We start from the raw sequence: 144,179 nt of genomic DNA, 5'->3' as shown, positions 1-144,179 counted from the left end.
TCAGCATCGAAAGGGCAGAGGTCGAGCATAGTCGAGTGAGTAAACAGTCGCATGAAACTGACTTTTTAAAATGAACATTTACTACTCGGTGTCTCATTTCATGCTCTGTGAAGTAGATATTCTTATCCGAATATCTCCTCCCTCCCTGTCCCTGTCCCTGTCCCTGTCCCTCTCCCTGTCCTTGTCCCACTGGCCTCCTTGCTAGTGCCCAAACACACCGATCACTTCTCTGCCTCAGGGCCTTTGCACGGCCTGTGTTTCCTCTGGGAAGCCTCTTCTCTCAGACATACTTAGGGCTTACTTCCTCGCCTCCTTCAGGCTTCCGTTTAAATACCTAGAGAGACCTTCTCTAGTCATGCTACCCAAAATAGCCTATTCTGGTACTCTTTCCCCCCTTATCCTGCTTTACAACTGAGTCATAACACAAACCGTGCAATAAAAAAAAAATGGGCAGAAGAATGGAATTGAAAAGCCCTTCACAAAAGAAGTTATATGGATGGAAAGAAGCATGTGCAAAGAAGCTCATCATCGTTAGTCATTAAGGAAACATCGGTTCGAAGCACAGTTAGTTGTCACTGCATGTCCTCAAGAATGACTCAAATTAAAAAAAAAAAAATCATGCCAGGCGTTAGAAGACATTGGTGAACAAGAACTCTCCTACAGTACTGGTAGAAATAAAACTGGTATAACTGCTTTAGAAAATAGTTTAAAAAGTTAGAGATATACCTATCACGTAGCCCAACCATTCCAACCCGAGGTATAAAAAGATGTCCTTAAAAGACTTGCATTCAGACATGCTCTACAGCTTGATTTGTTATAGCCCCAAGCTGTAAAAAAAAAAAACCCCAAATGTCCATAAATAAGTAAATTGATAAATAAATTGTGTTATATCCATCCAATAGAGTATTACTTAGCAATAAAAGAAAATGAACTGTGGATGCACAAAGCGATATTAATGAATCTTAGAAAAATTATCCTGAGTTATAGAAGCCAGACAAAAAAAAGAGTGCATTATGTGTGACTGTGCTTATATAAAATTTTACAACATGCAAACTAACCTAGAGGGACTGAAAACAGGTTAGTGGTCGATCGGCCGAGGATGGGGGCAGGATGGGTGGGGGGAAGGGGAATGAGGAGGCTTCTTAGGTAATGGGTATATTCATTATTATGGTAGTGGTGGTAGTTTCATGGGCGAGTAAGAAGTATATCAAATTTTATAATTTAAATATGGGCAATTTATTATACGGCAATTACTCTTCCAGAAAGTTAGAGAAGAAAAAAAGAGTTTCATGCTGGGCTAAAGAATGGACATCGTAGGGCGTGGGGCAGGAAGTGCCGATGGCGGGGCTTGTCACCAGGATGACAGCGCCCGCCAGATGACCTCCGCCCTGGGAAGTTTCTAGAAACCAAAGCCGTCGTGGCCGTGAGAGAGCGATGAAAACAGTCCGTCCTCTGCCTGTTGACTTCCCTTTCCGCAGCCCTCACCTGAGCTACGTCCTCTCCCTTGGAGCAGGATTCTCTGGTCGATGTTCGCCCCCTGCTCCAGCCATCTCAGACCCCTGATCTCGTAGCTGGGGCTCGCTGGGCCCACACGGGCCTCCGGCGTTACCCAGGTCCTGGTGCCGGAGTCTCTGACTAGAATCATAGCTTTCTATCTCCCTGCAGGTCCCTTGGTTCTTGCTTCGTGCATTTTGAAGCACTGTTCTCAGGTGTAAAAACATAATTGTATGTCCTCCTCGCTCACTGATTCTTCTCTCAATATGAATCCACCCTGTATGCCTGGTAATATTATTTGCTCTGCAATCAGCTTGGTCCATTTCAGCTTTCTTTGGATACATATTAGTGTGGTATTGTTACCCCCACACAGCAGTTTACGTTTAAATTATTTGTGCCGTTGTATTCAAAACAGATTTCTTGTAGGCAGCGTCATATAGCGTCTTGCTTGTCCGTGCAGTCTGGTAACCTACCTTCTAAGTGGGATATTTGCATTATTTACATTTAATGCAATTATTGATATGGCTGGGTTTAAAATCTCGCTTGAAATTTGTTTTCTACTTGTCCCATCTTTTCTTTCTTTCTCCTTTCCGTCTTCGGCCTTCTTTTGGACTAATCCTTACTATTGCACGTTTTCTCTTTTGTTGGCTTATTAGCCAGGTTCTCCCGTTTTCGGTGATCGCATTAATGCTACAGTGTACGTTTGAAATATTTCATGGTCTAGTAACATAGTACACAAACCGTGTAACAACATATTCCAATTCCCCCTCCTGACCTTGGTACGATCGTTGTCCTGTATTTACTTTACACATATCACACAAACGTAATATTGTGTCTTTACGCTTGACTCAAACAGTGCATCACTTGTCAGAGATTTATAACATAGAGATGAAAGTATTTCATATTCAACTACATACGGACCCTTTCTGACGCCCTTCCTTCCCCCGCAGAGGTTTCTGACGGCATCGCTAAAACAGCGATTATCTCATGGGCTTCCTGCGGGCTTCCTGCGGGTTAGTAATCGTGAGCGGCTTGGCTGAGTGGTTTTGCCTCAGGGTCTCTCACGAGGTTGTAGTCAGGTTGCTGATCAGGGCTGTGGTCATAAGAAAGTGCTGGAAGTTCCCTCGAGCTCACTCCCATGATTGCCGGCAGGACCCTCGGCTCCTCACCCGGGGGGCCTTTCCTCAGTACTGCTCACATGTCATGCCATCGAACTTTCCTCAGTGCAAGTGATGAGAGAGAGAGAGAGAGAGAGAGAGAGAGAGAGAGAGAGAGAGAGTCCAAGACAAAAGCCGCCAAACTGCCAGCCTCACATGCCATCACTTGAGACATGTGCTGTTAGTCACACACTAGCCTTAGAGCAGGGTGGGAGGGTACTGTACAGAGGTGTGAATCCGGGGCGGGTGACAATCACTGCGAGTCATCCTAAGTCTGTCAAGGCTTCCCGCCACACACCGTGGTCCCCTTGGACCCCCGGCTTGGTCTCCTCAACTCTGGGAGGCCGGCAGCTCTTTCTGGGCTGCCCTTCCTTGCTCCGTCGCCCGGAAATGCTCTGCAGGCAGGAAGATGGAGGAATCACAGGGCTCGCCTTGGCTGCGTCCTCTCTTTCGGGGATCGTTGCCCATGCTACACACTTTCCGTGCCTGAGAACCGTAGTTTTATACGTTTTTGTTTTGTTTTGTTTGTTTCAGGAGGGAACATAAATCTAGTTCCTTTTACTCCATATTTTCTGAAAGTGGAAATCTTGACATTTTAAATATAAATTCAGTTGCTGGCTAAGCCTTTAATCTGAGAACAGATGTTTTGTGGGAGACGGATGAAATGGATGGAGGGGTCTGGGAGGGCCCTGGGACGCTGAGGTGGAGAGCGGGGTGGTTGGAGCCGTGGGAGGCAAAGAGCGGGCGAGGAGCATAATGAGGAATCGGGGTGTAAACGGAAATCCCACTATTTCACAGGGTCCCATCTTAGTGATTTTACCTCCAGCCCTTTGGGCAACATTCCTTCCCCTACTGTGTCCCTTTGACAGGTTTTTGCCCAGCTTTGATACATTTGACGTATAATTTTGTGGATTTCTCTGAGTGCCTCTGAGAAACTCAGGTGAACCCCTGCTTGGGTGGGGAGTGGGTGGCAAGAAGGGGGAGCAGGGCCAGGACTCGAATGGGAGCCTGGGCTATCCCTGGGTGATGACAAGATTCTCCCAGCAAAGGAGCATGCTCGCCACTGTCCTTGGCATCCAGCGGCCTTTGCTGGCTCCAACACTGTCTGTTAAGTTATTAATCCGTTTCCAAGCGTCTGTGTTAATCGAACACCTACTATACGCCAGGCCCCCCGAGTATAGAGCAGGTGAGCAAAACACGCACACTCCGTGTCCTTCCGGAGTTTCCCTTCTGGCAGGGGAGAGAGAGATGCGAAGGCCCTAATCAGCGTTGTTACTTCATTGCAGTCGTGGTAACCGTCAAGCAGGGACCCTGGGGGACAGGCGGCTGTGTGTCAGGGCGAGTCTCTGCGCAGAGGGAGATCTGTGAAGAGATGAGTGTCCGGCTTGCTGAGGGCTGCCCCGCCAGTCCCCCGCACCCTCCCTCCCTCCCCCAGGGTCTCCTACATCCAGGCACTGACATAAGTCAGCACCGACCTGCCTCCGGGGAGCCCAGGCGCTGCCTGGGTGGGCCCCGTTGCTCTGCGGAGTCCAAGCGCACGCAGAGTTTTGTGTTCCGCCTCCTGGGGCCTCAGAGTCCTCTGGTTTTGTGTGTGTGTAAATATGAAGTCCCTGATTTTATCAGCAGAACTTGATGTTCTTACCCTCTTTCCTTATATCCGGGCAGCCAGGCTCGTGCAGAGCTGCAGGCCGGACAGTGCTGGGGGGCCGTGCTCGAGCAGCGTGTGTGTCTGCGTGTGTCTGTGCGTGTGTCTCTGTGTGCGAGTGCGTGTCTGTCTGCGAGGGCCTGTGTGAGTCGTTGTGTGCCTGTGCTTATGCGCGTGCGTGTCTGTGAGTTTCTGTGTGTGTGTGTGTGTGTGTAGACCGCTCTGATGTGGCCTTTCTGAGGCAGCCGTTCGGGGGCAGGTGTTCGGATGCGGTCAGGAAGCTCATTTCCAGTCCTCTCTTGATGCCGGTCCTCACCGCCGACGTCGCAGGTCCCCGGTGCCTCTCGTTTGCACTTCGTGGGCCCCTCCCGATTCCTGCTCCCAGCCCTCTGCCCTTCCTGTCAAGTCTGCCCTGCTCCCTGCGCACCTCGTGCTTGATTCCGCGACCCTCCTCGCCCCCATTCTCAGTGGCATGCGGATGCCGTACCTGCCCGCTTTTCCTGGGGACCAGACACTCCAGGTCACACCCACTGCCTCCGATTTTAGCGGTCCAAATTTGGCATGCGTACATGCACTCAGGCATGCCCGTGCGGGGTGCCTTTCTTCTTGGACTGAAAGCTAAAATTATGCAAGTTCCCAGGGCCTAGTCCAGGCTCATCTGCCAAATTAGATGGCTTAGAGGAGTCCTTCCCATGCACGCCTGCATGTGGTCAGAACACACAGGAGTGTTGAATGACAGACATGCAGGCGGACGGAGAATAGCGGCCATTTTTAAAGGGCTGCGGATGAGAGCTTTGTGTATTTTAACCCACGGTTAAGATGAAAAGTTACTCCAGCGGGAGGGTTAAGGGTTGTTTTCACTTGCAGATGAGGGGCTGAGGTGGAGCCCAGGAGTCAGGAATGTGCCTAATGCCACATGGCTAGAAAGTAGCAGAGCTGGACTCGGATCAAAGCCGTCGGGCTCCTGGGACCCAAACAGCAGTGTGGCATGTTGTTCAGACAGGAAGTGGCCTCCAGAGCGGAGAGTCATCAGACCCTGGGAAAGGGGCAAGGGAACGCGGAGAAGGGCTTGCCTGAAACTCTCTTCGGGGAGAGTTGCGGGAGGCGGAGCCTGGCGGAGGAACCTGGCGGGGACGGCCCTGGGCTCCTGGAAAGGCCGTAGACGTTGTCGCTGGACAGACCCGCCCCACACGCACCGTGGCGCTGGCCAGCCGTGCGCCCCGGGTCAAGCTGCCGACCCTGGCCTGCCTGCAGGACCTGGGATATTCGCATGTCCTAGGAGCTTGTTCAGCGACAGCTCTCATCACGGGGATGGGTTGGGAGGCGTCTTCCGTGCGGTCGAGTCTGAGAGCCCGCGTCCCACACTGGTAACGTTTACGTTGAACGGGTTATAGTTTTTTTTTTTTTCTTTTTTCTGGTATTCACGACTTTTGTGTGTGTCTCTCGAGAAGAAACGACATTCTGCTCAGACAAGGGAAACCCTGATTCATCTAAGCAGTGACAAGTTGGGGCGGGACGAGCGGGGTCGGTGGGTTGGACTCACCTTGTCGAGGGCTCTTGCATAGAACACAGAGTCCTGGCTTCCCCCCGCCAACCGAATCACACGGTGGGGGGGGGGGGCTGAGGATCTGCGCTCCCCCCAGATGCCTAGGTTGTCCTGGTGCAGACGGAGGCTGGGGGCCACCGCTCCCCCTCCTCGGGGCACCTCTCACCTTTTGGAGGGGCTGAGGCTGCCTCCCCTGAGGGAGGCTTCTGGACTTTCAGGTACCCTCAGTGACTCTGGAAGCTGGTCCCCTGTTTCAGGCGCTAGGGGAGGGGGGTGCGGTATTGACTGCATCATTTCCTGACCTGGTGGCCACTTGGAGAGGGTAGAACGCCCCTCCTCTGGCCACCAACTCTCCAGACTCCCGGGGATGGGGACTGACCTCAGCTGCAGCGAAGGAATGCAGAGCGCGAGAAGCCTGCTCGTCCCCTTTGGGCCTCGTGCTGGTTGGCAGCCCAGAACCTGCGTGAGAGAGAGTGTGGTGTGACCTGCACCTCCTCCTCCCGGGTCCCCAGCAACCAGACGGCGGGAGGCAGCAGCCTCGTTCCCAAGGCCACCGCGCTCCGTCTTCCCGCAGCTCGAAGGCTTTTCAGTATTCTGAATGATGTTTTTCTGTGTCGGGGCGGAACCAGCCCACTCCACGAGCAAAATCTATAGCGCTGCGAAGCGGCAGCAAATTGGCAAGGCTTAATAAACCTCACGCCTGACGCACTCCTGTGGCTATATATCAAAGGGAAAACAAATATATTGACTAATTCCTCTTGGAAGAACATCCATAAATTACAGCTGTTTGAAAACTCGCCCGTTGTGAAAAAAGGTTACAGATGATGTAATTTGCACCATTATAGGTAAAACTGTGTGGCATCCAGGTTTAACTTCTGCGGCCTCTTAACTTGGTGTGGGAGGCCCAGCGGCCTGAGCGCACGTGGTTTGAGAGGAAGGATGATAAAGCCTCACATTTACCTTCTCAGAGTTCCCTCCTACCCAGGGCTCTGTGTGACCCTTCTGACAGCCCGCCATGAGGGAGGGGCCCGGCTTCTCAGGGGCAGAAGAGCCTGTCTTTAGATTAGGGAAAATCAAACATGCAAGTCTGTTGATCCTGTTAGGGTCCTGTGCTCTGGACACAGGGCCTGAGACAGACCTGAGTCCCATTCTGTGCTGGGGTCACAGCTCTTGTCACAGAGCTTCCCCTGCAGGCCCCGTCCCTCCTCTCCTGGTCCCATGTAGTCCTTCTGAGGGGACCGTGTCTCCTCGGCTTACCCCAGGCATCTCTCCATCGGAGCGTGTTTCCTCGGCTCGCCGTGGAGAGGACCCACGCTCCCGTCCGGCGGTGCCCACTGCTGAGCCGGTGGGGCAGCCAGCACGCTCTACCCAGGTCGGCGTGTGGACCTGCGCCACGGCTACGGCACAGCTTCAGAACCAGCCCCGTGCTCTGCGTCTGTTGGGGCGCCGTCACGCCCCCCGCTGAACGGACGAGAAAGCTGCGCCCAGCACAGCTCGAACTGTCCGTGCGGTCAGTGACAGAAGAGGGCCTCTCGCTCCAGGCTCCTGTCTCCTAGGCCACCTCCCTTCCTGGGAGATCGTTGGCTTCGACGATTAGGTGACATCGGAATCACCTGGGTGCTTGACATACAGAGTCTTCGACTCTGGGAACTCAGAGTCTGTGTCTTTTTTTTAAAAAAACAAACAAACAAACAAAAAAAAACAAATTTAAGCAGTCGTGATGTATCTAGGCTGGGATCTCCCGGAATTGGCCAGGGGGCCTTTTGGCGAAAGCTGGATCTCTGTGCTTCTCCCCGGCATCCCTGACTGACCAGGTGCACGGGGAGGCGGCGGCTCTGTCACTGGCCCTGCCGCCTTCCGACTTGCCGACCTCCCAGGCTACGCCCAGCAAACCCCTCTCCTGGAGCTCTCACTACTGACCCAGGAGCCAGGGAAAGCCAGGGGCCCTTCCACCGGCCAGACTGGGATGCGGAAGGGACCAGCGGGAGGGCGTGAAGGGGACGGACGGTCGCCGGCTGTGCAGGACAGTGCCCGCGTCAGGAAACGGTGGCTCGAATCGATCCTTAGGTGGCTCGGTTTGCTTATTGGACAAGTGCAGCCCCACGCAGTGTTTCCCGGCATCGTGTTCTTCCGGGGTTCGGAGAGGCTCCGCTCCCTCGAGGGGCCTGAAGAAGCCCTTCCCAGCCCAGCCCGAGCCTCTTGCCGCCCAGAGCACTCGTGGGGAGCAGAGGCAGCCCCGCGGACGCAGACAGACACCCTGCGTGTGTTTGGCTGCAGTAACTGCTTGCTCGATGTTTTGTATTTGGCGACACACAGCCACCCACTCAGTTTCTCTCGGAAGGGCTCTCGCTCTCCTTTCTCGTGCGCATGGTTCACACATACACACAAACACACATGGCCGCAGGCCCAGCTCGGCCCACTCTCTGCTTGGCATTCACAAGGCAAAAATAGCCACAGATGCTCAGAGACAAGTCCGAATGGATCGTCGGCTGCTTTCCTCTGACGATGGTGCTCAAAGCCACCCGCCTCTTCTGGATTCCCGGGAAGGTCCCGCCGAGAGGCTGCGTGGGGCGAGGAGAGACATGTATGAATGAGCCCTGCTTTCCTTCTCTCCTGCCTCGCTGTAGAGGGCCCGCTTTCCAGAAACTTCAGGGCACGTGGGATCAGGGGCAGGGAGAGGACCCTTTTGAGACGGGAGCCAGATGCGCTTGGTGGGCCAGTGTTAGCTAGATCCGTGCGAGGGGGAGGCAGACTCTGAGGCCGCCCGCACTGATGGCTCTGCACCGAACCTGGATTCAGATAAGTCAGAGCTGTCCTCACTACAATGCCCTCCGCACAGTCGCCACGAGCTGGTCGTTATTCTTTAGTTTTAATTTTATTTTTCGAAACGATCATATAGTAACACCGAGTATTCTAGGGATGTACAGTTCCATAAATTTTTTTACAGGTTTTTTCCTAATTACAGTTGACATTCGCTATCAGGTGTACAGCGTAGCGGCTAGACATTTATATAGTTTACGAAGGGATCCCCCCAATCAGTCTAGTACCTACCTGGCACTATACATAGTTATTAAGACGTTATCGACTATATTCCCGATGCTGTAACCTCACATCCCATCCCCGTGATTATTTTGTACCTGCCAATTTGTGCTTCCGAATCCCTTCGCCTTGTCCGCCCATCCCCCGACCCCCTTCCCAGGTGGCAACTATCCCTTCGTTCTCCGTATCTAGGGGTCTGTTTCTGTTTCGTTCGTTTGTTTATTTTGTTCTTCAGATTCCACATGCACGTGAGATCCTGTGGTATTTGTCTTTCCCTGTCTGACTTACTTCGCTTCCCATGAATACACCCACGATCAGGATACGGAACAATTCCATCACCGCCCCTCCCCCAATTCCTTCGCTTCCCTGTGCTGACCACACCTCCCCTGTCCCGGGCTCGTTCTCCATTACTACAGTTTTGTCTTCCTATTGCATCGTATGCATGGCTCGGATCATACATGAGGTAACCTTTTGAGACTCGAGATTCCTTCGCTCAGCATAACGCCTTTGTGATTCATCCTAAATGTCCTATATGTCAATAGTTTTTTTCTTTTTTATTGTTGATACTACTCCATTGTGTAGATGTACCATAGTTTATTCATCCATTCATCCATTGGAGGACATTGGTTGATTGTGGTCTCTGATAATTATGAATGGAGCTTCTATAAATACTCACGTGTAGGTTCTTGCGTGATCCTAAGTTTTTATTTCTCTAGGGTAAATTTTTCTAGAGAGTAGGATTTCTGTCATGGATCATGCTTCTGGTGTCGTGTCCAGGAACTCTTTGGCAACTCCCGGGTCACAAAGATTTGCTCTTACATTTTCTTTTAAAAGCTTTATAATTTTATTTTATACATTTAGATTTATGATGTATTTTGAGTTAACTTTTGTATAATGGTGCAATGTTTAGGTTGAGGTTGTTTATTATTATTATTATTATTATTATTGTTGTTGTTGTTGTTGTTTTTCAGAAAGATATCTAATTGTTACAACAGTATTTGTTGAAGAGACTATTCTTTCTCCACTGATGAATAGTTTTGCATCCTTACGAGAAACCAAATGTCTATTCATGTGGGTCTGTTTCTGGGCTCTCTATTCTGTTTCATTGATCTTTATATCCATTCCTTCATCAATACCATGTTGCCTTGATTACTATGGCTGTATAGTAAGTCATAAAATTGTACAGCTTAATTTCTCTAACTTTATTCTTCTTTTCTGAAACTGTTTTAGCTATTCTACTTAGGTTCTCTATATTGTTATATTAAATTTATACCAAAGTATTTCATTCTTTAGGAAATACCCTAAATGGCATTGTTTTAGTTTCACATTCTATATTGTTAGTATATAGAAAAACGGTACATTTTCTTGTGTTGACTGTGCTCTGTAACCTTGGTAAACTCTACGATGAATTCCAGCAGAGTTGTTGTTGTTATTGTTGTTGTTATTTTAGTTTCCTTGAGATTTTCTACGTAGACAATCATGTTGTCTGCAAATAGTGACAGTATCGGTTCTTCATTTTTGATCTTTATGCCTTAACTTTGCTTTTCTTCCCTTCCCTTGTTACACTTGCTGGGATATCTAGTATCTCTAGACCAATACTGATAGCAGTGGTGAGAGTGAGCATCATTTTCGTTCCTTTTCTCAGGTGAAACAATCTGTAGCAGTCAAGATTATGTTAGTTGGAGGGTGTTTATAGACGTCCTTTATCAGGTTGAGGGAATTACCTTCTATTCTTATTTGGTTGAGAACTTCTATCATAAATGAATGTTACATTTTTCAAATGTTTTTTTCTGTATCGGTTGATGCAATCATATGGTTTTTCTTCTTTTGATGGTTCGTATGGTGGATTATATTGATTGATTTTCAAATATTGAATTAGCCTTGTATTTTGAGGATCACCGCACTTAGTTATAGTGTATTATTCTTTTTATTTATATATTGGTGGATTTTATTTGTTAATTATTTTGTTGACGATAGTTGTGTTACATGTATAAAGGGTATTGATCTACAATTATTTTTTGTACTCTTTATCCGATTTTGGTATCAAAATAATGATGACCTCATGAAGGGAGCTTTGAAGTATCTCCTCCTCTTTTATTTTCTGGAAGAGATTGCGTAGAATCCTTAAATGTTTGGTGGAATTTGCCAGGAAAACCATCTAGTCCTGGGATTTTCTATTTCAGGTGGTTTTAAAATTAATTTTTTTTAATAGTTATAACACTATTCAGATTATCTATCTCATGTAAGCAAATTTTGTTAGTTTGTGGTTTTCGAGAAGTTAGCCCATTTCATTCAAGTTGTCAACTTGATATCCATAGAGTTGTGCATGGTATATGCTTACTAGGCTTTTAATATCTGTGGAGTCTGATGTAAAAGCAATATATGTCTTATTGATTTGACACCTTTCATCTTTTCTAATAGAAGCACTTAATACTAAAAATTTCTAAGCGTTGCTTTAGCTGCAGCCCACACGTTTTGATAGATTATGTTTTTATGTATTTCAGTTTAATTCAAATTATATTCTAATATCTTTTGAGACTTCTTCTTTGACCCATGGATTATTTAGAAACATATTGTGAAATTTCCTAGTGTCTGGTAATTTTCTTATTATCTTTGTTATTTATTCTCAGTTTAATTTTATTATGTTCAGTAAATTTAGTTTGTATGATTTCAATTATTTTAATTTGTTAAGATTTGTTTTATGATCCAGAATATGGTCCATCTTGATGAATTTTTCCTGTGCATTAGAAAGAATGTGTATTCTGCTGTTGTCGGGTTGAATGCTCTGTGAATATCAATGATATTCATTTAGTTCATGGTATATTTAGTTCTTTTATATCTTTGGTGATTTTTTATCTATCGGGTCTATTTATTAATGAGAAAGGGGTGTTAACGTCTCCTACTATAATTGTGAATTTGATTATTTTTTCTTCCAGTTTTGTGAGTTTCTGCTTCATGTATTGTAAAGCTCTGCTGTTATGTGCGTGACATTTAGAACTGTTATCTCTCCTTCGTGAATCGACCCTTTCATCGCTATGTAATATTCTTCTCGATCCTTTGTCCTTTCCTTTGCTTTGACGTCTACTTCCTTTCATGTCAGAGTAGCCGCGCCGGCTTTCTTATCAGGATTTTCTTCATATATCCTTTCCCATGGTTTTACAACTTTCTTATATAATTATATTTGAACTGAGTTTCTTACAGACGGCATAGAGTTAAGACGTACTTTAAACCTATTCTGACAGTTTCCGTCTTTTAATTTATGATTTTGTATCATTTATACTTAATGTAATTATTGCTGTATTTAGACTTAGGGCTGCCACGCTATTCCTGTTTCTTCCTTTTAGTTTTTCTTCCTCTGAGTCCCCTTTATTATCTTCTTTTGGACTATTTGAACTAGATTTATTCACATCAGCTTACATTTTTTTTTTTAGATATTTCAGTATCATTTTTATTTCAACAACTATATGATAATGTCCTTGAAGTCAGAGATTGTCTTCTACTCTTCTTAATTTTGTTCTTTGCTCTTTATTATTGTCAGACCGGGACAGCACATTTCATGAAGTGGCTGCTTGGTAGCTTTTCATTAAAGCGAATCAATGAATATTGAGTGATTTGAATTTACGTTTGATATTTGTGATATTTCGTGCTCAAGGCATTTTCTCTTCTTTCAGAGGGGCTAGAATAATTTCTTCTTCCTTTAGGAATATGGCTTAGCTTTTTAATCTTTTGAACTGAAATTTTGGACTTATGTTTAAACATATTTGCGGATATATAGACAAGGAAGAGATGGTGTTTTGCTTATCGCTAAAATAAAAATTTTTAGAAGTTAGTTTTGCCTTCTGTGTGTTACACAAAGCACCAACTCATGTCGGACTTTAGTAATGTTACACAAAAGCCTCCCAGGTCAGTCAGACTTGTCTATTACTTGACCAAAAATATTAACATGTTGAAAGACAGGAATTAGTTAAAAAGGGCTGATAGAAAAAGGGTAGTTTCAGAATAGAAGACACAGAAGACAACACCGGCCAGGACCCATTAAAGGGGAGACATAGACTTTGGATGTTAGCTTCCCGTTGACTGGACCACCTATCCCCAGGGAGTAGATAGATGTATGACACTATCTTCACCTGATTCCATTAAACACGAAATTATCTCACCTCTTCTTGTTCTAGCTTTGGAATTACCAAGAAAAGGTCTTATAAGCACTTTTTTTCTTAGTTATGTAAACAAGAACCAGAAGATAACAATGGAAAATTAAACACATGCGTCTACTTTTGCCTTTTTCTCAAATCTATTAAATTCACAGTTAAGGGATTTTTCAAAAAACATAAACCCAAAAAGAAAGTGAAATGAGGTAAGGAAATAATAGCAACAAAATTTTGAAGGTGGAAAGTATATAGAAGAGTAGTAAATTAGCAGGTCTAAGTAAACAGAATTCTATGGAGGCAGTGAAGAAAATGGAGAATCAACCAGATTTATGTTTTTAAACCCTCAAATAGCTTAAGAATTGGTTGCAGCAACCATGTCTAGAATGAGGGGTGAAGAGGGGAGTTATCAGGAGGATTGGTTTAAAGTATCTGCATGAGAAGTTAGGTCCTCAAATCTCTTTTCTACTCTGTCCAGCAAGGCGACTCCTCTACTCTTGCAGAAGACCAGAGACTTATTTCCCAGAAGAATAAAACAGAAAATCTTTGGGTTTTGGAAGCCAAGCACAAATGATAATGTGAGCACTTGTGAAAACAGTAGGACCCAGTAAGAAGACCCCTTTTCCTAGTCTGGTTCCCCTCTTAGCTCCAGTACGCCAGCAGCCGTAACTTGATCTTTCAAGCAAGAGGATAGAAAAACCTTCTCTTGGGATATGATCAGCCCCAGAAGAATGACATAAAGTTACTGAATTGGGAGTTTCCCAGTGAACCAGGCCAGACAGATTATCTTAGTGTGACAGGGCCAGACGACGAGGCCCATCCACACACTCTGTGTTCGTAGACTCCCAGTCTTAAAGATTATCAGATATCTAAGGAGAATTGAAGATCTGAGGAAAATTTCCAAAGGAAAAATGACCCCAGAATAGAAAAAAAAAAAAAATTGAAAAGTCTGCTTGATGAAACAGAGACTATGCGTAGAGCACAAAAATAAAATTAAGATCATTGGTAATTTTTTTAGAGAATAAGAGAGCATATTGCAGTCCTGAAACGAGAATCTGATGTTTTACAAAGACACATTCAGAGAACAAGATCGTTTAGAAATGAAAACTATGATAGCAAAAAATAAAAACTTAACAGAAGGGTTGGGAGATAAAGTTAAGGAATTCTCAGAGAAAACAGAGCCGAAAGTAAAAGAAACGGGGGAAAAAGTGTTGAAGGACCAGCATCTGAAAGATAGTTCCAGAAAGAGCAAACAGATGAAGTAAACGGAATAGAATTATAAAAGAAACAATTCAAGGAATGGCCTATGTGTGAAGACATGTTTCTAGATTTAAAGAGCCAATGAATACTCAAACCATACACGGTAACAGACCGCGCCATGACACATCTTTGAGAAATTTTGCAACATTAGGACAAAAAGAAGACCCTCCGCCTTCCAGGGAAGATAAAAGGCAGATTAACATACAAAGGATAAGCAATCAGAACGACTGTCTTCTCAACAGCAACGCCAGCGGCTAGGACTACTCAAATTTTAATGCAAAATGATTTGCACCCCCGGATGTAATATTCATTCAAATGATCACTTATGTGTATGGATGGAATAAAGACATTTCCAGACACAAACTGTCTCAAGATATTTACCTCCAAGTCTTCCTTTCTCGGGAAGCTATTGGAAGCGATGTTCCACCAACATGAGATTGGAAACCAAGGGACAGAAGGACATGAGAGTTTCTGCACAGTGAATAAGTAAGTGGAGTCCTGGAATGATGGTGAAGGGAGCCCCAGGATACACGGAGGGCAAGCAGCCCACACTCGAGTAGCTCAGAAGGCTCTGGGAGAGACTTCTCTAAGGAGGTGAAGCTGATAGAGTACTGCACGGGTCCAAACATAGTAAGAGGAAATTTAAACAATGGGCCGAGAGTCTGGGTTTGAAATATGAAATGTGACAAACACACCAAAAAGGAACAAATGAGACGGTAAAATCGAGCAAAACAGAGCCATGCTGAGAAGGAAGTGCCGTCACGGTACTGTGTCCTGAAGCTCAGCCATGTGTAGCGTCTAGCTAGTAGTGATAATAGCGGACCCTCGGCGAATATGCCAACCCAAATAACAACATGTTTCCACTGGGCGATGTGAGGACTGGACGAGGACATGCGCACATAGTGATCTGGAGACGGCGAAAGTCAGAAGTCCGGAGACGGGCCTAAAACCGGTAAAATTCCGGAAGTTGCTAAACGTGCACGTAATTTAGAGGAACAGAGATGACAATTACCGAGCGAATCGGCTGTGAGTGTTAAAAGGGTTTGGTTCTGCTGATTGAGCAGTGGAGGAAGCAGAGGGAAGCGATGGCTCCTCAGGCATACAGGAAACGATGGGCAAATGCGCGTCCGACAAAAAAGAAAACTTTTTGAAGAAAAGGGTCAGGAAATGGAAAGAAATAAAAGAAAATTTTCTGTTCCTACCCAGCTTCAAGCAAAATTAAATAAGTATATAAACGATTAAATAAATCAAAACGAAAGGCATCCCGGGGCCGTCCTAGAAGAGCCGGAATGCTAATCTGCGGGGTAGGTGGCAGCCCTGCTGCCTGTCACGGCCACTTTGTCCCTGGCCATCGTCGCGTGGATCGCACACCTTTCCTACAGTTTGTGAACGATGCCGTCCCTAACTCATGACACCGGGCTCAGCTCCGTGAGTCTTTCTGGCCCGTGACGTGTGCCTGGAAGCGACATACGACGTCCCACCAGAAGCTCTAAGAATCACCCCTATTCCTGCCACTGGTCTTTTCCCCGCCGCCTGTCTCGGAGAGAAGTTTCTTTATGGAGCTCACAAGCCACGCGAAGCAGAACAGCCGTTGCTCCACAGGTACGTGAGACAGGAGCAGAAAATAGACCTAGAAAAATCTGAAGAACACGGCGCACGCACATACCTGCCACCCTGCGACGGTCGCGTTCAAACTTTCGATGCTGCGGAGAATGCATCCTCGCTCCAGCACTTCCTCCCCACGGCTTGCGGTGTCTCCCTGAACAGGCAACGGGCACCTCTCTGCCTTCGACTTGGCTTTGACCTCATGGCTCGGCTTTGGCCAGCGGAGTGGGGGCAGAAGTGATGGACACGGAGGCTGGCGATGTGCTTGGGCAGTTGGCTGGCCTCATGACCATGCCGTGGCCATGAGAAGAAATGCTCCAGACAGCACGGGAGCTTGGGGAGAATGTAGACTGGAGCTTCCCTTGCGTCCTGAAGGGCAGGTGCCATAGCAGTACACAGAAATGAGGTCCTGCTGTTGTGTGCTTTGGGGAGGTTTTGTTACACAGCACTTTGTCATAGATGACTGATACAGATGCTTGTCCTCCAAATCTTTTTCACTGTAAGCATGTATTATTTCCCATGATTGGAATCATGCTATGCTGTTTTATAACTTTTAAACTTAATTTATTGCCACTTTATAGTGACATAATGCATGTGATTATGCATTCTTCTACAGAATAATCGTAAATAAATAGAGTTGTATCATTTCATATTTAAACAATTGTGTACTGTTCAACTTTAACATTTTTCTACAATTTTTCTTCTTTATAAATAATTCTGTGATTAAAATTCTCATTCACAAACCTTTTAACACACTTTCGTAATTATTTAATTTATATTAAATTCCAGGGTAAGTGACAAAGTAACATGTTTTAATACTTATCGTCAAATTTATCAGAATTTTATTCAAATCCTGTTCCCAACATTTTACCACCACTGTTATATATTTTAAAATTGTTTGCAAATTTGAAAGGTTATAAAAATAACACTGTGTTTTAATTTATATTTCTTTGGTTACTAAAGAGGTCGAATACTATTTTTAATAGCCCTATCAAGGTATGACTTGTACACTATAAAATGCACAAATTTTAAATGTACAATTCAATGATTTCTTACTAAATTTAGAGTTGTGTAACCATCACAATCATCCAATTTAAAAATATTTCCATGGCTCCAAAAACATCTCTTGTGCCCGTTGGCAGTCACTTCTTCCCTCCTCATCCCTAGTCAACCATTTAACTACGTGTGTGTGTGTGTGTGTGTGTGTGTGTGTGTGTGTGTGTATGAATTGCCCACTTTGCCCAATTGCCAATTAGGGTACTAGCGCCTGTCTCACTGATTGATAGGAACCATTCAAAGACGAACTCCGTAATTGTAACTAAAAATACAAATTTCTTAAGCCATCTTACTTATCGCTCTTCACCTGTCCCCTTATTTCTCTTACAATTTCTCACCTCACCTGTGTTTTCCAGACACTTTGCCCTGACACCTGCCACAGAAATCTTCCCTTTGCCCAAATCCTGTATTTCCTTACACTCCATCTCTCTCACTCCTACTCTTCTAGTGGGTGTTGGTGCCAAAAACACTTTCAGAGAGCTCCTTCCTTGACGGTTCCACATAACCTTGGGTCTCTCTTGTATGATTCCCCATTCTTTGGCTTCCAAGGGATTTATCACTATTTACCATGATTCGAGGGTAGTCATGATTCTAATGTCTCTCTTGCTCATGGGGTTGAAAGCTTTGTGAAGATAGCAATCCCTGTGTGTTTTGTTCGTTGCTGTATCTCTAGCCCCAAGCTATTTTCTTTTCTTTTCTTCTTTTTTTTTTTTTTTGGTTTGTTGTTTCCTCTAAATTTTATTTGTGGTACCTTTAGATCTTTAGAAATATTTCAATGTTTATATAGTCAGGCTGTTGATTTTTTCCTTTATGGTTTCTTCCTTTACTTTTATGCTTTAAGGTACGTTTCTACACAAGAGCAGATAAATACTTGCTTAAATTTCCTTTTGTATTTTTTAATAAAAAAAATTTAGTGCTTTTATCCATTCGGAGTTTATGGTGGATTATAGTGTGAAGAGTACAATGTAAAACAACTGTAATTCTACAGTTAACAAACAACCCTAACTTCTTTTATGAAATAAATCCATCATCTCCTTACTAGCGGGAAATGTCACCTTTATTGGATACTAAGTTCCTACAGGTGCTAAGTTCTGTTTCTGGGCTTTCTACAATGAACACTAATATGTTTATTTTAGTGCCAGTACTTGTATAGACCAAGGAACCTCAAATTGCAGGGAGGCTTCGTAATGTAGCACATTGTTATCAGAGAAATAGTGAAAAGAGTGTTCCAGGCGTCAAGGCTGTTTTCTTTGACTTCGCAAACTCCTCTAACTGACCACTCCGACTTCCCGCATCCCTATTATCAGTGAGTCAGAGGTTTCTCCTCCCCAGAAGGCTCTTTCTTGATGTGCTCACAGAGCCACACTTGTGGATCCATGTGGATGCATGCTCTGCATCCCAAATGCTGCTTACCTTTAAAACTCCATGTCGAGGGTCTCGAATTCAAACTTTCCAGGCACAGCTGGTGGCAAACGTGGGTGAAGTAGACTGGGTGTAAATAATATGGAGAAGTGGGGGGGTCTGTGGGCACCCTGACATCCGGATGGGTTAAAATCACGGCATGGATGGGGCATGGGGACCACGCGCTTTGACCACTGACATTCAGAGAAACTGTGTGGCAATGTGTAGGTTATTTATGGATTGTTTTCTATGACTCCTATAGCAGCTGTTTGAGAGAGAGAGAGATTACCAATATGCTCATTTTGTAGTATACACACTACGTCTTGGGAAGGCTGAATAACTTGCATAAAACCTTATGACCAGCGTATCCTGTAAAGGACCCAGGATGCCTGCCTGATCCCAGAGTCTGTTCTCTCTTCCACACCACGTGATGGTGCCATCCACATCGAGCGCAGGGATAACAAGGTGAGACGCTTTCGTGAGGGAAGAATGAGCTATATTTTTGTTATTGAGTCTAAAAATACCAGAATCTACGTGACCTACAGAGCCTGCCTCTGGCTAAATTCCAAATGCCAGGGCGCAAAACGGGGAGAAGTGACACCAGGCAGTGAGGGCTCCTGCTGACAGGGAGGGGGCCCTGGTGCACATCTGTCTGAAACATCTGGCATTAGCCTGGCCTGAGAGGCTGTGGACTCCACAGCCCAGATGTTTCTCACGGGCTCTTGTCACAGCCATTTAGGAAACTCCCAGAGAGAGGCTGATGGAGATGACGCAGAGGCTTTTAAATGACCAGGTCATTTCCAGAACTGACGGCGGCTGTCTCTCTCTTCCTCCCTCCCCTTCCATTACTTTGCCCCCCCTCCCCGCCCTTTCCTGATTGTATCACCCTGGCTGGTACTCAGGCATTTTAAAAGTGGACCACCTCTGCGTGTCTCTATTCAAAGCAGGAGGAAAACTATTCTGTTTGAGACTCCAAGATTCAGCAGCTACGAGTCTTTCTGGGCAACTCGTTCAAGGTAGATGTGAAGGCTATGAAAAGAAGACTGTTCTTTCTTGAGCCTGTTGTCAGCCCTCACCACCCTGCCCCTCGCCTCCTTCGCTGCCCCCCAGCCCCATCATAAAGGCTGGGGCAGGGGCTCACAGCCTAGGGAACAGAACGCTTCAATTCCATTTGAAAGGCGAGGTTAAGAGCGGCTGGAGAATGAGAAATTCTTTTGTAGAGGCCCCCTGCCTTTGGCTGAACTTATGAGACAGAGGAAGGACCCTGATGAGCTTGAATCTGGCTGGAGTAAGACCATCTCATTTTGCTGGCCGATAACTGTCGGTGCATTTGTCTGAGTTGATGACCTTGTGAGAAAGCTCGAGATAGTTAATCAAAGGCCCTTCTAGATAAAACAAAACAAAACAAAACAAAACAAAACAATAAAAACAGTGCTTTCGAGTGAACCAGAAGGGATGCATCAGGGCCATCCTGGACTCTGCAGTAGATTTCTGACCCTGAACACATCCCCTTTCATTAAATCTCTGGTTTCCAACCTGTAAATTAAAGAAGCTCCAGACCAGAATGTTTACAGGAGAAAAAGAAAACTCAGGAAAGCTGCATCCACACAGAAGACATTCCACCTATATAAAGATGAATTATCGGAATGGAATAGCCATGGAAGGCCTTAGACTAAGGAGTTTAAATCACCTTACTGGTACAAAAGTGTAAGCAGCCTGAAGATAGAGTGCAAATCTTTTATTTAAAAATTGTGGTAAAATCTAAATAACATACGATTTACCATCTTGGCCACTTTAAAATATATGGTTCAGCAGCGTTAAGCATATTTACATTGCTGTGCAACAATCTCTTTAACCCTTTTCATCCTGCAGAACTGAAACTCTGTACCCATAAGCAACTCCCTATTCCCCACCCCCCTCGGCCCCTGGGACCCACCATCTACTTTCCGCCTCTGTGACTCTGAGACTTTATGTATCTCGTATGAGTGGAATGATACAGTATTTATCTTTTTGTGACCGTCTTGTTTCACTCAGCATAATGTATTCAAGATTCCTCCATGCTGTAGCGTGCATCAGAATTCCCTTCCCTTTTTAAGGCTGTATAATATTCCGTCACATAGGCAAATCACATTTTCTTTATCTGTTCGTCTGTTGATGGACACACGGCTTGCTTCCACCCTTTTGGCTATTGTGAATAATGCTGCTGTGAACATGGAGTACAGCTATTTTTTTTCAAGACCCTGCTTTCAATTATTTAGGGAACATACCCAGAAGTAGAATTGCTGGATTACATGGTAATTCTATTTGTAAGTTTTTGAGGAAACGTCATACTGTTTTTTATAGTACTGCATAATTTTATGTTCCCTCCCTCCCTCCCTGCCTCTTCCTTCCTTCCTTCCTTCCTTCCTTCCTTCCTTCCTTCCTTCCTTCCTTCCTTCCTTCCTTTTTCCTTCTATAGCTGCCTCCTAATGGTTGTGAGGTGGTATCTCATTATAAATTTCATTTGCATTTCCTTAATGATTAGTGATGTTGAGAACATTTTCACGTGCTTGTTGGCCATTTGTCTATCTTCTTTGGAAAAATGTCCATTCAAATTCCTTATCCATTTTTAAATCCAGTTTTTGTTTGTTTGGTTTTTTGTTGTTGTTATTCTTGTGTTGTAAGAGGAAAAGAGGTCTTTTTTGTTCATATCTCTAGGACTTAGAATCTAACACTTGCTATGAAAAAATAAATTGTTGAATGAATATATCTTGGGTTTCTCTGATCCAATGACCTTATTCCAAAATGTGGTATGTGTCATGACCAATATTTAGAGTTGGAAATTCATGATGGTTGGAATATGTTATTAAGAATGAGATTTTTTTTTAAATAGAAAGAAGTAAGTTCTGAACTCTACCACTTAGTTGGATGAATGTGCCATGAACTGATCCAGTCTACTTAGCTTTCCTGGTACCAAAACCAGAATTCATGTCCATCAATCATAGGGACAGGAGAGGAGAGAAGGGAGAGAGACATTTAGTTACAAACACTAAGACATCTTAGAAAAACTTGTATAATAAAGGTGGGATCTTTCCTCAGGAGGTTAAACAAAGTGTCTGTTCATCTCTCCAGCCGCCATCTTTGATTTACTTAGAGCCATTTCCTTCCCCTGGAAGGCCCTCAAATCTCAGCAGCGGCTTGGAAGGATATGAAAAGCAATTGAGCTACACGTCCCGTCTTGCCACTGGATGGCAGTACACTCCTGTATGCCTTCCCGGAAGGAGACGCCTCTCTATCAACCAACAGAATCTTGACTTGCCCAAGTGGAGTAGTCTGTAGACTAGAGCTTTTAGCAGAATCACTTGATTTTGCATCTCTCTCTGAATTTCTGTAGTAGAATGGTTAATGTCCTTCTTCATGTTTACTCCAGAACCCAAAGAACTGTGACTTCAGCATCTTCTCTTCTGATACTTCTTCCCTCCAGCCAAGTTCTATTTACACACCCCATCTTAGTCCACTCCTGACATCTTGTCCTAATAATTGCTCAACAATAACGCCCTGTAACCAGCAACTTGCAGCCTGCGTCCTGTGCTGTATCAAGGGGTGGGAAAGATTCTTATTTGACTTTACATCCTGGGCACCTACACAGTGCCTGCATGTAGTGGGTAGTCAGTCAAGACTTTTCAGGTGAACCCATGAAGTAGAAGAAACGTGGAACAATAAATGGTCACGCCTTTACCAGTATGTCCAGACAACACACACGCTATAAAGAAGCCTTAAAAATAACATATTTTTCTGAATACAAATGTAACACACACCATTTGATAGGTGATAAAATTATATTCCTAATTTACATTTCTTTAATTATACCTAATCTTACATACTTCTCATGTTTCTTTTCAGGCTCTTATGTGGTTTTTTTTTTTTTTTTTTTCTGAATTGCCTCTTTCTGACCTTTGCCATATTTATTCTGAAAGCTTCGCGATTTCTGAGTGTCGCCCTGAACAAATCCCTGCCACTCATTACTTATATTAGGTCAGTCACATCTCTTTATTCTGTTTCCCAAACATCCTTCACATCTCTTTCCACTGCTTCGTCCTCTCTGCCTCTGTCCTGGCTCAGCCCCCAGAGTCTCTGACGATCGAAGCCTTAGCTCCTGACTGGGCTCTCCACCTCCGACCTCGGCTCTCTCCAACCCATTCTCCACACCGCAAACGGAGGGAACATTTCGAAGTATAAATCTGAGCGTCACACCCCTACTTCACACACTTTCGTGGCTTCTCGTTGCCTTCGATGTGGACGTTCGGACTCCCTAACCCGGTACCTGAAGCCCCTGCCAACCCTTCTAGCTCCCCCTTTCCCCAGTCTCCACCCTAACATTTACCCTCCTGCAATGGCGACTGCTTCCGTGGTTGAAGAACCACTCTCATTCCATCTCCCGCCCTTCACACGTGCGATTCCTTCTCGCCCAGCTGTCCTTCCATTCCCTTTGCCTGCTCCGCTTGAAACCACCACCTCCAGGAGCCTTCCATGCCCCCTGGAGACGAGGATGAATGCATTTCCTTGCTCCATCTCACTTTGTCCTCACCCCGTTATAACGTCACATTCTAGAAGCCTCGCCAGTTTATGTAACATTTGTATATAAACTTCTTTGTCACATTCTCCTTTGTATCCCTAGTGCCTACCAGAGCATACAACTCATGGTCCATACCAGATAGACATTCGTTGAATGAATAAAAGTGTTTCTAGCTAATATTTATTGAGCGCTCACTAATTACTAGGAATGTGCAAAGCAGTTTATATTCTTTATCTCATTTAATCCTCAAAACGGCTCTTTTGGGTGGACAGATGAGGAGAATGAGGATTGGAGAAATGATGCAGAAGGGACTCCTTGCAGAGTCGGCTGTGTAGGATTCTGTTTCCCATCGATGAGGACCTGTAGGGGCCCTTCATGTACGTAAAGGTCATGAAACCTTTGTTGGTTCTATTTGCTGAAGATATTTTCTGCAGATTTTGATGCTTTCTAATTTTCTATTTGATCATCTTGAAGTTGAGAATTTCTTAATGATTAAATAGTACATTCAGTCACTCTTTTTTTTTTTTTTGATAATATAGTCCATGTATTATGCTTTAAAAAATTTTACCCTTTCTAAGTTTAGTTGGTCATTTATATTGTTATCCTACATTTTAATAATGTCATTGTTTTAAATTTAGCTCTTTAAGCCTTTTAAAATTTATTTTGTCTTCGTTGCATGTTTCTTCTCCTAAATGCTCAATTTTCTTAATTCCATTTATTGAGTAGTGCTTCCTATTAGGTTATCATTTATTAAATTCTTATATATTTATAGTCTATTTGGGGGACTTTTGCTCACCGGTATGTCACCTCGAACCATTACCACTGTATTTTATCATTTATTTATTTTTTTAGATAAGTCCTGCCTCTTATACCTCCCCCACCATAACTTTCCTTTTGCAACATGATCTTGGCCAATCTCACTGTTTTTAAGCTAATCTTCAAAATTTTTCTCATCCTTAAAATATTTACTGACATAGTTTAAAAAAATATAAGTATACTACATGTTTATATATACAAATTAGGAAATATAGAAAATTCAAATAAATGAAGTCCAGAAATATTAGCATTTCGTTTTCTTTTCTCATGGTTTGCATTCTATGTGAAAACAGATTATACGGTTGGGACTATACTCAATATATCTCACTATGCTTTCTCCCCTCAACAAGTTAAGCATTTCTATATCTGATTAGATTTTTAAATCATGAGTTTTAACCTTGTGTAATTTTTATTGCTATAAAAACCCAAAAATCTATTTAGCGGTTCCCCTATTGTTGGACATTTAGGTTATTACCAATATTTTGTTTCTTTTAAACAGTATTATAATAAAAATTCATACAAATACTTCCCCCCCCCCAACATTTTATCATTTCCTTAGGGTATATTACTAAATCTGGGTCAACAGGGCTGTGTAATTTTAAGACTTTAAATTGCTTTTTAGAAAGGTTGTACCAATTTAAACTCCCACCAGCAGTATAAAAATGTCTGTTTCCACTGTATTCTTACCAACACTTGGTTATTATTATTTCATTGACATTTTTATTGGAGTTATGTTAAATCTATAATTCAATTTAGAAAGAATTGCCTTCTTTATAATATTGATTCTTTTCTTCCAGAATGATGGTGTATTTTCATTTAATTAAATCTTTATTTTATATATCTCAGTGAAGTTTTGTTGTTTTATTTATATAAATCCTACATATTTATTATTGGGATTATTTCTGGGTGTATTATTATTATTTTTTTAATTTATGTGTTTTTGGTTTTGCTATGTGAATGCCACTTATAATTTTTAATCTTCTTCTCCCAAAGTGTGTTTTATAAGCTTGAGCCTCCAGATGCTTCGTGAAGGACAAAGGGGTTCTATGTGCAAATTGGTCTGGGAAAGGCTGTGGTCTTCATTTGGAAATGGTGTCTCATGACACATTCATGAAAATTCGAAGAGTGCCATTGCAAAAACACCTGTTTACCATTATTTATTACCGCACCCAACACATCTCAAACGTACCCGATCATAGAATATTTTTTACGTTAACATAAAATTTTTAATGTAAAATCTGTCATCAGCCATCAGAGCTGATATTCTGGGAAACCTAAGTCTGTGGACTGACAAACGGCCTTGATTCTTTCCTGCAGCTACACCCTTTGCTGTGTAACTCCGGAGTGTTTTTCTGTCCTGACTCTGAACTTGGCGTTATGACTTGGCCAATGGGATGGTAGCAAATGGAAGCACACAGAGATTTTGAAAGCGGGATTGGTCCCTGTTGCATCTTTGACATCCCTCAAACAGAGGGATGCTTGTGGTACCCTGCTGGAAGATGAGACAGGTGGAGCAGAGCCGAGCAGCACCAGTCACCCCCGTTGAGCCCTCCTCACGCGATGATGCAAACGCCAGTCAACTCTTTCGACGAAGGCGAGCCCAGCCAAGGCCAGAAGAGCCACTCTATTGGACTTCAGACATAGGAGCTAAATAAATTCTGGTGGGTTTAAACCACTGAGTTCGGAGATGACTTGTTACATAATATTATTGTGATAACAGATCACTGATACAGCTTCTTAGGCAGCTAGTTTAAGCTCAAAAGCATTTATTATATTAAAGAGATTCCTTGTCATTTCTATTTTTCTAACAATGTTATTGAATGATTTTTAGACAGCCATTGAGATTTTTAAGCTTTTCTAATTGAATCTATTGGTATGACATTTTATATTAATAGAAGTCCTATTAATAATCTGTCCTGACCTTCCTAGATGAATCATCATTGGTAACAGTTGGTCATTCTTTTAATTTACTATTTAATACCCATGCTCCTTAGGGATTTAGTATCTATATTCATAAGTGAAATTGGTTTATAGTTTCTTATTTTGGAAACTATATATTTTTAACTTTTGGTACAAGGCATAAGTCAACTTTATAAAATGACTTAGTTAGCGTTTAGTCTTAGCCTATGTTCTGGATCAATTTTTTTTTTAACATGGAAATTATTTACTCCTTGAAAGACTAATAGAATTCACTGTTAAAGCCATCTCATTATGGAACTCTTTTGATAGCTTGTTAGTTATTTGATAGTTTTATTTTATTCTTAATTTTTCCCTAAGATTATTAATCTTAAGTTTTCCTACTTGTTTTTAATAACAAATTTGAAAACTCAAATTACTTTTGTGATGGCCATTTATGTACACCCTGTACTTTGTGTATGTCTGGAAGCTCTCTTTTGATCATTCTGGAACGAGGTCTGATGTAATTAACTAAATACAAAATACATACCAAGCCATTTATTTCAGTTACCTCGGTTTCACGTCAGACCTAACAGGACTTTATGTCTTGATATGACTCAGCATCTCTGTATGTAACATTGTGGTTACATGCTCGTGTGGCTGTCATATTTTTTAGCTTTTTGGTGATGGGGCAATGGCGAGTCCTATCTGACAACAGTTTGGTGGGGTTCTTCCTGTTGGGGAAGACAGGCTGGAAGAAGTCATCTGAATTCATACATGTTGAACTTGTTAATAATTTTATATGATTTATGTTCATAATGTAAGAAAATACTTGAAAGGGGAACTCTATTAAAAATCTTAGAACTTAATTGTCATAGTAATTGACAAAAGTTGCATTAACGTGGGATTTGCGGTTTCCTGGAAAGTGTGTGTGTGTGGGAGCATCTCTTGCTGGCCTGGACCATTTCCCCAATGGTGTCAGGAGAAGCAGAGGCAGGCGAGCTGCTTCTTATCCCCGAAGCATAACCTAGCTCTGTGCTCTGGCTCTGTCATCTCTGCTACTTGCGCAATTACCAGATTTTTAACAGCAAGAATAGATATATGGTGCTGATCATGCTCCAGGCACTGTGCATAAGGACCAGCGTCGTCCCGTCATATAGCTGTGAGGAGGCAGACACCGGAGGGCTGCATGATTTGGCCGTGCTTGCGAGCGTGCGAGTGGTCTGTTAAGATGCACATCCCGGCAGGGGGTCTCCACGGTGAGTGCTGGCCCCCGACGGAGTGCCTCCTCTTTCTCTTTCTCGTTTGTCTTATTTCTTACGTGTCCACTGGAGGGCCTCGTTCAGCGTTGGGCTTTAGTGTTTGATACTATAGATGAGGATACAAGAGGTAAAGAAGAGAGAAAACAAGTCAAAGTAGAAAAAGTAATGGGGTGTCACAGAGAAAATGTGTGGACTCTGACTTGAGACTGTGACCTCAATTATAAAAACTAGAAATCACAAAATATCTTTCTCATAGGGTTACTGTGAAGATTTTCTGAGCAAAGGGCTGGATACATAATTACTACTTAACAGGTACCAGTTAACATGATGATGATGATGATGATGATAACGATGATGATCATAACACTGAGCTCTGCCACCAACGGGCTCTGTGACCTTGCTCAACTCACTGTGCTTCCCTGAGCCTCAGTTTCCTCATGGCTCTGTGACCATGTGATCTGTGAGCCCCAGGAGAGGAAGTGAGGGCACAGGAGGTGGAGGCCGCTGTTGAGTAGAGGAGCCGGGGCACCCTCCCACGCCTGGGGCGAAGGGTGCAGGTTGGTTGTCCAGCTCATTGCGCCCACCCTCAGGTCACTCGCGGATGGAGAACCAGTGGGAGTGTGGGTGAGACTTTGCCCCCAGCGACTGCCTGCATATTGCTCTGTGTATTCATAGGTCAGGTCTAGGGGTGACAGACTAAGCACTGAGCAAAAACAAACAAACAAAACTCGACCCCCCCCCCCAGTTAGATGTCAATTTCAGAGAAATCATGAATACTTATTTAGCATAAGTATGTCTTAAACACTGCATGGGAAATACTTGTACTAAACAATTATTTTTTATTCGGACTTAGTTCTCTGGGCTCCCCCGCCTGGTCCAGCATCCAGATCGCCCAGATGGGAAGCTGCAGTGAATCTTTAACAAGCCAAATTTGTTTCCTTGACTCAAGATCTGCCTTCCCGAATATCTTCCTTACTCCTCTTCTTTCTCCTTCAAGAGAAAGGGACATAGTGACTAAATGGGGAAATATGTTTGCCATAAATTACCAAGAGAAGAGCTTCTCCTGATTCGATAAGGCAATTATTATATCTTGAGTAAAGAACAATTGATTATTCCAAACAAATGTACCAGACTGTGGTTTAACGGAAATCTGTATCTATAACCTGCTGTAGTTGTTAAGTCAGAAGTAAATGTGTTCTTAATACCCAACTGGTATTTATTTGATGTACGATAACTTGTCTGCTAAGCTTAAATGAAATGCACAGTTAATTAAAACCACCCCTATCCCAGGTCCTCCAGGGAAAATACATTACCCATGTTCTGTTCTGGGATTGTTTTCACACCTTCCCTTCCCTACTGACCCCCCCGTCGGTGGATTTTAATACCATCAGCTGGGAGTTCTAAAATATTTTTTTGCTGGTCAATCCTCATCCTTCTCAGGAGTATGAAAACACCATTTTTCTTTTTTTTTAATCCAGAGTTGAGGACTCTTTAAGGAGGCGCCAAACTAAGGCTGCAGGGTTGGTGCCCCAAAGCCTGCTCTGCCCACTGTTCAAATAGGGCCATTCGCTTTGCCTCTCTGAATCTGAGTCTTCTCATCTGTGAGACCAATAAAGCCGCTCATGCCTGTGGTGACAGGTCAGAAAAGAGGCTGGGCAGGATTTGGAAGTGCAGGCTCACCTCGACTTGTTCGGTGAGTCTCTAAAGCTGCCGGTCGCTCCTGCCGTGGGAACCCAGGCTGTGAGATGTTCCTCTGTGTGTCCGCTCATCCATTATTTTTGTTATTCCACAAGCATTTGATGCCTGAGCGTCTACTGGACCCGAGAGCTCACAAATACCACAGTTGGGGAGATGAAGTCCACTCCCGGCCGTATCTCTTACAGATGTATCAACTCAAATGTGTGCAATTCAAGTAGTCACTTCGCTCTTCGGAGTTTGTCTCCTTGTCTGCGCGGTAGGCAGTGACTTTCCTGCAAATCACTGAACGCTGGAAGTTCAAATGAGACAATGTATGCACAGTGGCTTCCAAAGTCTAAAGAATTAACATATAAATGTATATTTTCCCCAGTCGCGGTGGTTCAGAGAGTTCCACGGGATGCTTGGGGTTTGCAGATCTGCAGTGTGCTGAGAACCAGCCTGTGAATATAGCCTGTAAATGCCCGGCGAGTTGCGGGGGGCCAGGGGCATGAGCAGCTCAGCCTCTCAGAAACCCCTACGGGTCAGAGCTGGAGAAATATAATTAATAAAGACCGATTGCCGTGTAGGATGCAAATGAATGGAAAGTACTTTTAAAGATACGACCTCATTTGATTTGTGCGGCATCCCTGTGAGGACGGCAGAGCAGGTAGCGTGTTTCTCTTATTTTACGGCTAAAGAAACCGAACCTCAGAGAGAGGACGTGACGGCCCGATTGACGAAACTGGGACTAAGGTGTAGGCCTGTCCTTTCTACCCCAGTCACTTTCAAAAACAGTCCATCCTCCATCAGGCTGAGAGCTGGGTGCCTGCCTGCTCCCAGACCTTGGGGAGTATGTGCAGTGGGAGCTGAAGCCTTTGAATTAGAGACAGACCTATTTTGAGGTGCAGAGCTGAGCAAATGAGACTGGGCTACATTTTACCCCGCTGGGCTCTCCACTGGATGCTCTCACTACGCAGGATGCCAGGGAATGTGGTGGTTCTAGGGGGGTGGGAGGTTGACCAAGTTGGGCTGCCCTCGACGGGGGGTCATTGGGGCTGCTGATCTTCTGGGTAGGACCTTAGGGTTCCCTGAAGCTGTGGTTGTCTCTCCACAATGCACTCAGAGGGTGCAATGAAAAGTTAATATCCGATCGCAGTGGGAAGCCATAAGCCAGCTATAATTATTTGGGTGTGTAGATGTTAAGGGTCGTTGTAATTATACTTAGAAGGTAATGGGAGGAGCGTACTCAGCAAGGTTTTGTGCTATTCTTGCCTTTTTTTCCTTTGTCTCTCGAATTTCCTGCATTAATCAGAGGCACTGTTTCTGCCCGTCTCTGGGATGCAGCTCCTTCCATGTCCCGAGGTGGGGCTCGGGCCAGTGTGTGCTGGGGACCCTGGAGTTTTGCCTTTATTGTCCTCGGCCCTCCTCTCTAGTACTAGCTCCGACGTTAAATCAATAATAAGGCCTCTGGCTCTCTTGGCCTCTCTGACCCTCAGATTCTCCATCTTGGAAATGAGGATGCGGATGACAAGGGTTTCCAAGGGCTTCTGTCACTCCGAGTAATTTGTGTGTCTCAGAACCATGGCCGTATCCAGGAAATGCAGGATCCAGGCCTCGAGAACCCCCCGAGACAGAAATGAAATGAAAATTACCTAAAGATTTTGGTTTTCAGTTCCAGTAGCCACCCTCGCTTTGCGTGCGTGGTTGCTGTGTGGGGCTGGTGGCCTTTGCTTTGAGGGGCTGGTACAGAGCCTTCCCGTCATCGCAGGAAGTTCCATCCCATAGTGCTGAGGAGGGGCCGGGAGGAGGCTCTGGGTTATGGGGTGCCTGGCCATGGGGTGGTGCAGAAGAGAGAGGTTCGGGGTCTGGTCAGGCCTGGTTTACCATCCCGGAGCTCATGTAAAGTGACATGACTTTGGGCCAACCGCTTAACATTCCTGAACCTCTGTAGCATAGAAATTGCAATACCATTTTGTGGAGTATTTTGGGTATTAAGTGATTCACATATTACTATGTTGAGGATTAAGATGAAACAAATAGTCTACAGCCATGCCACCTTGAACAAGCCCGATCCTATCTATGTGATCTCGGAAGCTAAGCAGGGTCGGGCCTGGTTAGTACTTGGATGGGAGACCACCTAGGAAGACCGGGTGCTATAGATGTAAATAATAAAAAATAAGGGATTGTGAGCTGACAAGGTCCTCGCAACCTGTGAGGTCAACCAAGGGTTGCCTCACCTAAAAAAAAAAAAAAAAAAAAACAACAACAAAAAACAAGATAAATATAAATATATGACGGTGAGTTCGGTGGGGCCACGGCTCTGTCACCCTTTTTAGCAGCTCCTGTCCCCGACGGAGTCCTGCCGAATCACCCTGGGATTAAGTGCGCATGAGGATGACGCCCCCACACTTCCACCCGGCTCATCCACCTTGACGTAGAGCGACTGACTCAAGCGTTCGACGGAGTCACTCTCCCTTCGTTCTCGGGAAGGGGAGTGCGGCCGGGCGGTTCTCGCTGCCTCCCTGCCCTCCCCCGCTCCTGGCATGCTCCCGGGGTTGCCAGACTTGGCAAATGAAAACACACGGTTCCCAGTTACATCGGAATTTCCGAGAGGCAACGAATGCTATTTGTAGCATAAGTATGTCTCATGCAATATTTAGGACATACTTATGATAGTGAGAAAAAAATTATTTGCCGTCCATCCAAAATTCTGAGTTAACTGGGTGTCCCCGCCTGTATTTTACCTGGCATCCCCATATCCCTCAGCACTTGCCGTGTGGGGCTTGGCTATCGGGGGCAGGATCGGAGCGTCGCCAAGCGCATGCGAGGCCTGGGGCAGACAGTGGACGTCCTCTCTCTCCCACTGCGTGTGCGTCGCAGTGTGTGTCCGTTTGTGCGACAGGGGTCAGGGGTGAGTGGAGCGAAGGCAGAGGTGCCCCCCACCCCGACGTACAGGCATTAAGTCTGGGCAAGTCGTGCGGTCTCTGCGGGTTTCCGCCTGTGTTCTTATCAGGGACCAGTGTCTCCGTGACTCAGGCTCCACCGCCTTGAAGCCACAAAAGTGAACAGGGGAGATTCACGGCTCGACTTGCCAGCGTCTATCCGGATGGTTTGGCCGGATTGCTCTTCCCCCGGAGCGCACCCAGCTGGCAGGGCCACCAGCTCCGAGGGCCCACGTCAGGGTGCGGGAGGCCCCTCGCCCTCCTCCCACCCCGTCTGTAGTCTGCATTCCCCTGGGGCCGCCCGCGTGGATGGCCCAGCCCGCGCTCCCATCTGCTCTGCTCCGATGGGAGCTTGGCGTCCTGCCTCGGGCTGCGTGCACCGGGGGTGGGGACTGCAGGGCGCAGAGTGACAGACAGAATTTTGTTATCGCTGAGACCCCGCTGCAAGGCCGCACCGCGCGCCCCGATTATTCCCCTTCCCGGACTCCCTTCTCTCCACCCCAGGCTGACGCTGGTGAAGAGCTTGGGGACGATACCGTACAACCTCCATCACTCGCTCGGGGCACAGCTGGCCTGCTCTCGGGCTCCCTTTGGCCATCGGAATCTTCGAATAGACTGAAATGATTCTTCCCTTCTCCTCCCCACTCCAGTGGTCCTGCTCAGAAAACCTGCTCCCAGATCATTTGAGCTTTGCTTCCCAGATGCTTGAGCATCTTGGCCTTACCTTCTGTCCTAGGCACCACCTCCTCCCGCCGTCAGGTTTCCGGTGTTCTGCTTTTCCAGTGCCTCGTGTCTGGCAGGTTCTGTCCCAGCCCCACCGCCTGTAGGAAGCCTTCAAGGCCGCCCAGCTCTCGGGTCCCTCCCTCTTCTGGAGACCTGAGTCCGCAGGGCCTGACGGTCAACACTTCCTGCCGCAACAGCACTTCCTGCCATCCACCTGCCCCTCCTCAGCTGCCTGGGGGACCTTAAAAGGACTTAAAAGGACTGAGTCTAAAACCTTTGGTCTTTCTGGTAGCTGGTCCAGTTTGTTTGCTGCACAAAAATTTGGCGGCGAAGTAATTAAAGGCCAGGGGAGCCCACGGAGGGCAGCCCAGGAGTGCTGGGGAGATGACAATGCCTTCCTAGCTGGGCCACCCTGGGCAGGACACAGACACCCTGGGTCGTTCACACTTTCCTGATGTCTGTACTTAGAGCTGCAGAACCTCTTTTCCAAGTGAAGCATGGCGCAAAGCCTCAGCACACTGAACAGGTAGGTGCCGGTGCTGCCACTGGGGAGAAGAGGGAGGGGGCTCGGAGCCCGTCCGCCTCGCCCCTTGTCCCCAAGGGGGTCCTGCATGAGAGGCCACATGCTTCCCCCCCCCGCCCCCCGCCCACCACCACCCCACTAGTCCTGCTCAGGGAGTCAGTCTGGTGCTGTCTCGTGAGGCTCTCTCTGTGCACGCTTGACGGTTTGTTAAAATTTGACATTGCCAGTTTGCGCTCTGTTTCCCTACCAGTGTTTGTTTCCTGGGGGTCGAGCGTGGACCCAGGGCCGGGCTCACGCCTCCGTGGACGCTCTGGGCCTCACGGCTGCCATGTTGCTTCAGATCAGCCCCGCGCCTCATCCTGGGCTGGAAACATCAAACTGACCCACGGCAAGTTGTGGCGCACCCCAGGGCTGGAGTTTTTTAGCTGCCGGGGAGGCCTGACTGATGGGTGCGCTTCTCAGAATGTTCGCTGGGTTCTGGTGCATCTTTCCGGGGTCCGTGGAGACACCTCACCATCCTGGGCAGGGGTTGCCTGCGAGCCTCTGCTCCACTGTCCTTTACTGAAGCCTGGGCTGGTCCTAGCAGGAGTGGGAGGATCCAGAGGTCTTTGGGAAAAAGCGCGGCTGAGGGTTTCCTTTCTGGCGTGGCCCAATGTATTCTCGTCCTTCGCAGAATTCCTGAGAGCAGAGCGGCCACATCCAACCCATCCCTCTGGAGGGGCCCAGAGGGGGTGCTATTCCTTGTAGTGCCTGTGCCTTTGCAGCGCGAAGGTCTAGCATCCTGCGAAACCCACGATGTATCTATACAGTAGGCCAGTGATACTACAAGCTTGTATTATTATTATTTTTTTTTCAATGTTGCTCTCTACCAGGCTCTATGACTGTTTCACCCATGTCCACGTGTCCCTTCCTCTCCATAGGCCAACGATGCAGGCACTGTGCTGTCTCGTTTTATAGAGGAGGTCGTAGAGGCAGGCACAGGGAGGTCGACCCCTTGCCCAAAGTCACCAGCGGGGAAGAGGCGGGGCTGAGGACGGAACTCAGGCAGCCGGGAGCCGGGACCTCCGGTCTCTCCAGCATTTCTTGCCCGGCCTGCTTTGTAGAGTTGTCACGAAGTTCAGATGAGCCAACAGATGATAAAGTACTTGGAAAAGCGTAAAATTATTATGCAAATGCAAGGTGTTTTATGAACAGCTTGCCCTTCACCAGATATTGGGATGACAGTCAGATTTGACTTTTTAATTAATTTGGAGGCAAACCTGTCGGCTGGAGGCAGAGAATACAGGCCCAATCAGACTTGAAGAGCATCTCTGTCTTTCCTAGTGCTTTTGGGTGGATTCGATTTTCTCCTTGCTAAATTCCCGAGCCCTGGCTTATCGGGATTTCCCCTGAGGGTGTCTCCCTTAGTTAAACAGTGAGGTGGCCTCACAGAAACGTAGAGAGGAGCAGACTTGGAGACCACTGGTTCATTTAGTATCTAATTGAGACCAGTATCGATGAGACCAATGTCTAACCTGAGTCCACCTCGTCTTTGCTTTAATACGTCTCTGTGGATTCGTCCTTAGGGCTTTTTCCAAACCCTTGCAAAAATCTATTTCATTTGTGTTATTAATATGTTATAGAGTCTCCCTGTCCAAACGAAAAGCCTGCCTACCACAGGCTCTCGGGGAGAACCAACATGGAACTTCAGAATCCAAGCAAGCAGGCAGGGGATAGTCTTGGGGAGATGCAGCGAGAAGGCAGCCTTCGTGGGCCTCTAGGTCCTGCTCCTGGCACCTCTACGGAAACGCACGTCGGAATGCTGCTGGCAATGAGGCGCTCACTCTATTTGGACCCCGCGCCCACCGGGTCTCTTCTCTTGACCTGGATGGAGTCAGGGTGCATCTTGCGTTGGTCTCTAACTTCCTTGAAGATTCCGTGATGTTTCTGAGTGCGTCCTGGATGCTGCTTCCAGTCAGAAAGGTGAGCCATCCAGTAGTACGCACGAACCTTACCTTAGAACTATGTCTTTTCTTGAGGCCCATGCGGTGGAGGAACGGCTCCTTCTCATTGACGCAGGTTCTAGAAGTTTCCACCTTCTGGGGTAGAGCATAGATGTGGTGCATTCCCTGCTAAGGCAGATTTATATCCGTCAAACATCATCTCACGTAGCTGTGTCAGACTCATGGATCCTTCTCTGTGGGGATGCTTGCTGGTTTTGACCTTCGACGCGGTATCAGGAGAATCTTGAGAAAAGGAAGACCCTCTTTCTGTTGGTGGGATTAGAGCCCGGCTTTCTTCGACGTCTCGATTTCCTTGACGTGCCCCTGATCTGTTCTCACTGGGTTTCAGATTTCTACACCGTTGTCTGCTTCGCGAAGTTTTCCCTTAAGGTTGTTTCTGTGGGATCCGGCCCCCACCTGCCTCTCTTCGGATTTGTCACATCTGTTTGTTAAGCTTTTCCTTGATGTCCAAAGATTGGCACCACCATGCTTTGCGAGAGATGATGACGGAGTGTGAATCAGCCAGAATGACCTTAAAAACAATGAGCGCGTCTCCATCCGTGATCAAGGCGTCCTTCACATCACGCTCATGGTCTCACATCCAAATACTTAGAAGAAAATCTATGAGGCCATAGCCACGCTCTATCTAGTTAAAAAAAAAAAAATCTTTATTTTCTGTTCTTTCCCTTTCCAGACCTAGGAACCTAAGTCAAAGGCTCCAAGGAAATATAAATCTTATAACAAAATGAATAAAAAGTCTTTTAATGCTTATAATAAAAAAAAATCTATGATAAAGTCATGACTACAAGTTGAGCATCCACCATATGCCAGACTTCGCTGACCACGTTATAGATTTCATCTAGTTTAATAACACGAAATTGATCAGCATGTGAGGATTACACGACTGGGAAGCTTAAAAGTCAGAAGTCGGTACTCTGAGTAAAATAACTGTTCTGCGTCTGACCGAGGGGCATCAACTCTTGATCACAAGGAGGGAACGCGAAGGCTCGTTGCCCCTCTGGAGTGGGGCTGGAGTCGTTTCGGGGTGCTGGCGTCCTCACACAGCGCCCGGTACAGGTCAGCAACGGAACGAGTGGGAAGGGAGGACCCAGCGCCCCCGGGAATCGTGTGTGTGACCCATGTCCACGGTCAGCCCCCACCATCAGTTCAGGTCGGCCAGCATGACGGGGAGCCTGTGATGTGCTCAGAACTCGACCAGCTACTAGGGAGCTGGAGAAGGAGCCGGAGTCAATCCCAGGTCCAGGTGCCTTCCTTAAAAACTTAATAACTGTAGGAGGAACAATAGAAATTCACACAAACTAGTAAAAGTAGATGATGATAAAGCACAGATTACTATGACATACAAAATGCACGCGGATATGGAACGTTTAGAAATCTAAATAAAACTCAATGGATCAAGCTGGCCACATTTCAACAAAACATTTGTCAATGTTTCTAGTCCTATGCTAAGTGTTGTGAAAATCAGCAACACCGTGACAAGAAGCCCTCCCCTGAAAGGATTTACGTCTAGGAAGAGAGACAGCACACACAGCAGACAACGAGATACACTCAGTAGCAGACGTGCTGGACTTGGGGGCCATTAGGGCAGGGATCCCCAATCCCTTTGCCATGGACTGGTACTGGTCCGTGGCCTGCTAGGAACCGGGCCGCACAGCAGGAGGTGAGCAGCTGACGAGCGAGCAAAGCTTCGCCTGTATCTGCAGCCGCTCCCCAGCACCAGCATCACCGCCTCGGCTCCTCCGCCTCAGATCATCAAGCGTTAGATTCTCACAGGCGCACAGGTCTCTGGCGCCAAAAAGGTTGAGAATCGCTCCGTTAGGGCATTTCACCGGGGGCGATATTCCTTTAAGTTCCTCCTCTGCTCTGTTTCTGTTCACAGCTCCTCTGCTGGCAGGACAGGCCCCTCTTGAGCACAACTGAGGAGTCCTGGTAGGAGGGGGCTCTCAGATGCCGCCACCTGCCACGTTTAACAGGGATTTAGGGTGGCTGATGAGCTCCACAGCTCATCCTTAATTAGGAAAGCCGCTAAAAACGCCACCAGAGAGCCCCTGCCCAGGCTGCGAAGCTGCCTGTTTGCTAATGCCGAGTTGCTTGGGTTGATTGATACTTGTTTTGCGATTCCTTCCGTCAGCTTTCTCTGGTCCGGCCATCTGTTTTCTGCTCAACAAGAGGCACGTTGGCTCCGATCCTTGCCTGACTTGCAGTGGAGATGGCTTAACGATGGGTCGGGGGCTTGGACTTGGGCTTGGCAGTGTTGTGCCTTTGACAGGGAGTCGCCCCGGAGAGATTGCAGCCATCGTGGCTGGAAAGACTTCTTGGGCTTTGGGTTATATTGGCTGAGGTTCGGAGGGCAACGAGAAACCTCTCGTGCTGATTCTAGGGCTTCGGTGAAGAAGCTCGCCTAAGTCCGCTCACCGCCCCTTCTCGGCCCATGTCCCATCCACCCGGACATTTCCCTTCTGCTCACCAGACAAAGTTCACACCTAATCCTTTTGAGTCAAAGCCCTTCCTTCTTTGTCAATAATCATGTAAAGAACATTATACTGGAAACAAGCAAGCAAACAGAGGGAACAAGAAAGCAAAGCATAATCTCTGTGTTCAGAGACTTTATAGTCTTGGTTAAAAACACACACACACACACACACACACACATACTCACTTTATATGTAAAAAATCTGAGGAAAAGGCAGGAGAGTTTATGTTAACATCAGGGTTATGTTATGTTATCAATAGCAGGACCAAGAAATGAAGAGTTTAAAATGGTCAGTAGAACTTAAAATCATCAAGAAGGTCTTTAGAAGGGAAACGACTCATGCTGTGAACCTTAATACCTGGATAATATTTGGATAAATGAAGCATCAAGTAATGAGCGGAGAAGACATGTATTTCGTATGGATATACATATGTACACTCTGTGTGAGGGTTAAACGTTGCTTTTGAATAACTGTCTGAGTGTAAAAGAGAGTCGGGCCAGAAAAATGCTAAGTGGCTAAGCTGTGTTTGCTAAATTAACTGCCCAGCATCAGTCTGAGGATGTTGCTGGAATCTGCAGGAGACAATGCTCAGCCCCCAGCGGCAAAGTGCACAAGGGACTGGTCCATGCCGAGGGCAGGACAGGCCGGATCAGAAGGTGGGGGAGGAGCTGGGCTGGCTGCCAAGCCTGAGGCTGGGAGGGTCGCCAGGCAGGAAATGCCCGGCAGCTGCTGTAGCTAACATGCCAAGCTCTGGTTCCATTCAGCGGGATCCGCCATGCACAGAGGAGAGCCCAGCTGATCAGAGGTCTGGAAGTCTGGCGATGGCGTTAAGTCCAGCCACAATTTATGTAGGAAGCAGCAAGGAGCTCCAGGGGCTCCCAAAGATGGAGGGCACTGAGGTCCAAAGTGCGCCAGCCCGGGAGATGGCATGTCCCAGCGGTGGCGGGCAGGACAGTGCTGACTAGGGGAAGGGGCGCAGCGCACCCCTGAGTGAGCGCTGGAAGGGCCCCGAATGCCTGCGCTGAGAAATCTGTGGGTTCTCCCTGGCACTCAGCTCCATGGGCTCATGGGCGTACGGCAGGTTACAAAGCACTTGGCTGGGGTGACCCCTGGCACCCCCGCCTCTGTTCAGTAAAGGCCTGCTGACTGGAATCGCAAGCGCTTCCTGTCCCGACAGAGAGCCAGGCGGAGAAGGGGCCGAAGGCCGAGGCAGGCGTTAGCTGTTCCCGTGAGGGCTGCAGGCGCCCGGGACGGGGAACGAAGGAAAGAGACGTGGCTGACCGTGTATTTCTTAAAGGTTTTCCAAAAAAAAAAAGAAAAACGTGCCATTCACTCCGCAGGCCAAGGGAGACACACCCAGTAAGCAAACGCGAAGCTTTGTGACCGTTCGCAGCAGTGAGATGCCGGGAGTGCCGGCAGGAATCGCCGCTCCAAATTGAACTGCTTAAAAAAGCTGACAATAGTGGAAAAAAAAAAAATTTGCCAAGTGAGGCTTTGAGTTCGTACTTACAAGTCAAGAAAGGAAACGGCACTTTGTGTGTTTCTTGAATTATTTTTTCTTTGCTGAAGATTAAGTAATACATTTATGGTTGAAAAAGTATGTATATGAACTACTTTTTTTATAAGTAACTATTAGCAGTTGGTAGTTAGTGCATATGTTAACTTCTAAGTTGTTTAAAATTGAAAAAGAGAATCTGTGTCTCTATACATACGTCCGCACGCATACGGTATATATGAGTCGCCTGTGTGTTTAGATATGAAGCCCCACATTCTCAAGTCCTCTGGTCTGGGCTCAGCTTTTCCTTTGTGCTATAAAAGTAATGATTTGAGCCTCCCTTCCCTTGCGCTGTTGGATATTTTGTACCAAATCCAGCATTTCTCACTGAGGTGAGTACGTTTGTTTGTTTTTTTTTTTCGGGGGTGGGGTGGGGTGGTTCAGGTTAAGTTTCTCGTGCTCAGCTTTCACTCTGGAATTCTGATCATGTGGCATTCTCAGTCCCTACCTGGGCCCTGCCCCGCGTGGCCTCCGTTCACACCTTAACTCACCTGACGGGAGGTGACCCGCCTCCTTCCTTCACGATCCCAGAATGCAGCACTGAAGTGCGCACCTGTGAGGAAGGCTTCCACCAAGGCCTTGGAGTTGACAGAGACTGACTGCGGACCAGCGGGCAGAGCCCACGAGTCCACAATATTCTACATCCTTCTTCGCACCTTCTCCGGCGTGTGCGCCCCTGGCTGGGCTCTCAGCCCCCTATCGAGCTCCTCCCACTTCATCAAGCTGAGCAAGTTCCCTATCTTCGTTTCAGTCTTTCTTTGTCCGGTCTGGCCTGAGCCTTGTCACTTATTAACAAAGCCATTAAATATTTTTAAATCAATAGAACCATCTACCCTATCTTCAATTTTAGTGTCAGAAAGTATTAGTATAAGCTTAGAAACAATACTTTTGCTTCACCTTGTCCTATGTCAGATTCTTAGGTTAAGCTCCCTTTTTAGCCAATAATCTCTGTTTGCAGAAACGGTCTGTGAAAGATGTAGTTCTCTTTTGTTTGGCCATTCTTCGAGGGGCATATTTTGTTTCTTTGCGTTAAGTATTTGTGTGCTCTTGACAAATACGAAATTCATAATTTCCATTCAATCTATATTTATTGAGGACCTACCATGCTCCAGGTAAAATGTCAGGGTCTGGTTGCACAGAAACGGATAAGCGTCAGTTCCTGCCCTATTTAAGGAGCTTAGAATCTAGCGGGGAAGACAGACTCAGACAGAAATGTTCGATATAACTTGGTAAATGCTGCACTCTGCGTATGGACAGGGTGCTGTGGAAGCCCAGAAGATGCGGTTTAGAATATCCTGGAGGTTCAGGGTAGTGTTTTAGGAGGCAATGAGGGATGAGCTGAGTTGCAAAGGGTCATTACAACCGGCCAGGTGCAGAAGGAGAGAACAGCATTCTAGGCACAGAAAGTTGCGTGGGAGAGAGCAGAGCCACGAGGCAGCGCAGGGTGTGCGGTCGAGTTTGGTGTTGCTAGAGCGTAGAGGGCAAGGCAGAGTCTTGTGGGACATGAGACGGGAAATGAGGCCTGGAGCAGCCATGGCAATTCCCGCTCGGCTGCAAAGGAGCTCGACCTCTGCCCCATGTACAGTGTGGAGCTATTACGCAGGAGATGGACCCTGGCGAGACATTGACCTCGGTCCACTCTCACGGCAATGAAAACAACAAAACTGAGCCGGGGCCAGACTAGTAGAAGGAGAATGAGCTAGGGATATAGTAGTAATAGTTCAAGCAAGAGATGATGCAGCTCGACTAGGACGGGAAGAGGTTTAAAGCTATCGAAGAGACTACACTGGCTTTGGCGCTGCCTGGGGTGCCGAGGTCTGCCCCTCGAAAGCGAGGCGATGCACTGTCCTCTCCCCAGGAGCATCGGCACATGTCACGGCAGCCTGCCTGGTGCAGGGTCAGCAAGCTCCAGCCCCAGACTGGGGAGACGACACCAGGGACTGAGGAAACTCCTCGTGGGAAAGGGTGGGACTTGGTAGATCTGCCGAACGCTGTAGGCCGCGAGTAAGAGACTATCCCAACTCATGTGACAAGGAGTCCCGAGGCAGGGGGCTCACAGGTTGGTTAATTCGGCAACTCAGCAGGGTCACGGACTCTGGGCACTTTCTCCTTCTTCTCTGCCACCCTCAGAAGTGGGGAAACTTTTCCCAGGAGCCCCCAAGAACATCCCTTTGTCTCTTGCTGTCTAGAACCGGGGTGTCCATGGCTCAACCATTGGCAGGAGGAACAAGACTGTTGTGATTGGTTTACACCAATCAAGACAAAACCCCTTGCACCTGAGGAATGTGACGAGGCTGTTCTCCCCAGAAGCACACGGATGAGTGAAGGAGAGTAGGAATTCTGACCACATTCTGACTTCCGTAAGGAAGGACTAGAGACGACATCTTACACGACTGAAAAGGTAAGAAGGGATTTAGTACTCAATGAAGAAGCAGATCCCTTCGTCCCACAAGGTGGAGTCCACAAGCTTCATAATCCTTGAGCCTGGGATATACAGACTCAGGGGCGGGAGATGGGAAGTGGCGAGAGCTGTAGCTGGAAGGACCCACAGTGTTTCCTTCTGAAATCCAGGGACCTGAGAAACGAGCAGATGGTGAGTAGCACTTGGGAGAAGATCTCCAGCTGGCCGAAGCGAGACTCGGAAGGGACCGATATGCTTTCCGAGGACCGTATCACAGTGACAGCATGAGGCGGGGAACATGCATTCCCCGGCCCCGTCTCATAGCATTCCGACGGGAAGGGTGCCATTTGGTCGTCCAGAGTTTGTCAAGTCCTCAGGTTCCGTCACCACGAGGGCTTAGCCATGTCCTCTGCACCGGCTCACAGCGGTTTGAGCAAATGCGAAGCGTGGGAGAGTGTTCAGGGCCTCTGGAAGCCCCGTGGCGACCCCTTCTGCGTTATAGGATTCGTTCTTGGTGAGGAGACTCCTCAGCCCTCCTCACCCCTCCTCCGGGTGAGGGTTGGAGTCCGAGGAAGAAGCAGGTGACTCCGCGAAGGTCACGCAGCGGATCCGCGGTGGAGCAAGAACTTGACTCAGGATTCCTGGTGCACTTCTCCGCTGCTTCTCCTCGTTACACGGCCATTCGTCCCGGAGCTCAGGAAAGTGCTGGAGATGGGTTTAGTCGCAAGGTAGGAAAAGAGGAAAATTGAATGAGGCTGACGGTCAGAAGGGGAGAGAAGAAAGGTAGCTGATTAATCTCGCTTTGGGCGACTCTCCCTGCTCTGTCTACACGGCCAGGCCTCGTCCCTGGTGCTGAGTGTTGAGCGTGTTCAATATGCACCCAACAGGAGGGGTGAACACAGAGGTGTCCCTACCTCTGCAGGCCTTTCTAAAGACGTTTACACTTCCGTTTGGTCTTCCTTTTCTCCTAAAAAGAATAAAGTGACACACAGCTCCGGCACGTCTCTCCCAGCACCCGCCCCTGGGCGGCTCCCCCCACTACCTTGCCTCTCTCTTTATCCCTTCACGCCAAACACTTTCAAAGTTAATTTCAAAGAGCTGGGAACACTTGATAGTTTTAATTAATCCTATGCCTGGGGAAATATGATTTTGTGCATCCGAAGCCTCTCGGATTCTCTGGATAGATAGCTCGTTCTGGGTAATGCCAGCGTTTCCAATTTAGCTGTGATTATACCAACGACTCGTTTGTTTATTTGTTTGTTTGTTTGTTTGTTCGTTTAATACCTAAAAGAGGAGCTAATACTGATGTGTGTGTCCTCAGGAAGAGCTTTCTAGTTTTCCTGATGGTGCTTCCTAGTTAAGCAGCTCTCTAGGCTTCTCATGGTGCCCTTGCCTTAGCATCTCCATCAGCTTGGTGAGGCAGGGAGAAAAAGTGCCACCCCTGCAGGAGAAACTGAGGCCCAGAGAGGTCTGGGGCTCGTGGCCAGTCACATGATTAGGGGGAATGAGATGCGAGCCAAGCTGACTGACTTGTAAATCAGGATTCCCTGCACTATAACTCACTTTTCTTTTGGTGAGAATTCTAGTGAGGTCACGTACAACCCATTACTAGGACAGCCAGTTGAAAAGGTGGTTCATGTTCACTGTTAAGCCGAGGTACAGGGTTTGGTGTTTGTCCAGGGCTTCTTTTGCTATTTGGGAGACATTCATTGTTGCCATGCTGTGCCTTTGAGCTTCACACTGATGAGGTGTTAGACCTGTGTCACAATTCTTCAAGGTCTCCTCTGGTCCAACAAGCTTCATTGCACAGCAAGAAGGCACAAGGCGTCTTCTTAGCATATGATAAACACCAGTATATAGGTCATAGATAAGTCCGTATTTCGGGAAAGGATCCCAACATCAGCCATCTTTTGCAGTAGTTCTAGTCAATTCTTGCATGAGCTAGGTCTCGTTTGGTTTGAAGTGGTGGAAATGCAACACAAACTGGCTTCATCATAATGCAAAAGTCCAGTTCTAAGTCTGGTATCAGATGTGGCTTGATGCAGACGCTCAGTGTCTGTGATTCAACTTCTCTGCGTCTCTTGGCTCTCTTTCGCACTGTCTCCATTCTCAGACAAGCTCTCCCCTTGTGGTTGGAAGATGATTGCATTGGCTTCGGTCAACTCTAAATTTCTGAGAATAAAGGAAGGTTTTTCCTGGTGGTTCCTGCAGAAGCCCTGGGAATTCCTCTGATTGGCTTGACGAAGTCACGTGCCTGTTCTGTACCAGTCTGTGATGAGCTGATTGGTTGGGTCAAGGTCATGTGCTTCATATCTGGTGTGAGTGATGAACTCAACCTCATCCAATAATAGCTCATGGGCTAAAAATCAGAAAGGGGTCCCCCATGAAAAATTAGAATAAAATAATGGAAGAGGAATGGATGCCGGGCAGAACTCTCTGTATCTCCCACAGAAAAGTACATCTCACTTTCTTTTTCTCCTTTTTACTTTTAAGCTAAAATGATTAGAATGATTACAGGTATACCTCATTTTATTGCACTTTACTTTATTGTGTTTCCTAGATTTTTTTTTTTTTTCACAAATGGTTGGCAAGACCCTCCATCCCCGAAAGGATTACCAACTGCTTTATCGCAATACTCGCTTTACGGTGTTGGCCTGGAACCAAACCTGCAATACCTTCGAGGTCTGCCTCTACGGTCGTCTCCCTTAAAGGCAGAGGAAGCGAAATCATTTCCGACTGAGTCCTCAGCCCACAGCTGGGTGTGAGATTCCTGGCGTTAACGTCCTTCTTAAGTTCTTGCTACAGACCGTTTCTAAACTGAACTTGTACTTTCTACGGCTCTGGGGTTAGATATTCTAAATTCTTCAGTTAAAAATAACATTCTCCTTCCCTCTAAAAACTTGGTTTACCTACTACGGTTTAGACTCTTAGTCCTCTCCATGTATCCCACTCCAAGCATCACTGGCTGCAGCTGTGACATTTCCATCCTGCCCCAACTTGCTTCTAATTTCTTGGGGAGACTCCTGTATCAAGTGAACATCATTTGATCTCATTTTTTTTTTTTTTTTGCTTTCCTGAGTTGCTTTTCTTTTCTCTATTGCCTCATGCATGCACGCTCTCTTGTAAATAGAGAGGCATCCCGGGGTGATTAGAACAGGTCCTTTTCAGCTTTTCTACATGCTTCACTCTGCTGAAAAAGAAAATAAACACAGACTGCCGCCCACTGAGCCAACGGGAAGGACGAGCATACATGTCGTTATTATTGGGGCTGTGCCAACGGCTTCGACTAAAATAAGTGCGAGTTTCAATCTTCCCTTCTCATGGAATCAGAAAATCATAAGCATGTGTCAGACTTCCCGGGAGAGGATGCCACTTTCCTCGCAGGCCCGTTTTGTTGGCCTGACCAGTGACTGGATGACAGGGGCACCGGAGTCCTCAGAGACTCACTCTAATGAGGACGGCCTTCTGAAGTTCATCTCTGTAGGCTCCTAATAAGAGGGGAGATGAGAGTCCTCTCACTTATTTACTCAAACACTCAATTCAAACATCTAAGATTTATTTACCAAAAGTGTTTTTTTCCCCTCATTATTTTCTCCCTGATTCAGGAGATCCTTTGATGTTCAGGAGGGTGTTGGCATGCATGGGGTTGGAGAACATTTTTAATGAAGCATTTTGATATTGTTGGAGAAGAAAGGAAAGTTGCTGGGCAAAGGCCAAGAGCGAAGACAAGACAGCGGCGGATCCACAAACTCAGAGGAGACGGGACTTCCGGCCGGGCCCAGGGGCCCCCCAGGCCCGCGCTGCTCTGAATGCAGGACGGCTGGAACTGGAGGACTCTGACTCTGGTGTTATTTTCCTTGGCGAATTGGACTGCACTTTTCTCGGTGGTAGGGACGACATCTTCTAAATCTTTTCATTCTCCCAAAGGACGGCATACACACCGAGAGTTCGGTGCTTATCGATTAATAAATGAATAACGTTCTAAATGCATGAAAGAATGAATGAGTAAAAAGAGCCCTTGTAAAGGCCTGGACAGTGTGATAACTCACCGAGGTTAGTGTGACTCTCGCTTTAATGATTGCTGTACATTAGGGACCTAAGGGTGCTGGGAACCTTGATAGCTTCATGACACCTAAAAGTAGTAAAAGGTGACAACTCTTGCTGTGGTAAGATATGTCTTAAACTATCAAATTCCTTATTTTTCCTTAAAAGTCATTAGTTTTTCCTAAGGGCCTTTTCATGGGACTCTTGCAGCCTTCCAGGAGGGCAGTAAAGTGGGACCCAGTACCAGGACTCTACTCTATATGAGGCCTCTTTCCTGACTCAGAGGTAACAGTAACATGACCATGCTGTCAGCCAGGAGCGACTTTTGCTTTTTGAGAATCCTTGTACCATTTATGAGATTCCTGATGGAAAATCGAGGACGTGCTTTAGTCCACCCACGATGTCACGTTCAACAGCCCAGTGTGTCACTCACCAGGGTAACAAGGAACTTAGGAAAGGACACGGAATTATTTTCAGCTGGAGTCACCCTGGAATCTGGCCCAGGGGTCCCATGTCTCGAGTCCAGTGCTGTCTCCCATCTCCTCAGGGTTTTTCCCTTTGACTCCAGCAGGGCCTTCTTCAAGGTCGCGTGCTGGGTCACGGGCCTCCTCTTCCTGAAGAACAAGGGGAAAAGCGCGACATCCTCCACAGCCCTCGGTGACTGGAGCCTGGCGATGGGATCTCCTGAGATAGAGTCTCGCCCTGGCTCTTCTTCTCTCCTACTCTCCCTGCAGGCGACGTGTTCTGACAAACACATAGCAGCTGGGTAATGGGACGTGAAAGCTTCGGGCAGGAGAACAGGAGGATGCTAATTGATAAATAAATAAATGTTGAATTAAACCAGAGACTCAGGCAAACCATCAGGGGGCATGCGGCAATCAAAAGCTCCAGACCTGAACTCGGGGACGGAAGAGGGAAGGAATGAAGTGTGGGGTGCAGACGGGCTGCTTCATCGTTCTAGAGGTGGGCAAACCCAGATCTGAATCCTGGCTTCGCTCCTTATTAGCTCCCTCCGTGACCTTAGGCTATTCGATCGACTTCACAGAGTGTTTCTTTATCTTAATGTGAGGATGGTTCAGAGCTGTTGTGAGAATTAATAGAAACAACCATTCATTCATCCATCCATCCATTCATTCAGTCATTTGTTAAAAAGCATGCATCAGGGTTAGGCGAGTGTCTATCAGAGTTTCCAGAAGGCATTAGATTCTCAAAGTTATGTATTCGATCTCTTTCTTTGGACCCCATAGTCCTCCTAGAAACCGTGAAGGGTGACGGCCTCTAAGTGTTCCTTCAGCTGCAGCATTTAATAACACAGGCGTCACCCTCCCAGACTGCTGAGAGTCTGGCCCTGGTGGCCCAGGGTTTCTGGCTCAACGCAGAACCATGTGCCTGCTCCAGGCGCAGACCTGTCCCCAGGAGCGAGCCTCTCCACTCCTGTGCCTGAGCTCCGCCACCGGCTGGCTGGCTTTTGGAAAGACTGCGCCTGGTGCAGAGGTTTGGAGCCAGTTAGCATCAGCTGGCATTTACAGGCGACATTTAAAGGTCACCTCAATCCTCCTGCCGGGGAATCGGAGAGGGAAGGTGCAACAGAGAATGTGGACTTGGGTTGAATCTAATGAGCTTGGGCAAGAAGCTGGGAGGCGGCGAGCAGAGAGCAGGAAAGGGGGCGGGGCTGCTTCTGTTAGCGTGAGAGTCCTAGAAGTTCAGGGGTGCGCGATGCCTGGGAAAGGTAGGGAGGATCTGTCAGGTCTGTGAAGAGAGAGGTCTTTGTTGCCTTCCTCCCCACCAGTGTGGCCATATTTAGGTCCTTGGATTTGTGCCCTCTACAAAGTGTGCTTCGAGAGAGAACGGTTGGTGGAAAATGCATGGAGAAAATCCTGTAGGTCATGCCTTAGAAATCCCGTATGCTGCCCAAGGGACAAGTCCACCATATGGTTAGAGAGGTTCATTAAGCATATTTTCTGAACCGACAATTAGGGCACATATTATCATATGATCTGACTATCACGCAACGGAGAGATAATGAATGCCCTATTTGAAATCGAGGCTGCCCTGGAAAACGGGAGACCCTCGGAACCCCATGATCAGGAGACTGGGGACAGAGTGCCACTGTCCCTTGTCAGGAAATGATGCTGCCGATGGAGGCTGAAGGGCAGCGCCCTGAGAGCTCTTGGACGATACACACGGTGGGTAATGCATCCCCTACTGTTAGCCCTGCCAGCTGCTAACTGCCCGTTAATTTCTCCTTTCTTCCCCATGGACAGTCCTCAAATGTGACCCAGCGGTGTGAACCCTTAACTGCCCTGCCTTCCCTCTGGGCCCTGGAGATGACCTCAGTAGCTGCTTCTGCCCCTCTTGCCTCACGAGATTGTGCCTGACTAGTGCCGGGCACTTGACCTTCGCAAGGGCAGGCTGCCCCAGGTCCCTGCTGACTGCAGCGGCCTGAGGTGTGGGAGTGCCCGCTCCTCTCTCCTAGGGGAGGCATTTATCATGCGCACCTCTGCTCTAAGGGTGGTTTGTGCAATGACTAAGAAGGGAGTCATGGAAATTGGGTTGCTTCCCATCTTTCGTATAAAGCCTACCTGTTTGGCAACCCCTGGTATACTATATAAACCTAGACAGATGTTGATATTAAATCAAAAACGATGAATGCTTCCCAGCTGTCCCTCTCTCCTCAGTCTTCTGGTGCTCAGCAGAGTGCCCAGGGGGAGAGTTTGGGGAATGCTCAGGAATGGGTAGATAGCCCACTGGGTGGTCCACTGGGCGGTGTGCTCCATGGAGAGCCCTACCCTCCACCCCCAGGCTTTACTTTGGCCTCTTGATTGCATCATTTCCTTCTTTGAGGACTGTTGTTCCTCTTCTGCTGAAGGAATCCCCTGATAAAACGCCCCTGACACCCGGGGGAGGGTCTCAAATGCATTGTGCTAAAAGCACTGTAAGCTGCTGTCAGTTTCAGCCGGGACGTTTTAGTGGGGATTAATTTAACAGGCTTCTTCCAGATGTGACAGATGTGACACCTCGTTGAGAGGGATTTGGATTTAGGAGAGAAGGAGTCTGATGGAAGTAAATGGACGGAGACAGAGAGGCCGCCTTGGGAGGCCAGCCGCCTGGGGGACTGAGGCGGCGCTCCCCGGGACGTGGCCATGGGGCTGGGCGTCCACCCGCTAGGAGGCGAAGTGAGGGAAATGCCTGCCTGGCAGGACAAAGGAGGGGGAAAGCAGCTGCAGGGAGGGGCACAGGGCCCCAGACGCTGGGCTGGCCCACGGCCCTGCAGGGAGCAGGGCTCCCACCGGTCCAAGAGACCCTGGATGCTTCCTTCCCGGCGTCATAAGGCCCAGGAGCCGCGGTGGCGGGTCTCAGGAACCACGCAAGCAGCAGCTGGCGGCAGGAGTCCCCAGAGACTGCAAACAGCACCCCCATCCTCTGTTCAGGCCTTTCCCTCTGATCTGCCAGTTGCTTCGTGCACCTTTATTTTTATGAGCTAATCTCCTGAGGGAACTTAGTGGAGCTTCTCTTTCACCTCCTTGATGCATCTCCAATCCTCGCCGGCATCCTCCAGGGAGACGGTTCTCACAAACAGAAAGGGAGGGGCAGAGCTTCCCTCGGGGGCATCAGCAGCTGCGGCATCTGACTGTTGCCGAGTTGCACACATCCTCCGAGGCTGGAAACAGTCGGTCTGTTGTTTTAAAGAAGAGTCCTGATTTCTGAAAAGCCACAGGAGGAGAAGCCCCGAGACTGAGAGGGAGGGAGTGGCGTTTGTTTACGGACCACCTACTGTGCGCCAAGGACTGTCCCCTGCACACACATCTTCTTCTTCTTCGATGTCTCCTGCCACACTCGAGGGGACATGAGTGTCCTCACCCCTGTGATGTGACTGGCCCCGCTGGCCAGTGATGGGCACGGAATCCAAAGCCACGTCCGTCTGACTCCAGAAGGCAGGAAACACACTCGTCCTGTTACTGTTACTCGGAGTCCCGGGGCGATCTTCTTGCTCGTCTGTAACTCTGAACCATTCGTTCTCCCTAATCTGGAGGCTCGCCCCACGTAAGGCACCCAACCCTCTTTGATGTGAACTGGGCTCCTAGGACACCTTCACATTAAAAAGAAGTTTCCTTCGGGCTGACGCCCCCATGGGAGAAATACAGGCGAGGGGGAGACGAGGCTCTGCCACAGTAAACACAAGGATCACCTTCCTTCCGCTGGGCTGATCACTAACGCTCGGAATCCTCATCCATTCATTAGCGTGGCAAGCACTGTCTAGTGACAGGTTAATTATCCAGTTCTGGGTAATTAGAAAGTAAATATATGTTAAGAGGACACCACCGTCAAGCTGAAAACTGTCTATTAGAAGGCCCTCTTGCATGGCAAACTCCACCTTCATCTTTCCAACCCGAAGAGATTTTTTTTTGTGGTTGTTGCTTTCAGAGAAATCTCCTTGGCTCATCCCCGCTCACCCACCCCCTGTGCCCTCCCCTTGGTAATGGGGCTTGCTGGTCCGATCGGGAGCGCGGCTTCTGTACTGGGTAAATGTCTCCCATGGCAAAGCCGTTGCATGGCAGGTTTATGTCTCCAGTGCAGCCTGGAAAGACTTAGGAGAATTCCCTGATTTCCTGGGACTGCATGAGGTAGAAAATTCCGTTTGTTCTGTGGCTCTGTGGGGATGGGGGGATCCTCCCAGAATGCTTTACTAGAAAGTGAGAATGTAACTAAACTAGGGTGACCCCCTCGAGGGCCCAAAAGCCATGTCCTCATTCATCCCTCAGTTCAGTACAGAGCTGGTCTCTGCAGGGCTTTTCTCCAGCTTTCTCTCTGGGGGTCCAGCCCCTGGGTCCCGAGCACTGACTTCATGGGCAAAGACTCGTGATGTGACCACAGGCAGTGGCTCCGCCCTCCTGCACCACCTGGGCCCCATCAGACCTGCCTGAGTATTCTGAGCCACAACAACGAAAATGTAAATTAGATTTGTTCCCCGAGATGTGTGATGAACGAAGACTCGGGAGGAAGCGGAGGGCTATTTTTGCACGGGCGTCCCTCAGCCAGATCATGCTCCAGGCAGCCAGCGTTTCTGTGTGGTCTTCTAAGTGATTCGGTTTGCCTTGTTTTAGAATCGAGGTCTTGACTTTGCCTAAAATACAATTTCTAGTTTGCTACAAGCTAGGAAGGACTTAGTAAGTTCTGCTAAGCTTTCCAATCTCCTCCATGAACCACGAAGGAGAAACATGGACGCTTAACCCAAAACCTGAGTTTTCAGCCAGTTCTGCATCTTCAACCTGTTCCTCTTTCTAGTGAGCGTAGGAGAGGTTAGTGAAAGCCAGGTGGTGCGTTCATCTTTATCTCCTGTCTTCCTTGAATTCGTTCATGTGTTGGACCAACACTTATTGAGTATCAACGATATGCCAAGGGCTGAGCTAGACTTGGGGCGCTTGACTTTAAATTGGCCCATCTCCGTGCTCAAGGAGCTGATAGACGGATGGAGGGAAGGGTGGAGTGGCAGGAGGCGTGGCAGGTGTACAGGTGTAATGAGTGTTGAAGGAGCAGAGATGAAGGAGCAGCTAATGTCACCTTGTCTATGAGAGAGGCAGGGACCAGGCTCTGGGAAGGCTTCAATGAGAAGACGACGTTTGCTCTGAGTCAATCACTCTTCTGCTTACGGTCATAAGGGCCAGCAGACCCGGACCCGGAAACCAGGTCTTCTGACGAACTGGTTAAGGCACAAGGCATCCGGCACAGCGTCGGACCCGACCCAGCAACTGCTGCGTAACCGTCGGTTCAATCCGAGTCTCGGCTCTGCCTCGCAGGCCAGCAGTGTGGCTGGCAAGGGGCTGGAGCTGCCCCGGCCAGTCGGCAGCGAGAAGGTGAGGAACAGGCAGGAAGAGAGCTCAGGGCGTGTTGAGGTCTGGGTGGCGAGGAAGCGCACGGTGAACCCGCGTCCGTCCACAGGCCACGTGGTGGAGAAACTGGGCGGATGATGTTTAGTCTCAAGTGCTTTCTGAGGCCGCCTAGTCCAGCTCAGTCGGTAAAACCCTGTTTCTCTGCCCAGGATTTGCCCGATTCTGTACATATCCCTGTACAGAACGGGAGTGGGATGAGAATGGAAATGGAGCCGACACCACACATTGGTTAGCGCCTGGTACAGGCAGGGATTCTCCTGGGGTACCCTGCTGCCCCCTCCGACCATGGAGGAAGGCCGGCCCCCTGGATCCCCTTCCGTTTGGCCTGACTTCTCCTGCCAGTAGACAGAACAGAGCTCAGGAGGCCCATTGTCTGCCCCCGGGAGCTCCCTCCCCGTGGGACCCTCCCCCTCAGTCTCACCTGCCCGAGTGCTGTCAGGGGCCTTTCCAGATGGGAACGATGCTCTCTTCAGCAGCCTGGCTTCCTGGTGACATCTCCTGACATGGCATTAACGGAGAAAACAGCCAAATGGATCCCCTGGGCCACGAAACATTGATTTCTTGTTTAGGCCCCTTAGCTACACATCAAGCACAGATGTGGCGGGTTTGATTAGGTTTCTCCATGAGGGGGTTTCGGGCGAGGGAGGAGAGAGCGATCAGCCTCAGAGGAATCGGGGACACGGGGCAGAGTGGTTTTAATTCCTTAAATCACGGATTTGCAATGGAAGTGGGAGGCGAGGGTCAGAGGAGGATGAAGGGCCGTAGGATTTGGTGAGAAGCTGCTTCTTTTCTCTCTCCCCACTGGGTAAGAACAAGGATCGGGGGCTTCTTCTGGTCAAATACCTGTCAAAGCTTAGTGAGGCTCAGCCCAGGTCCTTGAGCACCTGTCCCCAGAAAAGAGGCCATAAGCTCTTTTCAAGGAAAACCACTAAAATCTCTCTGGAATTGCTCCCCCAAATCTGGCAGCATCTGTGTGTGTGTGTGTGTGTGTGTGTGTGTGTGTGTGTGTGTGGATTTTACTGACCCCCACCGCCAACCTTCAGAGTCAATTCTTTGGAAACAGCCAAGGCTGCTTTCTTTTAACAAAAACTTTCCCTTTAAGAAAAGACAACGACTAGGAAATACTCATCGGAGCCTTCTACCCAATTAAAACTTTTTCTCTCGTCCGAGAGAGCTCAACTTGCTCTCCATTGAAAAAAAAAAAAAAAACACCCTCCATTACCTTGAAATGTGTTCCTTGCTCTGGCACCATAAGTAAAGCATTTTTAAAAAGAGTAACATTTATATCATCACCAGGAATAGAAAAGGAAACGCAGCAAATGAAAGATGTGAGTAATAACGAGCAAGGCTATTTCCATTCTTGTCCTAGGTCCTCTTAATGCAGCAAAACACCAGCCCCAGCCCCCAAGCTCGTCTCTATTTAAATATACATATCTCTATATGTATGTAGATCTCACTCCCTGAATATATAGAGATAGATAGATATATATTATCTCTTTAAAATATTAAAATAAATTACGTCTTTGCACAGAATACAGACATTAATTCTGCTTCCAGGAGATTTGTCAAATCAGTGGCCTGTGTTTGCATAACAAGCTCTTTGGTTGCGCCGCGCAGAATATAAATCACCGTGTTGTCAGCTCCAGACGAAAATCAGCAGATTTTCAGCAATGTCGCTTCCACTGATGAAGATGAGCTTTGTGTTATGTGCCCAGGTAACGTCTGTAGGTAGCTGGGTCTTCCTGAAAGTGGCTGCAAGTGCAGAGAAAAGGAAAGGCCTGGAAATGTTTGATATGAGGAGAATCATACTGTGGTTGGAGAGCTGTCCCCCCTCCATTGTTTAGAGAATAGGGTTCCCGTCCTTCATTTCTTTCATTGCATTTTGCACACACACACACATGCACACACACAGAGACACACACACACACGCACACACAGAGACAAGCATGCACACAGCTTCCGATCTGAGTTTTGAATTATTTGCTGGAACCATGCATTATTTCCTGCTAGATTTGGGACAAACATTTCAATGCATCTGGATCGTTCATCCTGAGGTCTAAGGTATAGAAGGCTCACACTCTCTAAATTTCCAGGATTTGTTGTCTCTACACGTTGTAAGTAAGGCTTCTGTAAATAATTAATATATTTGACTGCTCACTATGTGCCAGACGTTGTGATAGGAGCTCAAGTGCATTGTTCCCTTTCCGCTAACGACGGCCCGTGAATGGCAGTGTTGTGACTTCCCCTTTGGAGATTAGGAAGCTAAGAGACACAAAGGTTAGGAAAGTTGCCGAGGGACTCCTGATAGGAAGCTGCTGGCCTGAGGCTTCAGCTCAGGTCTCTCTGGGTCCGGAGTCTGGGCTTTTAGCGAGCTCAGAACGCTGTGCTCTTGGGATGCCCTTGGCATCTGTGGAGGCTGCGGAAGCCTCCTTGACCAGGGCTCCAGGGGGTGGACTCCAGCGATGGCTGGTGCCTGGCTGTTCTCATAAGACTACCTGGGGCATTGGAGGAGAGTTCTGAAACAAATTCACGCATTTAGCGTGGAGATTTTAAAAAGAACGAGAATGCTTTCGAAACTTCTTGCTTCCCTTCACGCCCCTGCTTTTGTTCACCAAACCCTACACTGGGACCTCTTCGGTGTTCATGAAATTTGGTGTGGAAAGGACCCTTGATTAACTGGTCTACTTGTGCATTTTATGCATAAGGACGTTGAAGTCCAGACAGGGGAGGGGCATACCCAGGGTGAGGCAACTCGGTGTGGAACAGAGCTCAGGTGGGAGCCTTCCCCAGTGTGCTGCCTCCTTGTCTAAAGCGCTCAATTAGGCTGGCTTCGGAATGGAGTAGACAGGAGCCGAGACAGGCTCTGGAGCCGTGCCGGGAATGTTGTGGGGGCGCAGTGGGGTCCGAGCGGACGTGGCTCTGTTGGCGCAGGCCTGATACAGGACCCCGCTCCGCACACGAGGCAGCGCCACCCCGATGGGCGTCGGGTTTGCTGACCCTGGCGTCCGGAACGCCAGCTCCGTGTGTGATTGTAAGGGGCTCTGTTGCAATCACGGCATTTTCCCGTGATCATTCGTAGGTGCAAAATCCATCTAGAGACGTTTTCACAGGGCTATAAAATTTGTCTCTGCTCTGCTTCCTTTTCGAGATGTTCAGTTCAGCAAGATTGAAAGCCAATGGCTAGAACAAAATTTAACTCGGATTTCGGCCATTCTTTTTCCAGTCTTGGTATTTCTTCCTCCAAATTACATTTATATTGGAAACATTTCTGTCCATAATTTTCATGGCAACACATAAAAGTTGTTTCTTGGTTGAGCAGCCACAGAAAAACTTCCCGGGTTTCTCTTCAATGCTCACTTTACTCTTTGTTCCGTGGAGCCCAATTGTCCCCTAAATAATAGCAATAGTAAAGCAATCAGAATATGCTGCTTTTATTTTCCCATTTAGCAGCAGGACTAGATTGAGCTGACACCACATGTGCCCAAATGGGTCTGGGGAATCCTCAAACAGATGTGTTTTAGAGGTTTCTGTTACTGACAAAGCAGAGGCTTTGGAATTTGTTAACTGTGGTAAGACAGAGACTCCTAGTTGCCTGCTGATTGTCATACTTCCCTTTGCATGGTAGCGGGGTCCAGTTTGCAATTGGGCACGTTGACACGTTGCTTCCCAGATAAAAGATCGCATTTTCCAGGAAAGGAAGGCTCTGCGGCTAAGTTCTAGCCGGTGAAATGTAAGAGAAAGTCTAGTGTGAGGCTTTCAATCAGTCTTTTAGAAGGGAGGGAGAATGTTTTTCTTCTTTTTCTCTATTCTTCTCCTTAGGTCACAGAGGTGATAGCTGGAGCTCTAGAAATTTTTTAGGATTATGAAGATGAGGACGTCTTGCAGGTAGTGGAATAGAGTGTTAAGAGGAGCCTGGTCCTCGATGACCTCCCTGATTGCTACCTCTAGATTTCTTTTAATTAAAGGAGAAATTAGCCTCTATCATGAGACTACCATTTTTCAAATCTTTGTTAATCTCAGTTGGGCCTAATTCAGAGTTCAGTTATTGTCCTTTACCATGATAGTAACCCCTGTGCTTTATTTTCCTTGATTATAAGACTTATCAGGTTTCTAGGTTTATAGTCTTCTGAGTTGTTCTCAGAATCGAACATTTCGTAGATGCCTAGTAGATGAAAAGTGCGTAGCACAGTTCTTGCCATTCTTTCCCCCTTACTGTCCTCAGGGCGCTACGTGTTCAGGTAGCTGGGTATAAAAACCGTGTAGTAAGAATATTTGAAACAATCAAAAGATGGATTATAATGGATAGGTGGCCAGATTACAAATGCAGAGTCTCATTGCTCAATTCAGTTTGACGAAAATAAAATAATGAATGAGAGTTTTAGTTTCTGCTTCACTCTGGGGTTTTTAGCTTCCAGCCTTGATGTAAGGTATAGCTCTTTTTCACAGTTCCCCTATTTACTGAGGAAATATGGGTCTTACTGAATGTTTTATTCAGGTATTATACCTGAAGAAAAACACTTACCTTTGCTCTAGTCGCATTGTAATTCTCAAGGTCACACAGTCTTCGTTTGCTGACATTCCTTTGAATTTTCCTCTTCTCTCTTGGTTGGTCCATTTCTGTTTACATGGGTAATTCCCTACCTTAGAACATACTTCCTAATACACTCCTACTGACTTTCTGGTCAGAGCGCCTATTGGCTGAACTTGTAGTTTCTCCAACTAAAATCTTACTTATCTTTAATTTTTCCCCTGACACCCCTGCCCTGTCCTACTCAGTCTATTTGACACATTATGCTTTTTAAATTTACATGTATTAGCATTACCTATTACATATATAATTATATATTACATATATATTTATGTATATATATATATAATCTTATTTGATTTTTATAATAGCTTCATTTGTAAGATGAGGTGGGAAATATCCTCATCTTAGAAATGAAAAGACTCAGGTCTAGAGGAGTTAGGGGCTCAGGTAAGATTACACATGTAGTTTCTTGCGGGGCTGGAACCAGAAACTCATCTTTAGAATTTTTAGTCCCACTTAAAAAAAAAATTGTAGTGCAGTTCCCTTCCCAAATTTGAAAGCCACTCATGTAGGTTGTCCATCAATCAGGCCTCACATTTCTGTCATGACTGCGGCTGCCTCCTCCAGACACAGATTCATTCTGATTCATATATATTTTCGAGCATGAAGGATTTGTCACATTTCACATTTGAATAACATTTTTATACTTCTCCAAGTGCTTTCTTGTATATTATCTTATTTTATATTCACCGTATGTGTGTAAGGTAGGCGAGGCAGGCATTTCTCTTCCCCTCATTCTCCACATGAGGAAGTGAGCGCCTGAATTATCTAAGTGATGGCCTCAAGATCACAGAGAAAATTAGGGAGAGAATTGGGACTGTGTCCTCTGATTGAGGAATTGCATTTTCAAAGGATGGATATGGAGAATAGCCCTTTTGAATGCGGAGAACCAATTCTACGGCGAATGCCAGGTCGGAGCCTACAGAAGTGATTCGGTTGGCTCTCCGGCTCCTTCTGAAGTCTTGTGAGAGAAGGTACACCTTCCGCCTCCTTTCTCTGCCCCCTCCCCATTTCCAGATCAATCGGTCCGTTACCTATTGAAACAGCAGCTCCCTTCTGAGCGATGTAGGAATGTGAGTCAGTCGGAAAGGGATGATTGTCAGTACAAAGCTGGCCCTGTCCAGTGCTGCATAGACACTTCAGATAATTGGTACCACAGATTCTCGGAGTGAACGTGTTAGTACGACTCCACCAGCCCTCAGGGAAGGCTTCATATGGAGCGTTGGAGCTGGTCATGCTCTTAGGTCCCTAGAGTCAATACAGGGTCACAAAATAAGCCCCGAAGCATACATCAACACTCGTCAGTTTAACCTTAGCCCACTACTAACTTGCTCAGCGGCTTTGGGTGAAGCTAGCTGACCTCCTTAGATATCTAAGTTTCTAAATCTTTACCAGGAGATGGTTGGGCTAGCTTCGAGGTACCCGTATGAGTTTACTGGGGCTTTACCTCTCATAACAAAGCACCATAGACTGGGTGACTTAAACAACAGACATTATTTTCTCACCGTTTTGGAGTCTAAGATCAAGAGCCAGTTGGTTTCTTTCGAGGTCTCTCGCTTTGTAAACAACCATTTCTTCTTCCTCTATGTTTACATAATTTTCCCTCTGTATGTGTCTGTCTCTTAATCTCCTCTTCTTATGAGAACATCGGTCATATTGGGCTAGAGCCCACATACATGACCTCATTTTAACTCAATTACCTCTTTAAAGATGCTTCTCCAAATGTAGTCACATTCTGAAGTACTGGGGATTAAGACTTCAACATATAAATTTTAGGGGGACAAAATCAACCCGTAACAGTGTCCAAATTTGGTTGATCAGCAGAATCACTCTGGAAGCCTCAAAAAATAAATATTTCTGACCCCCAAACTGCTAAAGAACCATGGGACAACATCTCTGGTTCCCATGTGAGCCTTTTCTCTGCAACTGGGTCTGAGGTTCCCTGAGAACTGTGGGAGGTGGAGCCCAGGAATTTACATATTTTAATAGTTCCCAGGTGATGGACACACTTGGCCATGAGTAGGTTCCTCTGGAGTAGAGAACCCCCAAGGGCCTTTCATCATGAATGCTCTTTGTACTTAAGAATCAGGCATCCAGGAGGAGAAGGTAATTTGACATGGCAGCTGTCTTGAAGAAGGGTGAGGGCACAGGTTGGGAAAAGGGATGTCCAGGGGTTGCCTCAAAGGGCTTCCAACTATCTTTTGATGTCTAGAGAGGCTGAGGCAGGGTGACAGGTTGTCAGGTGGGAAAGACAGCCACCCTCTCTGCCAGTCACCCTCAGGACCACTGCAGCCTAAATGTGATTTCTTTCTGTGCGGAGTAGCTGATGCCCTTGCATATACTTTTATGACAACTTCTGAGCTTGGGACTAAACCAAAGGATCCCAGAAAGGATGAGGAGAGACACTGGAGTGGGATAGCCACAGAGATTCTTCTTCAAAGAGTCCAGACTTGCTGACCAAAGCAAGGGCTTGGAGCGTGAAGTGTTGAATGTTAAAAAAGAGCGTGGGCTTCTGAGGCAAACACGTCTGGTTCAGATCTCACTTTCTGCCACTTACCAGCTGTGCGATGCGGGGTGGGTATTTCAGAGGCTTGGTTTCTTCTTCAATTCATTGGGGAAAATAACGTCAGAAGAGCAGGATGTTTATGAGAATTCAATTAAATCATGCTTATAAAATGCTTCCTTTGGTGCCTAGTAGTTAGTGGGCTCCAAAGAATCCATCACTATTTGTTCTTCTAAACCCAGGTTTCCTCCTTTTTGTCTAATCTGTATTTTCCAGTTAATCACATACAGAGCGAGGTAGAGAGAGAGAAAGGGGGGGGGGCGGAGAGAAAGGAAAGGTGAATGAGGAGAAGGTGGGAAAGAGAAGGAAAGTACATTTCAGAGCATCACAATCAGAATGGCAAGAGCCAGTGCTTTTTAAGAGGGACAGGTAAAGCTGAACGCTGAGGACCTCATCGTCACATTGGGTGGTTACCAAAGGTCTCGCCCGCGAAGAATATTCTTTACTCGGTCTAGAGCACAAATACCAGGAATGACCTAATCAAATTCCGCTCCGTTTTTGATATCGCCTTTGACCCACCAATGATAATAGCTAATATTTCATTTTCTGAATCACTCTGACAACAAATGAAGGATTTATTTGTAGAGTCAACTTGCAAAGTAAAGAGCTGGGTTTAATTGTCATCTCCACTTTCTACGTCAATCCTATTTTCCAGCTCAGAGGCTGCCAGGATCCCTTGCAAATGTGAGAATCTCAATGGAATCCGAAAAAACTGGGGAGAGAGATAACCGAAGGGAAGGAAGCATGTTGCAGAGTTCAATGAAAGTGCGCAGAATGTGTCTGCTTCCCATGTTGGCCTTTTCTCCGAAACTGGGTCAGAGGTTCCCTGAGGGCATGCACCCCGCTGGGGACATCTGCATGCTTAATGGCACTTTGGTGCCATAGCAGCGAGCAAATGTCATGGGCTGAGCTGAAAGGATGCAGCCACAAAGGAAGCGAGCACTGCCCTCACCTTGGAGGTTGTGCCTGGGGTCCGGGGGGGAGGGGGTGGTCTGGGGAGATGGGTGCCAGAGCCCTGTGTCTGGAAGAGGCTGCTGTCCTTGTGGGTCAGGCAGCTCTGTGGTACCGACAGAAGTGAACGACACGCTGCCTTCCCCCACAGTCCCCTCCCTGCCACGTGAGCACTTCTGAGGAGCCCTGGGGAGCTGGTTACAGCTGAATTTTATTTCTTTTAATTTTATGAGCCAGCACCCCTGGGTTGATCAACACGAGAGAAAATGATAATTTGTGAAGTTTCTTTCCCTCCCCGTGCTCTCTTCCCGGTTGTTTATCTGAAGAGAAAGTGTCTCCTTCCAGAGGCTCATTTTCCGCTCAGCACACACACATTCCTTCTGTCATTCACTTCTCTTCCTCTCTTTATTAACCTCTCTCCTGTAGGATTTTGTGCTTTGTTTTGCTATCGTTCCCTTCTTTGCCTCTCCACGGACCTCTTCTCATCGTGGAGCCTTGATTTTAGGCTGCGGTTTCTTAAGGAGAGGGATGGTAGCCATCTGGCTAACGCTGTCTTGCATTCGTACTGGTGCTTGCCGGAGTCACCAACCCTGACTTTAAACACCTCATGTGTTTCAGATGGTCTCTTGTCTGTACATTTTCCTTCTCTACCCCAAGCCCACAGCCTCCTTATCCTCTTTCTCTGATCGATAGTCAGATCTTGGGGGGGGGGGGGGGGATTGTGGTCCCATCACCTTGTGTGTGTGTGTGTGTGTGTGTGTGTGTGTGTGTGTGTGTATGGAGGAGACCCAGATGGCCTCCTCAAATGGCCTCCTCGCCATCTCCTCAGAAACAATGCTTCCTTTGCCTTCTGCCCTCCTCAGGCTGCCCTAAGAGCATTGCTGGCTCTGTCACGGCACCTACTGGCAAAGTCACTGCCCACCCAGCCTCTCCTTCACCCAGCAGAGAGACACCTTTTTGCAGGCTGTCGTGGGAGAAGAACAGGACGTCGCAGGAAGATCGCCCGGAACGAAGGCTACGTGGCGAGTCTCGGAGGCGCCGCTGTGCTGCCCCTGGGGCCGGGCGACCTCCTCCTTGCGGCTTCTTCCTTCTCTTTCAGCTCTTGACCACGTCACCTCCTCTTCCTTTCCGCGTTTCACTTATGACTCACAATGTGGACTGAATCGTAGCCAAAGGCGCACACACAGGCCGCAGCACCGAGAACGGGACACCCCGACATTTTGGGGGCAACCGGTGTTACCAAACCCAACAACGGAGCATCTGAAGCTGCGACCAGAAGGTTCCTCCGAAGCTCCACCAAGCCCTTCCGCCACCTCCTCCATTTCTAATTAAATCCACTTTTCTTCAGGCGCCGGCATTTGAGATGAATCAGAAACACTGTTCCTTATTCCATGGTTTTTTTTTTTTCTTTTTAATTACTAGTATTGCAACGGTACTTTTTCCTGCTGTTTTTCTTCACAAATATATGTTATTTCAGTTACATTATGGTTTAAATAGGCTTTTGAGTGGGAGCCAGGGAACCCAACCATCATTTTCAATATGGTTTCTATGGGGAAATGTAATACTCACTTTCAAACAACCCTCTGAAACATGAACGTGTGGAACACAGCTTGTTTTATGAGTTGAAGGTTTTCTCTCTGGCTTTTATTTTCCTAAAGCCATTTTATATTATTTATTATGTTCCTTTGCGCTGGCACATTAGACTGGCAAGTAAGGACCCTGTGGCCGGGACAAGTTAGGTCAGTTGAAATAGATCACACAGCAGAGGAGGGCCTGGGTCTCCCATCTCTTGACTTTTAAGCCACCGTTCCTTCCTTGACCAGGGGACTTCCTAGATTAGTGCGCACTAGCGGTGAGTCCAGTCTGCACAGTGCCCATGAGTGCCTGCCTAGATTCAGTAGAAGATGATCAGCTACACTTGGCCTCTAAGCATGACCTCACGGACCCCCGTCATCCACCTTTCTGCTCTGCCCACATTTCCCCTTGGGTGGAAGCATGTCTACTGGTAATGCCACGAGGGGACCACTGTGCTATGAGGCTGCATGTGGTGGAGAGAGGAGATGAGTACCTTCTCCCCCACCACCAGGCTACGTTATTGGATGCTGCCAATGCCTAGATGTGTTGGTTCATTTATTCAACCAATATTTACCAAGGGCCTCACACATTACTATGCTAGGCGCTGAATGGCACCACAGTGAGCAAATACGAAGGAGGGCATCGCTTTCACGGCATTTACAGTCCGATGGGGAAAATACTTAAAACGGCCATAAAAAAAAAGTAATACTAGTATGTGTTATCACAGGGGGAGAACGTGGCTGGTACACACATCAGCCGACCTGGCACAGGGTCGGGTGCCGTCAGAATCTCTCCTTCTGAGATTCAGTTTTTCCACTTAAAAAAGATTAGCCAGGCAGATCCTATGGGCCCAGCACTGTTTTAGATCCTACATTCAGTGAAGAAGGGAAGGCATCGTCCTGACTTTCAAAGCGCTCACAATTGAGTAAGAGACGCAGTTAACTGTTCCTGTGTGACCAATCACTCTGAAACCGTGTGGCTTCAAATGACAAATATTTGTTATTTCCCATAATTCTGCAGGTCAGCCAGGGGATTCTTCTGGTCTGAGTTGGCTTGGCTGATGTCTGTGATCACCTGGCAGCTTGGCTGGGATTGGATGGTCTAGGATGAGCTCACTCACATGTCAGGCTGGCTAGCAGCTCTAGGGCACCCCAGCCAGGTGGCCTGTCTCTGATCCCCACGGTCTTCTCACTCCCTCGTAGGCTAGGATCTTCACATTGTAGTCTCAGGCTTCTAAAGAACAAGAGACACTGTAAACCCCAATGCACGAGCACTTTCGAAGCCTCTGCTTGTGTAACATCTGTGATCGACACATTTGCCAAATCTAGTACCATGGCCAGAGCTGGAATCAAAAAGTAAGCAGACCACACAAGGTTGTGGGTACAAGAGGTTGTGACCATATCGGGGGCCACACTTCTGTAATCTCCCAAAGACATATAAATAAAAGCATTAGTGTGTTGTGATAAGTGTAATGAGAGAAAGAAACACAGCCCACTTGTATCAAAGAGGTGGGAGCAAATCATACAGGGGAAATCAGAGAGGCTCCAAGCAGAGGCGTCTTCCTGTCTGATGGATGAAAAAGAGTTTGGCAAAGAGAGAACAGGAAGCAAGGCACTGAGCATGTTGGCGACGTATCTCAGAAGTGACGAGGATCATGATTCCTTACAGTCTGGAGAAGCTGATTTCTCACTTTGTCTTTATTAGCCACTTCCCGGAAAATGACTTCACACGCTCCTCGTTTTCACAGAAACTGTGCTTTTTGAAACAAAAAATTACCCACTCTCTAATTCTTACTTTTGCAGCATTTCTAATGCAATGCCATGAAAAATCTGTGTGGTTTATTGACATGTCTGACCTAAATCGCCATCATTAGGGATGTTTGGTGAAATTCCTTTTCTTGTCTCTTAATAACATACAGGTTGAAAAATTCCAAAATATTTTTAGCCATTTTCAATATAAAAATTAAGTTCACACAGGAATGTGAGGATAATGAAATCTTAAGCACTCTATTATTATAATAGCATTGATGTCACATTTCGTACCCTGACATCGTATTTTAGATCCCTTCGTTTATTTGCTCATTGACAGACATTCTGATTCAAAAGTGAACTCTGTTGAGGGTGGGGAACAATTTTACACATTCACTCTTGAATTCCTAGGACTTAGAAGAGCACCTTGCATGTATTAGGCACTCAATACCTAGTGCTTGAATGGAATAACAATTAGAAGTCATAATATTTATAGATAAAAATGGAAACACTATGAAAAAAAGCATTTAGGATAGAACTTAATCTTCATTCATGATAAAAGTGTTACTAGAGTAGAATAGGCAGAGATTTCCATAATTGGATATCTATTCTCCATCCTCAAGTCAGGATTGTGTATAACGGTAATACTTTAAAACAGTTACATTAAAGTCAGACACAAGATAAGGATGTCCACTGCTGGAGGAACTTGCCAATGTAATTAAGCAAGAGAAAGAAATAAGTGGTATGAATATTGGCAGCGAGGAGGTAAAATTATTAGTACTTGCAGATTGTACAAATGTACTCCTGGAAGAGCAGAGTGAATCAACTTAAAACAATTACAGACTACAAGAACTATAAGAGGGAAGTTGGTAGATTGCAGAAAACAATGCTTAGAAGCCTTCATATTTACAAATAACTTTTGGAAGGAAGACACTGGTTATAGTAGTAACCAAAACGATAATGTACACATATAAAATATTGCAAAGCTATAACAATTTGACGCATGGATTACTGACATATGACAAAGAAGGGCCATGCACTAGAGTTGGAAGCCCAGCATGAACACCAAATACATGAGGGAAAATGTGCAATGGCAATAATAACGATAACCAAGGGGTCGGGAATCTACCGCCCATTCTAACCCGACATTCGAACCCCTCTCATCAGGTGCCAGTGTTCCTGCTCTCAACCACTGGGCTCTACTGCCTCTCTTTTTTGTCCTAGGTGCATATAAAATAAATGGCATCAAGTAAACTCTTCAATAAACAACGCTGAAACAGCTGTGGAGTTCTATCCAGAAAACAATAAAGTCTGTTTTCCAGATCACTCTTGGTTCCAAAATAAATTCCAGTGAACCAAAGTTGTACCAGAAAGATACCAGAAGAACTCATGGGAATTTTCTATTGTTGTTGCTAAAAATCTCAGGGTGGGAAAAGGCTTCTAAAGCTTGATGCAAAACTCAATACCCTTGATAGAAAGAACTGAAAAATTAGATTATACAAATACAACAATATTCCTCATGACAAAAATACACTAATACAATAAAAAAATATATCAGAGAAGAAAATATTGGTAGCGCATCTCAAATATAAGCGTGCCTAAACATCATTAAGGAAACAAACAAAAAATTAATTTTCTAAGTCAGATATGAGAAAAAGACAAAGAAAGTTCACATAAAAAGAAATGCAAAAAATTCTAAATATGAAAATATATCCAATCTCATATATAAAGGGAGAAAAACCAATGAAAGCTATAAGATACCTTTGAGATTGACAAAAATCAAGAAGTTTGATAACACAAGGTGTTGGGTAGATTTTCTTATCATTACTGATGGGAACATAATTCATACAATTGCTACCAAAATTACATGGTTGTATTCTTTGACTCTTCAGTTCCACCTCTAGAATTTATCCTGTAACTGCATTTGCACATGGGCACATCGTTATTATTTAATGTATCCTTGTATGCTTTTAGGAAAAACTGTGGCTAACTCAAATATCCATCAATAGGGGCCTAGTTAAATAACGATGATCACCATACAGTGGAGTGATCTGCATCAGGTCAGAGGGATGTGGAAACCCTCAGGTACCAATGGGAGAGTGTCTCCGTGAAATATCGTAACATAATTGGTACAGTATGTAACAAATCACGTGAGAAAGAAAATGAAAACTTCTCATTGTCTATCATCTATCTTCTCTCTCTCTCTCTCTCTCTCTCTCTCTCTCTCTCTCTCTCTCATCTATCTATCTATCTATCTATCTATCTATCTATCTATCTATCTACCTACCTATCTATCTATCATCAATCATCTATCTATTTACTTATCTATCATCTATAATCTATGTATCCTCTCGTTTGTAAATGCATAGAATAGCTGCAGACAGACACACAAGAAACAGCTAAAAACAGTTGCTTTTGGCGAGGTGAAACTAGGAAACTGGGGAAAGAGTGACGTTCACTTTTGCACTTTCTACCTTTGGAATTTTACAACCTGATATAAAATAGTATTTATTTCTATATGTAAATGCTTGTCAGTGACCACACTCTAAGTCCTCCTGAAGTAGTCAGAGGTTTACTTCTATCGGTAAAGAATAATGAGTGTAGATTTAAGAAGTGATCAGAGGGAATTCTGTACAAGAAGAAAAGAAAAGAAAAGTGAAAGAGCAGAGGTCTGGGTAGAGGCTAAAATGAAAAGAATTAACGCGGAGGTACAGATGTCTCTTTGAGATCCTAATTTCAGTTCTTTTGACTATTGACCTGGAAGTGGATGACTGGATCATATGGTAATTCTTTTTTTTCCTGCACCCCCATGTTCACTGCAGCATTATACACAGTAGCCAAGATTTGGAAATGACCCAATGTCCATCAGCAGATCAGTGGACAAAAAAAATGTGACATACGCCCACAGTGGAATACTATTCGACCTCAAGAACAGAAAAAAATCTTATCATTTGTGACAACATGGATGGAACTAGAGGATATTATGCAAAGTAAAATAGCCAGTCACAGAAGAAAAAATAATGCATGGATCCACCTACATGAGGTCTTTAAAATGTTCGAACTCAGAGAAGCAGGAAATAGAACGGTGGTTGCTTGGAGTCTGGCAGGTAGAGAAAGTGGAGAATTAATTTTCAAGGAGTATCAGGTTTTTGTTATTCAAGGTAAACATGTTCTAGAGATCTACTATACAACATTGTGTCTCTAGTTAACAATATGGTAGTTCACACTTTAAAATATATTAAAAAGATAGACCTCATGTTAGTTGTTTTTACAAAACAAACAAAAATACCCGAAATAACAGAAGGAAGTGGTGGATATGTTTAGTGCCTTGCTTATGGTGATGGTATCACAGGTGTATACCTATGTCTAAACACATTAAGATGTATACATTATATATGTCCAGTTTTGCTTATTAATTATACCCCAATAAAGGTAAAAAAAGAAAATTTCTCTAATAAAATGTTGCAAATTTTTAAAAAAATGAATAGATCAGCTTATTTGTATAGAACAAGAAAAAGCACAAAATGACCTTAAGTAAAAAAGAAATAACAATCGAAGACAAAGTACAATCCCAGTGAGAAAAAAATAAGAAAGTATGTGTGCAGAGAAAGAGAGAGAGGGAGAGAGAGATCTTTCTTCCTCTTCTCATAAAGACATTATTCATTATTCCCACCAGCATGGGGACCCCACCTTCACGACCTCATCTGATCTTATTTACCTTCAGAAGGCCCCGCCTCCGAATGTCATTGTATTAGGGGTTAGGGCTTCAGCATATGGATTTCGAGAGAGCACAAACTACCCAGTCCACAGCAACACGTAGTCTTCAAGATAGCCATACGAGGCAGCTACTGTTATCTCGATTTTACAGATGAGGAAAATGAGGCAATAGACTCTGAAGATGAAGGTTAAACCGCTTGGTCAAGGTCACACAGCTGGTGCAGCAGCAGAGCTTGGTTTGAGCGTGGGCGGGCTAGCTCCCGGGCTTTTGCTTGAAACCACCATGTGATGCGGTCTCAACGGCAGATGCTGGGAAATCACAGCGGATCCCTACCAGGGTCCCCCTTGGCATCTACCTTCTCACAGGAGGGGAGACAAACGCTACACACTAAACCAGTCATCCAGAGCCTGGCAGCCGATCAGGGTCGGGGCAGGGGCCGGCTCAGCTGTTGGAAGCTCTCTGCAGAACATGGCATTTTTAGCACCTTCTTGTTGCCAGCTTGGCGGTCTGGCTGTCAATTCCAGGAAAAGTGCATTCCATTATCCAGTGACGTCTGTGTGGGAGAGAGAGGAAGGCTAGAAGTTAAACTTCAGGGACAGGCTCTCTCCACTTGCGGTAAGGGAAACAGAAGAGCAGGTCAAGCAGACGAGACTCGCAAGACTCAGAGAACTCAATTACAGGGCATTCCTCTGCTCAGAAATCTTAAATACCCCTTTACCTGCTCTGTGAAGTCTAAACTCTTTGTCTGGCTTGTCCTATTTCCCCCAAGTACACACTTCCTGCTTCAGCCCAGAGAGGAGCTCTCAGCCCAGCCCAGCAGCTCTGCTCAGCCACTTCAGAATCACCATTTTCCATTCCTACTTTAGGGCTGTAAACTTCAAATGAGATAATGGATGTGAAATGCTTCGTAGGGCGCACGTTGCTACACTGACGACAAAAACCACTAACCCATGGTTCCATTTACAAGGAATTTTGAATTACTCCTTACAGCCTCCCTCTGAATTATCACCCTGATTTTACCATCTAGGATGCTGAGGCTGGTGGAGGGGTATCCTGGGTTCACTGGGGTCTGGGGACAGCGGGGCTGTTGTCACACGCAGGACTTCGGACTCTGGACTCCTGCCCTTCCGTTTCGTCTCTGGTGTGGGGGGGGGGGCAGTGGGAGCAGATAATCATCATTTCTGATATTGGGGTGAGCTGGAAACTTCTGAAACCAGTTGACTGCTAGGATGTGGTGAGCAGACCGGCCTCGGAGTGCCTCCCTTCTGACTGCCATGTTGGAAACTCACGGTGCCTTTTATCTCTAGGTCAGAGAACATTTATTTCTACTGATTAAATACAGTGAGAAGAAAAATTGGGAAGCCGAGAACGAGTGAGGATGGGATCTCCTAGGTTCATAACACAGGAAAGAGAAGAGCTTGTCAGGCACTTAATCACCGTTTTTAAACAGTTTCCCAAAGCCTCGGACACAAAAACAAAGCAAAACGAAATACAAGAACAGCAACAGCAAATGTTTACCGGGCCAGTTGCTTGACCTGGATTATCTCAATTAATCCTCACGGCGCCCCTCTGAGGTGAGGGTCCACGTTTGCCACACTTTATCAAAGAAGGAAAGCTCCAATCATTTATCCTTGTCACCTGGCCCTTAGCTACTCAGGGTCCACCTTAGTGGAAGCAAAGCTGGTTGTGCACGTCGGCTCACAGTCGGCTTGTGTCGTTTTAGGTGGGAAGATGGGAACGGGGATCGGGTCATGAGAGGGAATGCAGACAGCACCTCTGTTTAGCTTTGGAACGTGGTCCTTGCCCTTGCATTTGGAAATAGCTGCGTGCGATGTTTGGAGAATTCCCAGAGCAGTTAGCGGGAGCCAAATGGCGAAGCCACCTTGCGATGTCTGGACAAGAGGAGAGTGAGGGGTCGCCAGAGCCTCCCCGCTGAAGACGGTCTGGATCGCCTCTCAGGGCCTACGTCCTCCTCGTCCTCTCCTCCCCTTCCCCTCATTCTTGTTCTCATTATTATTCGTGTGGACAGCTATTCCTAAATAAAAGATTCATCCGAGCCAGGCCATGATGGCACATGTGTCAGACCTCAGCCACTCAGCCTTCGAGACCGCCATGCTCTGGGGGATGCTGGAGCTGGCTCCTTCCTACCAGCTCTCGAGAGCCGATTGCTGCATTTTCAGAAATTTAGGGATCCAGTTGCTAAACAGAGCTGTTACTAAAAATAAAGCACTATAAACTTAAAATTAAATAAATTGTGTTAAAAACAAAGGTAACAAACCTGGGGAACTGGCTCACTATTTGCCAGCGCATGCTGGATGGTTGTATTGAAGGTGAATGAGGTTTTGACGAAAGGGGTAAAGCCGAGAGGCAGACCCAGGTGAAGCTTTCTTAAAGGTGCTGGCCCACATTGGGCGGCTTTTTTCTCAAAATGGGATGCTCCTTTGTCCCCATACAACTCATGGGTTTGGGCGTAGTGTGCATGTGTGTATGTAAAGGGGGAGGGTGATTGAGAGACTTATTTTGTTAGGAACTACTGTCCAATGGGGAAAACCACCACAACGAAAAGGCGTTGTTGTGGCTGAGGGCCCACCTGCTGTACCTGATGCTGTCAAAACGGTACCCAGACCCGCGTCGCCCTCTGCTACGCCAGGCGAGAGGGCGACGGGCCGGCTCTCCTACTGAGAAGAAGCATCTGTTCATTTTCTCTGGCATCTGTGCCTCCCACTGGTGAATAAGGTCTCAGGAAGGTTTGGGGCCACAGAGCCTCATTCCCAGAGAGGACACTCACGCACGCAGGTGAAGGGACCATACCCCAGCTTTCAGGTAAAGAACAAGTGATGACTACTCCCAGAGGCCATGGAAACTTGGAGAGAGGCAAGGGGTGGTACTTGCTGCTTCTTCACGGAAAAGCTCCAGACCCATAAATATATGCACTGGAATGCAGGACAAAACATAGTATGCAAAAGATTGGATAGAAGATGTATTACGCTATTGCACAGCAATCCTGTCTGCACGAATTTATAGCTCCGATATATTCCCCATTAAAAGTGGCTCAGCTGCCTGAGAGAGACGCTCGATTCATCCCGTATCTGTTGCAAGCCATCACTGTTATGGTTTGCCCATTTAAACTGGAAATGGGACCAAATATTTAGGCTATTTATAATAAATAAAAAAAATATGAAAATCTTTGTACGAGTGTTTATCTGCTCACTCCTCCAGCTGAATCAGAATTCTGTTTATGCAGATTCGTAGAGCGTTTCTCACCTGCGAAGTCGCTGGGATCGAGAGGCAGGAATGGAAGCAAGAAACAAGCTGAGGACGTTCCTCTTCTCCAAGCGCCGGGACGCGCGCCTACGGCGCCGAGCGAGCGGCGAAGGCCTTCCATCCGCAGGAAGGGCGAGAAGGTCTGTCCGTCTGCAAGAGCCTGTGGTTGAAGGTAAGGAAGAAAGGGGGAGGGCTGAAAAGCCCAAACCAGGGCAGAGGGTGGAGAACTGGTGAGCGGCAAAGTGCGACTGTCTGATGCCAGCAGACGCCCCAGGCGGCTCACGCCTGCAGGAGGAACGCGCCAGCCGGGGCTCCTTGTCGCGGGTGTTCACCTCGCCTCGGCGGAGTGCGGCAGCCCCCACGGACGAGCCGGTTGGTGCTGGCACTGCTCTCCCACCGGGAACGGCTTGGGAACGGGTGCGGGAGGGGGCTTCTCAGGACGCGAGACCCTGGTCGACAACGCCCGAGCCAGTCTGCGCAGGGCACATCTGTCCGCCCAGCTGCTTTCGCAGAACGTCCCTCCCTGTCGGTCGTCACACTGCTCAAGGCTCTGCATTCGCCTCCCCCTTGCTCTTCCTCCCTGAGCCTTCGCCTCAGCTTCCAGGCTCTCCCTTAGACCCGTATCCTTGACTCTGAGTTCCTTCGAGTCACCATGCTTGGCCCTGCCCTTGGCTCCAGAGCTTTGGCTGAGCGCCTGGCTTCCAGGACACCCCCAGCTCCGAGGAAGAGTCCCACGGTCAGCGTGAGTTGTCTGGGACCCTGGGGAGGGCGCGGGGACAAAGGCTCACTTCCTCCCTCATCCGTGCCTTGGCTTCGCTCTGTCCTCCGTTGCTTCCGCCCTTCCATGCACTCTCTGTTCTTAAGTCAGCGGGACCCGCTTCGTGTGCCTGGGTCACCAGCACGTCGTTGCACGTGCATCCAGGGAGGTCCCTTTCTGGGCGGTGCCCTCCCTCCAATGGCCTCCTGTCAGACAGATGCTGGCAGAGGACGACCCCTCGGCTGCCTTGTGCACCACCCTGTGGCCCTGCGTGCTCTTGCAGCCCTGAGCTCAGGGGTGGCGAATGTTCACCCTGCCTCGCGCACGTGCCTTCCCTGCATCTCCCTCTCTGAGATACTCAGAGTGTCATTCTGCCCTTTCCATATATGCCCAGGGCTTTCGGGGCTATTTTTTGAAAGCATAAAGCAGTTACTCTCTGTACCACTCATGTGGGTGGTTAATCGTGACAGTCTAAAAGTGTCACCTGACAGAGCGATGTGCAGAGAAGCGTTGCGCTCAAGCGGAAAGGTGGCACGGTCAGGGGGCCTGGGCGAAGGACTCGGACCACGTGGGCAGCAGCCTGGGACGGAAGGAAAGGGGCCAGAGCAGCACGGAGACTCGGCACCATGATGCAGGCTGTACAGAGCCGAGAGCTGGGCTGGTAGCTGGGATCCAGCACGGGCTCCGCCAGCATCAGGCCCTGGACGGCCCCTCGACCTTTCTGAATAGCTCTCAGGTTTTCCCAGGGGGCACAGGAGTGGAAACGCACCCTTGATTCCCACTCATGCGTGACCCACCTTCCTGCTCTGAGTTCAGTGTTCTCGAAAGAGAAATCCATTTTCATTTTTGATCCCCGGTCCCGTGCTGTGAGCCGCTGAGTCCCCCCGCCCGGCTCGAGCAGACTTGGGACCCTGTCTGAAGCTCTCCCTTCTACTGTGACTTCACCATGGCACCCCGGGGTGCGGCTAAAGGAGGCCTGCCGTGATGACCTCCCGGGGAGAGAGAACCAGCAGGAGGCCTCACTTACTTCGGGCACAGGTCCAAGTCCAGTGCGCCCTGACCACCAAGGAAGCTGCCATTCCGACCCGCTATGGCTCGCCTCCCCAGCCAGGTCAGGCGAGAGTCAACAGCCCTCAGAGCTCGGCACACACAACCCGGCAGGGCGGGGATGAGGATTAGAGAGAGGGTCTAGAACAATTGCTCCCTAAGTGGTGGCCATGACTGAAACACACAGACGGAGCGCTCATCTTCTGGGCCCTGCTTGCAAAAGGCAGGCGATCCCTCGAGCACCCAGTTTCCGAGTTTAAACAGGTTCCATTCTCTTTTCCCTAAAGCTGTTTTCATTTGCCGGATATACGGTTTATCACATTAATACATAACAAACAGGGAGCATTTGTTGAGCGATGAGTATGGGCCTGGAGTCTTCCGGATAACGGAACTGAAGCACACAGAGCATGTTCAACTTCCCCGAGGCCTGCGGTGTAGAAAGGTGAGCGCTGGGACTCAGACTCGGGCAGGTGGGCCCCTGTTACGCTCCTAACCATCCTGCCACTCCACCTGCAATATCCCAAAGATGCTGAGGTTCAGAGAGACAGCTCAAGGTGGCCAAGACCTACAAAGCAACAAGTGCGAGAGACAGACGGGAACTGGAAAGTTCGCGGGCGCGGGGGCTCCGGCTCACCCCGGCCGTCTCAGGCGGTGTCCATATGGCCAGCAGTGGGAGGTCTCCGCTGCTGGTCCATCACTTCCCCTGCTCCCAGGGTCATCCGAGTGGCGGGTGGCCCCGCTCCTCAGAGAATGTAAGCCTCTGCCTTTCAGCACAGCAGGGCAAAGGAAAGAGAAACAGGCTTTCATTTTTAAAAACCAATGCCTCCCGCCGTCTGGCAGTTCCCACGTCCCCTTCCCACGCAGGTGGAAATCAACTGGTAACCCAGAAGGTGCACCTTTTCTCGCCATGAACTGGTTCTCAGCACTTTCAGCCAGGGAGAGATGACGTGACTAGCGGCTTTCTCTTCTGTAGCTTCCGCAGAGAAAGCCTGCACTGCGGTCCGGTCCGGTCTAGTTCAGGTCTGTGTGATTCTAAAACCCAGTGTCGCTGCTCTCAGCGCGGGTGGGGTGGCCCCAGTGCCCTTGCCGGTTTGCCAGCAGAGGACAACGTTGTTCTGTGTCGGATGTGAGGGCCAGGGCTGAAAGTTCCCACAGGGCCTCTGGGGGGCCTCCCACAGCTCCTCACGAGGCCTGTTTCTTGCCCGTGAACAGCTGGAAACTGGGATTCTAGGGCTTGTATGGTGGCTCCTCCGTCATCCGGCATCACCCTGGCCTGTGATTTCCATCCTCAAGCCACCACATGTTCCAAGATGGCTCCTGGAGCTCCAGCCATCGAGATGACTGTCACTCAGAGGAAAGGGGAAAGGAAAGCCCAAAGGAACACACCTTGCAATGGAGTCAGCTTCATTCAAGCAGCCTATTCGGACAGCGCACACACCTGTGTTTACCTCTCACTGGCTGGAACCTACCCCTCCAAGGCAGGCCTGGGAACTGGCTTCTAGCTCCACACATTGTCACCCCACATACACCTGGGATTCTGTTGTGAAGGGAAAAGTGGAAGTGGATGCTCACAAGGCAACTAGCTGACAACGCCTGCCTCCCCTTCACTCTTAGGGGTGCTGCAGTCTAAATTCTGTGGTGGTAGCTGATACTGCACAAGCTCATGCATGCATCTGTATGTATACATGCCGCGGCAATTTCTATTGGCACTGAGTAGAAACGATGCAAACAAACAAACAAATAAACAAACAAACAAACAAACAAATAAAACCAGGTGTTTTCCAAGTCCTGCATGACACGCCTGGTTGAATGTTGGCGAGAAGACCTAGTCTTGGACTTTTCTCAATCGGTTCATTCTTCCACATTATTTGACACTTCGTACGTGCTGAGTTAGTATTGCTGACTACGTGAGATGGACTACATAAAAGCACCTGGTACCGTGTAGGCTCTCAGAAAATCTTTTTTGTTTGTTTTTAGTTTATTATTTTGTTCTAAGAAATGGAGATGACCTGGGGAGACTTCATCACACATTGAGGCACTTCATCTCAGATCAGCTTCCTACCCAAACCCTCTAGACGAAGACTTTATTTGACACCATGTTGTTTTCAAACTGTTTTGTGAATATACACCAGGCCTCCCCGACTAAGCTGGGCTTCCTGAGAGCAGAACCTGCTTTCTCTCACCTCTCCCCTCTGAGGGCCTAGGACAGGCCCGTGTGTACAGTGGGGCTCACTTTATGCATGAACCTGCTGGGGAGCGCTGGGTGGTGCAGAATGGCTGGCCGGGGATGATACCAACAATACCGAACAATTGATACAGCCCGGTTGGGTACCAACCAATCAGAACAGACACTGGTCTAAACGGCAAATGGAGATGTTCTAGTGGCTGCTGGCCGAGTGCCAGCCCCAGGTCAGCTGAGGTCAGCTGAGGTCAGCTGAGCCTGGCCCTGGGAGGGCCCCTGAGCCTGAGTGAGCCATGCTTACTTTCACCTAGTGTGACCGGGAGCCAGGGGCACGGCGACATGGTGGGAGCAGAAGCGCTCGGTCTCTGTAGTCAGGCAGACGTGGTTGGAGTTCCCCTTGTGGAATGTGGGGGTGGCTCCCCAAGGTCGCAGTGCTAACCTGTCATCAACTATAGCGCAGACCACTGATTGAATGCCACCTGCCTCAGCTCTAGATGGCAGAGTGAGGAAGAAAAATATTAAAAGGTGAAATAGAAAAGATATGCATTTGCCTTGAATTTTTTTTGCCTATGAAGTGAGGCAATAGCAAATCCAAGGGTCGTGGCTTCACTGAGAGACTGTAAATAGTTTGCCTGCGGTAGAATGTGAGTGAAAGCCGATGACGTCAGTGTCGTAGGTGCTAGCTGGGCCGTGATGGGTGGGTCTGCGGCCCTGGTGCAGCACCAGGAGACCCACTTCCTCCCCCGGCAGACTTCTGCTCTCCATGGAGCAGATTTCCTTGTCTCACTTCTGGCTGCACAAAGTTAAGTGAATGTGTTTTGAGGAAAGGATGGTGGCCTCTTAGCAGAGGAGGCTGGTTGCTGAGAAGGGAAGCTCCCACTGCCACCTCAAAGCTCCATATCCTGACGAGAAGGGTCCCTCGGTCTTCCGCCCGTCTCTCTCTTCCCCGAGACTTCTGCAATGACGGTAACGCACCACGAGGTCCCGAAGAGACAACCTGGGTCAGCCCCCTCGTCTAAAAGAAGGCGACATTGAGAACCGGGGAGAGCATCCTCCTCATGGTCAGAGTGTGATGACCAGACGCTGGTCCTCTGACCTTCCGTCCAGCTCCTTCTGCACTGAGCTGGCCATCTCTCCTCTTCCCAGTGTTAGGTTTGGGATAAACGGGTATCAGGAGGTGTCCCAGGAATGTGAGGGGAGGATGAGCATGAAGGAAGCTGACTTTGGGGAGAAAGAGAATCAGTCACAAAGACAGGGACTGGGGGCTCCGCAAGATGGGACGATGGGCGTTTTGCTTCCGGTCGGCACCCTGCCTCTCCCACAGGCTGTCTGATCTGTCCTCATGTGATCCAAAGGGACAGAGCTAGAGGAAGAGAGAGGGCAGGAAGCCCGCCCTGCCCCATTTGATAAAGAGGCGGGATCTTCTGTGATTCCCCATCTGGCATTGTGCGCTGAAGGGTGGGGATCCCCGTGCAAGAGCTGAGGGGGTGTAGGAGAGAGGTCCAGCCAGAGTGGGATCTCCCACCTTGGAAAAATGGGAGGCGGGGTAGGTCCCCAAAGTGCCCCACATGCACACCCATATCACAGAGCCAGCAGTGCGGCGCCCACCACACCGAGGGTGGCAAAGCTAGTCGGTGATAACCAGAGAAGCAAAGGCAACTGTCAGCAAGAGATCTGTTACCTGGGAGATGCCACGTGCCTGGGGGGGATGAGTCTCCACCTTAGCTCCTACCCCTTTCCCCGGCCTGCCCCTGGGGCAGTGGTGCTGAGGAGGGGAGGGGGCCCAGGAACCAAACCATGGACTTCAGGGGGGCCACATAAAACACAGGACTCCCAGGTCAATTTGAATTCCAGATAACTAACAAATACCTTTCAAGGTAAGTATGTCCCAAATATAGCATTGGATACTTATCCTAAAAAAATGCATTTGAATGTTTTTATTCCATCTTCAGTATGAATATTCATTTGAAATTCAAAAAGGAACTGGGTGCTCTGAATTTTCTTGTTAAATCTGATAACACAACCCTTTCTAACCCCAACACACACGCGCGCACACACGCACACACATGCACACAGAGCAGGCTATTATAGGCACAGGACAGAAGTTTTGATCTGTGTTGGAGACCGATGTTTTAAAACGAACGGAACTGAGTCTTAAAGACCTGAATGAAATGGTTCTCATAAATGGAGGAGGTTGGCAAGTTATGGAATGGGGCCAGGATGTCATTAAGGAAGCTGCCGCCCCGTAAGACGGGAGGCTCTGAGAGAGATCGGCTGGGAGGCGTTTATCAGAAAAATAAAACTGTTTTCCCAGGATTATCCCGACATGCGGGACTGACCACCCTCTCCCACCATCGGATGCTGCTCTTCAGTGCACTCGTGGCTTCCCACTGGGGTGCCTCTTCCCCGGGGGTCCCCATCTCGACAGTTGATGGCATGTTGCAGGGTTGGGGCCTCCGAAGGTGGAGCGGGCTGGGGCAGGAGGGCTCATCCTGCGATCGGCTAAGAATGAAGGTGAAGTTGCCGCTGGCAGAACATTCCCCCTCGGAAACAGCACAGCTGGGGCGGTTTGAGCCCGGGAGAGGATGGGGAGGCAACAGGCGGGGCCCGGGGGCTTCCGTCTGGTCCGGGGGGCCGTTCTGGAGAGCCGCAGCGGGATTCCCGCTGTTCCGAGCATGTCTGGTTCCAGGGCTAGACGCCCAAGTTCTGCACACTCCTGTCACACAGCTGACGTGACCCGTCCTGCCTTGGGGGGCGGGGGGTGGAGGGAGCTGAAGCTGCAGAAGACGATGGACGGGAGCTTGTGAAAGGCATGTGTGGCCGACGTGACCATCTTGCTCATGGCTGACCGCACTCAAGGCTGAAGTGGTAAGCATAGGAAGTACGCAGGTGCGGTCTCCTGATCCTGGCCTGGAGAACCTGGCCGAGCCCCTCCCTCTCCCCTCCTCCCTCTCTCCTTCGCCTGCGTCGGCCTCTGTCCGACACCTGGGCCAGCTCCCCGCCACCATCACTGCTCCCATTGCCGCCTACATCTTCTTTGTCCCACCACGCTGGCTCTGGCACTGGTCCTCTGCTCACGGGCTGTTCACAGGTGCCTGAGGAGCTGCCCTCCCTGTTGGTGCTCCTGTCTGGTCCCCTGTGTGCCCCCTACACATTTCTCTGGGCCTTCTTGTCGCAACGCACAGGCACACGTTCATGTCTCTGCTTGGCCCTGCTCATGTCCTGCCAGGGCCTGTGGACTTGCAGCCGAGGCTTGCTGACCTCGCTCACTCCCTGCACAGCACCCACTTCTCAGTCATTCCTGTCACTGCGCACTTGGTCACAATCCATGGGATACCAGATGCTGGCGAAGGTGATTTATGGAAGGCTGCTTCCTGGGCGAGGGGCCGGTCAGAGGTGGACAAAGAGCTTGGGGGGGGGGGGGGCGGGTGGGCGTGAGAGCTGGGGTTCTCCTGGGCTGGGTCGGGCTGGAGCTGGAGCTGGCGTGCTGGGAGCCCAGGGACCAGGAGAGGAGAGCAGGTGTCGGGGGGAGGCTGTGGAGAGCTGGAGATGGAGAGGAAGCGCGGAGTGTAAGTGAAGGAGGAAGGAGGAAGAAGGAAGCCTGAGAAAGACAGATGCGTGAGGGCAGCAGCGGGGAAGAGGGCGCAGAGTCGAGAGGGGCGGCGGGGTGTGGAGAGAGGAAGCGGGAGAGAGAAGCCCCCGCTGGAAGAGCCGCGTTTGCAGAGAGCAGAGGTAATTCAGTTTGGCAGGGCGGTCTGAAGGGCGAACATTCTGGAAAGGGCCCCAGACTGAGTGCGGAATGCGCTTGGCATCACCCTATCAAACCTGCACACCTGGCGGACGTCCACGTTCAGAACCGTCGCCGGGGGCAGAGTGCTGTCCCTGCCTCCCCCGCCCCCCCTTTCCCGCCACCGCCACCACCCACCGCCGCCTCCATCAAGCCCCATCCGGAAGGCATTGTATGGGTCAATGGGCCAATGGGCCAATGTCCATGCATGAAGAAGCGGAGAGTCAGCACTCAGAGCCGGCGCTGGAGGCAAAGAGCCCCGAGTGGACATGCCTTCCTTCCCCTAGCGCTGATCCCGACAGGCAAGTGACACCGCCGGGGGCAGCCCGGGTGAGCGGGGCGTCGGAGGGGTGCAAAGACAGATGGGAAGTTCTGGGGGGAGTCTCTGTGTATGTGGGAGGGGGCGCTGGAGGGTGCTGGGGGAGGTCAGCATGATTAATGTCATGAGCCTAACCATCCACCTCGCAACTGCCTCCTCTCCCCATGGTCACCGCTGAGCACACCATGCAAGCCATGAAGGGCGTTTCTGCTCATGTCGGTGGAGCTTCTGGAGAAAGTGAGCGGGTCCCCTCCATCCCCAGCGGTTCAGTGGTCTCTGAGTGCCAGGGCTGAAACCTCCCGTCGGTCTGCCCCTTGTCTAAATGCCTGTTCTGGCGTCACAAGCCTGTGTTGATAGCATTATATACAGCTGTGGTGATGATGGTGCTGGCAGTGATGGGGGGGGGACCCCTGTGCAGGAGCTAAGTGACGGGGACCGCCCATGTTTTTGAGAACTTACCATGTGCAACTGTTTATGTGTAGACACTCAGGCAATCCTCTTATACTCCTGTGAGGTTAGCACTATTACATACATAGTGATACATGTTACATATTAAATACACACGCATGCATCTCCACTGCATGTACATAGGGACATCGAGGCCCTGGGGAGACTGGGCAACCTGCCCAGGGCCACACAGCCAGAGACTGGAAGTGCTGGGATACAGCATGTGTCGTAGCCACACTTGGTAAGCCCGGGTCCCCAGAGTCACCTCCTGCTGTCGCGAGCACCCTTCCGGCCTGACTGCTGTCCTGGGAACACTGAGGTACAGGAATCCAGCACCATCTTGCCGGCCCTAGACAGCAGCATGTCTCACTCCGGCTGGGGTGCAGGCTCACAACCTACTACCTGGAGAGAAAGGATTTAGACCTAAATTAGGATGTGAGCCCAAGGCTGGCAAAAGGCGAGCGGCTGGTGGAGAGCCCAGGCCGGTAAACCCGGTGAGTAGCAGGGCCCGGTGTTGACCTGAATCCCCCAGCCCGGGGATGAGGGATGCTCACTCCTCTTTAGCTCTCCTTGCTGATGCCCCCTCCACCCTCCTTCTAAAAGAACCTGGGCTGTGGTTAGGTGTCCAGTCTCTCCTCTCAGCCACAGAACTCGAGGGAGAAGGGCCCCACCCATCCCAGTACGAACAGTGGATTTCGAAGCACTTCCTGCAAGTGTGTGTGAAGTACCCCCAGCCCATTAGAGGTGGCGGGGTTGGAGGGCTCTGGGGAAGTTTTCTTAATTTGTAAACAGATGGCAAGAATGAGCGGCTCAATTTCTGCCTCTGTAAGTGACACCTGGAGGCATGTTGGCCCTCTGGTGACTGTGAGGGGAGGCGGCCTAGAGGATGTGGCCAGATCTCAAGCATCCTGGGTGTGGCCGAGCCTCAGAGACAAACACGGAGACACCTGGTCCTCGCGAGGCTGTGGAAAGGACCTTAGGTGAGGTAACATTTCTGCTTGTTTAAATGACTCGAGGCGTATGGCTGTGTTTTGTCGTGTTGTTTGCAACAAGCTGATCTATAGTAGCTGTTCATTCACAGGGTGCTGGTCCGAGCCCAAGGGCATCCTCAGAGGGCTCTCGGGGCCAGCTTGGCCGGGAGCATGTGTGGGGGGACAGAGCTCCCCAGCTGAGGCCCTGCTACCCAGCGTTCACACACGGCGGCCCCACTCCCAGACGTCAGACTCCAAAGGGTCCCACTGCTCACACAAAGAGAGTGAAAATCATCACAGTGAATCGTCCTGTGTCCTCCTGGGAGGCTAAAGAACAACCATCTCTGGTCCTCTGAATGCAGGTGCCTGCGCTTTCTTGAAAGGAGAATGGAGAGTACGTTTTCTCATGGGAAGACGCTCCAGAGCACTGTCTGCATTTCCAGACTCGGAACACACGCTCCCTGCCTTCCTCTGTGGTGCGACCCACAGTCCTCCTTCCAAGCCCACTCGCGGCTTTGCTTCTCCCCGTCTCCACCCCAAACCTCGAGCAGGCAGCCAGGCGAGTCCCCTGGGGAGCGTACAGGTGGTGCCGCTCACGTGGGGCACAATGATAATGCCGCAGTTCTCTCGGACGCTGCCTGGGGCTCTGGGCACATCCCAGCACTTTGTGGGTGAGGGTACAGGGCGGCTGTGGAGAGCAGAACCAGGTTGCCTTCCCGCTGGGAGGACAGTGGTCCAGGAGCAACGTGCCGGGCATGCTCCTCCAGCCGAATGGCTTTCCAAAGTCTCCAGCATTATGCCGAGAGGGCGGAAGGCAGCGGGAGTGTTCTCAGAGGTCGGTCAGCCCAAGTCGCCAACACTCGAATGAGAAAACTGAGGACAAAAGAGAGAAGCATGCTGCCAGCCTCCAGAGCACACACCGGCGCCCTCGCTGGCTGAGCCAAACACTGTCTCGTCCCTTTGCCTGCCTCCTCCTCATCTCTTCTCATCTCCTCCCTCATCTGTGAAAGGGCATTTGACGCTTCCTTTGTAAACTTGGGGTGCACATGGAACGAGGCGCACTCCTGATTGGAACACCCGTGCAGGGCCTGGCACTCGCGGCACGCACTCAGTCCGTGGTTGTCTTGCTTTCCTGCCCTAGAGAGTCGGTGGGCAAGGTGGCTGAAGGCTCTCACTCTGGAAGCAAGCACTGGCTCTTCGGCTCACCACCTGGGTGATCTTAGACGCCTCCTCCCCATTTTCTCCAGGACGGAGACTAACCCAGAGCAACGACAATGAAGCCTCTAAGAACAGAGTCGATAGAAGAAGGGAGACGAGATAATAGGATTTACACTGTTTTAAGTGGGTGGAATGAGGAAGGAAATCAAGGAAGAAAGAAGCTTGGGGCAGGGAAGGCAAATGTGACAGTCCTCTCTGCAGGTGAGTCTGTCCCTGAGCAAGATCGCCGAGTGCCCACTGTATCCATCACTGCCATCGGGAGTCATTATTGAGTGACTGCTGTGTATCAAGGCAGTGCTCTGGGAACTGTCTAGCAACAAGTGGAGCAAAGCAGATACTTACATATGAGAGAGAGGTGGATGTACGCTCTCACGCGGGGCTTGGGGGACTGTGGCGGAGGAGGCGCAGGTCAATTACAGCGAGGCAGACAGAACGAGGCCTGACATCTGGCCCCTAGATCCTCTCTGAGGAAGAATAGGGCTTCAGCCTTACTGGCAGGCCTGGCGTTCATTGACCAGGCTGCTGTCTAGTCTCTGGCCAAGCACAAAGACTTCGCTGGGGCATCCTCACCTAAGGAGGAAGCTCAGGAACATAGCTCCGGAAGGGACGAGGTCCAGAAAGCCGACCTGCACAAAGGTAGCTTCAGATACCAACCTGCGTTGCTTACAGAGTATGGGGCCGAGCCACTGGGGGGAGACTCAGCCCAGGACGTCCCGGCTACAGTTAGATGAGGAGTGCAGGTTAAGTGCAGTCCTAAGAACCTACGGAGACAGTGCGGTGTATCAGAACGAGATCTCCAGATGGAGGGCCTGATGAGCAAGTTTAGGTTGGGGGGACGCTGTCCGGGATGAGGAAGGGCTCATCTCTCGCCGCCAGGACACTGTCTCCTCCTAGCGGTGAGAGGGAATGGGTGCTGTGTCTAAAATGACCCTTGGCGGGGTCAGTCTTGGACCTCTGAGTACTGCTGAGCCTGCGACAGCTCTGGCAGCAGGCGGACGATGGTTGCAGGTGTCAGGGCTCCGGAAGGACCCACCCGATGCCTTCTCCCTCCCTCAGGCCCCAGAGCAGGGCAGCCAGAGCAGATCTACCCACAGAAGCTCTTCGACCCAGGGATGTTGGTGTCCCTGGCATGGGGCTCTTTTCCCAGAGTTAAATCCTGGCCCACTTCTCCTTCCATCTTTGACAGTTCCAGAGGGAATTGTGTAGCCGCCTCCAACGGCCTTGGGTGGCCTCTATTCCTGACCACTGTGCTGTCCGTCTGTCCCAACCCGGCCCTTCTCCTGTGACCTACTTCACTGCTTTCACAGCTTCTCCTCTGTGGGGCCCTGGAGCACCCTAGACTCACCCTCTTGGGTAGGTGGTGAGCCTGCCATCTTTCCCTGTAAATCCGCTCCTCGCACTGGACAGTTTTATTCAACAAATGCTGCTCTCATCATTACTCGCCAAAATGCGTGAGTAGTCTAGAATTTCTCCCTTCCCTTCCTTCCGCCTTCAGTTATCTCCTTCTTCCTTTTTTACCCTTTTCATTGAATCTGTTTCCACAACCTGTCAATTCCACCTTTAAAAAGCGGCTCCAGCCTGTCCCCTCCTGATGGCTGTGCCCAGCTTCCGGTCCCTCCCCCCGGGTGGGCGGGACTCAACTTCCGGTCCCTCCCCCGGGGTGGGCTGCGCTCAGCTTCCGGTCCCTCCCCCGGGTGGGCGGGGCTCAGCTTCCGGTCCCTCCCCCCGGGTGGGCGGGACTCAACTTCCGGTCCCTCCCCCGGGGTGGGCTGCGCTCAGCTTCCGGTCCCTCCCCCCGGGTGATTACTAAACTGCTCTCCCCAAGGATTTTTCTCTCCTCTTCGGTCTCACACACCTTCCCAGCCACAATCCCATCTCTCCTCCCCAGTGCGACCGGAGTCATCTTTCTAACACAAATCCGACCACGTCAGGCCCTGACATGGCATCCTTCCGAGACCTCCCCACCGCTCAGGGGAGGACATCGAAATCATCACGACGCGCAAGGCTCCCTTCTCGCTGATCATCTCTCGCTGTTTCCCCTCAGGTGCCATTCTTTCCGGCCATGTGGAAGTCCAAGTGATTGGAGAAATTTATCTTGTGTTTCTAAGTCTCTTAACCTGTGTCTAGTTTGTTCCCTCGCTTTCCGCCGCTTCCCATACTTCCTACTCAACTTTCGAAAGTCCACTCAGGCGTCACTTCCGGCGGTGAGCCTCCCTTGGCTCTCCCCGCAGGGCGCGTTCCACTATCAGCACACAGTCCTGGCCCATTCACAGGCCTTCCCGCCAGGCCATGTCACCCCCTGTCCGTGGGCCTCGAACAGTGCCTAGAGCCGGGAGGCACTTAGCTGAGAGCAGGCGAGTTGCATGAGTTCACCAGAGGCAAATTTTATGCTGATTGCTTTGCTCATCCTTGGGGAGCAGATTAGAGAGGAGAGTTCCAGGTGCCACCATGTGTTGCCCTTGAGGAGGAGCCTGGGGGGAACCACACAGCCGGCCCTTTGGTGAACTCAGGGTGCCCGCCTTCACCCAGACTGCTCGGGCGAAAGGACGGCTTCTGGTCCCTCCACTGCAGCAGAGGAGAGAGGGAGCAGGTTATAAAACTCTAAGAAGAAAAAGGTTGGTTTGTTGCTTCCAGACAAGAATTAATAGGTGCAACCCATAATCCTGTCTAGAGGGAGATGAAGGGAAAAAGGAGCGCGAGCGAGTATAATGGCCAAATCCCCCCTGTCTTGCTGCCTGAGCGCCTCGCCAGTGTTTGAAGTTCAATGCATAGAAAATGAGCAGAGGCAGGTTCTCCGGAGTCAGCACTTTGGGGAAGTCCAGGTCTGAACCAGCCTGCCTGTCTGCGGGCGGCCTCCAGGGAAGCTCCAGCTCGCCCCTGCGGGCAGCAGAGGCTCAGGGGGAAAACAGAGGCAGCCTCGGCTTCTCTCTAATCCTGCCCACTGGGCAGGCGGTGTTCGGGGTATTTTGCCTGTTCTGGCACATCTGACCAGAGGAAGGAGGAAGACAGCATTTTGGAGGTGGAGGAAAAGCCTGGAACGTTGTCGTGCAATTCCCTTTTCTACAGAGTTTACAGGTGGGGAACCGGAGCCAAGGAAGGGGCAGTGCTTGTCTCTGGGTCATGTGGGTCATGAAAGGAGGGGCAGGATCAGTGGTGGGAGCAGCGAGAGAGGGGTTGGCGGGGCGCACATGCGCAGCTGAAACCCAGCCCGCCCACTAGGCCCTCACCCAGCCGGCACGCAGCGGCTGGAGTGCCTGCAGCCCGGCGGGTGCGCTTCTCCCGCGTGAGAGGCTGATTCCGGGGCCCTTCGTTGCCAGGGCCTTCCCGCCCGATCCCGCCCCAGCTGCCAGCCTTCCCACGCCAGGCGTTGGGCTGGCCACAAGGGGAGCACTCAGTAAATCGGTGCAGATTACTTGGTTGTTGCTGATCATAGCAATTGTCACCATTTATTAATTACTTGCTACAAGCCTTGTACTTTGCGCGCTCCGTCTCATTTCTTCTTCCCAACAAGTCACAACAGGCTCTCGCCCTTATTCATGGGGACTGCGAAGGACCTGCCTCGCAGGTCTGGGTGAAGACGGAATGAGCCAATGCGTGTAAAATGCCGGTACGGGGCCTTATACCTGGCAAGTGCTTATCCCTCATTTTTCATTTATCCAACAAAGGTTTACTAGGGACTACTATGTGCCATACACTATTCTAAGCTTCAAGATATATCAATAAGCACCACGAACCAAAGATGATGTCCCTATGGGGACTGATTCAAGTGAGGAGAGATAGACAAATGTACCTATAAGTAAGTTTCAGTATACAGATGGCAACATGAACCGTGAAGGAAGAAAAAGTTGGGGTGCAGGGAGGGTGTGCTGGGGGCTGGCTGAGAAGGCGACATTCGAACAAAGTCTTGGAGCAGATGCGGGCTGGGTGTCCCCATATGTCAACCTGAAAGAAAAGCTGAGTGTCAGGGACAGCCAGGAAGCTGGTAGGAGTGGAGCAGCGAGGACCAGAGAGAAAGCAGTGGGAGGCCAAGGGTCACCAGAGCCTGTGGGGCCTCGTAGACCGTTGTGTTTGGCTTTTACTCCCAGCGAGATGGAGGCTCTTCACAGGAGACATAAACAACTCGTGTTTCAGTAGGCTCACTCTACTAGTTTGCAGCAGCAGTATTGTGGGAGGAGCTTGGGAAGCTTGGAGGCCGGTGGCCGCTGAGGCAGAATTGGCGGTGTCTTGGGGCGAGATGGAGAAGCTGATCTCATGGCCCTTCGGTGGTTTCCTGGATAGTTGAAAGTATACCTGGGAGATTGGATTATGGGTATGAAAGACGATTCTGAAAGTTCTGGCTCGAGCACGTGGAAGGATGGAGGTGAGGAGGAGACCGCACGAGGAGCCGGCTTGGGGCGGAAGACAGAAGCTTACCTTTGACCCGCCGGATCTGAGACCCCCATCGCGCATTCGAGGAGAGACGCTGAGTAGCGCTGGACGTGCCATCCGGGGCGGGGGGCGGGGGGCAGGTGGGGGGGGAGAGATCTGTGCTGGAGTTTTATGTCTGAGAGTCACGGACCCCTCTTCCCTGTGAATGACACGGGACGGTGAAGCAGCCACGTTACGTGCCGAGGGCTCGCACGTGGCGGGGCTGGGTGAGGCCGTGCCCTAGCCGCTCGGCTCCATCTCCCACCCTGGAGACAGGCCAGGGCCTCCACGTATGGTCAGGGAGGAGAGAGTGTGATTTTCATAAGCCGTAGATGCGGGATGAGAGCAGGGGGGAGAGGAGGACCTGGAGCTCGACGGAGCAAGGACGGTGTCCCGCTCCGACCATGGGAACTGCGCCTGTTGTCTAAGCCTGGGCTGGGCCCCAGGCTCCAGCAAAGGCCTGGGTAGTATTCACCATGTCACTCAAGTTTTATTTGCTGGGAACATAGATGACCTATCCAACGTGGTCCTTTGCCCGAGGGAAAGATCCAAATTAGCCCGTGTGCTGACACGTCATCATCTTAAGACACACTCGTCTCATGAAATGGCAGGGGGCGGATGGATGCCTTTCTGACATCTGCAGCGTGGAGATAGGAGGTCTTCTAGGCATGAATGGGTCCACCCTCCAGGGCCTGGTGTTGGGGTTGCCTCCTCCAGGAGTCTGGAAACTCTAGAAGGGGTGTCCAGCAGGGTCAGGCCCTCCATGCTGAGGTCCCGTTCTGTGGGACACTTGGTACTACTCGACCCCGGCAGCGATGTTCTCAGGGCCTGCTGCAGAAGCCGGGGGTCCATGACCACAGCTGCATCCAGGCCGAAGGCCTGGCGCACATTAGATTTCCGGTCTTGCCGAGATCCGCTGCACAACAAGCCATGTTGGCCCTTGTTGGCTTGGCTTACGGGGTTAGTTCAGGTAGCTGAGGGCAGGTGCTGTGACGAGAGCAGTGGAGGAGGTCCAGAGCAAGGGCAGTGGGGAGAAACTTGGCCTGAATTAGAGGCTCGGGGCTTGCAGGAAACGGGGTGGGCTGGTTGGGAGGAAGGACAGCCTCCAGGGGAGGAAGCACAGGCTGCTGGTGTCTTATCAGGTCTGAGCCCCTGCGAGTGTGTGTGTGTGTGTGTGTGTGTGTGTGTGTGTGGAGGGATGCAGAGAGAGTGTGCTATTGTGTGTGCACACGTGAGAGTGCAAGTGAGCGTGTGCGTGAGTGTGGATGTGTGTGACGGTGAGTGCATGAGTGGGTGTGGTGTTAACGGGTGTGAGTGAGCAAGTATGTGGGTGTGGATGTATGAGTGTGTATGCGCGAATGTGCGTGTGTTTGGGAGAAGGGTGAGGGTTGAGAGGCCCTTCTATCTTCCTACCCGCCCCACCCCAGGGGCTCCCGATGGTGCCCTTAGGGGCTGGGGGTGGAGAGGTCTCAGGCATCTGATTCTGTCATTTTAAAGACGCAGCTTCACCTCCCTTCCTCAGCCACATCACTGCACACCTTTGCAGAAGACTCCTCACCCCAACAATGAAATAAAAAAAAACCACAAAAGGCAACTCCTGCCCAGAGATCAAAGCCGCCCTCTGCCCAGACACAGCGTCCTCGCCCGCCTCTCACCAGCCCCTCCCTCCGGGCTCCCTGTCTTCCTTCTGATCACCTGCCTTTTCTTCAAAGGCCTCCTTTCTGGGAGAGGAATTGCATACACTCTGCCTCCAACACGATGTATTTTTTTGTTAACAGCAGCACTGCACCAAAAGAGATCAAAAGAGGGGCAGGAAGAAAAGGAAAAAGGGTCCAGCCCCAAAATGAACGGTGGAAGCCTCCCCACCGAGGAAAGGGGGTCTGGTGAAGAGGAGGGGACAAGGAGGCCGTTCTCCCCCCCTGGCGGGTCCCGTGCTCATGGGACTGAAGAGCCGGCCAGGTCTCCCTGTGCCCCGAGCCCAACGTCATCTCACTGATATTTTACTGCACTTTCTTACTCTCTCTGTCGTCTCATTCTAGCCTGGTTTTTTTTGGTAGGTATTTTTGGGCTTGGGGGCAGTGATTAAGAAAAGAGAAGGTGGCCCCCTCAACCAGACTGCCAGGCCTAGGTTCTCAGCTTCCAAACCCTGCTGGCTTCTGTACACTCTCTGATCCGGTCAGAATTGCATTTTGTTCTCTAAACTAACCTGTCAGATCTGGTTATACTGCTGGGAGTGCATTTTTTTCCCCCTCCTGTCTCCCTTCTGACTCTCCTTATGTTCACGAGGCTGAAAGTGGTGTGTCTAGGATGTATATAGTAAATTCAGCAGAACGAGTGACTTCCAGTTCTCATGGGATGGAGAGATGGGGACTCCTGGGCTCCCAGCATTGCTGGCTGAGGAAGTGCAGGCGCAGTGGGCCCCAGGAATGAATGGGTCTTCGGGATCAGGGTAGGGGGCAGGCTCGAAGGCTCCTGAGGCCCATCGGCTGGCCCCTGGCCACGTGTGTGAGAGCAGGCTCTTGCTCCCCGTAGGGAGGAGACTCATGCCAGATCCCCGGGAGCTGCTGGAGGAGTGTGATGACCAGTGAGAACGCAAGGAGCCATCATCAACCCTGGCTTTTGTTCAGCATCTACTCCCTCTCGGGCACTGCAGTTACAGAGGTGTACACGACAGGTCTGTGCCATCTGGGCCTTTAAGTTCCAGCCGGGGGGAGGTGACTGGAAACAAGCCATCCAGGGCTGTGGATCGGAGGAGGAGAGGTCGTGGGGGTGTGGGCAGGGAGAGCCCTATGGAGGCGGAGCGACTGCACCAGCTGTTGGAGACCTGGCAGGCTGTGAAGGTGCGCGGGTGGGAGGGCGGATGTCGGAGGTTGGCAGAAAATACCGGATGGGGAAACTACGAAGGGTGGTAAGAAACAGTGAGTAGAGAGAGAGCAGCCCACGAAGAGGAGCCATGGAACCTGAGGCTGGTTCCGGCACAGATGACAGTGTTGTGCAAATGAGTGTCCTCTGGGCATGAGGAATCTATGGGCACTTAGTACTTCACACACAGGGTACATGTCAATAGTATGACATTCAAACCGTAGAAAACGGTCTGTGGGAAATGGTCTCAGCTGTACCCTGTCTCCCAGCTTCCCTGTCCCTCTTTTTGATGGTCACCTCCTATAATTCTGGTATGTCTTAGAGGAATTCTGTGCATACGCGAGAACTTACGAACTTTTATTTTTTCATAAATAAATGAGAAGCACATTAAACATCTTGCTCTGTACCTCGCCTTTAAAAACTAAAACTGTATCTTGAGTTTTTTTTCATGTAAGTACATATGAAGCTACCTAATTTTAATGGCTGTATACTATTCAATTGTATGTATATATCATCATTTATTTAACCAGTGCCCCTCTGATGCACATTTTGATTTTTTTTCCTGTGTTCTCCTACTGTAAAGATGCTGTAATGAATAATCCTACATACCTACAGAGTTTGCATGAGCAAGTTAATCTGCAGAAAGGTCTAGTAATGACATCATTGGTTCAAATGATACACATTTGAACTTCGATAGATATTATAAAATTTCCCTTCAAAATGTTATCCTGATATTATGCCAAGTTAACACAATGACTTACCATGAGTGAAAAAAGCTGGTTTTTTATAATCTTGGCAAATAGTGCTATTAAATGTTTTATTTGCTGGCAATATGGTATGTAAAATGGTGTGTCATTGAGAGCCCATTGTACAGTCCTTTTAAGAGTGAAGCTTAACATCTTTTTAAATGTTTAAAAGCCCTTGGTAAGTTTTTTTTTTTTTCCTGTGAATTGGTTGTTCGTGACCTTCATCTATTTTTAAATTTAGCTTTTGGTCTTTTACCAATTTGTAAGAGTTCTTTATGTATTTGTTTGTATAAATATTGAAAATGTTTTACAATTGTGATTTCTCTTTGGATTTTTTATGGTACATTTGTCCCTAAGAAGAAAATAAAAATTTATTTAACAAAATGTATCATGAAGAATTAAAATTGTAGTCAAATATTTTTCAAATGGATTTTCAAAATTGAGATTATTAAAAAAAAATAAACACAGATTTTATGTTTTCTTCCGGTGCATTGGTGCCTCCAGAGTTTATATCTAAAGAGTTGATTAATCTGTGGGGGTATAAGATAGGCATCCGAATTTTAACTTTTTATCGGATTACTATTCTATCAATGCAATTTGTTGAATGCTTCATCTTTCCCTCACTAATATTCATTTATCACCTACTACAGTTTTATGTAGTAATTTTTATGCAGTAAATTTTTATATACTACATCTTCTTGTAGTATTTGGTCGTATTTCTGAATTTCCCCCTCCGTTTCATTGGTCTACTTCTCGACTCAGACCATATTGTGTTAATTACTGCAGCTTTGTAATGTGTTATTTGATAGGGAAACTTTAAGATTAGAGAATAATTTAGAGAGAATCGATGTCTTCTTCGGACGGATTCTTCCTAAGAGAGAACAGGTATGTCTTTTCATTTGCTTACATCCCCTTTTGGTTCACACCTACTATTTCAAGTTTGTTTCTTCTTACATAGATCTAATACATTTGCCAAGTTTATAAATAAGATCTGTTTATCCACGACAGCTTCAGCTTATATGAGAAGACTAGGGATTTTACTTTTCTTTTTCATCAGACACCTTATTAAAATTTTTGTGTTCCATAATGAATTTTCTAGAACATTGTTATTTAATGATATAATTTATAAATACTGAAAAAAAATATCTATTCCTTTTCTATTTATACTCTTATTTTGAATTTGCAGTGAATATACCTTTAAAATGTTGAGTGATGGTAAGAATATTAAACAGCATTATTGAGCTCCAAACAGTAAAAGGAATACTTTTGTATGGTTTTCTATTAAGCATGAAGCTGTCGATTTGAGATATATAAAGTTTTATCTTGCTGAGGAAGTGTGTCTGTATAAAATTTTTTTGCATGTAAGTCAAGAAAGGATATTAAATTTTATCTGCAGCCTTTTCAGCATTTATGAAAATTATCCTTTCATCTCATAATACGGCCAATTAGAGTAAGAGAGTCAAACTGTCCTTGCATTCTTGGAATAAACACCACTCGGGGTCATGGTTAATTATTCTTTTCATCTTTTGCCTTGTTTTTATGTTGATATTATATTCAGGATATATAGAGAGCTAGATGATATAGATAGATATAGATATATCAAAAGCTTCTGCAAGGAAAAAAATAAAACTAAAAAATTTCACAGAATAATTCTAACATAGGAGACATATATATATATATATATATATAGAGAGAGAGAGAGAGAGAGAGAGAGAAAACTAATATATGTAATATACAGATAAACATATGTACATGTATACATACATATTTATATATCTATGTAGATATAGGTTAGATATATATAGAATACCTCCTTTGGCAATTGATCTATTCAAAGTGACTACACTGTGGCCCATCAATTTTAATAACTTATATTTTCCTAGAAAATTAGCATTTTTTGAGGTTTTCAAATACACATAACTGAGCAAAATGATATGCTATTTTTTTTTTCATTTCCTCTGTACCAGTTTTTTGTAAAAGTAGCCTCATAAAATGGTTTTAAGATGGTTACTTAAGAGATATGCTGTGCACAAGGAAGATGTTAGAGTGTGAGTGTTTGGGAGTGGCAAACTCTAAGTATTAAGTGGAGATCACGGGGTCGATCAGTAATTCCAGGTTGGGCAGGGTTTTTTTCGGATCTCCATCATGTTGAGATTTAAGGGTAAAGGATAGGCAGGGGCTTATTTTGCCATTTCAGAAAAATGGCACTTGCAGTTTTCCTTATCTCCATCCTGTAGATGGCCAGGAACCAGGCTCAGGGGGTCTCGCCTAACTTCTGCCACTCTGACTGTCTCTGTCTTTGAGCGCTGCTCTCTCGCATGCCCACTCGAGGATCTTCCCTGGTCCTCTATGGTCTCGGGCTGGTGTCGTCTGGCCCTTCTACCAAGCCCGGGAATGGATATGGGAGATACTCCTCACGCGGTTCTTTTCTTTCCCTATGGCTGCCCAGTAGATCCGAGATGACTAAATACATCTGTATCAAAGAACTTCCATTCTGCCTCCTCCCAGGAATGTGAAATGTCAGAGAATTCTCACGTTCTTTAGTACGAATGCTGGGACCTTCTGGAAAGCATAGCTCTTGATTTGCTGAGTGGGGAGGCGTTTCTCTCCCTGGAAGATCCAGCTTCTCACACCATGAGGGAAATTCATAGAATGTTGTCCCAAATCAAGTAGCATTTAGCTTGCGAGCTTCCAGAGAGAGAGAGGGAGAGATGGGATGGGGCCAGACTTTTAATCTCCATGGCTTGGCATAGTGAATCGAAGGTAATTGTGCAAGTTCTAACATCTGGACAATCCTCTGTGTAAATATTATAATTTACGTGTATGTGTGGAGAGTACCTGCCGAAGACAGAAGGTGACAGTTTCCAGGGAAATGCATCCCTCTCCTACTTATAGATTGTGAGCACGTGATTATAATAAATGATTTTAACAAATAGCAATTAAGACACTGTGACATGCCAGGCATTATACTAGGTGTTAGGTGTCTCTGATCTGAAAATGTACAAAGGATATGTAGAAACCATCAATTTAGGGAGAGATGACAGTTAGAGATCAGAAGACTTTCAGAAAAGTGGGAATGGTTTTCAGACTGAAGCTCTCTGGAGAAAGGTGTGGGATGCTAAAATCCACCGTCCCCAAGGCTAAGCTCTAGATCCACTCGGGGTCCTCAAGGTGCGCCATCCCCATTGACTAAAGAAGAATAGTGTTTCCACAAGTCTGGACATTGGACAAGTGACACTGTGATGGCGGGTGCCAGAATGCTTCTGACCTCAGTTGGTGACTGGGAAGAATAAAGGTTAAGTGTTACCATGCTTAGCACATTATAACTGCACTGACACTATATGTGAGAGGTGTAATGTGGTAATTTAACTCAAGCCAGATTTTCCTCTCAGTTTTCATAATGGTTCTTCAAATTCCATCCCTACAGACGGCTCCACTATGGTGCCTTCTTTGGCTCCTCATACATTCTCTCCTTCTCAGATCGAGAGGGTCAGGTCCTTCCTATATTCCTACAGCAACTGACAATTTTTCGATTATATATATTTTTTATTATAGTATCTATTGATAAAGACTAACTGCAACTTTAAGCAAACATAATCAGTCGGGAGGGTTTAGGGGAGGAGCTAGGGCTTATGGAAGTTCTTGCGCTTTGCGTAATCGTGAGAACCCTGCAAGAACAACTCTGTGCTTATAATAAAATCTCTGTGGCTTTAACTTCCCCTTCTCTTTTTCCTTTTTCCCTTCCACGTACACCCCTCCATCTTGGCATGCAGTCCAGAGTATGTATGTGACTTGCCACGTCTGTATGCAGACTGAGTTGCAACCCTCTCTTTTTCCCGAATAAATCTTTTTGGTGACCAAACAACTAATTGATACTATTTTTTGTTCGACAGTGTCATCGTGTGGTAATTATCGCTCTACATGACTTTCTCTTCCCCCACTAGATGGTGAACGTCCTCAGTGCACAACTCAATGCTTGGCATAAAGTAGACACTTGGTAAATGTTTGCTCAAGAAATGAGTTCAACAATTTCATAATTAATTTTGCTTTTGCGCCCAGCTATACCCTTCTGAATGGTTGTGGCCACATTTTAAACATCGAGCCCATTCGCAGAGCATGATAAGTGCATTTGGGATTCTCCTTGCCTCTGCCTCTGTCTCTCTGAGGCTATGCAGCTGGAGATGAATGATACAGGCAGGTGGACCAGGGCAGCTTTCCCTCACGCTTTATTAGGAGAGTTGTTAGGCGAATCGGCTTGCAGATCAGGGAGTTTACTTTATGCATGTCCGGGAGCAAGACTGAGGTGCCTGGAATTTTTAATCAGGCTTCAGGGGAGGGATGGAGTGAGCTGGGCACACCCTGCAGGTAATTTCAATTTGTAAATTAGGGGCACAACAATGGATTTAATTTCCGCCAGACTTTTCCCTTTCTCCAAGCTCAGGACACACCTACTTGGCTCTTTTTTCTTTTCTTTTTTCAGCTGATTAAAGCTTTTCTTTTAAATGAGAAGAAGTCACACCAAAAAGACAAGAGCTGAGATGCCACAGGCTGCAGAATTTCTAACCTCTCTACTAGTTACTGGACTCATGGAGATCGCAGAGTAGATTATTAAAAATTCTGTTGGATTATTATGATAGGACCTTGCATGTGTTTGTGCATGTCGTGCTGGGGTTTCTGGCTTCCTGAGGCTACACCTCAGAGGGATGACAGGGAGCTCTGGCCTTCAGCCCCCACTCCTCCCCCACCCAGAGAAGTGGAGGAAGGCATCTTCTTCAGCATATCACAGACCAGAGATGAAAAACCACAGGGAAGATGGAGGGAGCTGGGGTAACTGGGCTCCGGCATCCATTGATCATGAGAGCAGCTCAGACAGGGGATTCAAAGGACTAGGTACCTGTCCCCATCAATGTAGAGAGTAGAGGGGCATTCCAAGAGCAGCAGGTGCATCAGGGCACTCAGGAAAACAACATTTTGATCGGCAGTGCACGTGCATATGTTTGGGTATAAATCATTTCAATTATTGACTTAATTTTGGAAGAAAGCCTCCAAAATGGTAATGTAGAAAGAGGAATTACTTATTATGTATGGAGACAGGGAGCTTGAAAAACAAAGACCCATCTCTGCGTACATGAACAGGGACCCCTAGAAAAGTATCTCAACTGTAGAACTCTGAAAAGGAATTTTAATAGGTCTCTGTGCCCAGTCTTATCTCCAAGCTGTCGATTGGCAAAGAGGCTGAAGCCCTACAGGAGCCAATAAAGAAGAGCTTCAGGAGTGGGTACTAATGACCTGGTTCTAATGCCAGGACACTGCTCACACTGGTAAGACGAGCGAGGAACCCATTCCAGGAAACTCTGCCCATTTGACAGCTGCTGGCCTTACCTCAGAGCTTCCTTTCTCTCTGTGTTAATCTGCCTCTCAAGGTCAGAATGCCTCCATGAAACCACCTGGGCAAATCCTCATCATGTCAGATCACAAACCAGAGGTTTAGATGCGGAGAGCACAGAAATCCGCTCTTCCAAAATTTATGTATTCTCCGCAGCGGAAATTCTATGACTGACCACTTGGTAGATGACTTCTTCTTCTCTGGGGATATTTCTCTTGATTATTTTGAGATAAATATATATTCAGGAAGTTCCTCTCTCCACCAAAACATCCATTCTTTCTTTCGTGCATATGTAAATGTGTATGTATGTGCACATACATGTTTAAATGTACATAAATTTAATAGGATATATGTAACCAAAATATGTTTTAAAAATATATGTTATAGAATACATATATTTTTATACACGCATATATATATATTACCCAAATGCAACGGTACGACTACTCTGTCCTACTATGCTAAAAGACATACTTAAGGATAAGGCATATTGCAGGGGGAATCATGAGGCTGTCTGGTCCCAGGAGTGAGAACTACAAAGATCTGAGGAGGAAGGGTCCCTGGTTCCTGGGCACCACAGGGGAGGGATGCGGGTTGGGCTTTGAAGGGCAGGCAGATCAGTCTACGTGGAGGGCGGAGAAGGGGCACTCATCGGAGTGTTTCATCTTCTGGGAACCATGTTTCTCACTCAGTTGAGAAGCATGCTTCTTCCTCTCTCCCCCTACAGTGCATCTCTGAAGTGGGCTGCTCTGGTTCTTTCTTTTCGAGAGAGAGGACAACGTGCAGACAAGGAGCAGGTCCCCTCGAGAGCCTGTCGCTTCTGAGTGTTCCTCAAATGGAAGCAGCTCTTCCGTGATCGCACTGGGCCCCAGAGAAAGGCCTCCTCCATCAAGACAAGGTCTCAACTGCAAGGTTAGGAAGAAAGAGGGTTAAATGTGAGGGGTCCTTAGTGGGGGGACCATATGTCTGGCTTGCCCAATTTTGTCTGGTGTTCCCCAATTTTCTGCTGGGTGGCCTGGTTTTCTGTCCCGGATAGTACCTCTTTGCATGCTTAAAATGATCCCCATTTAGATGATAAATCCTGTGGTCCCTGACTGACAGCAGAGAGGATGAGAAAGAGGAGGTGAATGATATGTTATGGGCCTTTGACAGAAACCCTCCTGGAAGAGGATTCAGCCTTGGTCATCTAGCAGTGATGGACTAAAGATGTAGCAATACCTTTCTCATGACATCAAGGAAGGTCTAAGCAGAGCCCACCTGAATGCCAGGGGCCCTCAAACCCATCGTCCTGCCCCTGGGCCAATTGCATTGGCCCCAGAGGTGGCTGACCTGGGTCTGGAGATCGCTGGGTGTGCTCTGACTGGGGGACAGACTCGGCGTGTGATGTGCTGACAGCTCTCACCAGACAGCTCCCACCAGGTATCCTCACCTCGTCCCAAACAGCAGCAATGACAAATGCTGACCATGAGCCCGTGTTCTCCCCCACCTCCCGTTAGGACACTTCAGGAACCAGGAGGAAGGCAAAGTGAGCCTAGAACAACAAACAGTCAGACGGGCTGGTTTTTGCATCCCGCATTGACCTCATGCATTAGGGAAAGTCACCTGCTTCCTACGGACCTTGTTTCTCATTGTAAATAAAATGGGATCACGCTACCAACCCAGGCTATTCGTAATATTTGTGATTCCCCCCCCCCCCCAATCGAATACCTTTCAGGGGTAAGGGCTTATCGTTGCTAGGTTTCTCCTAAGAAGTTTGGCAAATCCTGTCCTGGCCTCCGGCGGTTTCGAGTCATCTTTCTCCGCACTGAGGTCCCTTAGGGGAAAGTCGCTTCTATCAAAGGCCCCCACTGAACAAGAAGGAAAATGCTTCGAGGGGCGAGGGCGGCCATCTTCCTAGAACTCAGGCTGGTGCCAGGCAGAACAAAAGGCCCGAGGCCCAAACTTCCAGTGCTAGTCTCAAAGCAGGCCTGAGCAACGACCACGTTTTAAGCGACCTTGTTGGCTTTTAGTTATTGTTTTGTTTTATGTTTTAGGCTAATATTCATTGTGCACGTCTGCACGCGGGTCTGTGTGCTGAGAAGTCAGCCTGCGTCGTCTCATTTCATCTTGCTGCTGGCCCAGCGGGCCGGGCGCTGGGTCGTTATCCCCAGATTACAGATGAAGGCCCCACCCTGCGGGGTGGAGAAGGCAGGGTCCCAGCTCAGGTGGTCCGCTCAGCAAGCTGGCCTGCCACTGAGGTCAGACAGGGCAGTCCTGGACCATGGGATTTCCCTCCTGGGTCTCTGGTGAGCTTGCCGCCCAATCAAGCTCTGTGTCTTGGGCAATTTTTCCCTGAGCACCTCATGGCGCGGGGCACCCAGGGATCACCAGGGACACAAAGAAATGGACGATTCGGTTATTGGTCCCAGGGCCTACATTCGGCTTGGAAGACTGGGAATTACGTACGTAGCCTAAGGCAGTGCGGGCTGCCATGCCTGAGTCATGTCGTCCTGGGAGCCCCTCCCACCTCTGCTTACCTGTCAATTCTTTCTCGTCCTTCAGATGTGAATGACCCAATGGCACCTCTCTGTGAGGCCAGTCTAAAGTGCATCTCCATCAATGAATATGGAAAATTTTCTTCTGTGTTACACTCGCTTGTGTCATCATGCGGATGGAAAGCCCTTATTAGGGTAGATGTCGCCTTTACAGGAGGTCTTATCATTTTAGCTATTTGAGTATTTGCCCTGTGCCAGGCAGAGGGCCGAATGCTATGTACATCATCTCATCTAACCCTCACAGCACTCAAAGCCACATGGATAGAATCTCCTTTCCACAGATGGGAAAGATGAGGCGCAGAGGCCAAGCATTCGGGCACAGGTCGCAGAGTGGGGGCTGTCTGTGTGACTCCGCGTTTCATTGCAGTACATGTTAGGCTGAAACAGATCAAACTCCTGGGACAAGTGTCCATGTTCCAGACATGACGAGCGGGCCCATCACCTTATCCGCTGCCCCCAGCATCTTCCTCGCCACAGATTTCCCAGAGTCGCCAACCCACCTTCGGGTGGGCTGCCCAGTGGTGATCCCACCCATCACTCCCATCCTGGGAGAAAGACACCTTTAAGAGAGCAAGGCTCTGATTCATAAAACAACCTAAAGACCAAAAAGCAGGGATAGTTCGAGATTCTAAGGAAGCCTAGGAAAATAGAAAGCCAGAAAGTACCCTAGACTAGGGAAGACCCTCTCCCTCACCCCGAAAGTTTAGTCATCAAGACAGGCTGGGTCCCGATCTGTCCCAACCTCTACCCCTCAATCCTTGCTCCTTCTCCAGGTGCCCAGCTCTGTTCCACCATCGAAGCGTTTGTAGACGCCCTTTCTCCTCCCTTCGCCTCACCAGACCTCGCCTTTCCTTCAAGATGCAGCTTGGAGCGTCTTATAGCGAACCTGACAAGCCCCGTGACCACCACACAATGCGAGCGTGACTCCCTCGGCGTTTGGCACCCGGAAGGCGGAAGGAAGTTCTCTTCCCCGTTAGACCAGGGGCTCTGCGAGGAGGCGCGTGGCCACACCTTGCTCAGCGTCTGGCACTTGCTACGTGCTGTACCTGGAGATGTGTGTTTTCCTCCGGCACCTCAACCCCCCCCCCTTTATCCCTGCACCTGCACTTCTAAGGTGTTACTCTTATTCCTCTTGGGAATACTTGCATTTTAGAGAAGAGAGCAGAGGGCAAGGGTTCTATGCGACCCAAAAGGTGTATGGAAAAGATCAATGTAAGGGAAGCATTTTGGAAAATGATTGGCAGGGCAGGGAAATATGTTGGGCTTGGAAGGACTGTGGAGTGACCAAGGCAGCCCCAATGGGCAGAGGACCCCTGTGCTGACCCAAAGCTCCCACAGGCTGAGGCCCATCCCGGCCTTCGGGGCCTGGCTCCCATCCTGCAGATTAGGACGTATGGCAGGCTCTGACCTCCCAGGGCTGTGCTGTACAGGTAAGCCAAGGCTGGTCCTACAGACTCAGACTCGGATTAGCTTTTCTGCCAGCCACGCTCCCTCCCTGGGAACCCATTGGCCTGGCCGGACTCCTGCCTGCACCCTCCCCCTCCCCCTCCAGCCTTCCTGCCGCTGGCCCCATTCCAGTCACGCTTTCTCGAAAGCTCTTGCGCTCTCTCTCTCTCTCCTCTGTGCTTTGATCCCCATTATTCTTGGGGGTGGGGAAGAAGTTGAAGAAAAAAGGGGGCTCGAACTAGGACTGTTCCCCCTCTCGTGAGCCCAGCTCCTCCCCCCGCACCTCCAGACTGGCACGGCACCTCCCCTGGGCCTGCTGCAGCGTCTGCTCCCCTGGGAACCAGCGCATCTCCAGCTGCAGCCTGATGAGATGGCACGAAGCGGCCGTGTACCGCCCGCCACTTCTTAAATCAGATGCTCGCGTAGCACAATCACCTCATTATGGGGAGTTTAGCGCCATTGTAGTTTTACATACACTTTTACAATTGATTTTGGGCAGAGAAGAATTCAATTGTTGTGGGGTTCTGCATGTTGAGTTTGCGTGCAAATTGCATTTTTTAGAAATTCAACTGCAGGCCATGGAGGCGTTTATTAGTCTGGAGCTCCAACGAGAACCCGCAGCTGGTTCAGCGAGGTGGGAAGCCATCTACGAGGAAGCAGCAGAGGCGGCAGTTTGGAAAAAGCACCAGAAGGGAATTCCGCCCCATTTCTACCCCTGGTGACAGATGCAGGGCCCCTGGGTTTGGGAGAGAACTTCAGAGGGCTTCCCATGCTGAGGCCAGGGACATGCCAGCTAGTCGTGCTTGACTCAGCCAATGCTGTTTCTTCAATATGCCCTAAAGTGGACTCTTTCTGGGTGGATCTCTTGCTTAGTATCACCAGGATTTCCTTGGCAGGGATCTGCCTGGTTACGTGGGCCATTTTGCGATGCTGAGATACAGCATGTTGGACCTGAGTGAGTGACGCTTCTCAGGGGTGCTGGGAGCCAAGCGGTGTCCCAGACAGCTGGGCTCCAGATGCCCACGGTGGTGATTTCCCCCTTGCTTTCCTCAAGAGCCCCTGCCCGAGTGTAAGCAGCTGCTACCGACCCTCCCCTGTCCCATTTTCTCAGTACCGGCCCCTGGGAAGTGTCTCCCACTGATCTTACCTAGGATTGCTATTGCTTTCTTTGGAGGGTTCACCCTTCCTCCTGCCTCAACCAGCCTTCCTGGGGCCGCTCCGATTCCTTCCTCTCCCACCTCTTTCCTCACCTATTTTCCACTTCAGGGCAGTTAGCAATTTCACATCCTATCCTGACTTCTGCATGCATCGTCACCGGGGCTCGCTTCTCATTTAAGTGGGCGTGAGGTTCTCGGACAGCCAGGACCTGGTAAAAACAGCACATCGTGCTGCCAGAGTGAAGGTTGGGTTTCCTTGGGGGATCTTGTCATCCAACCCAGCAAAAGCTCCTTTATGGCCTCCGATGGAACCTACTTCTCTAGTCATTACACTACAGTAGGAGTTTGGGAGGGGATCTGGGGGTGAGGGGTGGACAGAGCAGCGGAAAGCACCCCTGTTGCTGTAGGAAGACAACGGGGGAGCACACGGCAGGGTGGTACGATTTGGTGGAAGGGATGGCAGAATTACGGGGTTCTGGGATTATAAAAGAGTCCTCTCTGTCAGCCCCAGGCCTTCAGGGATAAGAAGGGGACAACGTTCATAAGTGGGTGGACTGAGTGGAGCGAAGATCGTTCAGAAGTGGGTCTTACAGGATAAGTAATTGCGATGGGTTGTATTTGTTCCCCGAAAGGCATGTCGAAGTCCTAACCACTAGTATCTCAGAAAAGTGGCTTTATTTGAAATAGGGCCATCGCATATGTAACTAGTTAACGAGAGGTCTTAATGGAGTAGGGTGGGCCTTTAATCCAATATAAATAGTATCCTGATAAGAAGAGAAGAAAAACACAGTGAAAATGCCATGTGACGATGAGATAAGAGACTGGAAGATGCATCTACAAGCCGAGGGATACCGAGGATTGCCACCGACCACCGGAAGTGAAGAGGGAGGCCTGGGGCATTCTCCCTCGGGGCCTCCAGAGAGACCGGGCCCTGTCCGCACCTGGACTTTGGGTTTCTGCTCCCAGAACTGTGAGAGAATAAGTTTCTGTTGTTTTAAGCCATCTGGTTTGTGGGACTTTGTCATGGCAGCTGCAAGAAGCTGATACAGTTGTCAAATGGAAATTCGACCTTGTAAATTATCACGCCTTTTTTTTTTTTCCCCACATTAAGAGAAGCCAGAAATCAGAGGCGATGAGTCACAGATTGAAGACTGTAGCCAAACAAGACAACTGTTAACCAAATGCTGGTTCTCATTCTATTTGCAATCCACAGAGATGTATCACTCTCTCTGGTAAAACTAAAAATAATAATGATGCCCGCATGGGGAGCTTTTTGCAAAGCTCAACGGAAGTACCAGCATCAGTCCGACTTTTGGTCCACCTTTCCTCTTGTACTGATACAGATAGACAATTGATAAACTTTGTCAGAAAATAAACATACATGATATAATTTACAACCCAACTATAGTCTACAAGTTTCCTGTTTTAAGTTTTAAAAATATTTCGTTTTTGGAATATTTGTTTAAAATTGTTAGTAATGCTTTCTTAGAAAGGGCTATCTTTCACTCTAAATGGTCTCAATTTATTTTAAATTTTTACATTTTTATTAATCCTTGATTTTTACAGCCTGGGGCCTGCTGTGCAAGCTCTTAACGGGGCATCTTAAAGTCTACCCTTCATTTGAAACTTTTCCTGATGTCCCCAAATCAGTGGCTCTCAACCTGGGGGGACTGTGCCCCTCAGGGGACACTTGGCAGTTGGTAACCACTGGGGGAGGATGGGAGCAGAGGCCAGGGATGCTGCTAAACATCCTGCAATGTACAGACTCCACCCTCGAAATAATTATAATAATTATCCACCCCAAACGTCTGCAGTGCTGTTTGAGAAACCCTCCTCCAGATCAATCTAAGTTTTCTCCCGTATGACGCTTCCAGCATTTTCTGTGCACGCCGGGCATGTGCTTATCCTGCGTCTGGTTTTGCTCTGTTCTCTAATTTTTTCCACGTTTGAATTGCTGTAAGTTTTTATCCCAGCTTCTCACTCATCTGTCCGGCTGTACAATTTTGGCCAAGTCACTCCACTATACTATATCATACTTCAACATCCATATCTGTAAAATGAGATAATGATATTTAACTCGAGGGTCATTTTAATGATGAAAGCCAATGCACATAAATAATGCGCCAATTGACATTTATTTAGTGCTTGCCATGGACCGAGGACTGTGCTAAATGTTTTCGGTATGTTACCTCTCACTCTTCAAAGCGACTAGGCAAGGTGAGTAAAATGATTACCTCTTTCGTTTAGCTGACATCTGGTACACTGTAGCCATTTCATAATGATCATTTCTTCCAGGTGGGTCTCTGTGATGGAGATGCTGAGATTGGAAGGAAGGCTGTCTATCATCCTCTAGACGCATGACCAGCGGCGCCTGATTTGCCTCTCTTGGCTCCAGGTCTCCATCTAGTGGGCAGGGCACTGGCTGAGCTCCATACGCATCTTCCTTCTAGAACCTGCTATCTTGCCCAGGTATGTCCTATACATGGAGAAAGAGAACAAGCTTCAGAGGGCAAGCCATTTGAAGGCTTTGCTTGACAACATCCCATTGGTTAAAGCAAGTCACATGGCCGAGGCCTGAGTCAAGGGGCGGAGCCCACTGAGGCGGGAACCCACTCACTGAACAGTGATAAGGCAAAGGGGATGGATCAGGGAAAGACTTTGGGGCTGTTAATGCAATTCGCCAGATTCGCCACTCTAACCATTCGATCAATCCCACTCTTGCTGCTTGGGAGCCCTGGGTCTCTTGTCCTGCCAGAAAAATCAGTGTCAGCTTAGCAAGATATTCTGCTTCCCCTACATGAATCATGCTTCATGCATTCTGGATGAAAGATGTCAAAGTTTTCTGGCCAGGGCCCAATGTGCTGTCGCTCGTGGGTTCCTGGCGGGGCAGGCCTGCTCCATAATCTCTAGGATGCTGGAGAAGCAAAGGTAGGGCAGATTCTCCCTCAGCTGATAAAAAATGTGTAGACATAGAGATGTTAAACCAGGAGAGAGAGGAAAAAAAAGGGCCACTTCGAAAAGCCTTTAGAAAGCCTTTTTTCCCATCTGTTCAGCGTGCAGAAAGACTGTTTTCCGTACTTAAAGGATTTGTAAATTCATTACCAACAAGTAAAACGTACGAAGCACACACAGAGACATCGAGGTCTGAGCCACCATCTGCTGGGGGGCTGCGTTCATGCAGGCAGAGCAGTGCCGTCCCCTGTCAGAATGCGTGGCGGACGCCGGTCCCCGGGCCCCAGAGGTGCCTACGGGCACAGCTCTGGGGACATATATTACTGCACCTGGAGAAGGGGTCGCACTTGTAGGCCCTGGGACATTCCCCTACCTCTTTCCTCCCATATAACCCTCTGGAGCTGGAGAAAGCCTGTGGTTTGCCATAAAATGTGGCAGAACATCATCTTAGCTTCTGCCGACTCTGAGCAAAGATGGAGTAGAGCGCAGGTTCAAGCCGCTTCCATTCCGAGCCCCCAGCCGCAATGGGGCCGGCTTGACTGGGCGGCATGGCTCTCTCCTGCAGAGGACATCTGCTTCCAAGGCCCTGTTCCAGTCTCTGTTCCTGCTGGTTCCAGGGAAGTCCATCCAGGGCTGGCCTTGGCAAAAGTGTGAAAAAGCAAAGTCTGGCTGTGGCTTCTGGCATGACGGCCTCCTGGCTGCTGCTTCTGCTAGGCTGGGAGGCAGCTTTAGCTGAGGACGCTCGACTGCCACATGCAGGATTCTGCTGCCCTGGCCTCTGAGACCGACCCTGGGCTTCGCCCTCGGGAAGAAAGGAGTGGCTCCACGCCACGTCCACCTTTGCTCCCGACCCGCTGGCTGCCAGTCCCAGCTCAAATACCCCAACTTTGACGGTGCCCAGTAATTCTGCCAACTGTACCTCATGACATGGAGGTTTCTGAGTTGCTGCTACTCTGATGGGTGTCCCAGTTTCTGCAGGACTTGGCATGCCTGGCTCTTGCCAGTCCTCCCAGGGACGAACATTCTGACCCTAAAGTCCAGACTAGCAGCTAGCCCACCTGACAGAGACTGCCCGCATCCCTCTCTTGTCAATCAGCATGCTCTGCTAGCCCAGACGACCTTTCTAACTGCCTGTCTGGACTCCACGTAGCTCCTTTCTCCTTCTGCTTCGGGCTCTTTGCTCAGCTTGACTGTTTGGGCCCCTGCGTACCCTCTATAGAGACAGAGACTCCGGCTGCAGACGCTTCTTCTGCCCCCTCTTGTGCCTGCCTCGGTTTCCTCCCTGTGGCGTGGTCCCCAGGTATTGCTCCATCGTCCTCCTGCTGAAGCGATTGGAATATTCTCTGTCCCAACACAGATGGAAGATGGTGCCCAGGACTCTCTCTAGATGCCCCAGTCCAGCCACTTATTAACTGAATGACGATGTATTTATTCTGCAAATATTTGTTGACTGTAAAGCCAGGTATATTTTTAAATGTTGGATAAGTAGGCTAGGCAGGTCCCTGCCGTCAAGGAACTTACACCGAGATTGAGAGGAGACAGATAACACATCGAATACGAAAAAACATCCAAATTGTGATAAATAGTTATGTAAAGAAAATGACACTGGGTGATCAAAGAGTAAGTCATTGAGGTGGGGTGAGGTGGAAGGGGAACTTGAGAGGGACTGGATGAGTTCTCTCCGAGGAGGCGCTTCTCAGCAGAGATCCGCATCGTGAGAAGGAGCCAGGCACCTCGTGCTCTGAGCAAAGAGAGTTCCAGGCAGAGGAAACCGCAAACGCAAAGGTCCTGGGGCGGAAACGAGCTTGGTGTGTTCCAGGGGAGGAAAGAAGGCCATAGCGAGTGTAGCCCGGTGAACAGCATGGAGAATGACGCCCTCGGCGGGGAGGGGTAGGCGAAGGCAGGAGCCCTGGGGCAGGCGGCCATGGCGAGCACTTCGGACTTGATACCAAATGCAATGGTGCGCGCATCAGGGTTTAGGCACGAGAGAAACGCAATCCGATGTATGTTGTAAAGGAACGTTCCAGCGGCCACGGGGAAAGCAGGAGGGAGATCCTGGTGACTCGGAGCCCCGTGACAGCACTGCAGATGGCCAGAGACGGTCCACGTGGGGGGTATGTTCGCAAGTAGGGACCGCGGGACTCGCCGAGGCAGTAGATATGAGTTCGAGAGAAGACACATCGGAGATAACCGTGGGAAAAGCCTCTAATGGCTATCCACTCCGCCGTTCTCCCTTTAAAGTGGTTCCCCACCCGATGGACATCAAACAACGTGATGAGCTGCATAGCTCCACGTGGACCTGGCCCTGACGGTCAAGATCTTATTTCGGTAACAGAAGAAGCGAGCAGAAACCACAGCTATAGCGCCCTGGCCTGCCAGGCACAATGACCTGGCGTAGACTTCGGGGCTCACCGTGTTCGCGTTCTCCTAGGCCTTCGTGCGCGCAGGCTCGGCATGTTTTTCTGTCGCCCATGCATCTTCGCCCGGCGCACTCCCTGCTTGCTGTTCAGGGCCCGGCTGGATTCCGCTGTCGAAGGGCTTCCTACGACGTGCCCCGGCTCCTCTCCTCCGACGCCGCTGTCGCATTGCCGGGCTGCTTGTCCACTTCCTTTCTCGGTGTACGGCTCTTCAGGACCAGATCTAAGTCGCCGCCGCCTCGTTGAGTTTCAGCTCATGGCGGAAACGCCAGCTTGGCGAATGGGTCAAGCAGCCCGTTTCCCCGTGGGCCACCCTCTCCTTTGCCCCGCCGTGGTTCTCCCTTGCCTCTGAGCGGGTCCATCTTCTCCACCTCCAGGCCTCTCTGCCCGACTGCCTGCTCGAATCCCAGTCGGCCTCCGAGACCCAGTTCGAGAACGTTCCACCCGGTTACGCTCCGCAGCTCCCGCTCACATCCTCTCCCTGGCACGGCTCGCTTTTCCTTACTGCTCTGTGCAGAAGGCTCGGCAGGGCGGGCCTGACGCTATCTATCTATCTGCACGAAAGCCTGCTTGCGGGGTCGGCCCCTGGCTGGCGTCTAGGGAAATGGCGGGGAAGCAGGTCCCCACAGTTATATATAATACTTTCTTTAAATGGTAAGCATGACTCGCTGTTCCTAGACTATGTTGTGGCTGAACACATGCTTTCCTTCTAGAAGGCTAGCGTCTTGGTGTGTGCTGGGCAGCTGCGCAGGTATGCATCCATGTGACCGGTAGTCATCTCGGGCACTGAGTTTCTGAGGGGCCGCCCTGGGCGGACGCACACGCATTGCTGGGGGAAGAGAGCGCTCTGTGTGCTCCAGATGCCACCTGAGCTTTTTCCCCTTCTGGCCCAGCTATGCGGCCTCACTGTGTCAGAGCAGTAAAAATCAGCCACGAGGACAACTGTCTGCCGAGTCCTGTGAGTCTTTCCAGTGGGTCTCCGAACACGGTTTTGGGGACCACTGAGAGGTGCTCATTTGGAACCTTAGCGTTATCGTACCATTAGGTAACGGCCTCTTGTTGTTACCTCTCTGATTCTTGTATGTAGGCCTGCAATCCCCTCCATTAGATCTTGAAAGACAGAAATATGCCTTCTAAGTACTTCTATACCACATGAGTCTTTGCACATGGCACCTAGCAGAAGCCGAAGAAGTACCAGTTGAGAGAATGAATGAATAAATGAAAGAAACATTAAGGCCATGAAAGGCTGGGGCAGTGACCTCAATGCAGACTGTGGGCAAGTAGCTGAGAGATGCTTTAAGGGAGCTAGCCTCTGGCGTCCTAACTCCTGGGGGCAAAAGAAACTGAATTGTTCAGGCTCTAGTAAGGTTTCCAAGTAATCTCTGGCATCATAAGGCAGCCAGGGAAGGTGTCGCTAAAACTCCGAGGAGCTAGAGACTGCCATACATAAATGCAGGAAGTAACAGTTACAACAGACCACGAGCTGTTTGCAAACCGTATGTGTGCAACCCAGGGACTCACGTCCTCAACACTATGTGTTATTCTGGAGGGCGACAGAACAGCTGGTTTCTGCATATTTGTACCACCAGAAGTATAGGGAGGTGATCACGTGCTAAGTTACGTGCGTGAGCATACATGCTTACTTGTGCTTGAGCAGATGTGTTCCAGATGTGCCAACGTGTGCACATACATGCTCGTGTGAGTTTGCTTAGACTTGCGAGCATCACCGTTGCGTGTACGCATTTAGAGTGTGCAGACACGTGTATTTGCACGCGCCCGGGCGCACCGGAGCGAGCCCGTGTGCACGTGTGCGCACGCATACTGATTTTCCCTTATCTGCTCTGCGCTGAGCAGGCAGCTGCTTTAATAGCGGCTGCAGCTGAGTGAGTGCACTAACTGCTGTGGCCGCGTTGTGCTATCAGGATTGCTTCAGCCCTTTCAGGATTACCAGTGCTCGGTGCGGGTTTAAATATATCTCCAGTGCTAATCCCTAAACAAAGATGCAATGATTTCTGCTAAATGTGTTGGATTATTTATTAAGATAAAGTCAAGGATACGAGAAGCCACGTCTGGTGGAACACTGATTACCATTCAAGATGGGAGACGATGAAACCAGATGCACCCCCCGCCCCTGGGGGAGGGAGGATGTCAAAGGAAAGGGGAAGTTAGAGAATGATTCAAACAGCCTGATTCCTAGAGGCAGAGCAGCTTCCGTCTTGGGTGACAGCAACTCACGCACGTAGCATGTACGCCGAGGTAGGGAAGGGGAGAAGCCCCAGACACCCCACTAGCACTGGGAGACGCGGGGCCACCATTCAGCAAGGCTCGTGGACCACAAGGCGGGCCTTGAGCACAAAGGAGCGTTAAGCAGCTTCCTCCTTCTAAGGAATTCTCAGTTGAGGGGTGGGCCCGGGGAAGGAGGGGGAGCCACTGATAGCTCAGAGGACATTTCTGGGCAAACTGGGAGGATGCTCCCCGTTCTCCAGGTGAGCTCAGCCCCGTACCAGGAAGCGTAGCTTGGCTGGTGGACCTGGAGGGATTTCCACTGGCCAAATCTCCTTTTATAGAGAGTCTGCACGAGCAGATGTAGCATTCTGAGCACGTAGAGAAGGCCAGAGGGTGAATGAGGGTGAGGCAGCAGCTGGGTCAAATGAAGGGACCTTGAAGAGACTGTTTCTCACCTTGGGTCTGCCACCTCTGCAGCCATGGTCCTTCTTTCTCCACTGTTCTATTTCCCCCCAGCCCTAATACTGCTCTCAACAGGGAGTTTTTGCTACACAGAAGCAGTTCAGACTTGGAATCTGGACAGGGAGTTATCGTCATAAACAGCATAGCTTGGGTAAGTAACTTAGCTTCATGCCTCGGACTCCAGTAAAATAGAGGTGATGACTATTTGTTGCGAGGCCCAAATGAGATGGCGATGTAGTCGGCAAGTGCATGTACGTGCCCGGGCTAGATTCCTTGGGAGAAAAGGAGACGTCACAGCCTTGACCTGAGAGAGCGTGCACTTCACGCACTTGCCGAAGTGATTGAATTTAAATTCACTTTTTTTTCCCCCATTTCCCCCGCTCGCTCTTTTCTTATCTTCTTTCGTACTGACTACTTTTTATTACTCCATTTTACCTCCTTTGTTGACTGATTAGCTGCAACTCTTCCTTTGATTATTTTAACAGTTGCTTTAGGGCTTAGGATACATCTTTAAACTTAACGGTTTATCTTCAAGTGATATGGTAGCATTGCCTGTACAATGTAAGAGGCTTACAAGTTTATGCTCACCTCCCCTCCGTTCCATTGCTGTCAGATATTTCCTTCTACGCATATACATCACACGGCACCATTAATATTCCTGCTTTAGATGATTTAAGTAACAAGAAACATTATATACATATATATTTACTCACATAATTACCATTTTTCTGTACTCTTCGCTCTTTGTTAATATGTATTTCTATTTTGTATTATAATCTTTTTACATTTCTTACAGTCCCAGTCTCTGGTTCTGAATTCTTTCAGATTTTGCATGACTGAAGAAATATTTATTTTTGTCTTCATTTTTGAAAGGAATTTTTACTTGATATATAATTCTAACTTGGCAGTTTTATTCTTTCGGTACTTAGAAGATGTTATGCCGCTCTTTTCTTTCTTACTTTGTTTCTGATAAAAAATCAGAAGCTATTCTTATTTCTATTTCTCTGTACATAAATGCATCTTTTTCTCTGACAATGTTTAAAATATTCAAAATATCTTTAAGATCTTTAAGATATTAATCTATATCACTCATTTTGACCAAATATGATGATGATGCTTTATTTGACAAAATTCAACATATATTTTTGATGGAAATCTCCCAGCAAACTAAAAATAAAAGGGAATTTCTTCAATCTGATAATGGGAATCTACAAAACCCTCCAGCTAACATTGTACTTAACGCTTTTCTCCCAAGATCAAGAGTGTCCGCTCCACTCATCCCACTCCCATTCAATAATTTACGAGAGCTGGTAGCCAGTGGAATAAGGCAGGAAAAAGAATTGGAAAGAAAAAAGGAAGAAGTAAAACCATATTTATATGCAGATAACATGAATGTCTATGTAGAAATTGTTGTGGGATATATGAAGATATATATATCTCACATATATATAATACTAGAACTAATGGGTTTGGCAAAATGCAGGATATAAGATCTATGTAAAAGCGAATTGTATTTCCGTATATTAACAAGTAAAAATCAGAAATTAAAAATTTCTAAATAGCACTTATAATACCATCTAAAATATAAAATACTTGACAAATGATTTCCCATACACTAGAAACTGAAAAACATTGCTGAAAGAAATTCAATAAGTCTTAAATAAATGAGAGACATAACATGTTCACAATTTGGCAAATCAGTATTGATAAGATGTTAGCTGTCTCGAAAATTGACCTACAGATTCCCTGTAATCCCAAAAATTCTGACAAGTTTTAGGTAGAAATTGCAAAACCAATTCTAAAATTCAGTTGAAAATGTAGAATGTCTGGAATAGACAAAACAACTCTCAAAAGGCTGAATAACTAACATTACCTAACCTCAAGACTTTCTATAAAACTGCAGTCATCGACTCAGTGAGGTTTTCTTATAAAGGTAGTTAAACAGTTCATTTAGATAGACTAGACCCACACAAATATGGACCACTGATTTTTACAAAGGTGCAAAGGAAATTTTGTGTAAAAAGGATAATATTTCCAACAAATAGTGCTAGAACAGTTTAACATCCATATGCCAGAAAATAAAATTTGATCCATGCCTCTCATCATGTTATTAAACTAACTCAAAATGAATCATAAACCTAAATGTAAATCTTAAAACTGTTAAAGTTCTAGAAGAAAATACTAGGAAAATCTTTGTGGCTTAGAGTTAAGCAAAGACTTCTTAGTTATAACACCAAAGGCTTATTCTGTCAATTAAGAAATTGATAAATAGATCTTTATCAAAATAAAAAACTTCTCGTCTTTGCAAGACTCTATTAAAATAATGGGGAAAAAAAGACTCTGAAAAAATATTTGCAAAATATATCCGATAAAGGATTTGTATTCCAAATATATAAAGTACTTTTCAAATTCAATAGTAAGAAAGCAAATAGATATTTTTTTAAAAAAAAAAAAAAGGGCAATAGATTTGAACAAAGACCTTACCAAAGAATAACTGAAAAGTTGCTGAACAAAATTAATCAGTATGGAAACGCAAATTAAAAGCACAATGAGAAGTTACTACATATTTATTAAAATAGCTAAATTAAAAACGTTGATCTTGCCAAGTGTTCAAAAGGATACAGAGAAATCGAAATTCACATAAATTGGAATGTAAAATTGTGCAACCAATTCGGAAAACAGCTGAGCAGCTTTAAAAAGTTAAACATAAACATGCCATATGATCTAGTCATTTCATTCCTATGCATTTACCCGTGAGAAAGGAAGGCATAAGACCATACAAAGATTTATTCATAAGTGTTCATGGCAGCTCTATGTGTAATACCCCTAAAGAATCAACTACCTAAATGTTCACCAATAAGTGAAGGGATAATTCAGCTGTGATGTATTCACACAGCGAAATAATACTGAAAATACTGAAAATAATACTAAAAAGAAATGAATGATCGATACAAACGTTAACATGGATGAATCTGGAAATAATTATACCGAGTGAAAAGACGCAGACCAAACGAGAGTGCCCTGCATACAATCCCATCCTATGTGGAATTAGAGAATCTGTAGTAACAGATCACGGGTTCCCCGGAAATCGTGAAGGTAGTGGGGGCAGAGAGAGGGCAGCAGGGAGGAGGAAAAGGGGCATGAGGAAAATGGGGAGCACTGGTATTTGTGTTCATTATCTTGAGTATGGCGACGGTTTCACGGGTGGGTGTACCATTCGTCAAAACATACCGATCGGTTCGCTCAAATATGTACAGTTACTGCGTGTCAATGTTACCTTAATAAAGCTGATGAAGAAACAGAATAACAGATAGGATTTGATTAATTGATAATAAAGGTAGAAGGCTGATTATATTGAGCACCTAGAGACCCTCTCTTCAGGGAAGTCCATACTTGCTGATTCATTTCACATGATATTTATTTTATTCATATGAAATAAGTAACAATAACCTGATGTTAAAAAAAAAAAATCATTGTTTCCATAGAGTGGATTCATTTATTGTCCATAAATTAAACAGCTTTTGGGGGGAAAAACCCCAACCAGATATACCTAAATGTGAGGTAGCCACAGGCGACCATCATCAAGTCTAAGGTTGATTTGGCAAGTTGAGAAGACTTGAAAAGTGCGATGACTATTACTCCTTGATAAAAACATCAAATACCTGTTCTAAATACTCCTCTGCATTGAGGAAGGGATGAAATGAACCCTGCCTTGCTCTCTCAGACTGGCCTGCTATCCATGGGGTAGACTCAAGGAAGCATGTGTAAGGAAACAGTTCCACTGGGGGGAGGGGTTCCATCACTCTTAGACTTGGGGGGAGGCACTGTCACCTTTAGACGAACAAAGGGCAGACTCTTTCTGCCCTTTGGGGAAACCATATACCCCTAGGAAAACATGACTGAGGGAGGAGGTTCCACCCTAAAATGGCACAACATGATATACGTTGAGAGAGCCCACCTCGCGGTCCTCCACTCCTGGACAGCAGAAGGCGATTTCCAGTCACTGGTCACCATTTCCTTTTCAGCACACCTGAAAATAGGAACACCTGGGCTGCCCAGCCGAAAAGCACCTGTTTCAGTGCTCCGGGTTCAGGTGGGGTTTCAAACCAAGTGACGGGGAAGCAAACCACGGGAACTCTCCTGGGGCCCCGCCTGTGGGTTTTCCTCACACCATCTGCCCACTTTGCCGGCCCTTCCAGGGCCTCCGAGCTTGGGCTCTGGTCACCACCTCATCTCGCTGCCTCGTCCCTCTCTGGTGGTCCTAGCTGTAGCGTGGGTAATTCTCCTTTCATTTGGTTTAGCCTGGAAAGTTTTGGGGTTTTCGAAAAGGAACTTCATTAAAGGATACAGAGAAAAATCAAATAAGCCAGATAAGAAAAAAAAAATATGAACCTAAAGAAATGACGAAATAACAGAGTAGGAAGATTTATCTTATTGCAGTCAGGCATTACCGGCCACCACGGTTTAATGGGCACCCTTTATTCAGGTGGGTGGGACCCCAGGGCCAGGCCCGATTTTTCAAATCTCACAGCCATGGCCAATTGCGGCCGAGGCCGATCCTGAGCCTGCAGTGACCTCTTGAGATGTGAGCCCAGCGCGATCCCCCTGAGACGCAGGGTGCAGACGTCTCCCCTGTGAGCTGCTTCTCTCCCTGCAGGGTGACCTTGAACCCTAGATGCCTCCCCACACCACTCGAGCTCTGCGACGCAGGGGCCATGTCTGTCCTTTTGGCAGCTCTGTGCCCAGTGCACAGCACAGCGCTCGGCAGGCAGTAGCTCCGTATTTGTTAAATGAAAACGTGCTCTCTGGCCCGCAGTTACCTGCACAAAATCAATCTTCCTGGTCACCTCTGTGAAGTTATTAACAGCCCTAGCTGCAGGAGTCTCTTGTCAGCCATGTTTGCTCAAGTTTTTGAAACTTAGTTTGAAAACTTTGCCGGAAGTCTGGTTTGGAGGCCAGCTCTCCCATGTGATGACCAGATGACAAGGGTCAGCTTACCTGCTATTTTCGAAACCTCATTTTTTCTCATCGATAAAGTGGACATGAAAATCGCGATCTGTATCACATGGTGGGTTGTTGTAAAGACCCGTCTTCCTGATGCACTGCAGAGTTTTATAACCTGTAAAGGATGCACAGATGTTAGGTGTTAGGGGACAGGATGCTCACCTCCCACCTGTTCTGTTCGAGGTGGGGCCCTTCCATTAGGAAAGCTGTTTGGGCCTCTGTCCCTACTCTGACTGCTCTGATTGATGAGTTTGGGAGAAGGAGTAGAACACATGTGGCTCTTAGCTCTCCTCTTACGTCCTCTGCCTCCAGCCGGCCAGCCCAGGAAAAACACCTCCTTCCAGCTCCTCCTCTCGTCGCATCTTACAGGGCCTGATGTAAGAGCCAGTGGAGGCTGGACCAGAGAGTAGAGTGACATCCAGCCAGCTGGTCTAAACCAATTCAGATGTAGTCTCCCACCTGGCCATTAACAGTGACAACCTCGCTATTTTGATACATCTTCCCCTGTCGGATTCCTGAAAACTCTCTCTCACTTGGTTCTGAATTCAAGTGGAGGAAATGGATATTATTAGTTGAGTCCCCTCAACTCCCACAGTTGTCATTTTTGATTGTCCTTGTTAGGAGCCATCCCAGGATTCTCCGACTCCTAAGTCGCTGGGAGTGGTATTCAGTAGTTTGCACTCCTGGAAAACAGGACCCGAGTTAAGTCCTCTGCAGACTGATGTCCAAGAACGGGCAGCTGCCCGGTGCAGGCGGCAGGGGACCGCACTGGCCCAGCTCTCGGCTCAGTCTTCCCTCAGGTCCAGCTTCGTCCCCCTTTCCTCACCTGTGCCCGGCTACCTGCGTCCCACCTCACGGTGCAGCCACCGCCTTCTCTCATTCCAACGTTGCAATCCTCTCTCCTGCTCTCACCACCCCCACCCCCGCCCCCCACCCCACATCTTCAGTCTAAACCTCCCTCTAAATCGCTTTCTCTTAGCAACTGGTGACTGGCTCTCTGGGTAGAGTGAGCAGTGCTGATCTGTACGAAGGGCACTCTGGAGAAATAAATTGCGCAGAGGGTGAGGAAAGGCTTCGAGAAGAAATGCTGGCTCTGGGGAAAGGCACAGGAACCCTGGGGACGGCACCACCCCTCCGTGAGTGATGGACCTGTTCAGCCTGAGTTACCGCCACATGCCAGACTATCATTTTGAATAGCTCAGTGCGGCTGGAGGAGAAGCAGGCAGGCACTCGCTGAAGCCATTAATACACTGGGGTTCACTTCTAACATGGGGCACTTGCTGGTATATAGATATCAGGAGATAATATATATATATATATATATATATATATATATATATATATATATATATATTTTGACCTGGATGCCAGAAGTCCACAAAGATTAGTAAAATTAGTCACGTCTTGAGTATGTTTGAGATCTTGTCAATTGAGAGATCAGGCGGTGGACAAGGAAGTTTATCCCTAGATCCCCAGGGGTCCCCCCTTAGGTCCCAGACTTAATAAACGTTGCTTGTAAAAAGCTAGTTAGATGCTAGATTTCCTTTGCTACTGAAAAGACACCTTTGGAGGCACGGTGGTGTGGAAGTGAGATATCTCAGCTAGGGGTCAGAAGACTGGACTAGCCAAGGGGACAGCTGGCTAACCCAGAGGAAGTCACCATCTATGAAAGTTTTAAGAAAAACAATACCCACTTCATCGGCCTCTGTAGCATTTTTTTTAAACCTCCCTTTCTGTTCCTTTAGCTGTCATTTCCTAGAGCCTTCCCACCGCCTGTCTAAGTTGCTCCCAGAGTAGCTTGTGAAGGAGTTCTCTGTACTCTGCTCGTGTTCTCTGTGCCCAAATTTAAACATTTTTATTCTGTTTATTTCCCTAGAGGCTATGCTATCCTCAGCCATCCAAGGTAAAGATTGTTTCAAGGTATGGCAGTAATGACATAATTGTCCCCCTTGAGGTATGAAACACTACAAAGGAATAGATCTCTAGTATAAGAATTTCAGGCAGGGGGCCTAAGGTGATTGTTCCAAGCCTACAGGTCAGGTGAGGTAAGAGGGAACAGAAAGATGAAGAATCCACAAAGCTCATCTGTGTTGGAGCTTCCCTCAGCACCTGCTCACTATGCAGAGCCATGTGCACTAAGCATTTTGGTCCAAGAGCAAAGCCTCAGAGCCGCCTTCTAAATATTGCATTCATGTTTGGTCTGCCTCTGAACTTGCTTGTGTTTCCTCATACCTGGAATGTCAAAATAAAGGCTCAGAGCACAGTGCTGAAGTCCAACCTGCAGCTGCTCTTACATACCCTGAGCAGAAGTGCCTACGACGAAAACTAGTCAAATCCTAGATTTAACTGGTGCATCATTCATACTTTAGTAGGTGCTGTGGGTTGAACAGAACAGACAGTCTCTGGGGGAGTTCAGCCTGGACAAGAAAAAATGTCTCGGAATGTAAGAGAATGTTTCAAAGACGGGCAAGAAGTCCATCTTTTATTCATCTCTTTATTCATTGATTGATTGAATCACTCACTTCCTCGTCAGATGCATTGTGGCTTTCTGTGTTCTAGGCACACGCTAGCTGGTCTGAAGGAAGATGAGATGTTTGAACCGAGCCTGAGAGGAAAAGAAATAGCTTTGTAGGGAGAAAGATAGAGGAATGACAGTACGCGCATTGTAGCTATAGAAACACTGCGAATGAAGGCTAAGGAAAGAGAGGAAGCAGTAAGTTAATTGTTAAACAGGGCAGATGTGAAGGAGAAATGAGAGATGGTGCCAGAACAGTGGCTACAGTCAGAATTCAGAGCACCTGATGGAGCACACACACCAAGGAACCTGGGCATCCTGCTGCAGGCGATGGGAAGGCATGCGCATTTTTTAAGCAAAGACATGCCGTAATGATACTTGCAGCATTAGACAGCTGATCCTAAACACGGCATCAGGGATGTGGTAAAGGCAGTAGAGACGAGGATGAATACAGGGAAAACAGTTAAAAGACAGCTGTCACACAAGTAGCAAGGGACCGAAATGGGCCATAAGAGTGGGAACGGAAAAGATGGAATGGGACCGAGAGACGCTCTGGAGGTGGGATTACCATAACTAATCCGGCAGCCACGTGGTGTGGAACTTGAGAGAGAGAGAGAGAGAGAGAGAGAGAGAGGGGACCAACTAGGATGGCGATGAGAAAATTTTACAACAGCAGGAGCAGATGATGAGAAAGACGATGGGCTCCATGTTGGCCATGCCGCGCTTGGCATTTAATCCGATGAGACATTCAAGGGAAGCTACCAAAGTGGGCAGCCGGTTAGGCAAGCCCGGAGCCCAGAAGGGTGGCCGGCTTCGGGATGGAGGGCCGCGTCTCCACATGCCCTGTTCGATGATGCAGGAGTCTTCTGCCGACAGATGGAAGCTCCAAGGTGTGAGGAAAGGTGGATTTCCTCCCTCGTCTTTCTTCTCCTTTTCCTGTGTGGCGTTTTCCTTCCACTCTCCAGTATCTCCTTATTTGAATCGGCCACGCCCATCCCGCCCATTCTACTCCAGCCTTCTCCCTTTCTTGGTGGAGTGAAAGGTGAGAGGCAGGGGCTCATACAACAGCCACGAGATGGCTAGAGGCCCTAAGGCAGAAGGGAAAGTAAAAAAAAAGACGATCCTCTACAGAAAATTGCCTGTAGCCGAATGCAGTACATGTTTCTAAATTATTAATATCACGGCACCACTTAGGATTACGTACACTAGATTCTTGATATTTTTTTTTTCGCTTTACCCAGTTCAACACCTTTCCCGTGCCCCCTGCCTACCGTGTGGTTCCTACACATGGGGCCAGAGACTGGCATGCCCCTGTCCACCTCCGGACTTCGCAGATGGCATTTCTCTCCTGGGAACGTTTTTTTCTCCTTTTCCCTCTCATTTAAGAAAGACTCACCTTCTTTTGGGGTCCAGCACAAGCCCCAACTTCTCCAGTTCACCTTACCCAATTATTCAAGCCCACTCAATCAATCCCTCTTCTTTATTGAATGAATAACACACACATTTGAGGACTTAATTTTATATATCCTGTATTGTTTCTTAATAATGTCAATAAATTGTAATCTTGGGGAAGAGCACAGTCCTAACTGAAATTTGGAGATGGAAGAGCTCTTGGAGACCTTTGGCCCTTGTTTCCTTTTTAAAAACTTAAATTTATTGGAGTAATATTGGGTAATACCACGTAAGTTTCAGGCGTACCACTTTATAACACGACATCCACCCGTACACTCCACCGACTGCTCACCGGCCAGTCTACTCTCCCTCTGTCACCACGCGCTTGTCCATCCTTACCCTCCTCCTCCCCCCACCCTCGCCCTGCTCCCGCCCCACCCCCAACTTTCCTTTCTGGTAACCACCATGGCATTGTCTGTGTCGGAATCAGTTTGTCCTTGTGTCCGAGCGTCCACAGGTGTCTCCTGCCCCTGAGCCACCAGGCCCGCCCGTCTGCTATGCCGGTCTAGGTAACTGGGAGAAAGAAGAATGTCAAGGCCTAGAAAGTTCAAGACATTTTCACTCGAAAAGGCTGAGTGCCACTCCTGAGAGAGGAGAATTAAGTAGCTCCAGAGAAGTTGGAGGCAGGAATGAGAAAAGCCAGAACAGCCTGGGTTAACTCAGCCAGGGGGTTTTGAGGGTTTGGGGGAGCGTGTTTAGTGGGTAGCTACTGTCCCTGGGAAGAGGAGGGAGTGAAGAAAGGGTAGAAATGATGTGGGTATTTTAGTGTGTTATAAAAGGCAAAGCCTTGGGGGCATCTTGAACTATTTAAACTGTGTTTATCTTTTGCTGTTATTACAAAGGGATTCGGCAGTATTTCAACGTCAATTAATAAAATATTAAAAAAAATTAAGTGTACCTTCACATCGAGAATATGTTAAAGTCCTATTGTCATCGAGAGTAGTGAGCGTTTCCTGAGAAATTTTAGCAAAAATATATTAGTAACAATTTTAATGAACATGGACTATGTGCCTTGCTTATGTTAGGTACTATGGGTAATTTCAAAAAAAAAATCAATAAAAATAGTACTTAAAGGATTGGTTACAAATTAGGGACATCTAAAAATATACAAAGTTATAAGAAAGGTGACAATCATCCACATGCTTTCACCTAAGAGATAATACTTTAGCTATTTGTCTTGAGTCTTCCTTTTTTTTTTAAAGAAAAATTATTATTATTTTTTTGCCATAAATAAATAAATAACATAAGTTTTCAAACAGATACAAGAAAACACAAAGATAAGAGTGAAAATCACCCCTAGATCTTACCACCCAGAAATAATCATCATGAGTCTAGGTGAACCTCATTCTAGACATCTTTTTCTGCAACTATCCAGACGGAAGGGGGCATATACCTCCGGGGAATACCTTTGGGGAACAGTGTTACATAATAGATCCTATTGTAAGATAAATTTAATTAGTTTAATTTCGTTTGAACTTAACGGAAGAAAAAGAAGCTGATGTTCAATTGTAAGAACCTCTAGATTTCAAATGATTTTGTTGTCACCATAGGGGACAGCTTTTCTTAAAGGAGTCCCTTTAAGTTTAAAAAGGGAGATTTAAAACATTAAGAGGTGAGAGTTACGATTTTTAAGTGGCATTTGCCCATGTACTCTCTCTGTCTCTCTGTTTTAAAATCAAATTTAGTTTTTTAGTCTTTTATATCACACCGTTTAAGCTAATTTTCTATGCAGTAAGTTGGGTTTCCAGCCACGTCTTTTGTGTTCCTTGTTTTGCAAATATATTTTTTGGTTCCGAAAGATTTTTCTGGCCTTCGGTTTATTTCTTTTCCTTAGTCCTTCAATCTCATTTTCTATGTCATTTTGTTGTTTTATTATCTTACCCACAAGTTTTTGTTTTGCTGAGAATTCCTTTTTAGGTTATCCTATAACAGGGGTTGGTACACTTATGTAAAAGGCCAGATAGTAAAATTTCAGGCCTTGAGAGCCCTAGTTGTAACTGCTCCTACTTAACTCTGCCGTTTGTAGCATGAAAGCAACCTCAGAAAACACATCAGCAAACGGGTGTGTTTGTGTGCCAATAAAACTTTATTTATAAAAAAGGTGGTGAGCCAGTTATGTGTCTTTCCCTTGTCTGGCATCTGCTGGTAATATTTTTGTGTGGGGAGAAGAAGATTTTTTTTTCTTAAAAATTATTTCGTTGGGTAGTTGAAGAGAGAAATTCTTAGATGCAGTTTCTAGTGACCATTTGAACTGAAAAATACTTTTGGGATTTTGGTCTTGTGGTTCTAGACACGGCTCTACTGACTGGCTACGGGCAGATCAGCGTTACCTGGGCCCCATGTGAATGGGAAGACGGAGGCCCAGAGGAGCCAAGTGAATTGTTCAGAGAGACATGAAATGTTAGTCTTGGAGATGAAACTTGAACACAAATCTCAAAAAAAAAAAAAAAAAAAAAAGTTTTTATTGAGGCAAAGTGCACAAAACATAACATTAAGCATTTTCAAGCAAACAATCCAGTGGCATTTGGTACAGTCACAATGTTGTGCAACCACCGCCTCCAGCCACATTTTTGTCACCCCGAAAGGAAGCTTTCTCTGTGGATTTGTGTATTCTGGGTCTTTCACATACAATACATAACCTTTCAGGGTCAGCATCATGTTTCTGCTGTTCATTCGCATCACGGCGTGCGTCAATTCTTCATCCCTTTTTGGGACTGAAAAAAAATTTCACTGTACATATATCACACGGTTTATCCGTTCATCTGTTGGTGGACGTATGAGCTGTCTCCACCTTTTCACTATCGTAAATAGTGCTGCTATTTACACGCATGTAGATGTACTCGAGTCCCTATTTTTAATTCCTTGGATATATCCTAGGTGTGGAATTACTGAATCATACTATTCTATGTATAACTTCTTGAAGAACCACCAGCTTCTCCCCTAGAAGCTGCTGTTTGACAGTCCTACGAACAACATGCGAGGGTTTCGATTTCTTTCCTTCCTTGCCAACCTTGTTTTCGTTTGGTTGGTTTTTGTTTTGTTGTTTTGTTTTGGTGAACACAGATTTTGATCTTTCGGTGGTCTTAGAAGGTTATAGAATTTGTCTTACATTTTTCACTTGTTTGACTTTTGTGATTACCTTACCTAGCACGATTCAAGCTCCATAATCCATACCATTAAATACTTTATGGATACAGTCTGTCTTAAAAAGTCTGAATTCCCAGAGAGTGTTCACTGATCTCAATGACAGTAAAATTCCAAAATACTGTTTTAACAAAGCTGATTGTATTTTAGTTTAAAATTTGAGAATTGCAGCGTGGATAACGGCCAAATCCCTTTATAATTCCCACACTAGGAGAGTGAGGCTTGAGTGCCCGCCCGTCTCCCAGGGCTGCTGTGGAGGTGTCCACTTCCTTGGGTAGGATACTGGAGAGAGTGGTCGCTAATGTCCTTGCCAACTACATTTTAAAATCAGAATTTGAATATTTATGGAGGTCTTTCAGAGAAGGTACAAAACCCTGAGAATATCGTAATGCATAATTTAAAAACTGGATTATGCCATCTTGCCACATCGGAGGAGTTCAGGAGCTGGTGTCCAAAACTCTGACCTAGATGTGATGCTACAAGTCAAAATGCCAAGGGCCACTGCCCTGTGGAGGCGGGAGGAGTGGCGAGAATCAGTGGGGCCCCAGTGCGACTCCCCGGAACTGCAGCAGCTTTCCAGGGCACCTCCGGGCCCTGGCTGCGGTGAGCTGGTCCGTCTCCTTGGAATGTGCAACCTCACGAATCCGCCAGCACAGCTGGCCAGGCACGTGTGCCCAAGCCTGACATTCCCCAGCAAGTCACTTTGCATCTGGACCGCCTGCTCTGCTGTGCTTAGACGAATCCCGAAGGTCACCCTCCACTCTTTGGAAGGAAATATCCACTCTCGGTGGCCTTTGCCATCTTGACTCCATGCCCCCCCGGGAGAACATCGTAGAAAGGAGGCTTCTTCTCTGAGGCTGACTTGACCCCAGGGAAAGGAGGGATCTCTGGATCTCCTTGGAGGGGCTGACCATAGAAAAGCCCTCTGTGAAATGGGGCTGGCGCCTACTTCTCCCGATGAACAGGGCTGCAAATCAAGTAGGCTACCCATATGGAATGAGGTTTATTTACAAGTGGGAAGAAATCTATAAGGAAGAGTTATTAAGTCCAGGAGGAGCTGATTTATGTCACAATAAACTTCAGACTCCAGTTCAGCCAGGGGAATGCCGGTCTCTGACAGGTGTCCATGAATAATTCCTCCTTCTTCAATAGCATTCTTTTTTCTTTTCCAGACATTGGACAAATTCCTCAGCTGGCTCGAGGACGTTTTCCTTCCTGCCCTTGTCCTCGGCTCCCTCTCCTTCATTATCTTCACAGCTCCGGGAGGTGATGGGGAGCAGGGCTGTACCATCAGCCAACTTCGAGAAAGCCTCAGGTACTTGTCATCCCGTGTGGATTCTCAGAGCCTGGGAACTGAGCAGTTTTCCTTCGGGCAGGTGGAGACTGGCTGGGAGATCTGAGGACGCCGGGGTAGGTGTCAGCACAGATACTTGGCTTCTGTCAATAAACACGTGGGATCGAGATATCCTCCGGGGCTGGAGGCCACAGGGTCCTGCTTTTTAAGACTCTGTAAGTAGGAACTGTTTAATGAGATCCTGGCCTCCAGCAGCCCTTGCCTCTAAGAAGCTCAGAATACTCAAATCTTTGACCAAGAGTTCTGCACCTGAGGCTGCAACGGTGGCTGTCTGTCCTCTGTGGATGCAGGCAACTCGGGCTCTTTTGGACTTCAGATTTCATCTGCATTCAGGTGGGACATGATGTTTTTCTAACATGCACTGCAGCGGTTTGTATCTGCATGCATAATTTCTCAGAGAGCACAGACTGGCTTCTATTAAATGGAGTTGGGATGCTGAACGCATAAATATGGCTAAAAGTCCTCTATAATCTGTCTCTCTGTCCGTCTGTCTGTCTATCTATCTATCTATCTATCTATCTATCTATCTATCGTCATCATCATTTATCTATCATCTATCTGTCTATCATCTATGTATATATACCAATGTCTCTTTGTGTAACTCCGTATTTTTCTGTTAACATTAGTAAAAATACAAAGTCCATGACCAAAATCTCATTACAAAACCTGATCAAATGGAAACGATATGATGAACTACATTCTTCCCTTTCTTAAAACAACCTCATATAGAGTACTCACGGATAAAAGCCAGAGTGAATATTCACACATAGAGACACCCCTTGATGATTTCACCTTAATGTGACATCAGGCATTTAAAGCCTTCCATCGGCATTCCCAAAGAAAAGGATTAAACACCTCGTGCCCCTTCATGATTTACTTGTGCCTCCAAGGCTCTCGTGGGCAGGAGTGAGAGATGGCCTCCATGGCACTGAGTTTCTGCCCTTGGTGTTCTTAATCACCAACCGAGCAGCCGAGGCCCAGCCCCTTCCTGCTTTCTGGTGTACGGAGAGCAGCGTGCTGACCCCGGGACCTGTCCTGGCCACAGTAGGGCATGTCTAAGACCCAACCATTCTGCAGTCCCCTCTTCTCAATTCCAAGAAGCTAGCAAATCGCCGTGAATTCTGTTATTGGTTTCACCCAGCGCTGGAGAAAAGGAGTCTTATTCTGTTCTCAGCGGTAAGCTTAGTGCTGCAGCAGAAAATGTTTGTGGCCTCAGTGTGAGAGATTCTTCCCTTGGGAGCAAGTGGGAGAGGACCGAAGGCCCTGCATAAAATACAGTGGACAAAGCCTCAGAACTCCAGGCCACAGACGCAATTTCAAGTATATCCAGCTCCTTGGTATCCCCTTTCTCACATATAAAGTGGAGTAAGATCAATCAAAATATGCCTGATCTCATAGGAAGATACCGGATATCTGCCTCTCAGAATCCTACTCATGTTTAATGGATCATCTTTAGTTATCAATCTCCCAAAAGTCCCTCGCTGATTCCTCAGTCAAAACTAAACTCTTCTTAGGCGTCTATAGCATTGATTATCTATTTTAGAACATATCACATATATTTTGTGCTTTTCTCTTAAAGTTTTACTTGTTTAAGTCTTAATACTCCAGTAAAGCTGAGAGCAGACCCTTTGCCATATAGACGCATCTCAGAGTCCCCCAGGGGTCCTGCGTCAGTGCTGGGTGCAGAACGAACGAGAGATCTAGACACACATGTTGTGGGATCTGATCGTGTCACAATCGTCACACGTCTGAAATTTATCAGCCAGGACCCATCATCCTCATGAAGGCCGTGGTACTTTGTAGTGTGAATTCTTCCCGCCCAGAAGCCATCATGGAAGACGGGCTCGGCACTGAGGAGTCCGCCTAGTTCTCATCCGCAGCAGAGCACCTTGCAGGTGGAACGCTCCTCCCTGACCGCTCTCTTCTAAACAGTGACTCGAGGATCTAAATCCTTTACCCACAACCTGGTGCTTCTGAGGATGCTCTCAGGAATGAGGACTGTGTGGGATTTTTTAAGAGTTAAGACTAAGGGCTTATAAATTCTGCTTCCATCTCTTCTGCAGAACACAGTTTGGCAGGCTTCTGTCTAATGCATACAAGATTGAGAAAAATCATCTTTTTTCGTGTGCCCACAAAACGGAAGCCCTGTGGAAAGCATGTCGCATTGTCTCTGCCATGGTCCTCGACATGGGCTCTTGCCCTAGTTACATCAAAGAGACCAGTGAGCCTGGAAGCAGTGGATGAGGGAGTTACCAGGCACCAAGTCATGGAGAGTTTAAGGTTCAGTTCTAAGTGGTTGAGAGCCATTGGAAGGTTACAAGCAGATGAGTGACCCAATCGGACTTGGATTTTGAAAAGGACTCAGGTTCTTTTCCCTTCGTCCCTTCCCAGCCCTCTTGGGCTCTGGCTGGCTCGTGGAGGACAGCAGCCCCTTTCCCCCCCCCCCCCCACCCAGCCCCTGCCCTCTCGTCCTTTGACGCTGCCGCAGTCCACCGGGTACGGACGTGACGCTCAGTGGGTGAGAGCAGTCTCTGCAAAAACCGCCCTGCTAATTCGCTGTTTTCCACCTCATTTTTTGTTTGTTTGCATTGTTTTGTGTGAGCAGTCACCCATTTCTTTCAACTATGTGGTGCCCTTCAACGGTTCGGGGTGACTTCTTTTAGAAGGAGACTCTATTGATAAACTCATCCATACGTCATCACCAGAGACAAAGTCTGTCCTATCAGGCAGGTGGAGGGTGGGCTGGGTGGGCTGCCAACGGCCCTCCCTCCAGCGTCAACACAAGCTCTCCACTCGGGTCACGCAATAACCCAGTGGCCCGGCAATCCCTCCCCTTCCACACCGGTGGGAACTATGCTCTTAGAGGTGACAGTGCACTTTAATTTCTAGGCTCACCCAGGCGTGCACTGGGCTGCACTGGAGGCCAATAATGAAATTTCAGGGGCGTGTATTTGATAATGTGCCGAGCATGCCTGGCACACAGCTCGGGCTGAGTAAACACCTTCCTGTGGAGGTCTGCACCCCACCCCCAGACCCAAGCAGGGGACAGGGGCTCAGAAAAGCCACAGTGCTGCTCCTTGTGTTCTTTAAGTCCACTTGACAGCCCCTCGCCTAAGCGAGAGACCTGCCCTGCTCCCCCCTCGAACAAATACAGAGGAAGGGGAGTGAGAAGACAAGCAGGGAAAGAACGCTACTTCTCCCCGACTTGCGCTCCGAACTGAGATCCTACGGAGAACGGTATTTCTCTCACTGCAGTTTCCCAGTGACAATGGGGTCAAAGGAAGCATTTTTCACAAAGAGCTTCGTATCCCAATTTGTGGCAGAGCATCCAGTAGCAAACAGCAAAATGAAATAAGTCTTGGTTATCTCTCCCCCCAAAAGAGACGGCCACACAAGGGAGGGAGATAAGTCCCCTCTGGCTTTTATAGGCCTCGTAAAATGCATTGTGCAGGCATGCAAAATACGTCGGACGGGGCAGGCATACGAGGTGGGGACAGGTGCCACCCCTGGTTCCTCCCGCTTTTTGGGCTCGACAACAGCAAAGCAGAGAGATTTATTTTTCCTTTTTTTCTTTTTTTCTTTTATTGAAAATAAGGACAACAGCTGGGAAGGCTCCACCCTCAAAGGTAGCCTCCGTATTGACCTTTCACGCAGATGACAGCTCGGAGGTGAAAAGGATAATAATGAAAATGGTGAGGATGATGATGATGATGACAATGACAATGATGGCGACTAATAGAAATAGTGACTACAAATCCTGCTCTTTTCCCTTTGCCCATCTGTGACTCAGCTTTTGACTTGCTGGGACATAGTTTATAACTTGCTCTTGCTGAGTTCTTGGACTACGGGGCAACCTCTCCCTCAGAGTCTTACAGTGTGGTGAGTCCAACCACGTATACGCCCACAATATTTAGCTCAAGTCACAGAAGCCGATTTGCACACACGCCTGCACGTATGTGAGGCACGTCGGTCTAGTCCCGGCCCTCCAAGGATGCTCTCGCTGGAGGGCGACCTCATGAACAGTGATGGGGAAGGAGGGAGCATTTGGCGTCAAGGTGCAGGTGCCTGGCCCTCATGTTAGGTATTCCTTCTTTAGAATGTCTTCCAGCATGTTTGTCCCCAACTGTTTGGTCAAAGGACATTAAAGATACATACCAGAATTAGCTGAGAAGCATCTAATGAGATGAGCATTGGAGGTGAGAGAACATCTATTCTCAGAAGACCAGACACATTGGACTGCGGACTGGGAAACAGTCCATTTCTAAGAGTGAGGCCCAGGACGAGCACGTACGGGTTCCTAAGTCAGCGGCAGAGTGGGGGTAGACGAAGTAAAGGACAGATGTTTCTGCTTCCTTCCCTCTCCTTTTCTCTTCCTTTCTGCTTCCCTCTATCCCTTCCACAAATAACTCTGAGAAATTCACATGCGGAGGCCACCATGGTAACGTTTCAATGCAGCGTAGTCCGAGCCCCCCAGGAATCGGTGTCCATTAATTCCCTAGGCCAGTGGCTTTTGACAGTAGCGATACATAGTCCTCACCCCGGGCTGACAGACTCAGAATACCAAAGGGGCGGAGTCGAGTGCTCCGAGTGTGTTTTACATTTGCACGGGAGAGCTCTCACGGGCCGCCGGATGGGAACCCCTGCTCCACTCCGCCCTGTGTTCCCAGGGAGCAAGCAACTGGCCCAATTGAGTCCAACAAAGGGGCAAAGGATTTGGGGCCAGGCGGCGACTCTTCGACCCCTCTGCAGCTTTAAGCAGCACTGTCGTGTCCTCTAAGCGGCATTCGATGCAATGTGTCGGCTGCATCACCTTTTCATCACCGGGGGTTTCGGATGTCACCTCTGCACAGATGTTCTCAGATGGGTTTTCTCTGGACTCCAGTCTCTCATTGATAGCTGCCCACGATGTAGACCCCGCCGCTAACCATGAAGAACCTCGGAATCGACGTGGCTAGCTGAACCTCTCCATCCTTTCCTCCTTCTGCATATCGGTGAGGATGGTTTTGGCTCTCGATAATGGAGGGCTGAACTAAACACGGCTTACATGATAATGAAATTTTATTATCTTGCATATTGGTGAGTGTGGAGATGAGACAGTTCTAGGTTTGCTTGGTTCAGTGGCATCGAGAGATCAGGTTTTTCCATTTGTTCGTTTTTCCATCCTCAGGGCATTGGCTTGGTTTTCTGCACTGGTTCCTCTTTGGGTCCCAAGATGACCCCAGCAGTTCTAGAAGACGTGCGAATATGTAATATCAAAAGGCGCGGAGAGGGGCTGTCCCGCTGAAGACATCTCTTATAAAGAGCCATAGGCATCCATTCCAGTGGACCTCCAGGATAACTCGTGCCTCACTGGATAGGATCTTGCTGGCGATGGGATGGGAAAGCCCTGGTTCTCTCGGACTCGCCTCGATCATGTGGCTGCTCTCTAATGCCAGTAACAAGGAAAGGAGGACAGGGGTGACGGCTGGATCGCCAGCCAACAGGGCTGCCCGTTGTCACCATGCTTCGGTTTACCCATCCTCACCGCTGGCTCTTCACACAGCCTTGCTCCAGCCCAGGCCGCCATCGTTCTCCCTCTCCATTCCAACCACACCAGGCGACTCTCATTCCTCTTTTCATATGCCATTCTCTAAGCCTGGAATCTGGTACTTCCTTTTGTTACCTGCTGACATTTACCGAAAACCTGACCTGGGGGTTGGTGAGTGCCATGGCTCGTTCAACCTCCTTTGCCCGTCGGTGACTTACTCTGGGCGTCATTCCGATGTGGCTCTGCCGCCCTGCTTCCCATTCACGCCGTGCTCGGCGCTTGCTCTGGGGGCAGGGACACCGCCAGCTTCCGCACGGCCCGTCCTTGGTGCGGCGTCAGCGCACCGCAGGCTTCAGGAAGTGGACGTTGGATCAAAGACGGAGTGGACAGGGTTGGTGCACAGATGCCCATATCCGATTAAGTAACGCCGATTCTGTTGCGGGGTCAGTCTGCTCCCCAATCCCAATATGCACACGGAGAAGGAGTCCAGCTTTTCCAAAGCCTGATAGTATTTGGAAGGAAACTTATCAATGAAAGATAGGCCAGAAGAAGACGGACCGGCAAGGCTACTTTCTGCCCGCAAACACTTACCAATATTCCCTGGGGTCAGCATCCTTGAGAAAACCCTACCAACTACTGCAGTCAATTGATATAAGCCGTGAAACGTTCTAACAGTAACAGAACTTACGAGAATGAGTTCTTTTCTTTTTTTCTAAGCAAGATCAATAATAAAATTTTGGTACTTAAGATGGGGCTGGATCCTGGCTCAGTTTTGGGAAATGGTGCCCGTCTGTGTACACATGTCTACAAGTTTCATTCCCACTGGGAGGCGGAGCCCCTAACCGAAAGGAGATAAGCTGGAATGGGAGGCAGTGAGGGAAGTCGCCCAGAGGCCCAGCAGGCACCCTGGGGAGTGGCCTTCTTCTGTTCATTCACCCAGAGTGGTCAGAGTTCCTTCAGGTCAGGCAAAAGGCACCGGGAGGCCCCTCTGCCTTTGTGTGGTTGTCTTCAATCCATACACTCTCCCCGGGCCAGTCAGCCATGGCTGCTGAGACAGGGCTGTTTGTATCAACAAGGCACATTGCAAAAGCCATCGCGGCTTATACAGAAAGGAAACGTTGAGACCCCTTTTCCTTTGTTAGTTAGCCATGCCCACAGTGAGCACTTGAAGGTTTATGGCACACACTTCCTCCGCCAGCTTCTCCAACGCCCTGGGCCTGGCTTATGTGGTTTGGAAAAGCTGAGAATCCGCCAGGCAAGGAATTTCATCTTCAGCTGCCCTTCCCACACCTGCCGTTTCTGTATCCTTCCTCTCTCCTGGGACTCTGCCCCCTCCCCTCTCACAGGCACTCAGTCATCTCACCAACACAGCACTGCCGGGAAAGGATCTGATTTTCCCCAGTCACACCTGGGAATAAATCTAAGCCCCTCTATTACAGCTCCCAGGAATACGTACCCATTAAATCTGCTATGATTTGTAGAATCAAAGACGTCGTCCCCCGTTAAAGTTGCAAGCATCGGCGAGCGGCTATGCTACGTAAGTACACACATATGCACCTATCTGCCACACTTAAGCTCACGTTTTATAGACTTTGATCCTCTCAGCACCCACATGAGCCGGAGGAGATACTCTTACCATCTTCATTTTGCAGGAAAAGAAACTGTAGTTTGGGGACTTTGGAGTGGGTATGGCCCCATTGGGAAGAGAGTTCCCTGGCATTAGGTGGCAAATGTGCCCAGAGCTCCGTCCTGAAGCCAGGTGCCTCTAAGTGACAAACTCTCCTGTGACTGTCTCCTCCTCTGTGTCAGGCCCTGGCATCTAGGGTACCGGGCTAGTGTACCACACCACGCAACATCTGGGTGTAACGGGACACGGATATTGAGGATACCATAGAAGATACTAGGAATACTGGAACGCCGCCAGTCACAATGGTCGGCCAATTCTAAAGGGTTTTTCCCCCAAACCAGCAATCTCTCACCGACTTTTTAGGGCAAAGGGCATTTCCTTGCCCCGCTACATCCTTGTGCTTCTCATATCTTCCTTCTCTTTGGGCTGCGTCCCAGAGGGCTCGCGAGAGGGCTGTGGACGCGGCGGCTCTCATCGTCCTTGGGTGTCAGGAATTTGTGTTTGCAAATTGCCGGAGACAACTGGGGAAGGCAAAGAAAAAGTCCTTTTGGAGGCAGAGACGGACCGGAGAAATACTGTGCTCCGCGAAATAGATAAGCAGAAGAGCTGTTTATTCCCTCGGTGGCGTGAGGCCCGGCTTTGAGGCAGATAAATCTTTGCTGGTAATACAGTACTTAAACCAGAACTGACACCTTTTTATATCAACTGCAGAGAATTGCTTTTGTGTGGCTCTGATACAAAGACTGGCTCTGCTCTTTCTTGCATGTCAATTCCTCGGCAGCCTGTTGCTTATCTCTGCCCGCCCTTTAAACAACTGCCCCTGGCCTCAATGTGGCATCAAGGTCTGAGAAGGGCAGAGGAGGAGGAATGACCCCAAAATGTCAAGGGTAAGTAGCGGAAGCAGGCAGGCGGACGTTGGATGGAGTTGGGTGCTTCCCTGTTTCGAGGCTCCTCCTCCCTGCCCCCGCCCAGCCCTGTTCAGGGGCTTCTGGAAGGCAGAGCAGATGGGCAGAGAGTGGTCACTGTCCAGACAGCCTTTGCCAGATACCAGGGCCCTGAGGCAAACGGGCTCGAATTATTTTTAACTTTGTCTTTTAACAGACAACTAAAATATATTTGCTGCTGATAAACTGGATAATACTGATGGGCAAAGAGAATAAATATTTATAATGTCTGTTTCGCTGCCATCTTGCCAAGGGTAAATGTGTATAGTGTGTGTGCGTGCACGCGCGCGTGTGTGTGTGTGCGCATGCGTGTGTGTGTGTGTGTGTGCATGTGTGTGTGTATACATACATAAACACTTTTAATAAAAGCAAAACCATCTGATTATGGACTTAATGTCTGTGTCCTCCCTAAACTCCTATGTTGTAGCCCTAATCTCCTGTGACTGTGTTGAGAGGTGAGTCTTTATGGAGGTCGCGAGGGTTAAATGAGTTCATACAGGTGGGGCTCTAATCCAAGAGGACTCATGTCCTTATGAGAAGGGACATGAACAAGCCCCCTCTTTCTCTCTCATATGAGGACACAGCAAGAAGGTGGCCGGCCATCTGCAAGCCGGGCTGTGAGATTTTACCAGGAACCAAGAAAGGCTGGCGCCTTAATTACAGATTTCCAGCTTCTAGAACTGTGGAAAAATCAATGTCTGTGGTTTAAGACGCAAAGTGTACAGTATTTTTGTTATGGCAGCCTGAGCAGACTCTGCACAGAATTTTGCTACTTTTGCCCCCCGTTTTTGGCTTTAATGTGTCACACGCTCCTGCAGTATCATGGAAAAAAGCTTTGTCGTGCTATTTGTACACCTACGAATCCCTGGGGCTCTTGGCTACCTTCCTATGTCTCTGCTTGGCTACTGGCCTTCCTTCCTCTCGCCCTTTCTACCTAGCTCACCTCTCCACAGGAAGTAGCTAGAAACTACAGATGGGATTCTGGCACAGCTAGTTATTACGTATGCGACTGCCAAGTTGATCTCCCCAAAACTCAGTTTCTCTGCCTACAAAACAGGCTAATGAGAAGGTGAGAACTATACAGAAAAATACTCAACAGCATGGTGGCTGGTAAGTAGTTGCTCAATTCAAACAAAAGTAGGTTTTGTCCTCCCGAATATTCTCTGCACAGGGAGTGTCTTTGGTCTCCTGCGGTCCACCACTCGGAGCATCACCGGGGGGCCTGGCTGGCTGAGCCATCGGTCTGGCCCATTTCTCCTTCCTGGCTCAGGGCTGGGATTACTCCCTTCTTTGTCTTATCAAGATAATTTTCCCTTGGCCGCTGCTATGATTTCTGTCCTCAGGGGTTCTTCAACCTCCAAGGCTGTCTAGCAGAAAGGGGCTGTATCCTTACAGATTTTTTATTACAATTCTCCAAGCAAATCCATTGGCCCCTTTCAATTTTGAGGATTTAGCCGCTAGTTGCTTTAGGGTCCTTGGAACTGGATAATACTCCTGTCACATGCTAGGGAAGTCACTTTGCTCTCAGAGCCGTGGGTCTGGGCTCAGCAGAACCAAGATCTTTGCCTGAACCTATTTTTTTCGATGACCTTTAGGAAAGATGTCTTTGGCTGATGTCCTGAAAAGCAATGTGACCCTGTCCCAGCTCAGCTCATGGCACACCTAATCCCGCTCCGTCCAAAGCACTAACTCCCTCCCGGGCCCACACACTGTGCGTGGCACAGAGTCTGTAGCTACGGGCGCTTGGCTGTGCTGGAAACCCACATCCCCTGCCAAGCTATAGCTTCCTTCCCAAGCAGCTGCCACCCCACAATGGCATTAACATAAAACACAACTCGGCAGAAGCACATTTAATTTGCTGTGATTATACTATCTATTATACAACACAGTTGTAAGTACTACAAGCCCCCCAGAGAACAGGAGGGGAAAAAGGAAAAAAACGCACGTAAAAGAACCCAACCCTCTCCAAAATCACGTAATGACAGAAGCTCTCAGTAGCAAAACACAATTCGTGACATAATAAATAGTGTATTGTAAAGTACTTAACATTTCTCAGTTCTCTGTTTCGTTCTCATCAGGAACTCGGTGTATTCCTGGTGAAGGGAAAAAGTATACCAACAGTTTGAAATTCTGAGAGACCTTTAGAAGTGAATGTGGGCTCCTGTAGGAGAATATTCCGGGGCGGATGTTGGACAGGTTTCAGATCGGAGGGGCTAACGGTGTTGCACAGGTGCACCCCAGGCGGTACCCGGCTCAGCACCATGTCCCCGCCCTGGGAGAGCTCTGAGCCTCCCATGACAGGGCCTGTGGGGGTGGCACGAAGAATAAGAACCCTGACGGTCTCCAGCCCCGGTTTCTCGACTTTCTGGTCACGGGAACTCTCTAGTCCTTAGTTATCTCATCTGTAAAATGGGAACGACAGCACCCCCCCCTCAGATGTGTTACAAGAATTTGATGAGATTTTGTAAAGTAGTTTGCCGAGTGCTAGAACAGATCAGGAGCTCGCTAATTTTGTGTTCCCTTCCCATTATCTTTCTGCTTTCCATGCCCTTCTCTTCTGGAAAATGAAGAGACAACGCTTTCCCTAAAGGAATGAGTCGTGAAAAGCGGGCTGTCAGGTAGCTCCGGGAGATCCTGGAGGCGAGAGGGTCCTCAGCAGCTCTTCATTATTTTCTGAGCCTTGATGATATCGACACATCATCCTGAAATCGCAGGTTGGGATGAGCCTCATCTATACGCAGAGGACTGGACGGGTGGGGTCAAGGATCAAACCCTCCCGCCCCCTGCCTCTCAAGCCACCACAGTCTAAGGAAGGGGGAGTGGCCAAGAGGTACAGTGTGGAGCCCCTAAATCGGAAGGGAGAACAGTGTGCAGCAAGGGAGCCGAGAAAGGAATCCCCAGCCCTCTGGCTTTCGGGAGGTGGTAACACGCGGACCATGAAAAGGAGTCATGGACAGTCACACCTGGACTCGCTGCGCCGGGGCCCCGCCCCGTCTGCCCCGAATGACGAGGGTCCCAGCTCTCAGGGGAGGGAGGAGTCTCGACCTCTCTTCACAGCTCTCTTAGCAGCTTTACTGCCAAGATGCCTATGATGTAACTAGCTCCTCGCAACACTTACGAACTGGGTCCCTGTGCTGTGCCAGACCCTGGGCCAGATGGGGCGTCAGTCCAAAGGGGAACGAGACTGTGCCATCACGAGCGTACAGTGCCAGGTCCAGACAGTACGCGGGAGGCTGAAACACTGCGGAGTGGGTGGGGGGCGGGGGGTGCCTTCAGAGACCTAAAACAAACCGAGACAAAAGTGTTCACAGCGATAGGCATCGTCATCTCTGGATATGAAGCAGGGAAACCAGCTAAGCGAGACAGGTCCTGTTTGGGATTGCTACAGGCCGTGGTGTGCCTGGTCGTAATCTTCACGCTAGACTTCACGCTCGTTCTCTTAAGGCCACACTTTTGGGGAGATGTGATAGGACCTTCCTAAGACGAGTTACTTAACCCATAATCATTCTCTTCTACATCGAATGAGAAAAGCAGATATCGTTTGGTCCACACATGTTTATTATGTGCTCACTATGTGCCCAGCACCTGAAAAACTGAGCTTTGTAGAGGATGTAAAATAATAACTAATATGAATAACATACAATAGTTGACCACAAATTTCATAATTTATTTTGTCATCTTCACAACAGACCCATACCATTAGGCAAAACACGGATAGAAATGTGAATGTAATTTTATGTGTTATTTTAATTTTCTTTATCACAGTCTTCATCTTACAAAGAGAATCCCAAGGCGCGGCAACATTGAGTGTCTCCGTCAAGGTCACGCGGTGAACACACGGCGATGTCGTGAAGCCAGGTCTTCGGAGGCTACCATTAGCGCCCTTTGCGCCGTTCCATTCTGCCTCATAAATATACGTGAGCAGAGCTGTGGTGTTTAAAGATTATTGCTGAAATATCTAGAAGTGTATGTAATATGAATTCCAAGAATCTTGCTGACCCTCAGGTTGCATATATAAATGAAAGGAGAAATAAATCATCCTTTCTGCCGAGGAAAGCTCCGAGCTCCAAACGTTTACTCATCTTAATGAAGTGCCAACAGGGTCTCGCGAATTAACCCTCGCGTGGGCCCGAGGGCGCCCTCTGTCTTTCTGTTCCGTCTGCTTCTCTCTTGCTTTACAGAGTTAATACGCGTTACGTAAAAGCGAAACCTGGCACCTTCTCTCTGGCATTTTCTGTTCCACCAACTGCAGCCCTCACGTTTCTGACATTCTCCTCAGGTCCTCGGGACGTGTCTGGAATAACTCCAAAAATGGGGCCGGATTATAGTTAACACTGGTCTCTGTTGGCGCTGTAGACTGGAAAGGATTTCATTTTAAGATTGTGTCATGTGGCTTTGCTTAATTACGTTTAGAACTTTCTGGGTTTGTTTTCAAAGAGTGTGTGAGTTGGGGGGTGGGGGGTACTGTCATTTAGCGCACCTGCATTGGACACCGAGGAGTTTCGCCACATTAGAGTCTACAACTCAGCCTCGCTTTGACAATCAAGGCAGTGCTGGGATGTGGGCCCCTGGTCTTCGGGAATCTATTGGTGGACTACAGAGAAGCCTGGCTGGTGGAAGTGAGGCTGGAGTGGGTACGAATATTAGAAGGATTTCAAGTGGGGGGGAAAAATATTGTAGTCTAGCTTGGTGACGATTTTTATCTAGGAAATAAGAAAGAAAAATAAAAGACCTCAGCATGCAAAGCCCACCTCGGATGTCAGAACCACTTACTAAATTACATAGTTGGAAAAAAAAGCCAACTTAGCAAAGAGATAGTAAGTTCGGAAGTGAAGCAGACCAGCTGTAGCTTCATGGTTTTCTATTTTCATACTTACATGTGTCTGGCGTATTTTAGGGATTTAGCTGAAAGCTAAAAAGGAGGGAAAGAAGGAAGGAGGAAAGGAGGGAAGGGAGGGAGGAAGGAAAGAAGGAAGGGAGGGAGGAAGGAAGGGAGGGAGGGAGGGAGGGAGGGAGGAAGGAAGGAAGGAAGGAAGGAAGGAAGGAAGGAAGGAAGGAAGGAAACATGTAACGAAGACTTGGAGATGTCATGTGAGAGTGAAAACTGTGAGGTATCTGCTCAAGTGATGCCAAAAAGAAAGAAATCTCCACAGATGAGGACATCGTCACCACGTTTTTCTTTTGCATAGGTGCCTAAAGGGAGGTAGGAGTAAATGACCAGATGTCTGTGGCTTTCCTGGAGCCCAGTCTTTACATAAGAATTACAAAAGAGAGTAAGGAGAAGAAAGAGAGGGAGAAGAGAGAAACTGAAAGAAGGGGAGAGAGAAAGAGGGAGTGAGAAAAAAGAGAAGATGGAGAGAGAACGAGAAGGAGAAGCGGGGGAAGAAAAATGAGAGAAGACAGGAAAATCAAGACCAATACAGAAAGGAATTTAAAAAGAAATGTGGTTTTGGGAAGAGGAAAGAAAGGACAGAGAGGAAACACTCTTTCATTCTAAGAAGGTTGTCACCGTGGGTGGGCAAGCGTTGTTGGGAAGAGAAGGGGGTCCAGGCCATCGTGTGACTATTATTATATAATCAAGTCTAATAACAGTAATTCGCTGGGAGAGGCCATGGCCTGCACTGTGGATGGATTCTGATTTGATGAGACTGATGCTTCTTGTATTCATGCTGCCTGACAGGGGGCCAGGGTGGTGGGACAACCCAGTTAGGACACATAAAAAGGACAGAGGATGAGTCGACTTGTACCCCCTCCAGCGTTCCTGAATAGAGGCTGCTCCGGACTCAATCACATTTGATTATTCCCATTTACAATTCTTCCAGTCATAGCCTCGCCTCTCCATTAATTATGGCGATTAGTTCGAACTATTGTTGATGCTAATTAGACTTTGAGCCATGTGTTTGGACTGCCCATTGGTTGGCATTCAGAAAGGGAAGAAGTGGGGGAAGTGCCGGGGCTCCCTCTGTCCCGGCTCGGCTCGGGCAGGCATAGAGGCAGGCGGGGTCGGTCCTAGCTCAACCGCCGAAGGAAGAACTGTCCCTGGGAGGGGCCCTGCCTTCCTCAGGCTACTCTCTGCGCCTGTCCAACTCCGGTTCCCTCGTTTCTCCCTACAGATATCGCTCACATCCCCAACTGTGCAAATTCACCCACGCCGTCCCTTCCTTCCGAAATGCTCTCCTCCTATCTTTCTACCAAATCACAACCCCAAGACCTTCCGGACCCAGCTAATGACCCCAGCTTCTCCATAGAATTTCCCCCGACTATTGTAATGCCAACCACTATCTCTTTGCTTTGCTCGCCATTGCTATCAGCACAGAGTAGCTTTGTTAAGCACATGGGGTCAAGAGTCAGCAAACCCTGCCGATTCTACTCTTCCTATCTGTGTGAACTTAGATGAGTTACTTCATGTTGCAAGCCTGTTTTGTCAGCTTTATAACTTCGAGATAATAACAAGGCTTCCAGGTGAAGTCGTGAGTAAGACTCTTGTCCAAAATCTCATCTATCCAATCCAGCTCAATGCTAAGGACCTGGTTTATGCTTAATAAGTTTTTGGAGACTAATGAAAGAGCAGAGATTACAGTATCTTAATGTGAGAAACTTTTAGAGAAGAGAATTTTGGTGGTGGGAGGAGTTGGGAGTAGGGGAAAAAAATGTAAGCAGTGCAAGATGAGAATTGCTATTTAAACATCCTAGAGTTGTGTTTCCTCCATTAAAGTTATTGTAAACAACTACCCAAGAGAAAAGAGTGGTCCAGTAGTTAGAATAAATTGTGTTGGGACCAGAAAGTATTACGAAAGGTTGGTTCTGGCAGCCACAAAGCTGCTGTATTCTTCTTGCTTTTTGGACTCTGAGTTTATCGCTGGGAAAGGAGGAAGGGATTATAAGAGAAAGAAAAGTTTCCCTACAAGTATGATGGCGGGAAAGAAAATCACTAAAAAGATACTAGTTAGGAACTATAATTCAGGGAGCATTATGCGTCGAGCGCTGTAATAGGCTTTGTGGAGGAAGAATCTGAGAAGCACAGGGTGACTTGATCTACGTCCTGGACTTGAGTTTGTTGTTTTCATTTAATTCACTTGACAAATACTTAGCGGATGTTGACCATGTATCGTTTGCTGGTTTGGAAAAGTTCAAAGTCACACAAGAGCTCCTCCCTGCTCTCGTGGGCCCATAGTCTAACAAGAGCTCGGGCTCCCCTCATTAAGGTCTACCCTGGAAGGAAGCAGACTTTCTGGGTGCTTGCCGCATTGCTCAGGCACCTAGTCAGGTGACTGCCTCTGGGTGCATCAGACTGTGGCCTTGGTTCTTCAAAGGAGCCGCTGTGTTACTAGCTCTGAAACCCCTGAGATCATCCAGTCTGCTGTATGCTTGTCCCAGAACATAAGGCGTACCTTCCTACTGATCTGTGTCTCAGGACATACCTGCAGGCTTTGATTCTTGCGATTGCCCAGCCCAGATTAATGCTCCTAATAGATCGTGTGACCCTGGCTAGCCCATAGCTTTGTTTTCCCTTCCTAGATTTTGACATCCATCTCACGCTTTCCCAAGCATTTAATCTCATTAATTCATCTAGTAAGCACTCATTAAGTGCCTATTATATGCTAGGCATTGACAGTGAAATGTAGTTGTTAAACTCATAGTCTTTGGAGTCAGACCAAATGGGTCTAATATCCATCTCTGTCTCTTACTGTTTGTGTGACCTTGAGGCAAGAGATGGAAACACTCGTGATTTAGTTTCCTCATCTTAAAAATCAGGCTAATACAGTGCCTACTTCGGAATGTTGGGAGGATTGAGTTAATGGATATAAAGATTAATGTAACATGAAAAGCAATACCTGGGACACGGTGTTTGATAAATATTTACTATTATTATTACTATTTCTAAGGATAAAAGGAAAACTAAGATATAACTCTGTAAACAAAAATATGTCATAAAATGTTTCGAACGCTGCAATAGAATCTACGTAGGGTTTGCTGGGCTTACAAAGGAGAAATGCATTCTTCCCCCTGGGCAGGGAGGGGAGAGAGTGGCATGGGATTCAGAGGTAACCGTCAGCTGGACTCTAAGATATGGTGTTGAGGGAGGAGGAGGGGGTGTCTACTGAACTTGGAAGGATGCTTGGAATGCTTGGAACGCTACAGAGGGGGATCGAGTTTCTCTTCAAAGTATTGGGACGCCACTAATGTTTCTAATTAAAGCAACACCAGGATCATATTTGTGTTCTGGTCCGATTAGTCTGGAAAGCCACTTGGGAGGTAGAAAGGCAACGTGCGAAGCTCTTACATCACTGAAGACGAGAGAAAGCCGAGGCCTAAGGTGGGGAGAGGGTGCTGCAAACATGCAGAATGGACGGGAGACCACGGCTGACATGGATCAGAGGAGAGGAGGTGCATCAGACTGTGGCCCTGGTTCTTCAAAGGAGCCGCTGTGTTACTAGCTCTGCACTGACTTAATCGCTGTGTTACTAGCTCGCACTGACTTAATCGCCCAAGTGCTGCCACTCGCCTGAAAACAGGGAGGAGAAGAGGTTTGGGGAGAAAATTGAGTTGTTCTAGAATTTGGATTTAAAATTTCTACAGATCTTAAGATGGCAAAGTCAGGCAGAGAGTGACGTATTGAATCCAGGCACTCAAGTAGTTGTCAGAGTTAGAGGTAACGATTTGGGAATCAATGGCCTATAGGGATAGTTGAAGTCATAGAAAGAAGACAACTACCCAGGAAGGGTACATTGATGAAAAAGCCAAGAATGAAACCTTGAAGAGCCCAACTATTAAGTGATGGAGACAGAGGAAAAGGTATGAAAAACAAGACTAAGAAAACTTGGTCAGAGAACTAAAAGAAGGTCAAACAGAGAATGGATTTCGGAGGCTACTGGCGAGACTGAGAATGTTGTTCAACCTGCCTGGCCTGGTCCCAGGTCAATGAAAGATTTCTAGACAACTTTGAAGGATTTCATGCAACTATAGAGTCAGGTCCTTATGCACAATAGCAGAGTCAGCCCTGCTGGCTTGACAATACGTTCGGGAGATCCTTGGTCCTTGACTTTCTTACTCACATTGCACTGACTACTCGCAACCTCTGAGATGTTCCTCTGCATCCTCTGAAAAGTGTTAGAAGAAGAGAGATTAAAAATAATCTTGCCTTGGTTGGGCGGAACCCTGGAGTAATTACTACCTTAAGACAACTTAGAGTATGAGAGAAGCATCGATATCAAGAGATAGCTGTTGGTGCTAGACGATCACTGGGGTTCGGGCGAGGCAATCCCGACCCTCAACGAGTGGGAGAAAGAGTTTTGTAAACGGAAGAGCATCCAACTAGTGTTATTGTTCTTGTTGATGTCGTTCGTGTCACCTGAGCCGAGACAGCCCGCTCCTCAACAGGAATCCAGGGCATCAGAGACAGCCTGGATTGCTTTGCTTCCCAAGACGTCTTCCAATAATTAGACATCTTTCCTCACGCTGAAGTCTGGCTGGGCCAAACCAAGGTGTGACGTGATATGCCAGTGGCAGAGACCTCAATCCCAGAGGGGTGAATAGTACACAGGGGCTGGAGCAGACAAGAGACGGAATGAAATGCAAGCAAAGTGCCTCGCCTGTCTGAATTGAGCCCAGCTGTAAGCAAATCCAATACACCAGTCTGTCTTCATACAACATCTTTCTTATTAATAATGTAAGCATGATGGAGGCTACTATTGATCTTCGATACCTAAATCTTACTTCTCTATGAATAAAAAATGTAATACGATCTCAGAAATAAGCTAAAGACCACTGCCTGGATCTAAATGACAGGGATAAATTAGAGCACACAGCAAAAGACTGAAAAATGTTAATGGATGGCAGTCCCAGTCTGCCTACTAGCTGGCTTAGAGCAGCTCAAACCCGAAGTTGCTGGAGACCCGGCAAAGAAGATCGCTGACCTCGGCCCCTTAGTGGCCCACAGGACAGCACCAGATTCATCATTGTCAAAGGCACAGCAATGATAAGAGTCATGCTCCTTCGGTTTGGTATACTTTTATGCTTCCACTTTTATTGATGCAAGAGAGAGAGAGAGTGTGTATGTGAGTGTGTGTGTGTGTGTGTGTGTGTGTGTGTGTGTGATGGGGAGAGAGAGCAGAGAGAGACAATGGGATATAGCTTTTTTACTTTCAGTGGGATTTAAGATGTTATCTAAAATTAACTATGATGTAAAATGAGAAAATTAAACAGTAAAATATCAAAGGAATGATGAAATAGACATCGGCAGGTATCTAAGACAACTTATATACTCCAGCCCGTGGTGAGTTTCGTTGCATATAAATAAATATATACATACATTCTTCTGAAGCCCACTTCTCTAAATGTTGTCCCTAGTGTCATTTCGATTACTTTTGTAGAGCTCCCTTTCCTCCATATGTCCCCCACTGCGGTCCAATCCAGCGAGTTCAGGTGCATTGCTTGGCTTTGATGCTGGAAGGAGGGTTTTCATGATACGTGCCACATACAATAAAGGGATGTAATGACGATAATGAAGACATCCTGTCAGCTCGGCCCTGGTAGAAACCTCCCGGCGGCACCTCTGCTTCCATAGGTAAGAGCACACGTTTAAAATATGGCATCCTTTTCCAAGTGCAGCGGTTTCTGTCTTCTTTTCCTGCCTTCCGGTCTCAGGAAAGCAGTTGTGTTAGCTTTCATTTTGACCCTGGAGGAGTGAGGTCCTTTGGTGCCTTTTAAAAATGTTTGCCTCTGATTGAAAGTCTATGAGACGTGTTCAGCTTCCCAGATCTCTCTCTCTCTCTCTCTCTCTCTCTCTCTCTCTCTCTCTCTCTCTCTCTCTCTCTCTCTCTCTCCTCTCTCTCTCTCTCTGTCTCTGTCTCTCTGTCTGTCTCATTCGTCCCACTCATCCCCTTCAGAGATTCACGTCTATTGGATTCTCCCCTTCAACTGCTCTCTCTTGCCGACGTATTCCCTCCCCTGGATCACTCTGTTGGCCTCTTCTCCATAGGCCATAGTTTTCATTCGTTCACTTCAGGTCTCGTCACAGATTAAAAGAGCAGTGAAGTAGGAGTCAAGTCCCCGGTGTTTATCAATGACCTTGGACGAGTCGCTTCCCTGACCTCCTGGGCCTTAACATGAAGACATTGGTCTAGATGATCTCCGGGCTCCTCCGAGGGCTCAGAAACAGACTTCCACCTTCACCATTTCCTTGAAAGTGCTCTTTCAAAGGTTACAATTATTTTCTAATTACAAATCCAATAACTCCTCAGTGATCAACCTACTTGACCTTTGGGGCAACATTTCACGATTGATTTAGTTTTCCTCCTTGAAACTCATTGCTTCCTCTCCTTTCAGGGCACTTGGTTCTCTTGTTTACTTAAGAATCCTCATCTGACATTCTTCCCATAGCCTCAGTTTTTTCTTTCATAACACCAAATATCAAAAAATTGTAGAATGTCAAAAGAATGTTAAAACCAAAAATGAAACAAAAGGAAGAATAGAGTTATAAGAATACCATAACCCAAGAGTCAGCATTTATATGTGAGGGTCAGAAAAAATTATTTTTAGGTATGGTTCCACAACTTAACCATTAATGTGTCTCTTATGAATTAAAGTTACTCAAAGAATTGAGAAAATAATTAATAATAATGATAGTTGTTTAAAATAGAATTACCATTGTTCAATATACTAAGTAACTATGGAATTATCTAATTAATTATTATAAAATATAATACAAATGTCAAGAGTATATTTTTATAAGAAAAGATACACAATATGAATTTTGTAAGAAAAATAAATAAGAGTAAGCTAAAATTTATAAAGAACAAATTTATGTAAAACAAAATAATCATTATTAATATTGATAATTAGGAAATTACGGTTAAATTTTTTTGCTTTGGGATATTTTACATACATGTGTAGCAGTGTCGCTGAATATGAAGGTTAATCCAAGTTAAGTTATTTCAAACAATGCTAATGTTATTCATCAGAATCGTCCATAAACCTCTACATAAAAATGTGTGGAACACACCGCAGATTTAAAGATGAGGAGCAAGGAGTTAGGATCTTTAACTGTATGATTTTCGCAAACTCCATGGATGCTTCTAAAGGGAATTTCTGTTCCAGAAACACGGATGTAAATATTGTTATTACTTTTCTTTTCAATTCGTACCTTCACGTATATCTCTATATCCATCTAACCCCATTGTCTCCATTTCGTAGCTCAATGGTCTTCCCTTAAAGTCAGATTAAAATAGTAATATTCTAGAAAGTTTTAAGTTAAAGTATATGATAACTAGTTAGCAAGAATATATGTAATTACAGTCAATTATTTTCAAACACTGAAATTTTATAGCCTAAATAATATGCATATCAGCCAAATCATAAGAGAGGGGGAAGAGAAAAAAAAAAATCAAAGGAAAACTTAAGGAATTAAGCTCAATAACACATGAAGCGAGATAACAGAGATGGATAAAATACGGGTCTTAAAAATAAATATGAGCAATCATGAATTTACATATGACATAAAACCACAAAACTATTAGAATAAAATATAGAAGGCAATCTTTAAGACAGAGCACTTGGTAAAGAATTCTTAAATATTACACAAAAAGTAATTGACAAATTAGACTTCTTTTCTTTTTCCCCCTCTTTAATTCCACTCCCCACCACCACCACCAACTTCTACCCCTGACCTATAGATATTGTAGTCTCCCTTTAAGAACTGGGTCTCTGAAGGCAGGGCGTCTCCTCCCATGTGCTCACAGCACGCACCCGGGGTATGGCTGCTGGCTCCACCTGGGGTGCGAACCCAAGACCTTCTGCACGTAAAGCAGACATACTAACTGCTACACTATGGAGCCACCCCTAGACTCCTTCAAATTAAAAATGTTTGCTCCATGAAATGCACTGTTAAGACAATAAAAATACAAACTACAGACTGGAAGAAAATAATGTCACCAAACCATTCATCTGACAATGGACTTATTTCTAGTACACATATAAAGAAGTCTCAAAACTCAACAATAAAACAAACAAACAAAATAATTTAAAAAAAAAACACTAAAGAAGAGATATGGATGGCAAATAAGCACGCGAAAAGATGTTCAACATCATTAACCATTACAAAACACAAATGAAAACCCCAGTGATGTATCACTGCCCACCCAGCTTAAAAGAAAGATAAGGTTCACTGTTGAAAAGGTGGTGGAGAAGGTAGACTGTGGGAACTGTCGGTGGAAATGTAAACTGACATGACTACCTGCAACGTATTTTGGTAGCTGCTTGTAAAACTAAACACGCACTTATAATATGACCCCAGCATTCCACTCTTGGGCATTTATTCCCAAGAAATGGAAACTTATGCTCATAATTTGTGCATGAATTTGCATAGCAGCTTTATTAGTAATCGTCCCGAACTGAAAACAACCCAATATCCTTTGGTGGGTGAATCGTTAAACAAACCTGATACATCTCTACCAGGCAATGAACAGGAACAGATAAATGATACGTAGAACTTGGATCGATCTTAAAAGCATTACGCTTAGTAAAAACCAATCTCAAAAGGTTACGTAGTGTGATTCTAAATATAACATCTACAAAACAAACAAACAAAAAACTGTAGAAATGGAGAATAGATCGGCGGTTTCCACAGGACAAGAATGGAGTCGGAGGTGTGGGTGTGACTACAATGAAATAGTACAAGATTGTTCCTTCGGGTGATGGAACATGTCTAGATCCTGATTGTGGTGGTGGTTCCACACATCTACACATGAGATTAAGTTGCACAGAATTGTGTACATAAACATATGCAAATGAGTACACAGAAGACTCTGGTGGAACATGAATGTGGTTTGTTTGTTTGTAGTGTAGTTGATAGTATGGTATCAATGTCAATTTCCTGGGTTTGCTTGGACTACAGTTATAGAAGTTGACAGTTACAGAAGTTGAAGCAGGCTGGCGAAGAAATCAAGGGACTCTGTGTACTATTTTTGCCACTTCCTGTGAAAGTATGATCATTTCGGAATTTTAAAGAAGTTAAAAATAAATAAATGACGTATATTTCCTTACTAGTCAGCTCAAAGGTGCTAGAAGCAATGACGTCCCAGTATCCACAACATACACAGTGCCTGATCTTGGGTTGTAATTCCACTCTTCAGTAAAAGAAACTGGGGCTCTTGGAGAAATGGTTGACTTTAGGACTGGGACAGGAAATACACAAAGTGAGTCTGGAGTATATCTTTTTTTTTTTTTTTAAAGCAAGACAGAAATATCATCTTTTTCAAGAGTTAAACATTAACTATAAAACTAATTAAATTTATTTAAACCATGTAAAAAACATGTAAAAGAACAAAACATAGATAAATAGAATACATATATATATTAATATAATTATATTGGAATTTTAAATAGTATCAGTACATTGGCTGATCTTATTTTTTATTTGCTCTAGACTCATTTTATACTTTCTTAGCGCTACAGTAATTCTTATGTTGACCTGCCAGTACCCTTCTCAGACTAAAAATACAATAGAATATTGTCATAATCAACTAGATTAAAAGGTTGAATTTTTGATCAATTACTTTTTGGTCAGAGCATTTTAATTAGTTGCAGTTTATGAACTTATTCAAATTTGAGCTGTTGCTCACCAGGCTAATTCCATTTTTGTTGACAAAGTAGTTGTAAGATCTATGGATTTTGAAGACTACACACTTTTTATATAGCAGCCACATAATTGAAGGGAAGAATTTCAGGAGAAGTCATTAGTTTCATTCATAAAAATGATTTCTAGCATTAATAGAAGTAAATAATAGGATTTAATTTCTGTTTTAAGAGGGCCGGAGAGTACAGAAGTGCTAAACTAACAAACAAACACGAAAGTGCCAGGGGTACGTCGAAGGACGTATGACTCAATCAAAAGAGCTCTAAGAAGACAAAGCTGCAACAATTACAGAAGAAAAAAAAACCATTGGATTTAACCTGGATCATAAAATAAAATGTAAGATAAAAATCTGCACTGATACAAAGAAATGACTGAACAGGGACAGCTCCTCACTCCTTAAGTGAAGGCTGCACATAGTGACTTCCTTCCTAAGAGTTCAGTGTGGAAAGGGGGACAAAAGAATAACTTAACGGTCGAGAAGTCTGACAAACACCACCTCAGCCAGGCGATCAAGGTTAATACAGACAAGGTGAGTCATGTTGACAGCAGGAATGCTTGACGTGACGTGATGAGAATGGCATTTTACTTCTGTGGCCTTCCTCCCCCAAATCTATAATCTAAGTTTAAAAAAAACACACACACATCAAACAAATCCCAATGGAAAGATATTCCACAACATACCTGACTAGTACACCTCAAACAAGGGAAGTCTGAGACATTGCCACAGCCAAAAAGAGCTCAAGGAAACATGACAATTTAATGTAATGTGGTGTCCTGGATGAGATCTGGAAGAGGAAAAAAGTCATGAGGTAAAACTAAAGAAATCTGGTAAAAATAAGGACTTTAGTTAACAATAATAAATCAATATTGGTTCATTAATTTTGACAAATGTACTATTTTAATGTAAGATATTAATAATAGAGGAGACTGAATATGGGGAAAACAGGAACCTGTATTATCTTCGCAACATTTCTGTAAGTCTAAAACTATTTTCAAATAAAAAGATTAGATTTTAAAATGTGACTAGTTTAATTGTCCACCTTAAAATACAAGTATTCCTCGATTGCATTAAAACACTATAAAACACAAAACTCATCTATGTGCCATAAATTAGAAATAACTACAACAAAATTA

General features: G+C 47.5%; 1 pseudogene; it reads left to right on the top strand.

Annotated features, from left to right (window-relative positions):
* The first annotated feature begins 30,593 nt into the window (after positions 1 to 30,593).
* LOC118612543 lies at positions 30,594 to 30,716 on the top strand (annotated as a pseudogene).
* Positions 30,717 to 144,179: the final 113,463 nt, after the last annotated feature.

Source organism: Rousettus aegyptiacus, unplaced genomic scaffold (genome assembly GCF_014176215.1).
Source record: "Rousettus aegyptiacus isolate mRouAeg1 unplaced genomic scaffold, mRouAeg1.p scaffold_m13_p_16, whole genome shotgun sequence".
NCBI classification, from domain to species: domain Eukaryota; kingdom Metazoa; phylum Chordata; class Mammalia; order Chiroptera; family Pteropodidae; genus Rousettus; species Rousettus aegyptiacus.
The sequence above is the reverse complement of the archived record's forward strand: the minus strand, read 5'-3'. Positions and strand labels throughout refer to the sequence as shown.